Raw genomic sequence first — 125,686 nt, forward strand, 5'->3', positions numbered from 1 at the left:
TAGTAAAGGAAACCCCAAACTTACAAGTCAGTCCCATACACTGTACTCAGAAGCGAGTTCCATTTAGTTGCTTATGCATTTAGTACATTTATATCCCAAGCCCTTCTACCATCATGCAACTCAAGGTGGTGTACATTGGGTTCCCAGGTGGCATCCCATCCAGGCATTGACCAGACCTAGACCTACTTAGCTTCAGCAAGATACTGGTTATATTATCTGCCAAGTAAATGAATATAGGACTGGAGTCTAAATTGTTGTTTTTTATTATGGCTCCTAGATCTGTTTCTTAATTAGGCACAGCCAGCTGAAGGTGTTCCCAGACAATCATTTTCATGAGCTATGATTAGATGCATATTGTACACGTATACTTTTTTTCCCTTTGTGCATCATTTTTGCATGCATGGATCTCAAGTAAGGAGTCTTTTGGCTCAGGCACCTCTCATATTCCATATTCTCATATTCCATCATGCAGGAGTGGAGATTCCAACTCCCATCAGCCCCAGCCTGCATTGCCTATGGTCAGGGGTGATGAGAGTTGTAGACCAGCAATATTTGCAAGAGCCAATCCTGGTCTACACCGTTAAGCACTTAGCAGAATAGCATGCAACATCATGCTTAAAGCATGGGAAACCGTTTCTTTCTTGCTAATTGTTAGCGTTTTAGCCTCCTAGTATACAGCATTCAATTTTTTTTCTTAGTACATTTTGGAACTGGGGTTGTTTTCCTTTCAGCCTGCAGCGAGCCTCTCCTTTAGGACTTCCAATGAAGATCTGGAAATGACCTGATATGCAACCTGCTGGTTCCTGTTTGATCCATAGTGCTTGTCTAATCCACAGGGAGGAGAACAATACTTTGATTCAAGTTCATCTCCCTGCCCTTCCAGCAGAGTGGTGGCTTGTTTGGGGTCAATAGATTCCTTTATCCCCAGCAGCCTTGTTTATTTGGTTGCACTCTATGTTTACTCACAGGATGCATCCAGAGGGACTGCCTATTAGTTTTGGCAAACTGTATACATGTTGCAATCTTGATGGGTAGGCACTTGGTACATTCTGCTACCCTGAAATGAAGAAGAGATGAAGTCTTCACATTTTCCAGCCATTAGACAGAAAAGCCTGTAAATCAGCCAGTGATTTGAAAACTGGTTGTCCTTATTTGATCACCTTCCTTGGTCTGCATGCATATAAGGTCTCATTATAGTTTAGTTGGTCAAAAGCATCTTTGGTGCAAGCCAGCACTGGTGACTAATTGAGCCCATCCTCACACAGCGAGTATATTTTTATACCTAATGTGATTAGGCTGTCTGTTTCAGGACTGTGTGCATTTGCCGACAGAAAGGGATCCAGGCATTTATTTCCCTATCTAAATAAAACTGTTCTGCCTAATGAATGCCAAGCAAGCAGGGATCAAATCTTAACACTCTAATGCTTCTTAAAGCACCCTTTAAAATGTGTCTATTTTGTTCTGGAAAAATACACTGAAGACATAGTAGGTTTCCGCCGAGAATTGAAGACCTGGCTGTTTAGGCGGGCCTACAGGACTTTTGGGTAATCTAGTTTTATTCTGTAAAGATGTGGGTGGGTTTAGATTAAGTAGAGTTTGATGTTGTATTTGTATTTATATGTTGTATTTTAATTTTCTGTACGTCGCCTAGAGTGGCCGTTAATTCGGCCAGATAGGCGGCTTAGAAATAAAATTTTATTATTTATTATAGCACATCATGGCTTGAAACTGTGGCTGCATTGAGTGCTTTAGAATAAAATGTCCAATACATGTAATGAGCAGTGAAGTCAGCATTAAAGAAAAATCCGCTCTCCTGTTGTAATGGCTTGATTGCTTATAAACCCTACTTAAATAACTGCAGTATCCCAAACCCTTTTAATTTCCCTGCAATATTGTCTCCAAGAGAAATACTCCACTCTTTTTTTAAGCAAAGTTTGAGGGGGGGGCTTTCTCATTAAAGGCTTATCCAGATGCTCAGTCAAAGCATTTTTCCATATAGTCCAACTTGGGGGGAAATATGAAGAGTAGGACACTGACAGATGCATAGACGTTTCTAGGATTCCTGTGGCAACTTCTGCCTCTCATTCTAGTCAAGCCTATAAACTCAGCTCACCATAAAGGGCATGTAAGAGTGAGAATATTCATCACATTCATAGACAATATGTGCTAAATGCCATCTCTAGCAATAAGATAAAGTGGAATCCTAAAGTTCCTGCTTGATGTCTGACTTATCGGTATATATTTTGACTCCTTCAGAATGGATTTGCCTTTTTTCATATATAAACACCTATTCAAAAAGCCTCGTTTCTAGTTCCTTGACTCATATTTTACACGCCAAAGGTTCCCAATTAAATGTCTGGGAGGGAAATAGCTATTCTGAAATCATTAAAGCAGCACATGAATAGGGTCTGTTTATTTTAGCTGTAAACAATTAGTCTTTTCCGTAATTGTTGGCAAAATCTTAGAAATTTTCTTTTGAAAATGGAAACTCAGAAAGCAAGTTAAAAGAACAGGTATGTGTTGGTTTTGCTGATGAAATGGTTGTTCCTTCACTAGTGTAAATAGTTGGACACCCTTTGCAGTAAAACAGTTTGAAACAATTTGCAGTAAGAATGAAGTTACAATCATAAGGAAATAATGTATGTAAAGAATGCTAGTTCATAGAGTCTGCACCTGATACAGGATAATCCATCACTTTCTGATTATTTTAAACCCTGATAATTATCCATTTAAAATATGCTATTGACTGTTTTTAAGAGTTTAATGTTTATGCAGCCCAGCATGTAATTTATTGCCTTTGATGACTGGTCTTTAATACACAGTATTTACTTAAAAGTACTCCTACTAAGTTCAACAGGATTTAATTCATAGTATTGTTTCTTCAGGTTCCAGCTTTAGGATGCAATCCAAGTCGTATATACACCAAACTGAGGGGACATGGATACCATGGAATCTGGCTGAGCCAGCCAGGTCCCAGCTCAGCCAGGCTGCGCTGGCAGAAGCCCCTCCTCCCGGTACAGGAGCAGCACAGCCATGGAGCAGCTGGCCCAACCTAGCTCAGCCAGGGATCCACTGGAGAAGCCCAGCCTGGCATAGGAAAGAGGGCAGAAGCTGGCACAAGGCCCCAAAAAGGGGTATTTTGGGAGCATGTTGGGGGAGGGGCCAGGGGAAACTTATGCTATATCCAGTTCCTGTTTGGCTCCCTCCCACAGCCCGCTGTCCCAGCAGCTGGTACACCAGGAAAAGGGGTGGCAGAAGAAAACATGTATTTTGTTTCCTTCTGTCACACCTGCCAGCACAGCCAGCATCCTTCACTCCAGAGGCCTCCAAACAGCAGCTGGATGTGGCGGCCCCTTCCAACAGCTCTGCCTCCAACAGCTCCACTAATACCAGCCTCTGACAGGATGAATTGCTGTGCCCATTGCTAAACCCTTAAGACTAAACTGAATTTTATAAATCCCATAACAATTGCTCACAGTTTCTTAAAGGGTAAAATCAATTTTCTGTATAGGCTACTTCCACAATAGTAGTGAGTGCTTCTTAACACTATAGAATATTCTTTCCTAGTGGGTCACTTCTCCCCATTGTTGACTAGCTTTCTCCCAAGACTGGTACATTATGTGCAGCCAATAGTGGTGTTTAAGCATCCTTTGCCCCAACAAGACATGAGCGCTCTGACAGTGTAACCTCACCCTCAGCCAATTGCAAGTTAGGTACGCATCTGTGGTAGAGCACATGCATGCAGAAGGTCCCAACCTCAATCCTCGGCATCTTCAGCTAAAAGAACCAGGTAGCAGATGATGAGAAAGTCTACTGGGATAGATCAGGTGTGGGAAACCTTTGGCCCTCCAGATATTGCTGAACTACTATTCTCTTCAGCCCTAGGAAGCATAGCCAATGGCCAGGGATGATGGGATTTATAGCTGAGCAACATCTAGAGGGCCAAAGATTCCCTACACCTGGGCTAGATGGACAAATACTCTGTGCTGGTATAAACCAGCTCCCTTTGTTGCTGGGAGTTGTATTTATGGCAAGAGCATCACACAAGCCACCCAAACTATATGCATGCAATTTTTTATAAGCCACCTTCAAGATTTGGGACCAATGAGAGAAGCAGTGGCTCTCACACCTTTTGCTGTGGTCCAGCCAATACTGAGAGAATGTTGTTATTTCAGGGGTTCAAGTTCATATGTTCCTTAATTGTAATGTGCCTTCAAGTCGATACTGACTTATGGCAACCCTATGAAACAGTGTCTTCCAATAGCATCTGCTATAAACCACCAGATCTTGGAAGTTCAGGTCTGTGGCTTCCTTTATGGAATCAATCCATCTCTTCTTTGGCCTTACTCTTTTTCTACTCTATTCTGTTTTCCCCAGTATTATTGTCTTTTCTAGTGAATCAGGTCTTCTCATTATGTGTCCAAAGTATGATAACCTCAGTTTCATCATATTAGCTTCTAATGATAGTTCTGGTTTAATTTGTTGTAACACCCAATTATTTGTCTTTTTTGCAGTCCTTGGTATCCGCAAAAATCTCCGCAACAACACATTTCAAATGAGTTTATTTTTCTCTTATCCTCTTTTTTCACTGTCCAATTTTCACATCCATACATAGAGATCGGGAATACCATGGTCTGAATGATCCTGACTTTAGTGTTCAGTGATGCATCTTTGCACTTGAGGACATTTCTAGTTCTCTCATAGTTGCCCTCCCCAATCCTAGCCTTCTTCTAATTTCTTGACTATTGTCTCCATTTTGGTTAATGACTGTGCCATGTGTTGATAATCCTTGACAAGTTCAATGTCCTCATTGTCAACATTAAAGTTACATAACTCTTCCGTTGTCAATACTTCAGTCTTCTTGATGTTCAGCTGTAGTTCTGCTTTTGTGCTTTCTTCTTTAACTTCCATCAGCATTCGTTTCAAATCATTACTAGTTTCTGCTAGTAGTATGGTATCATCTGCATATCTTAAATTGATATTTCGCCCTCCAATTTTCATACCTCCTTCATCTTGGTCCAATCCCGCTTTCCATATGATGTGTTCTGCATATAGATTAAACAGATAGGGTGATAAAATACACCCCTGGCTCACACCCTTTCCGATTCGGAACCAATCAGTTTCTCCATATTCAGTCCTTACAGAAACCTCTTGTCTAGAGTATAGGCTGCGCATCAGGACAATCAGATGCTGTGGCACCTCCATTTCTTTTAAAGCATTCCATAATTTTTCATGATCTACACAATCAAAGACTTTGCTATAATCTATAAAGCACAGGGTGATTTTCTTCTGAAATTCCTTGGTCTGCTCTATTATCCAAAATATGTTTGCAATATGATCTCTGGTACCTCTTCCCTTTCTAAATCCAGCTTGGACGTCTGGCATTTCTCGCTCCATATATGGTAAGAGCCTTTGTTGTAGAATCTTGAGCATTACTTTACTTGCATGGGATATTAAGGCAATAATTTGATAATTACGGCATTCCCTTGGATCCCCTTTCTTTGGAATTGGGATATATATTGAACACTTCCAGTCTGTGGGCCATTGTTTTCTTTTCCATATTTGTTGACAAATTTTTGTCAAAATTTGGACAGATTCAGTAACTTGTAGCAGCTCTATTGGTATGCCATCTGTTCCTGGTGATTTGTTTCTTCCAAGTATTTTAAGAGCAGCTTTCACCTCACATTCTAAAATTTCTGGTTCTTCATCATATGGTTTCTCCATGAATGAAGCTGTCGTTCTTGTGTCTCTTTTATATAGTTCTTCAGTGTATTGTTTCCATCTTCCTTTTATTTCATCTCAGTCAGTCAGTGTGTTCCCCTGTTGATTATTCAACATCCCTACTCTTTGTTTAAATTTCCCTTTCATTTCTCTAATCTTTTGGAATAGGGATCTTGTTCTTCCCTTTTTGTTGTCCTCTTCTATTTGCATACAATAACTATTGTAATAGTTTTCTTTGTCCCTAAGTACTAGTCACTGTATTATTGCATTTAGGGTTCTGACCGTGTTTCTGTCTCCTTTTGCTTTTGCTTTCCTTCTATCTTTAACCATTTTAAGAGTTTCATCAGTCATCCATTGAGATCTTTCTCTCTTTTTAACTAGAGGTATTGTCTTTTTGCATTCTTCCCTGATAATGTCTGACTTCATTCCATAGTTCTTCTGGTTCTCTGTCAGCTAAGTTTAAAGCCTCAAATCTGTTCCTTATTTGATCTTTATATTGTTCTGCGATGTTATTTAAATTGTATTTTGGCATCATGATTGCTTTATGTAGTAATACATGATTCCAAGCTAATGTTTTTGTTTTCTGTTTTCTATAGGAACTTAAGGAAGAAGTCTGTGGTCCTTTACTGCTCAGAAGATCTTTCATAGTCTCCTGCACTTCACATGAGGATGTATGTTTGTTTAGCAAACACAAGAAACTGAGAGGCAGTTTCAAACTGTTTTGAGAATACTTAATATGTTTTTTAAAAAAATAATAAGACAGCCTCTCCCTCACCCAAAACATGCGCTGAAGTATTCTCCTGTGTAAAACTGTTGACAGAACCTGTACCACAACGTGAGTCACTCTGCAGTGTGACTGAAATAAACAGACCTCATGGCTCTGACTGCAAAAAGATCACAAATCACACATATCATCCCTTAGCCAGATATAAATATTCAATTTATTGCCTCTTATATTTCCCTACATCCTTAGAAAGCCATATGAATCAATAGATGAACATCTGTATTTCTGAGCAATCTTCTTATCATGAAAACAGTCTAGTATTTCATGGATTCATTTCCCTCCAAGCTTCCTTCCCTCATACGTTTCAGCAGGCAGTACTAGATCCTATGAAATCTGTGTCTGCTTTTAAGTTGCAAGGATAATTTTTTTCTCCCTTACTCTATCCCTTTTTGCACTGATTATCCCCTTTGTGTGCTAGAAAACCACTGGGACTTCCACAACACAGATGATTTAGGAACACAGGAAGCTGCCTATGTCAGCCCATTGGTCCATCTAGGACCTGGGCTCTTTTAGGAAGGGCTAACTGGGAGCAGCTCTCCAGGATTTCAGAAAGGGGATGTTCCAGCCTCATCTAGATTGAACCTGGGACTTTCTGCGTGCATAGCAGATGCACTATCACTGAGCTATGGCTCTTCCCCAAAGGATGGGAACACTCACCATTTAAATGTCAAAATAAAGGTTGGCCCATATGTAGCACGGCTGGCCTACCTTTGCAGTATATATATAGAAGATGTTACAGCAGGCTTCATGTTAAGTCAGTGTGAATGGTTTAAATACAATTTAAACACACAGGGTCAAACTGCCTGATATGGTGTTAAGTTCTACCGAACATGAAAGTTCCAAAAGAATTTCACTGAACAGGTTCAAGGTTGGCCCCCATAATAAATACAGAGATGATAAACCTAATGGAAGATGACTCTCTTTTAGTATCTGGAATTTAGCATATGAGATCACACAAACTCTTAACTCTTTTATTCTTCTGGGAAGGCATGTACAAACAGCATGTTTCAAACTAGTCATACAGAATGCTGTGGAATGGGAGAGGGGCAATAATAGCGTCCTTCAAGAGCAGCTGAGACACACACACCCAAAAACATGTGAGTCATCAACACTTGCATCTGAATGCTCTTCCTTATAGCTGCATACATACTGAATTACTAACACTTCCTATTGTCCTTGGATGAAGTTGTTACAGCCAAGCACTTCAAAATCACAATGATAGAAACTTAAGAAATATTACACTGAAATCAACAAGTCAGAAAGGTGCGTGTTTGTCTTAAGAAGGTTTATCTTGCTCTTCAGTCAACAGTGGTAGTCAGTGACTTAAATAGGTTCAGTAAGGATGCTTCTAGATGGAGATTTAGGCTGTGAGCATACTAGTTGCCTATAGCAAACTGTTTCCATTGACCTGGAGGTGTAATGGGCAGAGCTTGGAAAAGTTACTTTTTTGAACTACAACTCCCATCAGCCCCAGCCAGCATGGCCACTGGATCGGGCTGATGGGAGTTGTAGTTCAAAAAAGTAACTTTTCCAAGCTCTGGTAATGGGTTGATTTGCCAATCAGTTGCACTCAAGCTGATCCCGCCAGGTTTCACAGTAAAAAAGGTGGGGTTTGACTAGTGTCATGTGCCCCCGTTTTCAGAAAAGAGAGGTGGAGACGCACTGGAACTGGCAGATCAGTGAGTGTGTCTCTACCCTTACTGTGGAATTTTTTTTTGCCCCAACCATGTGATGTCATTGCCACTGAAATGACAGCCTACACTCTTTTTACATTTAATCAGATTTCCTCTTACCACAGATAATTTGTTAAGTCAAAATAATCTATTACATCCACGGTCACCTCTTTCCATCAATTGCCACATGCTGAAGGAATGTCAAAATTTCAACAACACATATGGAGGAGATGTTATCTCAAGATCTCAACATGTGGGGGGGGAGATGACCTTGGAGACTGTAAGTGCAGTAGTTACATTGGACTGTTAAAAATATAGACAGAGGTTTTATACAAGACTGCTTTATCAGAATTTCAGTATAGCAAAATATCAGCCTTACACAATACATTATCTTTGTATTATTATTTCAAAAAACCAAAAGCAAATGGATGTCCCTCACAAACCACAACCCTCCATTTTGCCCATAGTGAAGCATGATGACTAAAAACTGGTAATGTTTGCTCATGCATGTGGGTGCACAGAAATATCTGCGTGAATGCCCAGAACTGGAAAAGGTAATGAAGGGGGTTGGGGAGTAGTGATTGTGAGGAGGGGCTAGGAAACATAGCACTGAAACATTCCATCAATGACCACCCACTGGTGTGGATGGCAAACAGCAAAATACCTAAGAAAAATCTAAGAATGAAAATCAGAGACTAAAAAAGTGTAAGGACAACTGTGAACAAATTGGATACGAATTACTTGTTCGCAGCATAAAGCCCCCATCAGGAAGCACCCTCTGAATATCAGTAAACAATAAACATGTGTGTGCTGTTTAAATAGCCTATATAAAGAAGTGATAATGCTGACAGTTAAGAATGTCACCAAAAAAGAGGACACAGATTTGCATAAAACTTGCATATGGCAATATATGTGTGTAGATGCAAATTTAGAAATCGTTACTATCATTTAAACAGAAGTACAATACAGCTCACCGTGTTGGGGAAGACAGTGGCTGTTGATGGGCTGCCTCAAGGCCACTGCTCTCTCTTCCTAGAGTTCTTTATTTTTAAACCAGTCATCTCTTCAGTTAGAGTACATCAAGCAGAGGACTGCTTTCTGTAAAGTAGGACACATGGCCACCCTAATAACAGTTTTGCCTCACTAGCTGCTCCTCCTTCTCTACTAAAAATTTGTCTAGATCAGACCCGCTATTTTGAGACCCCATGTGGTTTAGTGGTAAGAGTGTTGAGCTAGGAATTCTCAGTCTTCTCAGCCATCGTTCTCACTGGATGGGCTTGAGCCAGTCACCATTTCTCAGCCTAATCAGACTTTGATGTGCATGGGGGGGGGGAGTATTTTTGCCACCCTACATTTTTTGCAGGAAAGCTGGGATAATAAATATTTGTAAAACAGCTTAGAATTAAGTCATCTTTTCTTTTACTACTTCTTGTGATATTTCACTTTGTAGTGTTTTTGCACTTAATTGAAACCAAAATGATATGATTTTTAAAAAACTTAAGTTCATTTTTACAGCTGCTATTTGTCTAATGTTTTATCATTTAATGCAAGCCCAGATCTTAATTTTTTATGAATGGCAAGCCAATGTCTTCCTTTCACAGCACAGACCATGAGTGTTGCTATGGAACATTCTCATTCCTGCCAAGACCTATCCAATGTGTAATAAAGAAAAATACAATACATTCCTGGAGCTTTAAGTAAATCCTATGAATGAGTGAGTGAGTGAGTGAGCTAATGGGCACTCTTCACATAATCTATACCTTTAATCCTCAAGCCATTTATTCTAAAATAGTGTTATGCAATTCAATGAGTTTACTCACTCCACATGATTCAGATTCCATCCATCAAATTCCGGAGGGGTACTCATGTGGCACCTTAAAAAACTAACAAATTGCATAACAAAATGCCATAACAAATTTGTTAGCCATTAAGATGTCTCTTCGTTCACAAATCAAATGTATCATGTATCTATATAGTTACTTGTCCTGTTGTCACCATCAATTACAAAAAAAACTAATATAAATAAAGCATGCAATCTTGACTTCTGGCTAAGTTTTATCACAATCAATCCTATCAACAATGAATTTGAACAACTGTGACTGCAGACTTACATGCAAATAAAGCCCACTGAACTCAATGGAACTTAAACATGCAGCCTTTCCCAACCTTTCGGTCGCCAGATGTTGTTGGACTAAACTCCCATCAGCCTCAGCCAGCATGGCCAATGGGCAAGAATGATGGGAATTGTAGTCCAGCAATATCTGGGGACCAAGGGTTGGGAAAGGCTGATGTAAAGTATTGTGCTGTATGGGAAACATTCCTATTACTTATTGACTTATTTATTACATTTATATCCCACCTTTCCTCCAAGGAGGTCAAGGCAACATAGATGGTTCCTTCCCCGATATTTTATTCTCACATCAGCTCTGTGAGATAGGTGAGGCTGAAAAAGAGTAGCTAGCCTAAGGTCACCCAGTAAGCTTTATAGCCATGTGGGAATGTGAGCCCTGGTCTTCCCAGCCCCAGTCTAATACTCTAAGCATTATACCATACTAGCTGTCACCAGAAAAAAAAAATCTAGTCTGACTTCTCTTAGTATCACTAACCATCTGTCAAATGCTGGTGATATATCTGGGATAAGTTGCATATATATAGCAGCAGTCTTCTTTCAACCATAACAAAGATTTATTTGTATACAGCAAATAGAATTTGTGCTGCTTTGATCAGGTGAGCTAAAGTAGTTCTGCTGCAAAACCAAGTTGGGGTCAGTAGGGTAGAAGGTAGGATAATCCTACATATAAACACTGAAATTGGCAAGCCCTCCGCTTCTTCCAAAAGGTCTGTTGTTAGAAGTTTGGTGCCATCTACAGACAAGCAGCCCAAGAGAACACATACTGAAAATGTAAGGTCCGCTGTGTGACATCAGATTTAAGCTAGGATAACAGCTGTTAACACAGCAGCTTGGTTTGAATGATCTCTTTTAAGCCAGAATTCTACTTCGCAAGAAAGATAATGTGTATCACTGGTATATTAGTTTTACAGACTAATTTAAAGTAGCATTTTAGCTTAGGACGACATAGTTTAGCTCGTTAACTAACTAGTGCAGAAGTAAAAATGTAAGAACATAAGAAGAGCCTGCTGGATCAGGTCAGTGGCCCATCTTGTTCAGATCCTGTTCTCACACTGGCCAACCAGATGCCCATGAGAAGCACATGAGCAGAACCTGAGTGCAAGAGCACTCTCCCCCTACTGCGGCTACCGGCAACTGGTTTCAGAAGCACACTGCATCTGACTATGGTAGCCAACATGGTGTCCTCCATATTTTGTGGACTACAACTCCCATCATCCTTGACCATTGGCCATGCTGATTGGGGATGAACTGGAGTCCAAAACCTTTAGAGATGTTGCCTATCTATGTATTAGCATGTAAGAGAACAGACTGAGAACTGCCAAGTCCTTAATTCAAAGATTACTTCAGCCATGACCTCCTTAGGTGGCCATAGGCAAGTCTCGGCCATCTTCCATCTGTAACACAGAGAGAAATGATAACACTTAGCCTACCTTACATAGTTGTTGCAAGAATTATTCTGTCCTTTGAAGATGCCGCTTTGCTACGAAGATCTTTCTGCTTCTGATGGTTAGGAAACGCCCCTGCAGTGGCCACCATCCTACCATATAGCCTTGTCCACTTTGCCTGATATGGGTTGCATTTACACCCTGGCTCCTTCGCCTCAGCTTCTTTGAGAAAAACTGCCCTGTTGGTTTCAATTTTGAGGGGCCTGTTTGTCCCGCCCCTCTCCCTGCTGGAGTTGCTGGATGCTAAGATAGGGGGAAAATGCTGTTTTAGATCTTGCAAACGGACTATCACCCACACTGGTTTGTATGCCAATGTGGGAAGACTTACACCAGACACTTCCACGAGAAGCCTTATTATTGAAACTCAGTTGCCTCTACCTTATTGTTTACCTTATTGTTTAGCTTTTACTGTATAGTTTTTTGATGTTTTGATGTTTTATATGTTTTTGCTTTGTATGTCGCTCAGAGTGGCTGGTTAATCCAGCCAGATGGGCGACTAATAAATTGAATAAATAAAATAAATAAAAAAATAAAAGTAACATATGGGAAGCAAGGGTGTAGTCGTCCAGGGTCTCAGGGGGTCATAGACCCTTTATTTTTTTGGAAGCAGGGTCCCAACCAGGTCCCTATACATGAGACAATCATCATGAAAGGGGAGCATGTTAGCCACTGAGAAGAGTCCCTGTCGTTTTGCACTGATTGGAGCCAAAAGGAAGTTATTCAGCTACTGAAAAGACTTGTCTCAGTAGCTAACACGCAGCCTACTTTTTCATGTTGATTAGCTCCTAGGGACATCTGTTGTAGTGGAGTGTGGAGTTGTGAGACAACAGGGAGAACAAGGGAGACAAGGGAGAATGGAAAAGGTGGTGTGGATGTGAGGGAGTGTGGTGTGACTATCATGGAGGAACCCTACACTTCTGAATTTGCCACTACACTACTGATGGGAAGTGCTTTGAACACTTAGGAAAAGTGTGTGTGTGTGTTTCTGGGAGAAAGGGAGAATGGCTGGTTGTTTAAAACATTTATATACTGCTTAATCATTTGCATTTTTAAGCATTTCCATTTCTAGACTTCTTTTTAAACTGACTTTTCCATATGTCAACTGTTTTTCTATAGAATACCTTTTAAGAAGGTCAATAAAATCATAATTAGCCGTTCTCCCAGAATATCATTAAAAACTGTGCGTCACAGATTTGTATCCAATGGTGTCCCTCTGCTAATGGAAGGCTCTTTGATTCCGCAAAGTTCCCGTCGGTGGAACAGGGGAGACTATTTTTGGCAGTTCACTATCCTCTCCTGCAGCTCCTCATGTCCATGCTTTTCTGCCTAGGAACAAAGGCAGTTTCCTATGTTCCTATGTAACCTACTTCCTCTATCATAGGAATATAAGAAGCTGCCTTATACTGAATCAGACCATTAGTCCATCTAGCTCAGTATTGTCTGCACTGACTGGCAGCATCTCTCCAGGGTTTCAGACGGGGTTCTTTCCCAGCCCTACCTGGAAATACTCTGGATTGTACCTGGAACCTTCTGCATGAAAAAATCAGATGCTCTGCCACTGTGCTACATCCATTCTCCAATGAAATACTATCAGGAAGGTCAAGGGCTTGCTTCCTGTGAATGGAAGTTGTGACTTCCATTAGTGGTGTCCCCTATCCCCATCCTTGGGAAGTTTGCTGCCTGCAGACAATCATTGCTCACACTGGAATCTTTTTCTTGAGGAATTTATGGTTTTTCCATGTTTGCTTGAAATGAGTTCTGGAGCAGGCTGGGTACTATGACAAAACATTCATGCTTCCTTGCAGGGCTGGCACCAGACTGTACGGACCGTTGAAGGTGGTGGGGGATGTGATGCAGCAGCATTACCACCACCTCCACCAGGGGGCTTAAATAGGCCCAGCTGCATCAGCAGATAAGTGTGTTGTGTGCACATGCCTTCCATCACCAAAGATAGGGTGGGCATGCTGACCTCCTGCCACCATTGTGGGTGATGACAAGCATGCACACGGAGTGCTCTGATGCAATGCAGAAAGTTGCACAGACAGCCCACGGGAGTGGGGTGGGGTGTTGCTGGGGAAAATAGCTACCACTCCATGATCTGCGCCAGCATCAGATTGGGAGGCACGTACTCTGGGACCTGATGCTACCATGGATCACAGAGCAGGAGCTACACCTGCCCAGTCCCAGCAGCAGGAGCCCCCCTTAGCACCAGGGGCCCTCAGCCAATGCCCAACCTGGCTGCCTGCTCGTGCCAGGCTTGCTTCCTTGCTTGTGGGTCCCTGTTGTTTTCCTTTCAAAGGAATCTTTGTTTGCAGGCTGAATGTGTTTGCGGCAAAAGGGAATTCAAGCAACTGTGTGCAGGATTCCCATGGCATACTTGGGGAACATTGCTCAACACCTTGGACTCTCCATTGTGGAGTCCCTCAGTGGCCGGTTCTGTCCCCCATGCTTTTTAACATCTACATGCAGCCTCTGGGTGCCGTCATCAGGAGTTTTGGAGTGCGTTGCCACCAGTACGCTGATGACACGCAGCCCTATTTCTCCTTTTCATCTTCTACAGGTGAGTCTGTGGATGTGCTGAATCACTGCCTGACCGCGATAATGGACTGGATGAGAGCTAATAAACTGAGACTCAATCCAGACAAGACTGAGACACTGTTGGTGAATGCCTTCCCTGCCCAGATGGTGGATGTTTACCCTGTTCTAGATGGGGTTACACTCCCCTTGAAGGAACAGGTTCGTAGTCTTGGGGTTCTTTTCGATCCTTCCTTGTCTCTTGAGGCGCAAGTGGCCTCGGTGGCAAGGAATGCGTTCTACCACCTTCGGTTGGTAGCCCAGCTATGCCCCTATCTGGACAGGGATGACCTCGCCTCAGTTGTTCATGCTCTGGTAGCTTCTAGGTTGGATTACTGTAATGCGCTCTACGTAGGGCTGCCCTTGAAGACAGTTCGGAAGCTTCAGCTAGTGCAAAATGCAGCAGCCAGACTGCTGACGAGGACCAGCTGGTCAGCGCATATAACACCTGTTCTGGCCCGTTTGCACTGGCTACCCATTTGTTTCCGAGCCAGATTCAAGGTGCTGGTTTTGACCTATAAAGCCTTACACGGCGTGGGACTGCAGTATCTTGTGGAACGCCTCTCCTGCTATGAACCGACCCGGTCACTTCGCTCAGCATCTAAGGCCCTCCTCCAGGTACCAACCCATCAGGAAGCCCGGAGGACAGTTACTCGATCTAGGGCCTTTTCTGTAGTGGCCCCCGAACTGTGGAACAGCCTCCCCGAAGAAGTACACCTGGCGCCGACGCTTCTATCTTTTCGGCGCCAGGTTAAGACCTGGCTATGCTCCCAGGCATTTTAAGCATTTAATGTTATAATTTTAAATCTTTTTTTTGTTTGCTGTTTATGTTTACTGTTGGTAGGTTGATTTTATTGTGATATTCTGTATTTTAATCTTTTTGTACACTGCCCAGAGAGCCACTCGCTATGGGCGGTTTAAAAATGAAACAAATAAAAATAAATAAAAAATAAATAGCAATTGGACTCATGCTGGTGGTGTCCTGGCCAATGCCATTGGAATCAGACTCAGACCCACTGATGCATTTTTCTCCAGTATGTTTAATGAGAAACTTCCGTCTAGAACACTTCATGGATCAGCTTACAGGTTACACAAGATTCTATATCTCTACACAGCAGCCTTTCCCAACCGGTGTGCCTCCAGATGTTGGACCACAACTCCCATCAGCCTCAGCCTTTGGCAATGCTGGCTGAGGCTGATGGGAGTTGTGGTCCGACAACATCTGGAGGCACACTGGTTGGGAAAGGCTGCTACACAGCATAATCAGGCATTACTACTCAAAGCTAAGATGTTGCAGCAGTTAGACACACACCCTTGCAACCCTTAAGTCTGTTCGGGCAGGCTCTCTCTACTTGCGTTAGGAAGGTGTCACAGAACAGGAATGCCTGCGCATTTGGGGTGATGGGGTGGTATTTGGGGTGATGGGGTGGTGGCTCTTCAGCGAGAACCTCCTCCTTTGGAGAGGTGTGCATGGTGGCAGCAACTTGGGAGAAGAAGGGGGTTGGTGGGGAGAAGAGAGGGCAGGCTGCTCATCAGCCAGCATCCCTTCTGTTGTAACTGCAGCTAAGGAGGAGGAGCTGTCACTGTCAAAAGTACTGATGCCTACTGTCTCACCATTTTCTGGTTGCAACCAACTAGGACCCTCCCCTGGGTCCCATCCTGTGTCTTCATTGTCTTCTTTATCACTCCAGGATCGCTCCGTGGGGCTCATGACAGGTGGAACCACAGTGGGTTCTCACTTGAAAGGACCCTGTGGCATCATTGTTTCTTCCAGATTGTGCAGTGTACATGCGGTGGAGTGGGGTGATGTCATGGAGGTGTTCAACCATTACTGTGTGTGGATTGGTTTTTCCGGTTCATGGCAACAGTGGGAGTGTCATCTTGTTGGTGGATGTTGGCAATGCTGCTGTGGATTCTGGGAGTCATCTGTGAGTATTGCTAATTTGTTTCTTGTTTGAAGTGATGCTGCTTTGCTGTTATCTTTGCTGCTGAGTGTGCACAAGATCATCGCTACATTATGCCATCATTATGCTGGTATAAGTAGCCATCCAACATTGCTGGACCATATGATCAGACTGCTAAGGGCTAAGAGCCTAAAGGAAGACTGAAGCTGAGAGCAGTGTGAATTCTTGCTGGGTCAAATCAATATAGTCCTGGATGTTTTGCTTGCAATAGTTTATCAATATGCTGGTATTCATTCAGTCTGACTGAAGCTGCCGCCAGTCCTGGCTTCTCTCTCCTGCCTTTCCCATCTCCCTTGCACTCTACCTACAAATTGTGCATTCAGGATGCTGGCTCCATCTTAAGCCTTTCAGATGGCACTAAATGTTTTATCCCAGAAATTAATACCAGCTGACACATCGTTCTGCCTAGTCTTGGATCCATGCACACTGACTCCTGTTTTAGGAAGTAAAACCTTAACACTTGCTTGTACGATGATATAAAACATGATATCTTTGTTTATTTAGGATCCTATATTTGAAATTTCAGACAGCATAAATGGTCAACAAACACTGTAAAACAAGTTATATTGCATCAAAATAAGTGCCAAGAGAGAAGGGGGAGGGGTGTTGTTTCCCATGTGCAGGACAACTAATTCACCACAAGAGGGAAGCAGAGATTCATATTTAGCTTGCCAGCCTCTAATTATCTTCCTTGTTTCTTGCAGCCTCCAGATAAGCACCTCTTGCAAGGTGCAATTTGAAGAACTATCTGAGATCTTGCAATAAAGTGGATACTAGGCCCTGGATACATTCATATTACATTGCATTACAGTGCTGCATCAGAAAGCAGTTTCAAAGATAGGTTAGAGGAAAGCATCTTAAATGAATTTAGAAAACCTTTAAATGCGCCCACACATACACAATAACAAAGCAGTTAATATGCTTACTGCTATTATGATTGCACAACCTAAGTTTTCTCCATGAAACACACACACATCCTTTAGTGATATTGCTTCAAACAGACAATAAAGCCTTCTACACAAGAACTTCTTGCTATGCAGGAAGAAATTAATGCTCATTGGAGATCATTCTTGAATTAACCTTGTGCAAGAGTACATTAATAGGTCTCCTGTTGTTGATCTACCTAAGACATTTCAAGCCTACTTTCCTAGCCTTGAGGGCTAAAAATCTTTAAAACAAAAAAAAAGCAAGTTGATTCTTGGAAGCTTAATTCTGCACCCCGTGCCAGTTTCTGTACGTGTGTGGTGTGATCCTAAAACAAAAGAATGCAAGGAGCTCAGGCAGCATGGATACAAGGATTAGGCACTGGCCCTACCCTCAGAACTGTTCTGCCTTGTATCGTTCTTCCAATGAGAAGTTCCACTTGAGAAGGACAAACAAAAATTACTGCTCAGTCTCTGCCCTGTTGTAATATGTTCCAACGGTTAAAGACATATTCAGGAATACTTTATTATATGTGTCCTGATGAGTGAATGCACTTTGACCCATTATGTCTTCTTTTATCATAAGATGTCCACCTTTTTTAAAAAAAGGATTGATTAAATAAACCAGCACCTCGCACTCAACCCAGAAATGAATCAGGAGCTGCAACCAATATCAGCTCCCTGGCCAGGGTACCTCTGTCATGTAATGGGGAACATGCTAAGTACATTCACAGGTGTTTGAAAATACATATTTGTTGCATTTGTTTATGTTAATAAATTCAAATGGCTGACCATCAATAAAATTATCTAGTTGGCTTGCAAAATAAAAACAATATTAGGAAATGCGCCACCAAACCCCAGTGTAGTTAACAAGTCAAGGAAAGCATTAGGGGCAATAAGAAAATGCAAATAACTCCAAGAGGATCTCTCCAAACTGGGTGAATGGGCAGTAAAATGACAGATGTGATTCATTGTAAGCAAGTGGGTGGGCATATTGGGGCAAAAAAATCCTAACTTCACATATTTGCTAATGGGGTCTGAACTGGTAGTGACTGATCAGGAATGAAACCTTGAGGTCATGGTGGATGGCTTGATAAAGCTTCATCAATCCAGTGTGCACAGTGCAGCTGGTGTGAAAAAGGCACATTCCATGCTAGTGATAATTAAAGAAGGGACTGAAATATCATAATGCCTTATACAAATCTATGGTGGAACCACACATGTAATACTGTGTACAGTTCTGGTCAAAAAGGATATTGTTGAACTGAACAGACTCAGAAAAGGGCAACCCAAATTATCACGGATCTGTAACAACTCCCCTACAAGAAAAGGTTATATTTGGAGTTTTTTAGGATTAGGGTTAAACAAAGGCAAGTAAGGGAGGACATATGACAGAGGAACATAAAATTATGCATGGTGTAGAAAATATGGATAGAAAGTTTCTCTCTCTCTCTCTCTCTCTCTCTCTCTCATAATACAAGAACCAAGGATCATAATTAAACTACGGAATATACTACTACAAGATAAGTAATGGCCACCAACTTGGATGGTTTTAAAAGAGAATTAGACAAATTCATTGAGGATAAGCCTATCAAAGGCTACTACCCACAATGGCTGTGTATTATCTCCAGTATCAGAGGCGGTATGGCTCTGAATACCACTTGCTGGGGAGCACAAATGGAGAGAGTTCTGTTGCACTCAGGTCCTGCTTGTGGGTCTTCCAAGGGCAACTGGTTGGCCACTATGAGAACAGGATGCTGGACAAGATGGGCCTTACAGGACTCCAACAGGATTCTTATGTTCTTACACTCTACTAGGAGCTTTGCCCCTGTGTGCTTTGTGTGCCAACCCCACCACCTAACCTCAGGATTAGGAACCCCAGGCACCCCACCACCACCTATTCTTCCACAGCTTGCCGAGGCTGCTCCCCAGCCGCCGTACACAGAAGCCCTTGTCAGATGTTTCCCACATAGTATTTATTATTTATATCCTCCTCTAGGATACACACCTTAATGTGGTGAGGGGGTTTGTGAGTATTGAAGAAGCTGAGAGCAATGCCGTCAGGAGTCTAGACCAAGAGACTAGACTCCTGGCAGTCACCCAAGGTGGAATGGTCAAAGTTGAGACACCAGACTAAGATGCATCCAAACTCAGAGGAAACCACCTCTGAATACCTCTTACCATGAAAACCCTATGGGCAGAGTATCCAAAATGCAACACAAGATAGTGCCAGAAGATGAGAGCCCCAGGTCAGATGGCACTCAGCAAGCTGCTGGGGAAGAACAATGGACAAGTACGAGTAGTGCTGTGATGAATGACGCAACTGGGTCAAAGCAGAAAGGAAGCCCAGAGGCTGATGCACACAGATGTGAAAGAAGAGTCCGGAGTTGTACAACACACACAATAGGAACATGGAATGTGAGAAGCATGAACCAGGGAAAGTTAGAAATTGTGAAGCAAGAAATGGAACACACTAACATTACAATACTTGGCGTGAGTGAATTAAAATGGACGGGAATGGGACATTTTCAATCAGGCAACTACAAAATATTTTATGCAGGAAATGAGAAATTAAGAAGAAACAGAGTTGCTATAATAGTGAGAAATTATGTAGCAAAAATTAAGAGCTATAATGCAAGGTCTGAGCAAGTGATATCAATGAGATTAAATGGGAAACCTATTAATATAAGCATAATCCAAGTCTACGCTCCAATGGCAAACACAGCAGAAAAGGAACTGTACAGATTTTACGCAGAAGTACAGGAAGAAATTGATCACACACCAAAACAAGTTGTGCTGATAATCATGGGGGACTCGAATGCAAAAGTAGGGAACAGAGAAGAACTAGAAATTGTGAGGAAATGGGGCTTAGGAGATAGAAATGAAGCAGGAGGAAGACTTATTGAATTCTATGAAACCAATAATTTGTTTCTTGCAAACACATTTTTGAGCAACCGAAAAGACAACTGTACACATGGATATCACCAAAAGGTCAATATAAGAATCAAATAGATGATATAATTGGTAGCGGAGAAGTCCCATACTTTCTGCGAAAACAAGACCAGGAGCAGACTGCAGTACAGATCATGAACTGGTAATATCTAAAATCAGAGTAAAGCTAAAGAAAAACAACAAAGCAATCATAATGCCAAAATACAATTTAAATAACATCCCAGAAGAATATAAAGATCAAATAAGGAACAGATTTGAGTCTTTAAATTTAGTTGACAGAGAGCCAAAAGAACTATGGAGTGAAGTCAGAGACATTATCAGGGAAGAATGCAAAAAGACAATATCTCTAGTTAAAAAGAGAGAAAGATCTCAATGGATGACTGACAAACTCTTAAAATGGTTAAAGAAAGAAGGAAAGCAAAAGCAAAAGGAGAAAGAAACACCCAATGCATTAAATGTAAATGCAATGATACAGTGACTAGTACGTAGGGACAAAGAGAACTATTACAATAGTTACAGTATAAAAATAGAAGAGGACAACAAAAAGGGAAGAACAAGAGACCCTATTCCAAAAGATCAGAGAAATGAAAGGGAAATTAAACCACGAGTAGGGATGTTGAATAATCAACAGGGGAACACACTGACTGACCGAGATGAAATAAAAGGAAGATGGAAGCAATACACTGAAGAACTCTATAAAAGAGATGCAAGGATGACAGATTCATTTACGGAGGAACTATATGATGAAGAACCAGAAATTTCAGAATGTGAGGTGAAAGCTGCTCTTAAAATACTTGGAAGAAACAAATCACCAGGAACAGATGGCATACCAGTACAGTTGCTACAAGCCACTGAGACTGAATCTGTCCAAATTTGGAGAACAAATATGGAAAAGAAAACAATGGCCCACAGAATGGAAGCATTCAATATATATCCCTATTCCAAAGAAAGGGGATCCCAGGGAATGCAGTAATTATCAAACTATTGCATTAATATCCCATGCAAGTAAAGTAATGCCCAAGATTCTACAACAAAGGCTCTTACCATATATGGAGCAAGAAATGCCAGATGTCCAAGCTGGATTTAGAAAAGGAAGAGGCACCAGAGATCATATTACAAACATATGTTGGATAATGGAACGGAGCAAGTAATTTCAGAAGAACATCACCTTGTGCTTTATAGATTATAGCAAAGCCTTTGATTGTGTAGATCATGAAAAACTATGGAATGCTTTAAAAGAAATGGGGGTGCCACAGCATCTGATTGTCCTGATGCACAACCTATACTCTGGACAAGAGGCTACGGTCAGGACAGAATATGGAGAAACCAATTGGTTCCACATCGGAAAGGGTGTGAGGGTATTGGTATTTTATCACCCTAGTTGTTTAATCCATATGGAGAACATATACGGAAAGCAGGACTGGACCAAGATGAAGGAGGTATGAAATTTGGAGGGAGCAATATCAATAATTTAAGATATGCAGACAATACTATACTACTAGCAGAAACCAGTAATGATTTGAAACGAATGCTGATGAAAGTTAAAGAGGAAAGCACAAAGGCAGGACTACAGTGGAAAGTTAAAAAGACTAAAGTATTGACAACAGAAGATTTATGTAACTTTAAAGTTGACAATGAGGACATTGAACTTGTCAAGGATTATCAATACCTTGGCACAATCATTAACCAAAATGGAGACAATAGTCAAGAAATTAGAAGAAGGCTAGGACTGGGGAGAGCAGCTATGAGAGTACTAGAAGAGGTCCTCTAAACACTAAACACTGAACACTAAAATCAGGATCATTGAGACCATGGTATTCCCGATCTCTGTGTATGGATGTGAAAGTTGGATAGTGAAAAAAGGGGATAAGAGAAAAATCAACTCATTTGAAATGTGTTGTTGGAGGAGAGCTTTGCAGATACCATGGACTGTGAAAAAAACAAATAATTGGGTGTTAGAACAAATTAAACTAGAAGCTAAAATGATGAAATAGAGGTTATCATACTTTGGACACATCATGAGAAGATATGAATCACTAGAAAATACAATAATGCTGGGGAAAACAGAAGGGAGTAGAAAAAGAGGAAGACCAAAGAAGAGATTAATTGATTCTGTAACCACATTCCTGAACTTACAAGATCTGAACAGGGTGGTTTATAACAAATGCTATTGGAGGTCACTGATTCATAGGGTCGCCATAAGTCTTAATCAAGTTGAAGGCACATAACAACAATTTATTATTTATTACATTTATATCTTGATCTTCCTCCCAAAAGGAACCCAGGGCAGAAACGAAAACACCAAAAACATCTATTAAATATCTTAAAATCAAAACATCTTTTAAAAATCTTTAAAATATATATAAAAACATCTTAAAACAGTTCCAACACAGATGCATACTGGGATAAGTTCTCTACTTAAAAGGCTTGTTAAAAGAGGAAGGTCTTCATCAGGTGCTGAAAATATAACAGAGATGGTGCCTGTGTAATATTCAAGGGGAGGGAATTCCAAAGGGTAGGCGCCACGACACTAAAGGTCCACTTCCTATGTCGTGCGGAACGGACCTCCTGATAAGATGGTATCTACAGGAGGCCCTCACCTGCAGAGTGCAGTGATCAGTTGGGTATATAAGGGATTAGGCAATCTTTCAGGTATGCTAGTCCCAAACTGTATGGCTTTATACACTCAAATCAGCACCTTGAACTTAGCCAGGTCGCTAATGGGCAGTCAGTACCATTCTTTCAGCAGCAGGGTGACATATTGGCGATGTCCTGCCGCAGCAAGCAGTTGAGCCACTGCGTTTTGCAGCAGCTGCAGCTTCTGGACCAACCTCAAGGACAGCCCCACATAGAGTGCATTACAGTAATCCAGCCTGGAGGTTACAAGTGCATGAACAACAGCGGTCAGGTTATTCTGGTTTAGAAACAACTGCAGGTATCTTACCAGGTGAAATTGGTAAAAGGTGCTCCCAACCACTGAGGTCACTTGGGCCTCTGGCCACAAAGATGGATCCAGGAGCACCCCCAGGCTACAAACCTACAAAGAGCTACAAACCTGCTCTGTCAGAGGGTCCAATAGACCCCAACCAAAGCAGGCAATACAAACTGAGGGATCACCTGCCCACAGTGTCTCCCTATTACTTAGATTCAGACTCAGTTTATTGGCCCTCATCCAGCCCACCGAGTCCAGGCACTGGTCCAGGACTTGGACAGCTTCTCCCAATTCAGCTGTATCAAGAAACAGAGCTGGGTATCATCAGCATACTCAGGTGCAACCTCACCCCCAAACTCCTAATGACCACTCCAAACGTCTTCATATAGATGTTAACAGCATTGGCGACAAGGTGATATCCTGTGGCAACCCACAGCACAACTGCCAGGGGGTTGAAAGACAATCACTCAATGCTATTCTCTGAAACCGGCCCTGGAGATAGGAACGGAATCACCGTAAAACAGTATGTCTGATACCCAACTCACTCACTTGCTGGTCTGCCTTGACAGCCAGTGGAGAACATTTGGCAGGACTGGGAGAATCGGGATGGAGCTGCAGATGTTGGAGAAAGGTCTGGTGAGACCACAGAGGAAATACTTCTTGAAGCCCCTGTCAGCCCTTTGCCCAGTGGTCCTATTAGTGTCTCTGCTGAGTTGCCCACAGCAGACAGTGAGGAATTTAGTCTACCTTCATTGTTGGCACCTAGCTCAGACTTATTCATTTAGCAGCCAGGCCTTAATGAATCTGCTGGACATTTCCAGAGAGATAAGGGGGCATCTCTCACAGAGTCAGAGCTGTCAGTTTCCCCAAGGTCACACAGACAGGAGAGGAGATGGTTACAGCTTGATAAATTATCCTCTTTTCCCAGGAGAAGCCCCCACCTTGCTTCAAAACCTGGAAAGTGCTAGATTTAGCTTGTGCAAGTAGAGTGCCAGCTTCCTTCTCCTTTATTTGGAGTGTCTTAGAGTGAGAACTTTGTTGCAAAAACTTTCTGTTGCTTCCACAGCCGTTGCACCTGCTGGTGTTCTGTTTCCTGACTCATGCCTAGTATGATTTGATGCTACATTCCTATGCTGACCTCTGGGATAAAACTTTGTGCAAAACCCAGTCTTGAAGTCCTGAGTCTGCTTCTCTGGTCAGGAGCCAGGACAGCTAGCCTGCCTCCCTCCCTTCCCCTCCCCTGCCCTGCCCACTTGCCAGCCTGCCTTGCCTGCTGCCACTATGACCCCACAATTTGAAGGTCGAAGTCACTTGATTACAGTGTAACAGCAGCCTAGTAAAAATATTATATGTATAGATTAAAAATGAATGAGAAACTGATTAAAATGGTCAAAAATCAGTAAAAACAGCACAAAACTTTCCCTAACACATTACACTTCCAAAGTGCACACAAAAGATGTTTGGTGGACACCTAAAATGCAGTATTATAGATGTACACTCTTAGAGCGGTTCACTATAACAAAGCCTGAGAACATCACAGCTTATTATAACAGCATGAGGACATACTGCACACTTATTTGAATAACAATAATTCATTGAACAGATTAAATCCCAAACAGTAATCATACTAGTGTCTTTTATAAAAACAAAACAGTCCTGTGACACCTCAAAGACTAATAACACATGAACCTTTTTGTTAACTTGAACATGACACACCATAGGAAATTGAAAGTATACATATGGGGCTCATCCAAAGGGAGAAGGATAAACCATGTTTTCCATAGCCGGTTTGTCATCTGACAGTCCTCACTTTGCCTGTTTGTTCACTCTTTCCCAATTTTAAAAAATGCTTTTTTTGCGCCTGCACACGCAGCGGGAAGATCCGTACATTCTCTTTGCTCTTTCCCAGCCCCGCCTGTAAAATAACCCCCATCAGCCAATTGGTCCGAAAAATATAACATTTGCTCTTCTCCTCCTTTGCAACAAAGCACAATAAGGCGCATGCGCTTGAACGTAAGAGCACGAAAGTTTGAATTTCCTGTGGCTGTAATGGAGTTCCTTGCCGCTGGCCACTCTGGAGCAGGGCCAGCGGGTGTGTGTGTGTGTGTTTCCAGGTGCTTATATGCCAGTAATTCCTGTATTTTTGTTTGCTTGTATTTGCGATATTACGCAAAAATGTATGTATGTGTTTTTGCCTTTATGCATAGTAAACATTCTGGAGATACACGGCTGGCAATTCCGCTTATTTCTCCAGAAACACAGGTAATGACGTGTCATGTCTAGGAGCTTTTCTAAAGTGCAGTTATCGGTGGTGGGTCCCAGCTCCTCCACATTCTCTCTCTCACTTTGGGCAAAACGTGATGCTCTGTTGCCTTCACCCACCCCTCCTTCTCCCTTTCCTTCCTGTGGCTCTTTGCAAAGCGCCAGGCTCTCCTTTTCTCCCCTGTGTGTGTGCCTGTGCATGTCTTTCTGTCTCCGAGTGAGGCGGAAAGAGCAAAGTGAGCTCCCTGCACCAACCAGCTGCACTTGAGTTAGAGCAGCCAGGAAAAGGGGGGCTTTACACACAACCACAATTGCAGATCTCACCCAGAGCGGCCGCCCAGTTTGCAGGCTGGTTAAAAATAAACTGCTCTTGCTACTTCTGCGCAACTGCAGATTTTTGCATCTGCACAGCAGAAGTTGCCACACCACACCATTGCTCTGATTGGTTCCGTTTTCTTGGGCTTTCCCCGAACATTCGCGCACATGCGCAAAAGTGGAAATACGTGATTGGCTGAGAATGAGGGAAGGGGTATGGGGAACCGCCCAAGAACCGCCCATCACACACCCACAGCTGTTACATCTGCAGTATTCCATCCAAGCGCCTGAAGGCACAGAAGATGATTCCCAATTTTAAAAAGCAAATTGCGTTTTTTGCAGTAATGCAACAGCGGATTTAACCACGCGGAAATGCGCAAAAGCGCACAATATCATATGGACGACCAAAAAATAATGAATGCACAAAGCAATCATGTCACACATTATACGGTCATCTGGATGAGCCAATGGATACACTGCTGGGAAAACAGTACTATCCAATGAGGTAAAAGGCAAAGGATTACACAAGAAATAAAACATAAGATCCAATCAGACTTAGCTGAGTTCCAGTCCCACTGAGTTCTTTGATGGATCATGTAGAGTACACTGGATAATAGACATGGCGGTCAGTGGGTTTCTGGTTTAAAATTGTGTTTATGTGGCCATTCACATTGTACATGACCATCAATTAAAGTAGGACACACCTAACTCTGAACTGGTTGTGTTTTTATCTATGCTCAGCATTTATCAGTGCTCTGAGGATTTCAGTAGTAAGGTGGAGGTGGTGGGATGTTTTTTTTTACAGTTCGTATTCTGAGAATGATGTGTCGACAGTCCAGTATAAATACACCACTAGCACACTATTATTGTGTCAACGAGTTGTTGCAGAATACACCCAGATAAAAACCCCAGTCTGATTCTCATGACTATCAGATATTGTTGATACTCTGATTCAGTTCTGTTGATACTCTGATTAATTTCAGTCCAGTTGATCAGTTGAATGTGTAAATACTTCAGAAGCTGATATGGATTGTGGGGTTGTTACCACAGCGTAAGACTGCATAATTCATCATGAGAGGAAGGCAGCCCTTACTACCAAAGGATCATTTCTAATTCAAGTCAAAATTTACCTTGGGTCCAGATTTTTGAGTGGCATAAGAGTGGCATTGAAGACCAATGCATTCATAGCAGCAACCACATGGAAAATAGTTTAAAATGTCTACTCTCCACACACTGTCCACACAAAGTCCATTCATACTGTATGTAATAGGTCACCACAATGTTCAAAGGACTTTCTTACCCACCAAAACCTCCATACCAAAAATTAGTGGCATGGAGAAAAATTCTGTATACTCTCCACTTTCCAAAGCAGTAAAATTCCAAGGGCAGCACCGTAGGATTTAATTTCTTTTGGATGGGAGAATATTGAAGATTAATAGTCTTTGTAAAAGTTTATTATTTACAAATATACATGCAAAGCATAAGCAGACTGGTAGAGGAATTACTTTAAAGCAGGAGATCTTGTATTTTATATCATAACCCCAAAATTAATCTTGACTTTACAACAGAACTGAAGACTTTCCACTTCAAGGTTTTTCACTTTCAGCTAACGCTGTCTTTATCTGCATCATCAGAACAACTTTACTATTGTTTTTGCAAACATCCTTCTGCTCTCTCTCCTTGGCTGGAAAGGGTATCATCTTCTCCAAACTCTGGTGGATCTTTTAAAAGAGAGATAAATTCCTCACCTATCAAGCAACTGTCTCCTGACCATTATTTTATTTTATTTATATTTTAAAATATAACAGCTTTTCATTTTTTTAAAAATCCCAAAATGGTTTACAACAATAGATTAATATAATCATGGTTAAACATATGAATACAACAAAACATCACCAAGGCTGTACAGAATATAGTTCACAGCTACCACTAATGGTTGGGGAACACCTAGGCAAAAAAGCAGGTTTTTAATAAACTATGGAAACACACCACTGTTGGTGCCCGTCATATCACATTAGATCCCACTGATGAAACTGCATTCATACATTCTGGACTATTAATCAACAATCTGCCAAACAAAAGAATGAGCAACCAGCAACAACCATAACAATATACTGTAAATGGCTTGCCACATGAGATTGGCACAAGAAGAAATTTAAAAGTGGTTTGCACATGGTTTTAATTTGATGTTCACCAACTCTTTTCAGAATCTCAACATCCAGATTCTGGTTGCACATGGGCGCTGCCTGCATCAATGATGGACTGGATCAAGCCCAGCATGTTCCTTTTATATACATTTTCAGGACTTCTGGGTGAATGTGTATGCATGTGTCTTCTAAAAAATCATTCCTATTTCTCTCCATTCAGTCCCAGAATGATATAGGATCAAGTGCAGAAAAACGTGAAAACTTGTGATGTAATGCAGTATATCAAAAGCTCCAGGTTTCAGTGGTTAGATTCAAACCCACATATAAGAGCATCTTAACACCAACAAATACCTTCGTTCTCTCATGGGCATTCACTTTCATATCAGTACAGGCTTTCCCCCCTTCCTATCTTTCTCTCTTTCCCCCCCTTAATAAAATCGCAGTTAAAAAATCAGTTACAAATATAATTCACATTCACCCAGAAGTCCTGAAAATATACATGGGCTTGACTCCAATTGGTATTGACACATCAGCACACATTTGAACCCTTTGTAATACATATCTGTACTATCCCAAGTGGAATCAATGTACTGCACATAGTACTATTTTAAGATAAAGTCTTGTCACACACAAAAAGCCTGCAAACTGGGCATTGCAGTTGTCACCTATATATACACCGGTTCATATTCTTGTGTGCTTCCACAAGGACTTATCATTTTCTCTCTGGCATTTTAATACTGTCTTCTGCATCACAGAAGCAGAACAAACAAAATGGAAGAGTCATTTAAAAAACATCCCACACAAATATATAATTATTCACTAATAGGCAAAAAAAACTTGCGGTTTAAGAATGTACCTATAGCCCACAGATATTTCTATCAAATTAAAAAGCAGGGAAATTGGGCAGCTGTAGTGGATGCCCCAGGGGAGCAGGAGACCTGACCTCCTCTCTGAGATATTGTACTACCCTACAAATTTGTCAGAATGCAAACACAATTTGGGTTGGTCTTTCACAGTCCAATCCATTTGCTCTGTAGCTTGGAAGAATTTGGTAACATGTGCCTCTGAGCATATGGTGAGTGGTGGCAACACCTGCCATCTCGAAAGATAATTATATTCTTGTATGTTTGTTGGTGTTCTTCTTACTTTGCTTCTTTCATGTGTTACTAATGTTTCTACAGAGAATCTAAACTAGAAAATTTTATTTCCCTCATTATTCATCCCAGAAATCTGTGTCAAATTTATTTTTATTAATTTCAAAGCCTTTTTATTGGTCAATGTCATATGATGGTGAAGACAGCCTTTTGGGTTTCAAATCGGAGGTTATGTTCTATTTCTATTTTGGGTGCATTAACAGTTGAATCTGAAACTGCAGTTTGATGCAAAATCAGACGGATTACAAAATGTTGCTAATTCAGGGATGACTCTAGCTATTGGAAAAAAGAGGATGCATGTTTTGAGTCTGCTATGTTTAAACCACTTCATTTAAGTAAAGGTGGGCACAGTCAATAAAAACATAGAGCACACCTAGAATTTGCTAGAATATATTTCACCTCCCACTGTTTTATCTTGTGCAAATTGAGACACTCCTGAGGTCCACTGGAAACTATTCTGCAGAAGTCAGTGCCATTATTCCACAATTGTTTTTAGTGTAAATTTTGCAAAGTGTTGCTGTACTTCACATATTCAGAGAAACAGAAACAAAAGAAAATGATTTCCTATAGGAAACTTCACTAAAATTTCAAAGTAAATCCAGAGCTTGGAAAAGTTACTTTTTTGAACTACAACCCCCATCAGCCCCAGCCAGCATGGGCACTGGATGGGGCTGATGGGAGCTGTAGTTCAAAAAAGTAACTTTTCCAAGAATCAGACATATTTAAAGTGACCCTCTGAACTATGTCAACTGTCTTAATAATGTCGCTTCCTCCCTGCTTGAACAAGATCAGCACAGCACATGTCTTTCTATTATTTGGGCTGATTGCAGGTGTTGCCACCACTCACCATATGCTCAGAGGCACATGCTACCAAATTCTTCCAAGCTATACAGGAAGTGGATTGGACTGTGAAAGACCAACCCAAATTGTGTTTGCATTTTGACAAATTTGTAGGGCAGTACAGTATCTCAGAATGCTCCCCTGGTGCGTTCACTATAGCTGCCCAATTTCCCTGCTTTTTAAAGTTGAATAGAAATATATGTGGGCTATAGGTATGTTCTTAAACCACAAGGGTTTTTTTGCCTATTAGTGAATTTCCCTGCTTTTTAATCCGGGAGGTAAGAAATGGGATCCTGTCCAAGCTTGGATTGATCATTTGCATGTTTATTGAGTTCAGTGGGATTTACTCCCCTGCAATCATGCTTAAGATAGGTGAAACTGACCACAGGGGATGGGGAGGGGAGGAGGAGGGAGGGTAGGAAACACAGAGAGGAGGACTGGGATGGGAACAGGCAGGAGGGGGAGGGGAGGACAGGTTTGACCATTTGCATGTTTATTGAATTCAGTGTGAATTACTCCCGTGCAATCATGCTTAGGATAGGTAAAACTGACTGGGGGGGAGGGGGAGGGCTAGAGTGGGCAGGGGAGGAGGAAGAAGGAAGAGGGGAGGAGAGGAGAGGAGGAAGGGAGAGGAGAGGGGAAGGGGGGGAAAGCAGGTCTGATCATTTGCATGCTTATTTTCAATGGGATTTACTCCTATGCAATCATGGTTGGGATAGGAAAAGTTAACCATGGGGGGGAGGGGGGGAGGGGGAAGGAGCGTATTGGAGGGGAGCAAAGGAAGGGGGAGGGGAGGGCAGGTTTGCTCATTTCAATGCTTATAGAGTTCAATGGTATTTACTTCCGTGCAATCATGCTTAAGATAGGTAAAACTGACCATGGGGAGGAGGAAGGGGAGGGGAAGAAGGGGGAAGGGGAAGGAGGGGATTGGAAGGGGAGGGGGAGGGGGGCAAAGGAAGGGTAAGGGAAGGGGCAAGAGGGAGGGGATAGGAGGAAGGAGAAGGGAGGGTGGGTTTGATCATTTGCATATTTTTTGAGTTCAATGAGATTTATTTCTGAGCAATCATGTTTGAAAATAGAAATGGACTGCCTTCAAGTTGATCCCAACTTATGGCGACCCGATGAATAGGGTTTTCATGGTAAACAGTATTCAGAGGTGGTTTACCATTGCCTTCCTCTGAGTCTGAGTCTGAGAGGCAGTGACTGGCCTAAGGTCACCCAGTGAGCTTCATGGCTGTGTGGGGATTTGAACCCTGATCTCCCAAGTCGTAGTCCAACACTGACCTGGGGGAGGGGAGGGGGAGGGGAGGAGATTGGGTGGGTGGGCACTGGGCAGAAGGGAAACCCCTTTCCTTTCCAAAAGGTAAACATTGTGAACAGTATCATTGCTTTTCAGCGTTTTCCCCATCTTTTTATTCTACAGCAGACACATGTAGCCTCCCACCCAAATTTAAACCAAAGCTGTCCCTGGCCACATCAACACCAGGCCTTTATTTCACTTTGGGGGTGGAAAAAGGTTGATGTCATTCAATATAACAAGCGGTTGGAGGGAGGTGCCCAGAATGACAAAACAAAAAGATAAAAAAATCACAATTTTATTCTGTCTGTGCAATTAAAATATGTAAAAAGCCCAACGCATTTTGGCTAGATTTGATCAGCCGAAATGCATTGGGCTTTTTACATATTTTAATTGCACAAATGGAATAAAATTGTGACTTTTTATCTTTTTGTTTTGTCATTCTGGGCACCTCCCTCCAGCCGCTTGCTTTATTTCACTTTGGACAGTCATGGCTTCTGTGAAAGAATCCTGGGAAGTGTAGTTAGTGAAGGGTGCTGAGAGTTGCTAGGAGATGCCCTGTTCCCCTCACAGATCTTCAATCAGAGTGGCTGACTGTTAAACCACTCTGGCCACTGGAGCTCTCTCAGTGGAAAAGGAGTCTCCTCTCAGCACCCTTCACAAACTACACTTCCCAGGATTCTCTGAGGGAAGCCATGACTGTCTCAAGTGAAATCAAAGTCTAGTATGGGTGTGGGCCCCTGATTAGGCAAGCCCAGCAGCTGTGAGTCTGGCTTTTAGCACTCTGACAGTTGGTTCTTACTGAGCATGCCCGACGTTATCATAGGGTTCCAGCCAGAATTTCTTAAATTAATTAAAAATCAGCCAGGCATTTTTTAAACCTTCAAACTGAAGAAGATGAAGGTCAGAGTATGGGGCAAGGTCAGTATTAGTGTTACAGGTACGCTGTGAACATGGCTGATTTTTAATGAATTTCAACAGATTATAAGAACTCTGTCAGAAAAACATCCAAAAGGACTCTTTCTCTCATTTTAGACTTTGAACTCTCTATTCTCTCTGACTGTTTTGTGTATCGCCATGAAAATTGAGAGAGTTGTTAAGCAAGTGTTTCTGAGTTCAGGACTATAAGTTTTATAAGGTTTTGTTTTGAAATGAGATTCTGGGAAGCATCAGAATGGCATGGATGGTATTTTCAATTTAACATTGCAGAATGTGAAAAATCCAAGCTGGCTATAGTATACAGCCACTCTTGTGGCTGTGTAATTTTTGTCCATTTAGGAGGGAGGCAGCCAACCAACTTCCACTAATGTATTTTGAAGAACATCCCAATGAATAAATTAATCAAGTCCATCCCCCATGTCAGTCTGGATATAGTGCTTAGTCTGAAAAATGGAGGCAGAGCTCGAAGCCTCATTGTAGCACCTGACCTGACAGTACTCTGTTCCAGCGCTCTTCAGCCTTGGGTCCCCAGATGCTGTTGGACTACAGTTCCCACCATGCCCCAACCACCTTAGCCAATGGTCAGGGTTGCAGTCCAACAACATCTGGGGACCCAAGGTTGAAGAAATCTGCTCTATTCTAACCTAGCTGTATGAGGACTACACACTCTCTCCATCCACCCAGTAGGTTCACCGTGGACAGGAGGCAGAGAGAGTAACAGCTAATGCATGCCATGGACATATGAGCCTTCATATTAAAGGTAAGTTCCAGACCAAACCCTGGCTAAAATTTATCCCTGCTTGTGGGGGAAGAGGAAAGGAGAGAGAGAAAGAGGATAAAGGTGAGTGTTTACTCAGGTTATGGAGCTGGGGTGTGCTTCCAGAACTTTCCTCTCTCTACGATGGTGGTAACTGAGGCAATGTGGCTATGGAGGGTGACCCCAGGATTTCCCCAGTGATGTCGCTGCAAGAGCGATCGGGATTTGACTATTCAGCACCAGCTACTAACTCTCTTGGGTCCCCCTCCCCCTCTGTCGTTCTCATGAAAAGAAAGGAGCCAAGCTAGTGTGAGCGTGATTGGAAAGTTCGGTTCCTGCCGGTCTCCGGCTTTGATGAGGCGGGAAAGGCTGACGGATGCAGACCCTGGTCTACCCAGTGGGGGGATTGTGTGGGCCATTGGCATTGCTTGGATGCTACTCACCACGAGCAATTTGCTCCGGGAAGTGGCAGCGCTTTTTCCTCGGTGCTGAAAAGAAAGGGGCGGTCCTTCCCGGGAGGCAGAGGCGGCATGGATAGAGAGCCGGGGAAAAGCCCCCCCAAACCTCCCTGTGCCATCGCCTCAAGAACTCCTTCTGTGGCCCGGGCGCTCCCGCGGTGGTAGCGGGTCTGATTGGTTTGACAGAGGCCGCGGCGCCTGCAGGCTCTCCTCGCCGGTGGCGGGGCGGGCGCACGAGCGAGGGAGGCGGGAGCTGAGGCGGGGCCGGGGCGAGCGCAACCAGCAGGAGGGGGCGGCGGTGCTGCTCCGGAGCCAGCGCGCCTGCCCGACCGGCCGCGAGAACGACAGAGACGGAGGAGCTCGGAGGAGAGGAGGCGGGTCTCCGGGCCGGGACGGCCGGGCCCCATGGGCGGGTGTGTGGGCTCCCACCATGACTCCTCGGGCAGCCTCAATGAGAATTCGGACGGTACCGGAGGTGAGGGCGGCGGCGCGAAGAGGCTGGGCACGGCTCCACTCGGCCGAGGCGGGGAAGGGAAGTTAGGAGAGGCAGCTGCTCCTCCACAAGGAGGAGGGAAACCGGGAGGGGCCCACATCCTCCTCCTGCTCCTCTTTCGACATCCTTCCTTCCTCACAGGCTAACCCTCTCCCCAGAGGGTGTGCTTCTCTTCCCCCTTACTGGAGGTCCTTCTTTCAACTTTCCTCAACTGAAAGGGTTGCCGGGCGGTCGCCTAGGGATTTTCCGGGGGGCGGGGAGCCCTGGCTGTGACTGAGGTTTACGGCCCTGACCTGGAGGGGGCAGCATGAATGAGGAGGCGGAAGATTCCCTTCTTTCACATACACACGCCCAGGTATGGGGAAGGGAATTGTACTCTCTTTTATGTCTTCCACTTACCAGTGTTCATCACCCACGCTTGACCCACCCACACCTTGAGCAAAGAAACTTAATAGTCCCCTTTCGCTTCTAAATAGCTTTAAGTGCGTTGAGCTTTTGGTTACTGTTTTTGAAAGTGATGTTCGTTGTTTTTAATTTTATGGTGGGCCCATAAATTTGAGTCTTTCTTGATAAGTGCAAATGTAGGATATAAATTCTCTTGATGAATAAATTATTTGGGCCGCCAGTCCTCCCACCCCCACCCGGTGGTTTCTTGGCTTTGCTTATATTAATGTGATGGTAGATTTGTAGATTGAGAGAAACCAATCTATGGTAAATATGGCTTTGCTTGAAAGTTCCTTGCCCTCTGGTCCTTTAGGACAACTTAGCAGAGAAACTTGTATTGTGCTAGAGGATAGAACTCTTACTGAAAATAATTCTTTGCCTTAGATTATCTGAACTCAAAAGTTGTAGACTGATACAATTAATATCTATCTGTTTTTCAACTTTTGCTTAGATTTATATGATGATCAAACTAATGATGGTGGCTTTCCCCCTGAGATAGTTCTCCTCTGTCACCTGAAGATCACTTACTTGCCGCTTCAGGGTTATGTCCCCAATTCTTTTCCACAAATGATGATACATTCCTCTCCTCTCCCCCAGTTTAAATAACTTGAAATACTGTCTACCAGAACTTCTTGACTACATATCTCTTTAAAAGGACAAATGATGTGGAATACTAAATTTGCATTCTCTGTTCTTTATTTAACAAATGGGTACTTCAGTCACCATTATTGCTATCTCTGTGGCATATTATTATTTACAGATTTGCTTTAAAATCTTAGGACTTGAATTGTGTTAGATGCATCTTCAAGTGGCATGGTGTTATGGTTCATAAACCTACTTTGTAAAACAGTTGATAATGGTAATGTCCGTAGATAATGGCATTGTCCGTATGGGATAAATTTCTGCATTGTCGAGAGTTGTGTGGCTTTTAGTCATAGAATTTCCATTAGAGAGAGGAAATTGGATTTCACTACCTACATCCTGAGTAACTAGTAAAATTTGAAAGGACCTACTTAATAGCTTATCAAAACCAAGGTCAATGGGGTATAATGTAAAATTAACTATGTTTAAATAAAATAAAGTGGAAGCTGTGTTATGGTTGAAATCATGAGTTGAGCCGAGATAATGCTGTGACTATGTAATGTCACCCATTGTTAAGAAACTACCACACTGGCTAGGTATTATGAGGCAATGCAAGGTCATAGAAGAAACAGTTGGAAACTATGAATTTCCTTGCTTTTATATGCTACCCTTGTGATCTAGTGGATTTAATGAAGTATAAGCAAGACAGAATTTTCAACAGAGAGGGTATGATATATCCGTATAAATAGAAGTGTATAAGGTGGATGATTTCAATAGAATTGTGAAAGCTTCTTGTCCCAGATTTACTTATTAAGGTATTCTGCATATCTTCCATGCACATTGTACATCAATGTGTATTCTGGGGCAAATAGCCTACTATGCGTGGGACACCAGCTGGATTTTCTAGGGTGCCCATCTGTGCAAATCATACACTAGAGTGCAAGCTTCAGGCTCCAAAGATAAATTCACTTAAAAAGCAATTTCATTGAAATGAGATTTAGTATGATTCCACTTTAATGATATGGTTTCCAGGCCTGATTCTTAAATGGATGAAAGTTTCTGCAATGTGTATGTGTACATACATACACAGTAACCTGTGTAAGTTTTTCTTCTCTTAAAATAAAAGCAGATATGATTGAGCCATTCTGCTCAAAATAACTTTAATGTACTATAACTACGAATCAGGATGTCAAAGTATACCTTTCTCTTATACTCAAAAAGTAGAACCTTTCTAAATATATGATTGTGATAAATATGCAATCCGACTAATAGTCTCTCAAGGTAAATTGTGTCTTGAAGTTTCAAGTGAATTTCTGAGAACCCTAGAGCACAAGTTTTGGAATAGTCTTACTTAGTTTGAGACTGGGTTGGCTAGCCCACTAAGTCACTCCTGTCTCTAATTTCACTCACAGTGCTAGGTCACAGAGTATCAGTTTACATACCCCTGCAAATTCTTATGACGAGAACTTGAGCAGTAGGAAAACATTTTAGAGGTAAAGCACAAACCAGAAGCAGATATAGCCTATGAAATTGCACAGAGCCCTGAGGTAATGAGAAGTTCTTAGCATTCATAAGTCAGCACTGATTAATGAAGTTCCTGTAATAATCCCTTTCTCTCTTATTACCGCCATCTAATACACAATATACTGTAGACTCTGAAAGACATTAAAATTAGCTGGATGTTGTAATCCATATGTTATGTACATGGATGTGCATATGATATAAAATGTCAGAGTATATTTTTATCAGCCACTTTGGTGTAATTTTGTTCTCCCTTTGCAGTTTTCCACAATAGACGTTAATGCCATTAGGCTTTTTATGGTGGTATGAGGACCTTGTGGTCGTCCAACTGGACTCCAGAACTCCAACTCCCATTAGCTTAATCCAGCATGGCCAGTGATGATGGGAGTTGTATTCCAGCCACAGATTCCCCACTTCTGTTTTATGGGGAGGACACTTGTCCAGTACAAATGAGAGATGGTAGTGGGGCTCATATTTGTTTTTTTGGGTGGCTGTTCCCCCCTTCCATTCATGAATCGCTTCCTGGGAAACATATTTAGTTGCAAGGGGTTTTCCATCTCACTTGGGCTACGTGTGGAGCAGCTTTGCAAGTCTGCAGGTAGCTGTTTTGTTAGCAAGAAGTCTGCGATATTCATAGGCATGAAATTTACATCCCATCCCAATGAAGCTTCTTCCATTTCTGTTGATTATATATGTGAGTGAATTGAATATTGTCTGTCAGATCACTAGGTAGAAACTCTATAACCACTGTGATTTTTTTGAAATTCTTTCAGGTTTACTGTACCATTTAGACCAACCTCTTGTGTAATAGTAGTTTAGATTATTTTATTTGTGAACCTAATTCAGCATAAATTCAGCTTAGTCCAGCGTTGCTGAAATAGATTAATTGTCTCTGCTGAAGTAGGCAGCCATAGGCTTTAGAGCTGAATTTTTCCCACTGGAAATTTTGTTGACAAACCCTTTATTATTGTTCAGACCCTTTAGGAATTGTAAATGTTTGTTTTGTTCACAATTCAGCAAGGCTTTCTGTTACTTGTACAGAATATAGAGAAGAGATCCAGCTTCTTGAAATGTGGGCCTTGTAAATCATTACAGATTAAAGCCTTTGGTGTGCAGCTGTCTGCTGCTGTTGTTTTTGACACATGCCTTGCTGTTCATGGTACAAAGCTCTCCAATGATTCCATTTCATTGCTTTGTTGTCATCCTGTCTTCTGAAGTATCCTGAGATGACCAATAACTGCTAATAAGAAATAGAAGCACATAATGTTAAAATAACTATTATACATGTAAAGTCTTCACTGCAGTGCCTAATACTACGTTGTACCTACAATAAAAATATTGCCAGGTTTACAGCTATAATAAAAATATTGCCAGGCCAAATATAGCGCTTGGACTGTACTTCAGCTAACTGTCCAGAAGAAAATCCTTGCATAAATTCAGAGCAGAAATAGGCAACTTATTCATACTACTGACCATGTTTGAAATGTATCATGAGTTGGAAAGGTATGCTTGCATAAACATGATTTTACTTTCCTATCTTTTCTCTCTCACTGTTAGATATGTGATTGTCTTGCCGGTGTCTGTTCTTGGATGTCTATTCATTTTATGAATATCTGAAAGTCAAGATAGATAAAATTGAGGTCATGATTCCGCTCCAAGACTTTTCCCCAAATTGACTATTTGGTTGTTCGTTCTTCCCTACAAGCTCATCCTGATGTTTTTTATTCATGCAAGAAAGAAAGCAAAATTAGTCCTGTTTAAAAAGTGTTGCTCTGAGTACTATACTGTATATTCTGTGTCGGTGTGTACGTGTATATGTATATATATATAATCAGTTGTATATGTATGCCTCAACATATACAACTTCTGTAATATCATTTATAGGATTTTGAGGGTGAAACTAGAATTCATATAAACATTTGGGAGTTTTGAATGTTTTTAATGACCAGTTTTAACTCTTTGTTTCCAAGTGTTCTTGCTATCAAAGGAAGAAGCCAAATTATTTGTTTAACAAAAGTCCTATAGTTCTTCTAAAGGTCAACAAGCCAGGATCAAAGAACTACACCATTTGTGAGGTGCTTCTGAGCCCCTTCTAGTAAGAATTTGGGATTATGGGGTTCTTTTGCCCCTTCCCCCTGCAACTGGAGTAGGTAGGAGAAGGGATTGCCACAGCACCATAGCAGCAGTTATAATGAAGAACTTTGCCTCCTGTCTACCTCTACTGTGCTGTATTCTATTCACCTCCATCTGCAGTAATAATTGGCCCTCTCCCATTCCCAGTAAGTATCTTGAGCCATTTCATATTGGGGCCCACCCCTGAAATAATGGATTTAAGGAAATCATGATGAGATTATATGGGATAAACTAGTCTTCCAATGTGGGGGATTGACAGATTTTTTTCTTCTTAATGGAGAAGAGCTTCAAAACAGATGCCCTTTTTGCCATTTTGTTAGTAGAGAACTGGTTCTACAAACTTTACAAGCACTAATTCCCTTTTCTAGTGTGGACTAGTAAGATTGTGGGGAGGGGAGAGATCAGTGCAGTACCAGCACATTGTTAGATATGCACTATAAGTGTGAGAAATATGTTAGGTTATGTTACAGTTTATTTTTATGCCACCTTTTGCCCAAAAAGGCCCTCAAGCCACCTCACAAAAAATAAACACAAATACAAATTACACATCAGAAAAGAACAATACAGTTTACAAAAATTTAAATATAAAATATTAAAATTGTTAAAAAAACCGGAGTAGGCAACTTTTTTTCAATTTAGGGCCACCTTTCCTCTGTGGTAATCTGTTTGGGCTCCTGGCAGTGGGAACCAGACATGGCCAGGGACATCTCTTTTTCTTTTCCTTAGAAGGACTGCCAAAAAGGTGGTCAGGAGCGAACCTGAAAAATGCCACTTCTTTATAAGTACGTAGTACCTATAGTGTCTGGGCTAACCTTTGTTAATAAATATGTTAAATGTACTTTGCAAACCTTTCAAGATTTTAAGAATCTGAATTAAGAGCTGAACCAATTGGAAGCTTTATAGGCAAACTCCCTAAACTTGAATCCAGCTTGGAAGATTGTAATGAGCAAGATTACACATGGAGTAATGAAAGTACTCATGGAGTAATGAATGACAGTCCTACTTCCATGGGGTTTCAACACAGGGCTAAGGAGATCGTTACATCAGCACAAGCATTTTTGATTACCTGATGGAACAATCTCCCTTCTCCCCACCCCACCCCACCCCTGTTTTGGGAGTTCTCCTGACCCTCTGGAGCTGATGTGCATATAGCATGTATGCACGTGTAGTGCACTAAGCTAAGCGGAGAAGAGCCGGAGATCACTGCTCCATTGTCTGAATGGATGCTGCTTCAATTGCAGTAGAAATGTCTTAACTAAATATGTTTCAACTGGAAAATGCCTAAATAACTTCACTTCTCATCTGTTTCCATTTACAATTAGCATTGCTCATCTTTTGAATGGTCTTCTACATGTATGTCTTGGAACAGTAATTGTGCATTATTTTTTGTAATAAAAACTTTCCACAGTTTAACATTACATGCCAGTGTTACTTTAACTACTGGGTGCTAATTGCGCGATAACATGTTATTTCTATCAAACTGTTCTCTACATGCACTAGTATGTATTCTTTCAGTAAATGCAGACCGTGCATTTATACTATTAACAGGAAGATTAAAACTTACTATTTCTCTGCATTTTACAGACTCAACCTCAGTGAGTTTCCAGTGATTCCCATCCATTCTGTGTTCACTTTCTCTTTAGAACAAGAGATGTAAGCTGGCTTTAAAGCTGTAGTGGGGGCTTTCCAGTGCTGAAAGCAGCAAAGTCTTCCATTAATTGTTAAACAGATATAATGATCACATGGTGTTTTAAAATTATTGTATAAGTAATGCCATTGTTTACAACTGTTCTGTTCATGAACTAAATTTTTAAAAGCAATAACATACACTTTACATTAGAGTGTGGGGGGTATCAAAGAAGGGCCATAGCTTACTGGTAAGCATCTGTTTTTATGGAAAAGTTTCCAGGGCAGTCTCCAGGGAGGGCTGGGAATGTGCCTTGTCTGAAGATATGGAAGAACCTCTGCCAATTAGTGTAGACAATAGTGAACAAGAAGGACCAATGGTCTGGATTAATATAAAGCAGCTTCCTATATTCCCAATAAAAATATTCTTGCCTTGGAACTGGGAAACTCTCTGCCATCAGCCAGGGGCCATTAGAAGGTTGCTCCCAGAAAGAACATGGCAAGGGGGAGACCAACCTGGCCCCATCCATTGGCCAGAAAAACAGCAGCTGCAGGCAGGGCTGTGGAGTTGGTACGTCAAACCTTCAACTCCGACTCCTCTATTTTTCTACTGGCCGACTCTGACTCCACTCAAAATTGCTTCCAACTCCACAGCCCTGGAAAGGGCTGTAAATGCCTTTTTAAATGGGAAGCTCTCATAGGAGCATTTTTATCGCTGCCTGAATATGCGCTGATCTTGGCATCACAGCATTTGTCTTCATCTGGGTCCTGTGTCATACACTGACACACAAAATGTTTTCCATCGTGAGTTATGGTGAAATGCTCAACTACAGCTGACTTCATGGGAAGCTTCTTTGACATTTTGAATTTATATTTGTCAATCAAAATTTATTTTGAAGCTGGAGTCGGAGTCGGTACATTTCTACCGACTCTGACTCCACCCAAAATTGCTTCCGACTCCACAGCCCTGGCTACAGGGAGCTTTATTCCAACAACCCTGCCAGAACCCCCGTTCCGCGCCTGGGACTTACCGGGCGAAGGGACGTGTTTTGCGGCCGCAGCCGAGCCACCATCTTGGTGAGGGTGCGCGCATGCAGCGCGCTGGCGCGCTGACGTAGCATGCAGCGTGGGGGTGGGGCGGCAGACGGCCATTTAAGGCTGTACCGCCAGCCGCCCACCCTCACTGCAAATTTTTGGCGGCATTTTTGAAACGGTCGGGAGGCCCTCCTGCATCGGCAGAGCGTCGCGGCTCAGATCGCCCGCCGATGCACGCGGCTTCTCCAGGCCTACAGGCCAGGCCTTGGTTGCAGCGGGGCCGGCGGCGAGGAGCGGTCGGCGCGGCTCGATCGCTGAGCGGCGCGGCTGGGGCCTTGGTTGCAGCGGGGCCGGCGGCGAGGAGCGGTTGGCGCGGCTCGATCGCTGAGCGGCGCGGCTGGGGTGCGGCAAAGACCCCCTGGCTCCGGGCTGGGGCAGTGGTGAGCCCTAGGCCTCGGGAGGCCCTCCAGCTGCGGAAGAGCAGACTGCAGGAGCAGACCCGGCGGGGCAGCGGAGACAGCCCTAGGCCATCCTAGCTGCGGAGGTGCGGCCTGCAGGAGGCATCGGCAGGTCCGGTGGGGCCGTGGAGGGAGCCCTAGGCCAGTGGCGGAGGTGTGGCGGCAGCGGCCATCCAGCGGCCATCCAGCGGCAGAGAGAGCCCTAGGCCTCGGGAGGCCCTCCAGTGCAGCAAAGCTGCACGGCGGTGGCAGCACGGCCTAGCGGCAGCGGCGGAAATCAGGCAAGGCGGCCTTGTGGCCGCGTTCTTTTCTCTTTAATTACTATCCAGGGGACCTGCGTTCTTTTCTCTTTAATTACTATCCAGGGGACCCCTGTGGGAAGGTTCTCGGCCCTTCACCCACCCATAGCAAGGGAGTGGTTCCCAGACCCATCTTGCACACCACCCCATTGGTCGCTTAGCAGCCCAGGGGCCAGGATTGTGAGGGTGCTGGGTCCCCCTTAGGTATCCCAGGCTGACCACCTCTCATTGCTGCAGAAGGCATCGTCCCTCTTGCTTCTGCAACGGGCATAGACCTTGGGGGGGTCATTAGTGAGAATAGACCCGGCTACACGCTAGCTCAGGATACCACCCAAAAAAGGTCAAGGGGGGCCAAAAAGGAAGGGAAGGGCCCCCAGGACAGAGGGTAGACGCCTACCCCCTGCTGTGGAGGATGGGGGACAGGGGGCAGGCATACCATGGACCACTATACTGGCTAGGTTAGAAGCCCTGGAGAGGGGCCCTGCCCAGCCGGCAACTGGGAGAACAAAGGAACCACCCCCCAAGCGGCCCAGGGAGAAAGGGCAGCGTCCAGTTGGCGGGGCTAACGCTGCGGCTATTACTTCTATCTTAGCGCAACTGGACGCGCTGGAGCCAGGGCTTAGTGGGGCCGCAGCAAGAGCGCCCGGAGCAGAAGCAGGAACAGCATTGTCTTCACATGCAGCCCCAGGACCACAGCCCATGCATGGGCCTTCAGCGGACAACATAGGGGGTGAGTCTCCCTGGGCAGCACAACAACAGGGGCAGCCCCAGTGGGGCTGGCCCCCGTGGCGGTTTCCATACTGGCCCTTTTCCCCACCAGCTGAAACCGAGCGGTATGGGCAAGCGGGGATCACCATGGGGGTGGGGCATGGCACACCACAACAGCTGCCTCCCCTAGGGGTGGCCTGTGAGCAGGTCTGGCAGTCCACTGCCGGAACAGGGATGGGAGTGGGGGCTCAGCCCTCCTGGTCGGTACCCCCCCAGCAGAGGACACTGACCCTCTGGGCTCAGTGAGGGAAGGGGCTATACCTTTTGGGGAGACATCAGCCCCACTGGGCTTTCACCTGCTGCCCGCTACAAAAGAAAAAATTTGGAAGGGGGAGTACATTGACTTATTCTCACTTCTGTACAGGGAACCAGTGAGGAGGGAGAAGGATAAGGGTGAAGAGGCAGAACCTGACAAGCCCAAGAGGCGGCGCATTGAACGCACTTGGGCTAATTGGTTGCCTGCATTTCTGACATACATGGGGGTGGTGATGCAGAAGCAGCCACAGAGGGGCCCTATTCTGATTAAATACCTCGATATCGTATATCGGGGCTACTCCGAGTTCCAGGGGGCAGCATGGCTCGCCTATGACGAAGCGTTTCGTTTGAGGGCGGCCTTTGATACCTCCCTCCCCTGGGACAAAAAGGGAGCAGGCCTGTGGCTACAGTTTATGTCACACTCCAGCTAGGTGACACCTTTAGGCACCTTTGGGGGAGATTGGCGGTCCGGGGGCCTGCAGCTCTGGGCTATACGGCCCGGGGAAGCAGAACACGGGCCGCTTTTTGGGCCAATGTGCCTCATCCGCTCGGAGTTTCACGGCTCCGGGGGGCAGTGATGCAGGTTGGACCCCCTACACATCTTCAGGGTGTGGCCGGAGCTGGGCCTGGCACAGGGCAGCTCCAGGCTCTGGCAAGGTTTGGTTGCCCTATAGCTGCAAGCAGGCTTCGCCTGGATCAGCTGAATTCCCCCGCACTGGATTGTCCCTCTGCAGGTTTATTGGTTATAATTGACTCTGTTTTTAATAAAGTGGCCCATGATTTAACCCAATGAACGGTGTCTGTGTTTATTTCGGCAATAGGCCGCAACCCCCATTCCGCGCCCGGGACGTACCGGGCAAAGGGACGTGTTTTGCAGCCGCAGCCGAGCCGCCATCTTGGTGAGGGTGCGCGCACGCAGCACGCTGGCGCGCTGACGTAGCACGCAGCGTGGGGGCGGGGCGGCAGACGGCCATTTAAGGCTGTACCGCCAGCCGCCCACCCTCACTGCAAATTTTTGGCGGCACCCGCCCGACCCTCCCTTGGCTGCAATGTGATTAATTTGGTCGCTACGGGGCCGACTAGGAATTTTTGGCCTGCCTGCCTCGCTTTGCTGGCGGGTTTCTTTTGTCTACTCCGCACTGTGGTTGTAGAGGAGGGTCAAGGGTTAGCACGGGTGCCTGTGAGGGCTAATAGGCTAATTGGTCCATTTTGGCTGAATAGTTTAATGGTCACTGGTCAAGGAAGCGCGGGGGAAAGGTTAAAAGGGGAGGGGCAGCTAGGTGACACCTTTAGGCACCTTTGGGGGAGATTGGCGGTCCGGGGGCCTGCAGCTCTGGGCTATACGGCCCGGGGAAGCAGAACACGGGCCGCTTTTGGGGCCAATGTGCCTCATCCGCTCGGAGTTCCACAGCTCCGGGGGGCGGTGATGCGGGTTGGACCCCCTACACATCTTCAGGGTGTGGCCAGAGCTGGGCCTGGCACAGGGCAGCCCCAGGCTCTGGCAAGGTTTGGTTGCCCTATAGCTGCAAGCAGACTTCGCCTGGATCAGCTGAATTGCCCCGCACTGGATTGTCCCTCTGCAGGTTCATTGGTTATAATTGACTCTGTTTTTAATAAAGTGGCCCATGATTTAACCCAATAAACGGTGTCTGTGTTTATTTTGGCAATAGGCCGCAAAAACCATTCTGCTCCAACTGCTAGTTGCTGTGAGACTGCAGAGCTGAAGGGAGGAATACTCTGGCCACATCTGTTGGCTGGGGGACTAAGGGTTGCTCAGTTGTGTGTCTGTGTGTATTAATACAATTGTAAGTTATCCTGAGCATCATTTGGTTCAAAGATTGAATATAAATCTAATAAATAAAATAATAAATATCTCAGGCAAATTACTGTAGCATTGACAGAGCAATTCTGTGTATGTTTACTCAGAAGTAAATCATACTGTATTCATTGACACTTATTTCCAGGTAGGTGTGCGTTAGTTTGCAGTTAGAGAATTACTGTAGGTTTTCCAAAAATAATTTGAAAGTGTTGGTGGCTCAAGATTTGTGCTGGTGTTCTAGTAAAGGGAGTACAGTAGGGGCCCCCTTACCAGCGCTTTGCTTTCCAGCATTCCGCTAATGCGGTGGCTTTCAATTCCCCACTTTAAAGCCAGTTTTGCGCTTTTGCAGCATTTTGCGGCATTTTCACTCAACGCACTCATTCTCAATGGGTTCCTCTTTACGGCGATTTCCGCTTTACGGCGGCAGTCCGGAACGGAACCTGCCGTATAAGAGGGGCCCACCTGTAGTAGCAGACCTCCTATACAAAAGTAAACATTTCAAGAATTGATTGCATATGTACAGAGAAGAAACAATATGGGTGGTATTCAGTATAGTGCTGAGTTGAACATTCTATCAGTGAAAGGATGTTTCCTTGCACAACAGAACATTCTCCCTCTCTCCTCCCCCATATGCCCCCTAAATCTGTTTTGATGGTTCCTCAACTCTCTCGAGCAGATTTGAGAGCAACATGGGGGAAGGAGAAGGGAGAAATCCCCTTGTACTACTTGAAGTTGTTCCACAAGCAAAAGGATTTAGTTGAATACGGCTTTATGGTGCTAAATAAATAAAAATATGCCCTTTGAAATTGGATGGATGGGTAGTTTGGAAATGTTTTCTAAGAAATAAGGTTAAATATTTTGTTTTAACTAACTGTAGACAGTTAAGAATTCTTCTTATTTCTTTGAGCCCAGTGTTCCTATAGAAGTTTGTTTTGGGGGGGAAACCCAAATAAATTGGTACTTAACAGCAGAGGGTAACTGGCCAAGCAGAAGCATTGTTGAGAGGTATTTGTGATCCTTTTTAAAAAAAAAAAAATCTAATCTTAATTGGTCAGCTATATGGAAATAAAAGTATATTTTATTATGGGCTTCTTACAAACAAGAAGTGAAATACTGTGTGGCAGGGCTGTGGAGTCGGTATGCCAAACCTTCGACTCCGACTCCTCTATTTTTCTACTGTCCGACTCCAACTCCTCTATTTTTCTACTGTTCAACTCCACCCAAAATTGCTTCTTGTCAATCAAAATTTATTTGGAAGTCGGAGTCAGTACATTTCTTCTGACTCTGACTCCACCCAAAATTGCTCCCGACTCCGACTCCAACTCCACCCAAAATTGCTCCCGACTCTGACTCCGACTGCACGACTCCGACTCCACAGCCCTGCTATGTGGCAGTGGCTAGGCTTCCACTCTTGTGTCATGTTTTTGTGTGTGTGTTTAGGAAGCATGTTGGCTAAGGATGCTTATGGCAAAAGTATCAAAGGTGAACAACAAAGAAATGTTTGGAAGGTACATGAAGAAAGGCCAAAGGAAATGAGAATATTCAGCTTGAGGGAGAATGAGAGCAGGAAGCAGAGGCATGATTACAGTTTTCAAATATTTATAAGAGGGAGAATAAAGAAGAAAATTTAACTTTGCAGCAGGTTTTTAATTGGGTTCTTCATTTTAAAAAATTAATGTGGTATAGTTTTTATTGTTTTTCATTTTAATGTTTTTGCTTTATGAGCCCCCCAGAGAACTCTTGTAGGGCAACTGATAAATGTAATAAATAAACAAAATTCTCGATTGGGCATTAGGAATTACTTCCAAGTTGTTGGAATGACCATACCTACACAGTTTGTGAGTCAAGTCAAACAAGTGATCTGTTGTCAATTAGCCAAGTAGATTGGTTGCCTATCATGGACCCAGCAGCCACAATACATGAGTGGTCTGTAGTTGTCACAAGATATGTAGACCTGACTCAGACAATGGAATACGTTGCCCATGAAAGTTGGAAGATTGCCTGGAGAAGCATATGTTGCATTTTTGGCACATATCTAAGAAGATCTCTGCTGGAGTTTGTGAGGCTTCCTTCCCTGGCTCTCCCTGTCAGGCTCCTACCTGCTCGTGGTTACTGCCTGTCTCTAGGCACCACCAGGGACTCCACCAGTCCGGACCGTCCTCTCTTATGGTTTCTCTCCCCGCTCTAGCACAGATCTCAACAGATCCCCCTGCTAGGCAGCACCACCAGTCACGTCCTATAACCAGTATTCCCAGAGACTCTGGCTGAGTCTCCCTCAATCTGGTTACCTCTGTGACTGAGTGCTTAAGCTGTCCCCAATCCCTTTGATTTACTCAGACTGCTTATAATTCTGGTTTGCTCTGAATACTTGTGGTGTTATTCTTCCCTTCCCCGCTGCCACCATATTATCCTTCAGCCTTGGTATTTACCTCACCCTCCCTTCTGGTCTGTGAAACCCCAGCCAAGGATCAGGCCTTTGGTAAACCAAATTAAGTATTTATTAAATAACACAGATAACAAGCTAACAAGATTTCTTCATAAGGCACATAAGCATATGGTTTTACTCAATACTAATCCGAACTCCACCCCCCTCCTTCTCCACGCTCTCCTGACAAACCACTCTCTCAAACCCACCAAACAACCCACTCTTTCTCTTCTCCCCCCAGATTCCACTCTCACTCTTCCTTTTATACGTTCAGCCATTTTAAACACTCAGCCAATCATCTAGCATTCTACTGCCCATTCACTCCCCCTCCTCTTTCACTCCACTTACCATGTATCTTCTAAACAACCAACACTTACCATATATACATTAATATAGGAACATCACAGAGTTCATGGCTTTCAACTCTGCTTTTGTGATTAAACCAAAGTTTGGCTTTAGTATGACACAAATTAAGTTTTTGCTTGCACACACTTGAATGCTCATTTTATATCTTATTTTTTATGCATCTACTTCATTTTTCTGTTGCAAAAGCTCTAGCTTTAAAGGACTTAATAATATTCTTCACACAAAAAGGTAACACAGTCTGAAAAGCTACCAGGATAGATATGAATTATGGTCAACATATAGGATCTGAGTTTATAAAGAAATGTTAATCATGACATCATGGCACTTTCAAACATGGCAGTTTTTTTCATTCAGATGGTTCAACATACTGTTGGTTAAGACTTCACATTAAGACCACCTATCTTGAGACTTTAAACCACAGGTAAACTTTGTTCTAGAAATGTGTCATGTCATTTGTTTCAGCCAGATTACAGTCCTGTAAATTAGTACATAGAGATATTTACTAGCCCGCTAACCTACATGAATTCAAAAAGGGAAATAAGCATTGTAAGTCTTAAACATCCTGGTCACATGGAGGCTGTAAGTGGCCAGGAAAGTGGTATTTACAAGCATCTATGATTTGCATTAATTGTACTTGTTTGCAGAGAGAGATTCAGAGTGATTGACTACCCATCAATAGCAAACAAACATTTCAGTTAAATTCTCCTTTTAAATTTGGTTGTATTAGATTTACAGATATCTAGTGACTGAATCCAGTTAAGTGAAAACACTCAAAAGGTTTGAGTTTTGTGTGTGTTAAATTGATGTAATGGGTCTCCAGCTTGCAAACCATATGCAAACCATTTTGCACATCTAATGGGTACTAAAACCTAAACTGCCAAGGCCAACATTTCCTAAAGCCTAGATTGTGATTCCACTTGGATTGAATGGAAAGGTTGCAGGTGCATGACTTGTAAGATTAAAAAGGTTTGTCATTCCATAAAGTTCAGGAAACCCCAACTTTGCATACCAGCAGCCTTCATATTTACCCCACATTTTTAGTGAAAAGTTACTTAGTAATCCAAACCATAATGTAAGCTGATGTGACAGAATAAAATGTCCTTGGAGGTTTTTTTAGTAATAGCTAACATTCACAGTATTCTTAAGTTACAGAACCTAATGGTTTGATTTCACTCAACTATAACTGCAGACTTGCTCCTTAAATTAATTTCAGCCACGAGCTACCATATATGTAGAATGGGGCCACCACAGAGAAATTGTGATGATTCTCTGCAGCTAATTATAAATTGTGAGCAAGCCTTCTATTTTGTTCTAGGTAGATAAACAGTACCTAGAACAAAATAGAAGGCTTGCTCACAATTTATGAATCAAATTGATTATATAATTGGTAGCAGAAGATGGAGAAGTTCCATACTTTCTGCAAAAACAAGACCAGGAGCAGACTGTGGTTCAGATCATGAACTGGTCGTACCAAAAATCAGAGTAAAGCTAAAGAAGAACAACAAAGCCATCATAATGCCAAAATACAATTTAAATAACATCCCAGAAGAATATAAAGATCAAATAAGGAACAGATTTGAGTCTTTAAACTTAGTTGACAGAGAGCCAAAAGAACTATGGAGTGAAGTCAGAGACATTATCAGGGAAGAATGCAAAAAGACAATATCTCTAGTTAAAAAGAGAGAAAGATCTCAATGGATGACTGACAAACTCTTAAAATGGTTAAAGAAAGAAGGAAAGCAAAAGCAAAAGGAGAAAGAAACACCCAATGCATTAAATGTAAATGCAATGATACAGTGACTAGTACGTAGGGACAAAGAGAACTATTACAATAGTTACAGTATAGAAATAGAAGAGGACAACAAAAAGGGAAGAACAAGAGACCCTATTCCAAAAGATTAGAGAAATGAAAGGGAAATTTAAACCAAGAGTAGGGATGTTGAATAATCAACGGGAACACACTGATTGACCGAGATGAAATAAAAGGAAGATGGAAGCAATACACTGAAGAACTCTATAAAAGAGATGCAAGGATGACAGATTCATTCACGAAGGAACCGTATGAAGAACCAGAAATTTCAGAATGTGAGGTAAAACCTGCTCTTAAAATACTTGGAAGAAACAAATCACCAGGTACAGATGCATACCAATAGAGTTGCTACAAGCCGCTGAGACTGGAACTGCCCAAATTTTGACAAATTTGTCAACCAATATGGAAAACTAAACAATGGCCCACAGACTAGAAGTGTTCGATATATATCCCAATTCCAAAGCCAGGGGATCCCAGGGAATGCAGTAATTATCGAACTATTGCCTTAATATCCAATGCAAGTAAAGTAATGCTCAAAATTCTACAACAAAGGCTCTTACTATATATGGAGTGAGAAATGCCAGACTTCCAAGCTGGATTTAGAAAGGGAAGAGGCACCAGAGATCATATCGCAGACATACGTTGGATAATGGAATGGACCAAGTAATTTCAGAAGAAAATCACCCTGTGCTTTATAGATTACAGCAAAGCCTTTGACTGTGTAGATCATGAAAAACTATGGATTGTTTTAAAAGAAATGGGGGTGCCACAACATCTGATTGTCATGATGCGCAACCTATACTCTGGACAAGAAGCTACTGTAAGGACTGAATATGGAGAAACTGATTGGTTCCCCATTGGAAAGGCTGTGAGACTGGTTTATTTTATCACCCTAGTTGTTTAATCTGTATGCAGAACATATCATATGGAAAGCGGGATTGGACCAACATAAAGGAGGTGTGAAAATTGGAGGGAGAAATATCAATAAAGATACACAGACGATACCATACTACTAGCAGAAACCAGTAATGATTTGAAACGAATGCTGTTGAAAGTTAAAGAGGAAAGCACAAAAGCAGGACTACAGCTGAACGTCAAAAAGTCTAAAGTAATAACAACAGAAGATTTATGTAACTTCAAAATTGACAATGAGGACATTGAACTTGTCAAGGATTATCAATACCTTGCCACAGTCATTAACCAAAATGGAGACGATAGTCAAGAAATTAGAAGAAGGCTAGGACTGGGGAGAGCAGCTATGACAGAACTAGAAAAGGTCCTCAAATGCAAAGATGCAAAACACCAAAGTGAGGATCATTGAGACCATGGTATTCCCAATCTCTATGTATGGATGTGAAAGTTGGATAGTGAAAAAAGTGGATAAGAGAAAAATCAACTCATTTGAAATGTGGTGTTGGAGGAGAGCTTTGCGCATACCATGGACTGCAAAAAATTGGGTGTTAGAACAAATTAAACCAGTTAATAGGTTTTTTGTATTATTTTGTAACTAAATACATGTTAATGCAAAATGGAAATAAATATAAATTTTTTAAAAAGAACAAATTAAACCAGAATTGTCACTAGAAGCTAAAATGATGAAACTGAGGTTATCATACTTTGGACACATCATGAGAACACATGATTCACTAGAAAAGACAAGACAATGCTGGGAAAAACAGAAGGGAGTAGAAAAAAAGGAAGACCAAACGAGATGGATTGATTCCATAAAGGAAGCCGCGGACCTGAACTTACAAGATCTGAACAGGGTGGTTCATGACAGATGCTCTTGGAGGTCATTGATTCATAGGGTCGCCATAAGTCGTAATTGACTTGAAGGCACATCACAACAACAAAGAGAAACAGTAAACTAAGTAGTGATTACAGCCACTTTTCGTAAATGCCTAAACTTTAAAGTTGCCAGTGTTAATAAAAGCAAGTTTAACTGGAATGTTAAGTAGTTGTCCTTCCATGACAGTATTATGCAAATGCACACTGCATTATTATTTTAATGCATTGTCATGAAGTTTGTGGAGTGACCAGGAAATGTGGTTGTCTTTCTCCATTTTTTCTAGCATGTATCATGAGATAGCTAGAATGGAGTGAATTGTGTCACCTGCAGGCCCTTGGTATTGATATGTCCTATGAAGGGTCCTACCACAGTCCTCTTTGCCCCTTTTTGTTAACCTCGGATATCATGCAGCTGGGCAGGACCACCAAATGTTTGATAATACCTAGTTATCTGGAATAAAAATGCCAATAACTACAGTGAGTATGTTTGCACAATTGAATACCTCCTCGACCGGCTCAATGGAATGGGAATTGGGAGCCCCATGTTATGGTGGTTCCAGTCCTACTTACAGGTCCAAGTCCAGACAGTAGCATTTGGAGATTGTTTTTTGGCCCCCTGGTGGCTGGGCTATGAGATGCTGCAGGTACCACCTTATCTCCAATTCTATTTAATATCTATGTGAAGCCACTGAGAGCAGTCATTAGCAGTTTGAGGGCAAGGTATAATTAGTATGCTGATGACACTCAGCTTTATTTCTCCATAATATCAGAATCAGGAGAGGCTGTGTGGGCCTTGGACCAGTGCCTGACACGAGGGTGGAATGGGTGAAAGAAAATAGGCAGAGCTTGAATCCTGGAAAAATTGAGGCATTATGGGTGAGTGGTTCCTGTGTCTGAGAAATTAGTCAATTGCCTGCCCTGGATGGAGTTGCACTCCCCCTGAAGGAGCAGGTTCACAGTCTCAGGGGGCTTCTGGATCCAGCTCTGTCACTATAGGCCCAGGTAGTATCAGTGCTTTTTATCAGCTGTAACTGGTGAGACAACTATGGCCATTCCTGGACTGGGATTGCTGAACCACAGTAGTTCAGACATTGGTGACTTCAAGACTGGATTACTGTAACACACTCTGTGTGAGGCTTTCCTTGCACTTGACCCGGAAACTCCAATTAGTGCAGAATGCTACAACCAGATTGCTGATGGGAGTGAGACCCTGTCAGCATATAATACCTCTGCTCAGAGATGTGCACTGGTTGCCGGGCCAAGTTCAAGGTATAACTACTAGTATTTAAAGCCATTACCAACTTGGCACCAGTTACTTGCGAGACTGTCTTACCCCGTATGTGCCCACTCAAGCACTTTGCTCTACGAAACAGGCACTATTACAGGTACCACATAATACTCATTCTGCACTTGTAAGAAGTTATTTCTTTTCTGTGGCAGCACCAACTCTGGAACTCCCTACCTTTCGACACCATGCAGGCACCTTTGCTATATTCTTTTTGGCACCTGCATAAAACTTTTTTGTTTAGTCAAACTTATCCAGACATAATAGATTTTTATCTGTTTTAATCTTTTAGTAGCTTTAATTGTTTTTAACTGTCTTACTCATAATTTTAATATTTTGTACACCGCGTAGGGGTCGTTACATTCAAGTGGTATATAAATTTTGTTAAATAAATAAAATACCACTGGATTTTGATTCTGGATTTAACATGCACACATCCCATTCTGCCTGAGCAATGGTATCTGATACTTGTCACCATTTCAGTTGGAATTTTTTTATTTTCAACAGTCTTTCCGACAAAGGTTGGTGATCTATACAGATTAAGTTTGTGTACAAGCTAGGTATTGCATTTTATATGTTTTTGTTAGCTGCCTTGGTTTTGTTTCTAATCTTTTACAGGAAAAGCAGAATGTATACCTAACAAACAGGGATCCCTCAGTATTCTGAATAATTTAGTAGGATAGCTATTCAGGCTCTTGCAATACAGGAAATTCTGAAGGTGGCAAAATCATTAATTATTTCCTGTGGGATGATTTATTTATTTATTTCTACTACTGGATTCACTGGTGTTTGGTGGCCTATTAAATTTGCCACATGGACTGCCAGCTGTCAGTGACATGCAGACATATGGTGAGATTAACGTAGTTATATATCTGCAATCTGACGTTTCTGATTGATTTTTTAGATGTTCTAAATTTCTCCTTGATGAATTTCACAGGCAGGCAGAATGTGGTTTCAGTCACCAAATGGCATTTATAGGCAACTATCAAAGGTGGTGTAGTAGTTAAGGTGTTGGACTACGACCTGGGAGACCAGGGTTCAAACCCGCACATAGCCATGAAGCTCACTGGGTGACCTTGGGCCAGTCATTGCCTCCCAGCCTCACGGAAAACGCTGTAAGTCAGAATCGACCTGAAGGCAGTACATTTACATTTATCTAAGGTGCAAGTAGCCATCTGAATTTCTAGGCATTCTCTTAAAGTACTGACTTCAAAACATTTTCTTCTTGCTTAGCTGTGACAGTTAAATTTTATTACTGAGTTACTTCTGCTGAAGTGATATTGTGATGTCAGAGTTGTTTCAAATTACATGTATGTTGAATTATCTCTGGTTTTCTGTGAAATTACAAAATCTTGCTGGTGGTTTTGTCAATTACATTAACCTGAAGATGGCCTTTTAAGAGTGTGAATGTCAGTACACAGAAGTCTTTCTGGCATTCAATTTAGTAGAGACGATAAACTGCCTGCTACACAAAAATGAATATAACAAATTCAAGACAATTCTTTGGAGAAGAACAGCAAAGTTTTTAGAAGCACATTTTACCTTTGTGGAGAACATAACATTTTTTAAATATTAGTACTTCTGTGTTCTTAGCACAGAGATATGAAAGCATCAGAAGCACATCCCAAGCATTTCTGTTTCAAAATACTTTCTTTCCTCACCCAGAGTGATGACAGGTGCCCCTAGAAATCAATGGAGAAATCCAAGATTGTACTGTATCTGTAAGCAAGTGCCCACTGAGTTAAAAGATCCAAAAGGTAGCAGCACCCTGCTCTTTCTAACTTGCGTCTTACTTAATGTGGATAAAAATAATTTTTTTAACTGTTTTAATACTGAACTTGCATATCAATGTAGGGCAAGTCTTCTGTATTCAGTGGAGGTCCGAGTGGCCAATTGAAGCAGACTGGCATTTGCAGTAATTTGAGGAATGTCTTTGTGGAAACTTCAGCTTCACCTCTGATCTGCAGTATTAAGTGATCTCTGTTGCAGGGCTGTTGTAAACTACTTTCTCTCAGACGTTCCCCCTCACCTGCAGTGTGGGGATGATAGCACTAAAGAGTTGTTGTAAGCTAGGTGTGGGAAACCTTTGGCCCTCCAGATGTTGCTGAACTACAACTCCCATTAACACCAGCAGGCATGGCCAATACTGAAAAACTTCTTTTAAAAAACACAGCATACATTTGTTTGTCCAAAATAAGACCTGAGTTAGAGTTCAAATTCCTCTATTGTGCAGCTACTATTGTTTGGTGTAGACATGCTGTCAACCAATTACAGCCATGCTAAACTTTTTGAATTCTTCATTTAAATTTAATGGGAGAAGTTTAAAAGTGACTACTCAATGCAAACCAGGAAATGGCTTATCTAGGCAATGAGATCTCATTGATATTTTCTAATCTATGTGGTTCTCCAATTATTGGATTTGTTTTACATTATGGATTTCTTGTAGCTTAAAATGTGGAATGGAAAGTAGGTTATCAAATATACATGAGGAAAACATGAAAGATGGGAGATGGTCTTGCCAGAGGTTAAAACATTGGCATCTTTTGTAGATCATATGGAACTGTTCCATGGTATCTTAATATGCCCCAGTGCTCTTTTTATTATCTCTTGGATCTACTGTTATTAACACTTCAATGTGTATGTAATAGCAGCGAGAACTAAAGCTAACTTGTAAGACGGGGAAATGTTTTCTTATTTACATTGTAATTAGATGCCCATTTTAGCTAATAGTTAGGTATTTGTCCTTTTCGCAAGTCTGTCTCACACATAGATCAAGCACATGGAAGCAGAGTATGACCAGCTATACCCCTGATATTTGTGTGCTCTCTGGGACATGTGTAGTCCTTTTCAAAAGGTCTCCTTCACACTTAATCTAATATGGAGGTGGGGGAACTGTGCCAGTTGGCCCCACCCCGACACGACATGTGCCAAACTTGTAAACTGTCAGATGTTCAGTGTCGTGTGTTAGTCTTCCCAGTGTTACAGTTGTACATGTATAGGTTCCCCTTTTCAGCTTGATGTGGAGGTGGTGCTGGTGCTGGCAGGGCTAGCAGGTGTGTCCTTCCTCCCTCACCCATGTGTTTATTGTACACATGGAGATCTTCTAATAAAGGCTACTGACAAACTGGAAGTTGAGAGTAATATTCAGGGAGTTTTGTGTGTACACTTTTTGTTATTGTATTTTGAATTGTGAATCTGCTGTTGCAGTTACCTAGTAGATACAACCATATGCAAGGCAAGTAATTGTGTGACAAGATGGCTGGTTAAATGCTGACATCTTTCCTCCAAGATGGTGTGATACGTATTTACATAAAGCTGTGTCCTGGCTGTTGCCTTTCAGTTTATCTTCTAACAAATGAATGCAGGCTACTTGATGCCAGGTTTCATTCTTGGAGAATTGAAAGAACTGCCCTAATGCACTGGGTTAAAAGTAGATACTGGTGTGGGTGGCCTTATGACAGTAGATATAAAACACAAACCTGAGACGAGAGAATCATAATTATGATGCTGGGCCAGACCAATGATCTATTTATTTTAAATTGTGCCTTCTGACAGTGACTAGCCAGATAGCATTGGGACTGCTAACTTGCATGATGCGCATTTTGGGAGGAAGGGCGGGATATAAATTTAATAAAAATAAATAAATAAATTTCTCTGAGTATTTGCAGATTTGGGGCACAGTTGAGCAGAATTATCAGGACATGGAGACAGTGTGATGTAGTGGTTAGAGTATTGGGCTAGGACTGTGGAGAGCAGGTTAAAATCCTCACTCTGCTACAAAGTTCACTGGGTGACTTTAGGATGTCACTCCTCTCAGCCTTAGGTTTGTTGTGAGAATAAAAATGGGGACACTTTGTATGCCACCTTGAGCTCCTTAGAGGAAAGACAAGATGTACATTCAGTATAATATATAAAAATATGTCACCATGTATTTTGGCAAGCCACTAACTACTTAGGGTGTGTGTGTGTGTGTGTGTTATATGGAAATGGACTGCCTTCAAGTCGATTCTGACTTATAGTGACCCTATGAATAGGGTTTTCATGGTAAGCGGTATTCAGAGGTGGTTTTACCATTGCCTTCCTCTGAGGCTGAGAGGCAGTGACTGGCCCAAGGTCACTCAGTGAACTTCATGGCTGTGTACAATACTGACAAAACATGATCTGATTATTCTTTTGGCAATCTCTTGTGATAGCTGTCAAATGCATAGTTTATCAGTTCTCATTGTGTGTAGATTATCTTCCTAGTGGCCAGTTTACTCAGGATTCTTAGTCTTATTTCCACATGCAAAATTCCAAGTGCGGGCTATGAAGAGGTAGGTCTTCATTCATTGGCAACTCAGTTTTATCCTGTTCAAAAATGTATATACCCTTACACAGAGTACCACAGAGGAAGACAATATTGAAGATAAAATTTAAAAGAAGAAAAATTGAGTCTGTTGTTCAACTCAGGAATATTATCATAGAATCATAGAATAGTAGAGTCAGAAGGGGCCTATAAGGCCATCGAGCCCAACCCCCTGATCAATGCAGGAATCCAAATCAAATCATTCCCGACAGATGGCTGTCCAGCTGCCTCTTGAATGCCTCTAGTGTTGGAGAGCCCACTACCTCTCTAGGTAAATGGTTCCATTGTCGTATGGCTCTAACAGTTAGGAAGTTTTTCCTGATGTCCAGTCAAAATCTGGTTTCCTGCAACTTGAGCCCATTATTCCGTGTCCTGCACTCTGGGACGATCGAGAAGAGATCCCGGCCCTCCTCTATGTGACAACCTTTCATGTACTTGAAGAGTGCTATCATATCTCCCCTCAGTCTTCTCCAGGCTAAACATGCCCAGTTCTTTCAGTCTCTCCTCATAGAGCTTTGTTTCCAGTCCCCTGATCATCTTTGTTGCCCTCCTCTGAACCTGTTCCAGTTTGTCTGCATCCTTCTTGAAGTGCAGAGACCAGAACTGGACGCAGTACTCAAGATGAGGCCTAACCAGTGCTGAATAGAGGGGAACTAGTACTTTGTGCGATTTGGGAACTATACTACTGTTAATGCATCCTAATATAGCATTTGCCTTTTTTGCAACCACATCACACTGTTGACTCATATTCAGCTTGTGATCAATGACAATTCCAAGATCCTTCTCACATGTCGTACTGCTGAGCCAAGTATCCCTCATCTTATAACTGTGCATTTGGTTTCTTTTTCCTAAGTGTAGAACTTTGCATTTATCCCTGTTGAATTTCATTCTGTTGTTTTCAACCCAATGCTCCAGCCTATCAAGGTCCCTTTGAATTTTTTTTGTCTTCCACAGTATTAGCTATGCCCCCCAACTTTGTATCATGTGCAAATTTGATAAGCCTGCTTTGTACGACCTCATCGAAATCGTTAATAAAAATGTTGAAGAGCACTGGGCCCAGGACCGAGCCCTGTGGTACCTCACTCATTACTTCCGCCCAGTTTGAGAAGGAACCATTGATAAGCACTCTTTGAGTCTGATTCTGGAGCCAACTGTGGATCCATCTGATAGTTGTTTCATCCAGCCCACATTTAGCTAGCTTGCTAATCAGAATATCATGGGTGTCAGGCCCAGGATGTGACTCAGGAACCAGACCAACGGCTGTAGTTAATTCGTGTTTTATTAGGGTAATGTCCAAACAAAGACTGCGTTTTCTCATGAAGCAATACAGGGATACAGGTCCTGCGGCATTGGGAGAAAGTTGACAGAGCAAGGGACTTCTTCCCGCCTGTTCTTTAAGAAGGGGCCAAACGGGCGCGCAATCTTTCGCTCCTCCTTAACTGCCCCTCAGGTACTGCCCGCCTTCCCCCCCTTCTCTCCTGTCTTTTCAGCTGTCTGCGTGTGCGCGGTGAGGGGGGAAGCATCACCCCCTCCTCTTCTGAAGTTTCCGATTCCAGGATGGGGGATAGGGGAGGGGCTGATGGTAAACTGCCTCCCCGCTTTTTGGCTGTGAGCAGCCCTCCCTCTTTCTCCTCTTGCTCTGAGCCTGAAAGAGGGGGAGGCGTGAGAATGTCCAGGGAGGGCTCAGGCTCCCCGTTGCTAAGCGACCTTATCACTGGCAGTTCCTCTGTTTTGTCTTCGCTCCAAAGGGGGGAAGTTCCTCCCCCTTCCCTCTGCCATCCATCCGAATACTCTTCTCCCAACTCTCCGGGATCCAGCTCCCCGGGATTGGGACCCCAGCTCTGCCTTCCGACAATGGGGCACTTTGTCAAAAGCTTTGCTGAAGTCGAGATATATTATGTCCACAACATTCCCACAGTCTACAAGGGAGGTTACCTGATCAAAACATGAGATAAGATTAGTTTGGCAGGATTTGTTCTTCATAAATCCATGTTGGGTCCTAGTAATCACTGCATTGCTTTCAAGGTGCTTACAGATAGACTGCTTTATAATCTGCTCCAGAATATTTCCAGGGATTAATGTTAGGCTGACTGGTGTGTAGTTCCCCGGTTCCTCCTTCTTGCCCTTTTTGAAGATAGGGACAACATTAGTTCTTCTCCAGTCACCCAGCACTTCACCAGTCCTCCATGATTTCACAAAGATAATAGACAGAGGTTCGGAGAGTTCTTCAGCCAGTTTCTTCAATACTCTGGGATGCAGTTTATCGGGCCCTGGAGGTTTGAACTCGTTCAAAGTGATTAGTTATTCCTTGACCATTTGTCTATCAATCTCAAGCTCCAAACCTGCCCCTTCTACTTCATGTTTCCCGAGAGGGTCACAGATCCTTTTTTGAGAGAAGTAGGCATTGAGCACTTCTGCCTTTTCTTTGTCATCTGTTATCATTGTGCCATCCTCATTCAGTAGCTGTGCCACCATTTCTTTTCTCTGTCTTTTACTGTGGACATACCTGAAGAAAGCTTTTTTGTTGCTTTTAGCATCCCTCGCTAGCCTCAGCTTATTCTCAGCTTTAGCCTTCCTGACACCATCCCTGTAATTCCGTGATACCTGCCTGTACTCTTCCTTTGTGGCCTGGCCTTCTTTCCACTTCCTGTATGTGTCTTTTTTGTTTTCAGATCATCTCTAAGCTTTTTGTGAAGCCACATTGGCTTCTTCTGTTGTTTCCCTCCTTTTTTCCTTGTTGGAATTGCTTGCCATTGCGCTTTTAGAATATCCTTTTTTAGAAACTCCCACCCATCTTGGACTCCTTTTCTCAATAGGGTGGCTTGCCATGGAACCGTACTTACAATTGTTCTGAGTTTATTAAAATTAGCTTTCCTGAAGTCCAGGGTGTGTGTATGGCTACTCTCAGCTTTTGCTTCTGTTAAAATCAAGAATTCAAGTATGGTGTGGTCGCTTTCCCCCAGAGTTCCCGTAACTGCCACTTCATCCACCACATCTTCTCTATTGGTTAGAATCAAGTCCAAGATAGTTGATCCTCTGGTTGCTTCCTCCACTTTCTGTAGGAGGAAGTTATCTCCAACACAAGTCAGAAATTTCTTGGAGGGGCTGTGTTTGGCAGAATTTGTCTCCCAGATATCGGGATAATTGAAATCCCCCATTACTACTACATCATGCCTCCTCGAAACATTGGCAATTTGCTTTTCAAAAGTTACATTCTCATCTTCTCCTTGATTGGGTGGTTGGTAGTAGACTTCAAGCACCACCTTCCTTTTATTACTTGCCCCATTAATTTTTATCCAGATACTCTCGGTGGAACTACCAAGCTCATCTTCCTGTATTTCTGTGCAGGGATATATATTTTTAACATATAGCGCGACTCCACCTCCCTTTTTATTCTGTCTGTTCTTTTTGAACAAGTTATATCCTTCAATTGCTGTATTCCAGTCATGGGAGTCATCCCACCAAGTTTCAGTTATACCTATCAAGTCATAATTGCTCTCCTGTATTAAGAGTTCACATTTGTCCTGCTTGTTTCCCATGCTCTGCGCATTAGTATACAGACATCAAAGACCATGTGATTTATGGCTTGGCTTCCTTACTACATTTTTCTGAGCACTGTTACTGGGCCCTATTAGAACTGATCTCTCTGGTCCCGCTACTATGCATAAGCCTTCATCAGTCATTACCACCAAGTTTACGTCTCCCTCCCCTTTAGGATTCAGTTTAAAGCCCTCCTGATGAACTTCTCCATGCTGTGGCCAAACACATTCTTCCCAGTCCTTGTGAGATGCAACCCATCACTTGCCAGCAGTCCATCTTCCAGGAACCGTAGCCCATGGTCCCAGAATCCAAAGCTCTCTTGTCTGCACCACCTTCGTAGCCATTCATTCACACGGAGTGTTTTTCTTTCCCTTTCTACTCCTCTTCTAAGTACTGGAAGGATGGATGAAAAAACTATCTGGGCCCCAAAGTCCTTGAGCTTCCTTCCCAGAGCTTCAAAGTCTGATGTGATTTCTTCATAGCTCCATTTGGCAGTATCTTTGTTCCCACATGGATGAGGAGAAAGGGATGCCTGTCGGTGGGCTTGATGAGTGATGGCAACCTTTCCGTCACATCTCTAATCTGTCCTCCTGGTAGACAGCATATCTGGCGAGTCCACAGATCTTCTCGGCATACTTGGGTTTCAATCCCTCACAGTAGGGAGTCTCCCACTACTAGTACTCTTCTCTTGTTGTGGGGCATGGTTTCATTGTCCCTGCTTGATTGAGCTCAGCCTCTTGCTCATTATCGCACGGGGTCTCCTGTAATTCTTCCACCACAGGCTGTCCTCCAGTTGTCATGGCCCCGTCAGAGGACTCCTCAGATGAGGACGACTCGGGAGTAACAGCAGCAGACCCCGGAGCAGCAGGAGACACGGAGGAGCCTCCAGCTCCTTCTGCCCCTCAGCTGCAGAGCACCCCAGGGACAGCAGAGGCCCTGCAGCCAGACACAGACAGTGAACAGGATACTCCCCCCTCACCTGCAGAACGTAGACAGCAGAAGGTCAGGCAGAAGAGAGGCAGGCCTGTCTCCTTAAGGCCCAAACGCTGAGGGCTCACACCTGCTGTCCAGCCTGCTCTTTATAAGGCACCCCTTGGCTGCAGCTTGTGGCTGACTGCAACGTCAGGTGTGGCTTTGTGTAGACCTAGTTTCCCTGCAGCATCTCTTTGACTGACCTCCTTGGCAATTGATCCCGGACCTCCACTGACCTCGCTTCTGGACTTCTGACTCGGCAAGTACGCTTCGGATAGGCCTGGCAGATTTACAACCCGACTGCTGGCTAAGGACTTTCCTTCCCTGCCAAAGACCCAGGAATTTCCAGCCCCCCCTGACACTGCTGAGGCAGTGTAGAGCTGACACCAGTCTCCTCCTCGAGTGGTTGAAAGCGGTTCCATAGTTCCACTGGTGAAGGGTGTCTTCTAGCTCTCCTGCTCCTGTCACCCTTTCCCACGGAGTTTCCTCCACTTCATTGTTCCTCTCCAAAGCAGTCTCCTCTTCTGCTACCTCATGCTGTTGCTCTTCCACCTCCACTTCTCTTTGCTGCTGTTGTTCCAGCGTTCTGTCTAAGAACTCTTCATCTTCTCTTATAGTCTTCAGTGTAGCCACCCGCTGTTCCAGGCCTCTCACCTAGAATATTTTATTTTCTTCTTTTTAGAGAGTTGCTTTGTAAGAATCTTGTTTGCTGAGAAAGTAGAAGAGATTCATTCATGTCAACTATATATGCAGCTAGTTGTTTAATATTCATCCCTGCTATTTAGTTGAAAAGAAGGCCCCTAAAAGAAATCTAACTGTTACCAATGTTGATGTATTTTTAAATGGCACAATTAAAATAGACTATAATTCTGCTACTTTACTGTTAAATACAATCCAAATATCAGACATTATTTAAGTCAGTTGCATATAATGTGCTCTACATTGAGACCTCTCTAGACCTCTTTTAAAAGCCCAGTAGAAGTAGCATCCTCAAATGTATTTGATATGTAATGCAGTCAACTCAGGTATATTATTTGGAAGCAAGTCTGTGTCTCTCTAACAGTGAAGCACCTTCAGGCTACAAAGGGAGTGCAGACAGCTGTTCCAGCAATAGATTCACTAATGCATTTTTGAAGAAGCAGGAAAGGGGTGCTACAATGTGCCAATATGTAGAAATGCTAAAGTTGAACATCATGTAACTCCAACTGTGTATCTAATTTTAATGTACTCATATCTTTGAACACATTGAAATGTTTTAATGAACAGATCTTCAGTTTGTATCTTTTTTTAAAAAACTCATGTGATCTATATGATTTATTTAACCCAGAGGAATCTTTGTTTATAGGTGGCTTAATTGTGTGTGTGTGAATGAAATAAACTTTAGAAATCATAGGATTTGGGACTTGGAAGATATCTGGTAAATCTAGTCCAACCTCATGCTCTGAAGCAGGACTAGTGATAGATTATCTCCCTAAGGTGTTGGTGGGAACTTGGGGAGCTGCAAGGTCCATTTTATTTCTCTTGCAGTCAGCTTTCCTTCCTCCCCAAGAACTGCAGGCTAAAGCACTTCCTCTTCAGAGCTGTACTTTTTTACTATTGGAAAGAAATCTGAGAAAGATACATTTACAGTACATTTACATTTTTTAGACTTAACAAAATTTGTAAACCATTTAACAGTAAATAAAATCTCTAAGCAGTTTACAAAGAATATAAAATATAAATTACAATTCTCAGTAAAAAATTAAAAACAACTTTATAAAAAAGGAAAATAAAATTGACAGAAGTACACATTCTAAATTAAAATTACAGATTAAAATACACATAAACTTTATATGTCTAGGTAGGCTTGCCTAAACAGAAATGTTTTTACCAGGTGCTGAAAATATACAGCAAAGATGCCTGCCTAATGTCCATGATCAGAGAGTTCCAGAGTGCAGGAGCTGTCCCACTAAAATATCAGTTCCTTACAAGTGGGGAATGAACATTATGTGGCACTTGTAAAAGTGCCAGCTCTGCAGATGTTGGCATATTGCAGTGAGATGTTCTTGGTCAAAGTCTGCAGAAGTTAGCGGCTTATTTTTTGACTCTGTAAAGCTTAGGTTGAATCCATGCCAGGTTTCTCTCCTCAAAGTTGTTTCAGGGACATGGAGGTCAAATTCTTCTTTCTTTATGCCAGGAAGGTTCAGTATGCTTCACTTTGCATATTTTCAGTTTTTGTGTGCAAAGAGTAGCACACAAATGCTGTGTCAAGTGGCAGGCCCGAGTGCTTATCTTATCAATGCATCTGCCAGCTGGGAAAGCTCAAGCCACTTGGTATTACAGTACAGCATTGACCCTTGGCAAGAAGCAACCTAGTCAATTTCATTGGGGAAGGAGGCAGATCCCAACAGCCATCTGTCAGGAATGCTTTGATTTGGATTCCTGCATTGAGCAGGGGGTTGGACTGGATGGCTTTATAGGCCCCTTCCAACTCTACTATTCTATGATTCTATGGTCTTTTAGGAGTGAAATTGACTACACCAGAAGATTGCTGCTTGTAAAGAATTCAGTCCTGGAAAAGAAGTTGACACTCCCCTCCCCCCAACCAGTTTTGCTGCAAGGGAGAACTCTGGTGAGCTTGTTGATGAAATGGCAAGCTGGAACACTTTTTCTACAAGTTGATCAATTAGTCAGTAAGTATCAGTGTGCTATTTCAAGTAGCATGCTCTGTGGAAGTAACATTTCTACTACAATAGTCCTGTACAGCTTGATCACATGAGAGAGCTGCGTGTGGGTACACTGGTCCAAATATCCCCTAGGCACCACATGTCCATCCCCCACTCCTCTGACTTTCATACGTTCATCACAAAAGTCTGAAGGTGGCTTCTAATCATGTTCATCAGAATGGAGTCAGAAGCCTCTACAGTACTGGGAACCTTGCATTGTTGTTCAGGGGCTTCTAACCATGCCTGGCATTCAGGGGACATTGGGGGTTGAGCTACACGCATTTGGCCTTTGCATGATCAAGCTGAATGCCCGAGTTGGGCTAATGTTTCTCCTTAAGCATATGCTTGCTTCTTATCAACAAAATCTGGAAGTAGAGCCTCCATGATAAGGATAGTCTAGAATGAAGCACAGATTTGCACCAGCTATTCCAAAGACATAATCCAGGAAAAGAAATCTGCATCAGATGTTGTTTTACTGCTGTGTCACAAAGGATGATGACACTGTTGAACGTTATGTTGTTGTAATAACTAAAAAGGATTCACTACAGCTGTGGTAACAGCAGTACTATATGTGCAGATATGTTCAGATCATGTGGCAAACATTTGATACAATTTTAAAAGACTGTTGCCTTAGTTAACAGCAAGACTTGCTGATCAACCACTCTGATCACAAAGGAAGATTGTGGTCAAAGAAGTACAAAGAGATACAAGTTTAGCTATTGTTCCTCTTCTCCAGTCCTCCTCACCCTTAGTCAAGACACTTTGTTGCCTGAGGTAAATAACAAGTTGACTCCTCTTCCCATCACATGTACAAAAGCTGACCAGACTTTTAGTTGAATCTTACTTAGATACTGACAGTGGGGCAGCATCCTTCATTGCACCTGAGGACAGCAGGCTGACAGCATGGCAGGACATGTGCACACATCTCTGTCAACTCCGCACATGCTCACAACATTTGCCACCTGAAGTGTCTGCCTCATAGTAGGGCCAGTCCTGACTAGGAGGTATTGTAGGAAGCAGGAAGATAAGTCAAATGAACGTATATTCCCTCTGAGCAGTGCTAGCCCTGGAAGAGAGAGAGTTGGCAAATCAGGAGTCAGATGGCATCCTTTGATCAGATTTAGTTAAGAGACTATAAATAGCCTACTTCAGTCTAGTGCCATGAATGCACAATAATAGAAAATAATTTTGTGTCTGATAAAAGTAATCTCTTCACTGTTGACTATCATGTACAAACCTTGTGACTACGGGGTGGGGGATAGAACACAAATTTCCTAGGAAAGCAACTTCAGTTGGAAGCATGAATTGTTTGGATCAACTTCTGCCATTCCAGATGTCTCTTCTATGCCATGAATTTCTTTGGCAGTCTTCCTATGTATTCTTTGTTCATAAATGGCTTAACAGCAACACTAATGCAAAGATGTGTTGTCATAGTTGACATTATATTTAATTGCCATCATCTTTTGATTAAGGTATTGGTATTTCCATGTGTCAAAGATAGGGTCTTGAAATCTGGCAATGTAGAGTTACCATTAATCAAACAGACTGTGTTGTAAAAGGAGCTGAGGCTGCTTCCTGCTGCCTCCAATGAGAGCAACTTCTATAGAATCCAGGCATCCAGTTTATTGAAATTGATAGTTTCTTAAAACAAGTTTATATTTGTATTATTTGTAGTTTCTGTGAGAGATCCTGTCAGTTGCAGTAGAAAGCCCTGTGTGTGTAGTTTTGGTTCCACATGCAAGAAAAGGTGTGACAGCCAAAATCCTTTTAAAAAACCAAGAACCTTTCATTGGTTTATAATGCTTTACTAGCTTAAAAACATGTATTATTTTACTATAGGATTGGGTCCATTCAGAAGTCCATTCTCTCTTGCCAAATTATTTCATCATTGACTGATAGCTAAGCAGTGCTTTGACTAGGCAGAGTGATTAATGTCTGCAGGTTGCTCAGTATCATAGAATCATAAAATAGTAGAGTTGGAAGGGGTCTATAAGGCCATCAAGTCCAAAGCATTTCTGATAGATGGCTGTCCAGTTGCCTCTTGAATGCCTCCAGTGTCAGAGAGCCCACTACCTCTCTAGGTAATTGGTTCCATTGTCGTATGGCTCTAACTGTTAGGAAGTTTTTCCTGATGTCCAGTTGAAATCTGGCTTCCTGCAACTTGAACCCATTATTCCGTGTCCTGCACTCTGGGACGATCGAGAAGAAATCCCAGCCCTCCTCTGTGTGGCAACCTCTCATGTACTTGAAGAGTGCTATCATATCTCCCCTCAGTCTTCTCTTCTCCAGGCTAAACATGCCCAGTTCTTTCAGTCTCTCCTCATAGAGCTTTGTTTCCAGTCCCCTGATCGTCCTTGTTGTCCTCCTCTGAACCTGTTCCAGTTTGTCTGCATCCTTCTGGAAGTGCAGAGACCAGAACTGGACGCAGTATTCAGGATGAGGCCTAACCAGTGCTGAATAGAGGGTGTCATGGCCCCCTCGGAGGACTCGTCAGGCGAGGATGACTCAGGAGTAACAGCCACAGACCCAGAAGGGGAAACAGAGGAAACTCTTGAAAATGCAGCTTCTACTCCCCGTCAGCTGGAGAGCGTCCAAGATACAGATGAAGCTCTTCAGCCCGAATCAGGCAGTGACCAGGAGGCTGCCCTCCTACCTGCAGAGCGGAGGCGACAGAAAGTCAGGCAGCTGAGGGGCCGGCCTGTCCGTTTAAGGCCGGCATGCTTGCAGAAGCCAGAGGGGTTATTGTTCCCACCTGTCTGCAGAGGTGTTCTTTAAAAGACAGACCCTGGCTTCAGCGTGTTGCTGACTACAATGTCGGGCGTGATCTCCACGTGAAACTTAGTTTGCAGACTCCAGACCCTTCGGACTGAACCCCTGGCTTTCTGAACCTAGCTTCCCCACCTCGACAACACTTACGGACACTGCTACTGGTACAGTTGCTAGAGGCATTCCTTTCTCCAGCCGGCTCCTGTTATCTGCTGGCCTTGGCAGATTTGTGACCTAGCTAGCTGCCAGCTGCTTAGTTACAGCCCAGCTCCCAGCCCCAAAGCTGACAGAGGGAAACTAATACTTCATTTGATTTGGAAACTATACTTCTGTTAATGCATCCTAATATAGCATTTGCCTTTCTTGCAGCTACATCGCACTATTGGCTCATATTCAGCTTGTGATCAACAACAATTCCAGGATCCTTTTCACATGTCGTATTGCTGAGCCAAGTATCCACATCTTATAACTGTGCATTTGGTTTCTTTTTCCTAAGTGTAGAACTTTGCATTTATCCCTGTTGAATTTCATTCTGTTGTTTTCAGCCCAATGCTCCAGCCTATCAAGGTCCCTTTGAATTTTCTTTCTGTCTTCCACAGTATCAGCTGTGCCCCCCAATTTTGTATCATGTGCAAATTTGATAAGCATGCTTTGTACCTCCTCATCCAAGTCGTTAATAAAAATGTTGAAGAGCACTGGGCCCAGGACCGAGCCCTGTGCTACCCCACTCGTTACTTCCGCCTAGTTTGAGAAGCAACTATTGATAAACACTCTTTGAGTCTGATTCTGGAGCCAACTGTGGATCCACCTGATAGTTGTTCCATCCAGCCCACATTTAGCTAGCTTGCTAATCAGAATATCATGGGGCACTTTGTCAAAAGCTTTGCTGAAGTCGAGATATATTATGTCCACAACATTCCCACAGTCTACAAGAGGGGTTACCCGATCAAAAAATGAGATAAGATTAGTTTGGCAGGATTTGTTCTTCATAAATCCATGTTGTCTCCTAGTAATCACTGCATTGTTTTCAAGGTGCTTACAGACTGATTGCTTTATAATCAGCTCCGGAGTTTTTCTAGGGATTGATGTTAGGCTGACTGGTCTGTAGTTCCCTGGTTCCTCCTTTATGCCCTTTTTGAAGATAGGGACAACATTACCTTTCCTCCAGTCATCCAGCACTTCACCAATCCTCCATTATGTATTGGCAGCAATCAAATCTGAGCTCCCATGTGATATTGTTGGATTTTATCTAATCTTTTGGCTACAGTCCTAGAATAATTGTATTTTCTTATTAGTCTATTTTAAATAGGCGGCACTAAAATACAAATAATCTGTATTTTAAATAGGTGGCACTAAATTCTGTGGATTTGTTTTTTTAAAAACCTGCTCATCATACACTCTTGTCAGTGTATTCTTCAATAGTAACAGAAAAATCTATCTTATATTTATTTCCCTAGCATATAAGAATCCAATATTTCTCTGTTAGTTGTGTTGTAAGTTTTTTCTTATAGTAAGGTAAGAACGTTATCCAATTTGTATGCACCTGTTCTGTAGTGCTCTCTGAGGTGGTGGAAATCATTTTGTGGTGAGGCAAGTAGCTCTTAGAGGCAATATAAGAGTATTCCACAGTACTTCTGAAGGTGCAGTTCCAAAAAACCCAAATCCCCTCTTTCGTTACATAAACTACCAATATTGTGAACTCTACCAAATTAAGCAGAATAGGACTTTTAAAAAGTCTGCTTTTCAGTGCTTAAGAGTCCCAGAACTCAAATGTCAAGGCAGTGTTTATCAGCGTTATGACCAGGGAACATAGAATTGTAGAATTGGAAGGGTCCTTTAAGGCCATATAGTTCAACCCCCTGCTCAATGCTGAAATTCAAATTAAAGCATACCCAACAGGTGGCTGTCCAGCTGTGTCTTGAATGCCTCCAGTGCTGGAGAGCCCACCACCTCTCTAGCTAATTGTTTCCAATTGTTTCCATTGTCGTACCATTCTAACAGCTAGGACGTTTTTCCTGAAGTACAATTGAAATCTGGCTTCCTGTAACTTGAGCCCATTATTCCGTGTCCTGCTGGAAGGATGGAAAAGAGATCCTGGCCCTTCTCTGTGTGGCAACCTTTCAAGAACTTGAACAGTGATATATCTCCCCTCAGTTTTCTCTTCTCAAGGTTAAACATGCCCAGTGCTTTCAGTCTCTCTCATAGGGCTTTGCTTTTAGTACCCTGCTCATCCTTGTTGTCCTCCTCTGAACCCCTTCCAGTTTTTCCACATCCTTCTTAAAGTGCGGTATCCAGAACTGGACACAGTACTCAAGATGAGGCCTAACCAGTGCTGAATAGAGGGGAACCAATACTTCACGCAATTTGGAAACTATACTTCTGTTAATGCAGCCTAAAATAGTATTTGCCTTTTTTGCAGCCACACCACACTGTTAGCTCATATTGACTTTGTGATCAACAACAATCCCAAGATCCTTCTCACATGTCGTACTGCTGAGCCAAGTATCCCCCATCTAATAACTATGCATTTGGTTTCTTTTTCCTAAGTGTAGAACTTTGCATTTATCCCTGTTAAATTTCATTCTGTTGTTTTCAGCCCAATGCTCCAGCCTATCAAGGTCCCTTTGAATTTTGTTTCTGTCTTCCAGGGTATTAGTTATCCCTCCCAGTTTTGTATCATCTACAGAGTTGATAAGCATTCCCTGCACTTCCTCATCCAGGTCATTAATAAAAATGTTGAAGAGCACTGGGCCTAGGACGAAGCCCTGCAGTACCCCACCTGTTACCTACTCCCAATTTGAGAAGGAGCCGCTGATAAGTACTCTTTGAGTACGATTCTGTAGCCACCTGTGGATCCACCTGATAGTTGTTCCATCCAGCCCATATTTAGTTAGCTTGCTACTCAGAATATTGTGGGGCACTTTGTCAGAAGCTTTGCTGAAGTCAAGATATATTATGTCCACAGCATCCCCACAATCTATGAGGGAGGTTACCCAATCAAAAAATGAGATAAGATTCGTTTGGCAGGATTTGTTCTTGATAAATCCATATTCACTTCTAGTAATCACTGCATTGTTTTCAAGGGATTTAGAGACTGACCATTTTTATAATCTGCTCTAGATTATCTACACAGTGAATAATGTTGATGTTTGCCTGATTATGGTCTGGATTTGTTAAATAAAATTACTCTTCCCTCTGGACTTGATAGGCAGGGCTTCAAAGTCTTGCATCTCTTCCAGGGGGAGGAGTCATCCTACTTTACAGAACGCTTTCCTGCCTAGGGCAGTTAGGTTAGAGCTTTCTCTGTCTCTTCAGAACTCCCTTTTGATATTGATGTTTTTATGGATGTTATTAATAATCAAAACAGCAGATAGATGTTCAGAAGCAGAAAAGGTTGCTCCTTTGGATTTCTTCTCCTCTAACTTTGGTAGGAAAAAGGGGGATATATGCTTAGTTCAGTCATATATGCGTCTCTGGTTTTGGCAGATGCTGAAGAATTAATGGTGAAGAAATTAGTGGTCTCTGTCATGCTTCTTGATGGGTGTTTGCATTTAGCACTTTTTTTCCAGTTTAAGAAAAATAAAACATTCAGATTATATGTAAAGTGTAGAAATTAAGACTGATCTTCCTGTGCTTAAAACCACTGTTAAAATTTAACTCAAACAAAAGTTTAAGGATGTTTCTGGAAGACATGAATCTCTAATGAAACAATGTTCCATAGCTGAGCAGCAGCCACTGACTTACCTGTGTGTGTGCCCTTACTGTTTGTACTCCATGTCCTACAGTTACTATTAAGAAGGAACTTGTGTTCCACTAGCCACCCCTCCTTTAGTAAGCCAGGTCCCATTGTACAAAAGCAGTTACATTTTAAAACATAGGGTGATGCCCAACTAAACAGTTCTGGTATTGTAAGATTTTGGCTGTGGAACAGAACTTCCTCTCCTTGCGCACCCCATAAATCCTGCTCTGGAGGGTTGGGGGAAACTCCAGAACATGCCAAGGAGTCATGCCAGGAGAGGAAGTTCCTTTGCACAGCCAAAAGTGCTTGCACTAGGGGAACTATTTAGTTGAGCATTGCCCATAATGTTTGTCCTTTTTCCTATGCAGGTGTGCAAATGATTTTGTTTAGTTCTTATAATAAAGGGATAATAAGGAATATAGCTGTGTTCTGCATCAGGGGGAGATGTTCCTGAGTTCATTTGAGGGCTTTTATATAAAAGCAAAACACCCAAGTTTATGCACTTACCAAAGACCTTGCCTTTGTGGTCCATAGTACAGTAAATATTTGTGGTCCATAGTACAGTAAATATTTCAGTATGTGACAGCTAATGTATTGAATTCAGCTTTGTGTATAATTAATTCTGTATGAATGAACTAGATGTTAAATGGAGTCTTTTTGGCAAATTGAAGGAGTAAAGTAATGTAAAGGTTTTGGGAAATTTTACTTATTCCTCAGCGCTCATAATTTTATTAGTCATCTAATGCAATTATTGGTAGTCATGGCAGTTGAGACTATGCAGAGTTTGGAAATGGGTGTTTAATAATTCTATTTCTACCAAAAGGTGATGCAAAGGAATTGCTTTGCATCCGATCCTGCTCTCTGACTGTTTATTAGAGAACATGTCTTTCTTTACCACTTTTTTTTTATTTGTCTTTTGGCTCAACTCAGTCCTTTTTTCTCCTGCAGCTTGGTGAATATATTGATAAATAGCATGTAGTGCGTATGAATAACATTGAGGTAGTTCTACACTGTAACTTCTATATTAATACAAAATTAATTCAGAGCTAAATAAAATTTACTAAAAGGTTAACTTTCTTTCATTTTCAAAATAAAATTGAGCTGGTCCACATTTACAAAAGTCTTAAACTTAAAGGCACCTTTTTGTAAAATGAGAATGAAACCAACACATACAGCAGCCTTCCCCAACCTGGTGCCCTCCAGATGTTTTAGACTGCAACTCCTATATGCCTCAGCCAGCATGGCAAATATCAGGGATTATGGTAGTTGTAGTTCAAAGCATCTGGAGGGCACCTGGTTGGAGAAGCAGATGTAGGTTGTTATGTCTGCTTAACATCTTGTGGGACAGGCTTGCTGCATATGTTCAATCAAGTGCCTTAAGTGTAGGAATTTTTTAGTGTGTGAAGTGGCAGTAATACAGGGGTGAGAAACCTTCTCTGAGCTTATGTGCTACATTCCCTCTTGGGCATTCCAAGGGTCACCTGTAAGTGGTGGGCATGGACAGAGGCAAAAGGAAGCCAGTACAAGGATTCCCCCTAGCACAGTGGGACTCCCCCATTCTCCCTCTGCACCCTCCTAAAATCTGTTCCGGAGGAATGGGAGAACCCTCAGAACAGCACAGGGGTGGGGGGAGGAGAGGGGAGATTGTTCTGTTGGGCAAGCAGAAATACTTTGCTGATGGAACAATCTCCTTAGAGCTACACTGAATACACACTGTCTCTATCCAGGCAAGCAAGAGTCCTTGTCACAGTTAAAGGACGTATTCCAGACAGGCAAAAACACTTGAAGTGGGTGCAGAGCAAGTGTGGCTTGGGGAGAGTCCCAGTGAATGGACAGAGGGCCACTCCTGCTCTAAGAAATGTTACTACTTTAGAGGTGCCTAAATGTTTATTTGTACTTGGGGCAGTAGAATAATGTTAAACTAACATGAATTAAGGCAGTAGGTCATCTAGTAGGCCAAATATTGTGGCTGAAACGTGTGGCCACTTTAAGAGTGTTCAAAATCTGATTTTGGTAGAACTTGCTTCTGTAATATTTTGAAGCCAATTTGATCATCCCAGAGTGCAGGACACGGAATAATGGGCTCAAGTTGCAGGAAGCCAGATTTCGACTGGACATCAGGAAAAACTTCCTGTTGGAGCCATACGACAATGGAACAAATTACCTAGAGAGGTAGTGGGCTCTCCAACACTGGAGGCATTCAAGAGGCAACTGGACAGCCATCTGTCGGGAATGATTTGATTTGGATTCCTGCATTGCTCAGGGGGTTGGACTTGATGGCCTTATAGGACCCTTCCCACTTTACTATTCTATGATTCTAAAACTGTGTGTGCATGCCAGCGTATGGGCTGGATACATCAGTCTGTTTCTTGTTCATGTCAATTTCACATGTATTCATAGTCTGTTCCATCCCATTTTCACATCAATCTGCAATTAAATGTGTGTGTGTGTATGAAAAATCATATTAAATGCATACTTTTCACAAAATAGTACTTAAATACATCTTTTATCTGAATGTATGCATTTCTAAATGTATTCAGATCTAAATATAGATCAGAATAGCAATGAATATGGTGAGTGAAAAAACAGGAGTGTGTAAGCCCTCATGGGCCAATCAACCACACAGAAAAATCAGATATGGACTGCCTGCTTGCAAGATATAAATCAAATAATAAATAAGATAATGCCCTCATCTGGACACAACCTAGGTGACTGAAGGATCTCCTTCAGTATCAAGAATCAACATTCTTCTGTTTACTTGCGCTGAAGGAGTGCATACGCCTCCTTTATGGTAGGTCTTAAGCTGTCCTTGAGGTTTTAATGATAATTTTGTATTTTAACCTGTTTTATTATGCTGTACACCGCCCTGGGAGCTTATTGCTATAGGGCGGTCTAAAAATGTAATAAAATAAAATAAAAATAAATAAATAAAATAAAATAAATTCAGTGCTGCAGCAAGTCTCTTAATGTAGCCCATTGACCTGAGAATGGCAAACTTCTAGATTTGCCTTTTAAATCACTGTACCAAGGTGAATGGGGGTAGGACAAGAATGATTTGAGAACTGGAACCTCCAGCTGTTTGTAGACAAGTGTGAGGGAAGCAGCCTGACATTTGAGGAGCACAGAAAATGTTATCCTCTCATTATACATTCAGTATGCAGTCTTTTTGCAACTGCCGTTGGTGAGCATAGTTGCAAGCATGCAGAGCTGCTATGTTGATCTTATGACACAGATGTTATAATGACACATATTTTGTAAGAAATTACAGTGGCATGATTCTCACAAAACTGAAATAGTACATTGTCACACTGGAATTTAAAAAAATTGAGTAAGTTGAAAGTGTGTACAGGGTGTTCTTTAGGCAGTTCAACTGAACATGAAAAATAATCCTGTTTGAAATAAGGCAAAACAGTGACATTATATTTCACTGATAGGATTGTAGCTTTCTTTAACAAGGTGTCTGTGCGTGTGTGTTTTTCCCGGGCAGCTATAAAACTTAATCATTGCTAGTTAGTTTGTCAGCTAACATTTCCACTTCAAGCTTATGCTTATCTTCTAATTATCTGATGAGCTCAAATGACTGAAGAGAGCTGTTAATGGCATTTGGTTAATTGGCTAATGTGAGACCTGATCCTACCAATTAATGTCACAGTGGGACAAACTGCTAATGTACTATTAACTGAAATGAGTGGATCTTAGTAAAATTGGAAAGTGGTCTGTGGATGATCCATGTTGGAGGCAGCGGGATAGTCCTTAACGATAGTCTTGACCCTTCATGGCTGACTATTTTATTGTGATTCATTATGTGTGTCATATTTGAAAAGCTTGTCAGCTAACAATACGTTTATATAAAGTATGCTGCCATGATATAAAAAATGGCACCACACCTATGAAGATTGAAACAGGAACATAGCTAAATGTTGTTTTCTTTCCTATATCCTGTACCTGTGGCTAGTCAGGAGGAATTGGGTGGCAAAAAAAAGAGCAACTGTCTGCATTGTGACACTTTGCCAAAGATTTAATATCTGGTGGTTATGCACTGATTTAATTCATAGTTGCCTCCTATTACTAATCATTACTCACATAATTTGCTCTTCATTTAATAGAGAGCAATAATAGCTGGTCCTTCTCGCATTTAATTGATGAAGCAAAGCAAGACAGGCCTTTGTTTTAAGTTGCCCATTTGACATTCTGTTTGTAATGTGATAATTCTATTGAACATTGAGACAGTGGGATCAAATTTTATATACATATCCATGGCAAAATTCTGTGCTTCAAGTTTAAAAACAAGCTTGACTCCCACACCTGTTTTCAAAGCAAAAATGCAAACTGCAATACAAAATGTTATATTTCTTTTGAAAACTGAGATATGAAAGTTGATGCACATATTCAGGAAAACATTCTGCATTTGAAATACAAACCTCTTCTTGGCGCACATTTTCATTTTTTTTTTTTTTTTTTTTCAATAATTTTTATTCAGATTTTCATAAAACATACAAGACAAAATCATAAAACATTCAAAGACAAAAAACAAAATCAAAAATAGTTAAACAAAAAGAAAAAAAGAAAAAAAAAAACAAAAATAAAAAATAAAGAGTAAAATATTGACTTCCCATTTGTCAAAGATCAAATCAGTTATAAGTCTATAATATATAACAATCCTGTCTCTTAAGTCATATTATAAAATCACTTTCCTCCAGTAGTTATCTTACTTAATCATCAAATCTCATAAACATTACTTTATTCTTTCCACAAAAAGTCAAAGAGAGGTTTCAATTCTTTAAGAAATATATCTGTCAATTTTTTTTTCCAGATAAGCATATCGATTAATCCATCTCATTACTAATTATGATAATCTTATTGTCAAAGATTATTGGCGCACATTTTCAAATGGATGCCATGCAAAAAAGGTTGGTATGCAATGTCTGAAGCTGAGGCCTCTTGGTTTAGTACTATTTTCGGCACCAGTCCCTTTTTTAAAAAAGTGCTGCCGCCTGTCCCCGCCACTTCCTGCTTTTGCCAACTGATAAGCTTTGTCAAGGTCCCTAACAAGCCATCAGGGTGACGCTGAAGGGACCTGCCAAGACAATGTGCCCAGAGCCCTTGCAAACTTGGTGGCAGTTCTGCCCAGGGTACAGGCTCTTTAAGCCACTTCCCAGTCCATGTGAGCAGAAACTGAGGGCTTGTCCAAGACTGTTTCTCCCACTTTGCATTTCAGTTGCTGACTCTTTTCCAAATCAAGATGCAAGCAAATGGGAGTGAGGCCTTGAGATGCATAATGAGAGAACATTTTCAACTCAGGCTTTATTGTTGTTCACACAGGAGAATGACTTAGTCAGCAGGTGGAGAAAATGTTATACCTTTAGCCCTTGCTTAATTCAAAATATCACTCTGGTTAAAAGTTACTCTTGGTCAGGTATAAATGGGAGAAACCTATATGTCACAGCAAAAACAGTGTTGTGCCACCTTAAAGATGGACAGGTTTAGGAACATAGGAAGCTATCTTATACAGATCATTGGTCTGTTTAGCTCAGTATTGTCTGCACTGACTAACTGCAGCTCTCTAGAGTTTGAGATAGGGAGTCTCTCCCAGACCTGCCTAGAAATGCCGGGGATTGAACCTGGGACCCTCTGCATGGAAAGCAGATGCTACAGTCCTTTCATTTATTATAGTTTAAGCTTTCGTTGTTGTCATTATGCGCCTTCAAGTCGATTACGACTTATGGTGACCCTATGAATCAGGAACCTCCAATAGCATCTGTTATAAACCACCCTGTTCAGATCTTGGAAGTTCAGGTCTGTGGCTTTCTTTATGGAATGAATCCATCTCTCGTTTGGCCTTCCTCTTTTTCTACTCCCTTCTGTTTTCCCCAGCATTATTGTCTTTTCTAGTGAATCATGTCTTCTCATGATGTGTCCAAAGTATGATAACCTCAGTTTCATCATTTAGCTTCTTATGATAGTTCTGGTTTAATTTGTTTTAACACCCAATTATTTGTCTTTTTCGCAGTCCACGGTATGCGCAGAGCTCTCCTCCAAAAACACATTTCAAATGAGTTGATTTTTCTCTTACCCACTTTTTTCACTGTCCAGTTTTCACATCCATACATAGAGATGGGGAATACCATGGTCTGAATGAATTGGACCTATAAATGAAAGCTTACATTATGAACAGGGTATCCAAAATGTAAGCTTTCATATATGGGTCCAGTTTATTATGCGTGTGAGGTGACATAGATAAATTTATATTTCTTTTGAAAATATATTGCACAAGACAGACAGCTGCTTTATTATGGTATGTGTAGCGACTGGCTGCTTGACAAGTTAATATGATTGATTTCTGTTTATTTACTTATTTGTGTTGTTGTGTGGAGACCTGATGCATCATTTGGAACTGGCTTGGTATCCAGTGATACGGAGCATCTGGATTAAATTTCAGCTGTCAGTCCATTTCCATTTGACTCTTTTGTCCACCAGTTGTGTTCCCCTCCCTTTATTCTTTAAAATGCTCTTGCCTCATGCTCTTGTCCCATTTTGTTGCCTCTCTGTAGTTATGAGGTCACTTGGACTACAGCCTTCAGCAGAGGACTAGCACACTGACATGGTGGTTGCTTAATTAGAGAGGAGCAGCTGGGGGCAATTTTTAGAGGAAGGGGTTAAGTGACCACTTTCCTTACTAGTGTACTAGCTACTGCTGTCCCATAAACTTCAATATATCTACTTCCCACAGCTATTTTTCTTTTAAGGAAATGGAAAAGCTTTTATGCATAACATGAGTGTGTGTAGTGTGGCCCCCTGCATTACACAGATCTCCACCTTTTCAGTTCCAAGTCTTCAGCAGGCTTTCCCATACCCACACACCCAATTCCAAGTTAAATTGATAAATCTTGATACATTGTTTTTCCAGAATGTTATGCTGGTGTTACCATTGGCTAGGGGAAATAAGCCATCCAAAGGAAGAAAATTCACATCCACTGCCTCCAGGCATATTATGTTTGCATACTGGAGGTGGAAGGGACTCCTTTAATAGGGCCCTGCAAAAATGGCATGAAATTTAAATGAAGCAGAAGCAGGAATCATTTCAAGAGAAGACAGCCAAAGCAGAAATGTAATACGTTGGTGTTGAAACCTGTTTTTAGTAAAGCAGCCTTTCAGATATAATAGCTTTAGTCTCTTTATTCTAAAATTACCTGTATACAGTTTTTCAGAGGTCCTTTTTAATTGATACAGCTTTGGGACACTGAAAACAAATTCTCAGCACTTAGCAACCAGAATTTCGTGCCGCAGATTGCAATATGAATAACTTGATATTTTCATGACATTGAACATAAAACATCATATAGGTTTTTTTAGCCCATACTATCAGTAACACTTATGAAATGCATCTCCTTGGAAAAAGCTTGCCATATGTTTTTCCAAGCTTCTATATAAAAATAAAGAATCATGATGCTGTCACTTCAACATTTGCTTGTTTGTTTGTTTATGCATGCATTTATATCCCACTTTTTCTCCAAGGAGCGAGCTCAAAGAGGTGTACATGGTTCTCCCCCTCCTAATTTGCAGTATAAGCACTGATAGTGTACGGGACAAGATCTCATTTTTCAGATTAAATATTTTAATATTTACTGTAGTCCCGCACTACCAGCCTGACTAGTAATTCATTATTGTTATGCGCCTTCAAGTCGATTGCAACTTATGGCGACCCTATGAATCAGCAACCTCCAATAGCATCTGATATAAACCACCCTGTTCAGATCTTGTAAGTTCAGGTTTGTGGCTTCCTTTATGAAATCAATCCATCTCTTGTTTGGTCTTCCTCTTTTTCTACTCCCTTCTTTTTTTCCCCAGCATTATTGTCTTTTCTAATGAATCATGTCTTCTCATGATGTGTCCAAAGTATGATAACCTCAGTTTCATCAATTTAGCTTCTCCAGATAGTTCTGGTTTAATTTATCCAAATATTTCTCTTTTTTGCTGTCCATGGTATCTGCAAAGCTCTCCTCCAACACCACATTTCAAACGAGTTTATTTTCTCTTATCCACTTTTTGCACTGTCCCGCTTTTGCATTCATACATAGAGATCGGGAATACCATGGTCTGAATGATCCTGACTTTAGTGTTGAGTGATACATCTTTGCATTTGAGGACCTTTTCTAGTTCTGTCATAGGTGCCTTCCCTAGTCCTAGCCTTCTTCTAATTTCTTAACTATTGTCTCCATTTTGGTTAATGACTGTGCCAAGGTATTGATAATCCTTGACAAGTTCAATGTCCTCATTGTCAACTTTAAAGTTACATAAATCTTCTGTTGCCAATACATTATTTATTTATACAGACACACACGCACACATCCCACCCCATAGCCGAAGCTCTCTTGGCGGTTTACAATAACTAAAAAAATTAAAAACAAATACACAAATTTAAAAACACATCTTTTAAAAACAATTTAAAACCATTTAAAACACATGCTAAAATGTTCTTCTAAAAGAAGAAAGTCTTGACCTGGTGCCGAAAAGATAACAGTGTGGGCGCCAGGCACACCTTGTCAAGTAGGTCATTCCATAATTTGGGGGGCACCACTGAGAAGGCCCTCTCCCTTGTTGCCAGACTCCCAGGTTCCCTTGGAGTAGGCACCCGGAGGAGGGCCTTTGATGATGAGCGTAGTGTATGGGTAGGTTCGTATCGGGAGAGGCGTTCCATCAGGTATTGTGGTCCCAAGCCGTGTAAGGCTTTATAGGTTAAAACCGGCACCTTGAATCGAGCTAGGAAACATACAGGCAGCCAATGCAAGCCAGCCAGAATCGGTTTTATATGTTCAGACCGTCTGGTCCCTGTTACCAATCTGGCCGCTGCATTTTGCACAAGCTGCAGTTTCCGAACCGTCTTCAAAGGCAGCCCCATGTAGAGTGCATTCCAGTAATCTAGTTTGGAGGTTACCAGAGCATGGACAACTGAAGCCAGGTTATCCCTGTCCAGATAGGGGTGTAGCTGGGCCACCAACCAAAGTTGGTAGAAGGCACTCCGTGCCACCGAGGCTACCTGAGCCTCAAATGACAGAGATGGTTCTAGGAGAACCCCCAAGCTACGAGCCTGCTCCTTCAGGGGGAGTGCAACCCCATCCAGGACAGGTTGGACATCCACCATCCGGTCAGAAGAACCAACCACTAGCAGTATCTCAGTCTTGTCTGGATTGAGCCTCAGTTTATTAGCCCTCATCCAGACATTTGTCACAGCCAGGCACTGGTTCAGCACATTGACAGCCTCACCTGAAGAAGATGAGAAGGAGAAATAGAACTGTGTGTCATCAGCATACTGATGGCAACACACACCAAAGCTCCGGATGACTGCACCCAATGGTTTCATGTAGATGTTGAACAGCATGGGGGACAGAACTGACCCCTGCGGAACCCCATACTGGAGAGTCCAGGGTGCCGAGCAATGTTCCCCAAGCACCACCTTCTGGAGCCGACACGCAAAGTAGGAGCGGAACCACCGCCATGCAGTCCCTCCCACTCCCAACTCAGCCAGTCTTCCCAGAAGGATACTTGGTTGATGGTATTGAAAGCTGCTGAAAGATCAAGAAGAATCAACAGAGACACACTCCCCCTGTCTCTCTCCTGACAAAGGTCATCATACAGGGCGACCAAGGCTGTTTCCATGCCAAAACCAGGCCTGAAACCTGACTGAAATGGATCCAGATAATCAGTCTCATCCAAGAGTGTCTGGAGCTGACCTGCAACCACTCATTCAAGGACCTTGCCCAGGAATGGAACATTTGCCACCCGCCTATAGTTATTAACATTTTCTGGGTCCAGGGAGGGTCTCTTCAGGAGTGGTCTCACTACCGCCTCTTTCAGGCAGCCAGGGACCACCCCCTCTCACAGAGAGGCATTAATCACTTCCTTGGCCCAGCCAGCTGTTCCATCCCTGCTAGCTTTTATTAGCCAAGAAGGGCAAGGATCCAGCACAGAAGTGGTTGTACGAACCTGTCCAAGCACCTTGTCAACGTCCTCAAGCTGCACCAACTGAAACTCATCCAAGAAATCGGGACAAGGCTGTGCTCTGGATACCTCGCTTGATTCACCTGCTATAACAGTGGAGTCTAAGTTCTGGTGGATACTAGAGATTTTATCCTGGAAGTGCCTAGCAAATTCATTACAGTGGGCCTCAGATGGTTCTACCATGTCCCTGGGGCCAGAGTGTAATAGCCCCTGGACAATTCTGAAGAGGTCCGCTGGGCGGCAGAGTGATGATTTGATAGTGGCAGCAAAATATTGGGTTTTTTTCTGCCCTCACTGCCCTTAAATACAGCTTACCATAGGCACTTACCAGTGTATAATTGCATCCACTAGGAGTTCGTCTCCATCTGCACTCAAGCCATCTCCTATATTGTTTCATTGCTCTCAGCTCTGGGGTATACCATGGAGCCGTATGAGCTCTACACAGGAGAGGGTGCTCAGGAGCAATCATGTCAACTGCCTGGGTCATTTCTGTATTCCACAGTTCAACCAGGGTCTCGACAGGAGTGCCAACCCTATCAGCCGGAAAACTCCCCAGAGCCCTTTGGAAACCATCCGGATCCATTAGTCTCTGGAGGTGGACCAACTTAATAGGTCCTCCACCCTTGCAGAGGGGAAAAGCCACTGTAAGTCTAAACTTCAGCAAGCAGTGATCTGTCTATGACAGAGGGACTGATGTAAGGCTCCCACATTCAGATCACCAATTCCATGTCCAGTTAAAACCAAATCTAGAGTATGCCCTGCTACATGTGTTGGGCCAATGGCATATTGGGACAGTCCCATGGTTGTCATGGAGACCATGAAATCCTGAGCCGCCCCGGATAAGGTGGCCTCGGCATGGATGTTGACATCCCCCTAGAACCAACTGTCTGGGGGATCTCAACAGTACACCCGAGACCACCTCCGTCAGCTCAGCTAGGGAGTCTGTTGGGCAGCGGGGTGGGCATTACACCAACAGAATCCCTAATCTGTCCCGCTGACCCAACGTAAGGTGCAAACACTCCAGACTAGTAGTCACATGGACAGGGTGCTTGCAGAGGGAGATGGAGCTCCTATAGACCACAGCAACCCTCTCTCCCCAACCCTCAGGTCTACCCTGATGCTGAACCAGGTACCCTGGTGGACATAGCTGGGAGAAACTGACTCCTCCCTGCTCACTCACCCAGGTCTCGGTTATACATGCCAGATCGGCTGCCTCATCCACAATTAAATCATGAATGAGGGAGATCTTATTATGTACTGATGTAGCGTTTAGGAGCAGCATCTGGAGGTCTGAGGGCTGGCTGATAGGGCAACCAACAAACCTGCAGGTGTGGGGAGGGCCAGAACAAAGCACAGCCGTTAACTGCCTGGGCCGCATGCCCCTTACCTGGCAAGTCCTCACAACGCCATAGCTCTACCCGTCACTACACTAATTGGGGGCCCCTCAAGTGTCCACACGTGGCTCTGAGTCCTCTCTCCCAGGCACATGACTCAAGACCCACAAAAAGGCAGGCAAAGCAGGAGCTGCCTCAGCCAGTCAGCTTATGTATCCCCTCCAGAGAAGGGACAGGTGGAAGGAATCGGCCACAGCTGGCTGAGTACCTGGGGCCTGGGCCTGCAAGGCATGACCCCCACAGAGAAGAAGTCCAACCAGGAAAGGGTGGTGGTAGCCGAGCAGCAGCAGCAAGCAAGCAGGCAAGCAGCAGCAAATGGCTCTCCTTCCCTGGACGATGGTGGTCCTCTTCCTCCTGCAGGCACTGGGGGCCTGGTCCTGCAAGGTGTGACACCTGCAGAGCAGAGGTCCAACAGGGAGAGGGCAGTGGTGGTAGCCAAGCAGCAGCAAGCAAGCAAGCAGGCAGGCAGACAGACAGACAGACAGACAGACAGCAAACTACTCTCCTTCCCTGGGCAATGGTGGTCCCCTTCCCCCGGCAGGCACTGGGTCTCCTCCTAAAAATACTTTAGTCTTTTTGACATTCAGCTGTAGTCCTGCATTTGTGCTTTCCTCTTTAACTTTCATCAGCATTCATTTCAAATCATTACTGGTTTCTGCTAGTAGTATGGTATCATCTGCGTATCTTAAATTATTGATATTTCTCCCTCCAGTTTTCACATCTCTTTCATCTTGGTCCTATCCCGCTTTCCGTATGATATGTTCTGCATATAGATGAAACAAATAGGGTGATAAAATACACCCTTGTCCCACACCCTTTCTGAGGGGGAACCAATCAGTTTCTCCATATTCTGTCTTTACAGTAGCCTCTTGTCCAGAGTATAGGTTGCGCATCAGGATAATCAGATGCTGTGGCACCCCCATTTCTTTTAAAGCATTCCATAGTTTTTCATGATCTACACAATCAAAGGCTTTGCTGTAATTGGTCCAATCCTGCTTTTCGTATGAAATTTATTACTAGTCCAAGTTTATTTAGTAATCTTGTCTAGCAGGGAGAAATTCTTACTTGTATGTCCTGTTATGCTGAAATTCTGCATAATACGTATGTAATGGATTTATAATAGCTACTAAACATTTATGAGAGCCAGTGTAGCGTAGTGGTTTGAGTGTTGGACTACAACCTGGGAGACCAGGGTTCAAATCCCCACACAGCCATGAAGCTCACTGGGTGACCTTGGGCCAGTCACTGCCTCTCAGCCTCAGAGGACGGCGATGGTAAACCCCCTCTGAATACTGCTTACCATGAAAACCCTATTCATAGGGTTGCCATAAGTCGGAATCGACTTGGAGGCAGTCCATTTCCATTTTTTCAAACATTTATGTAGCAAATCAGTCTGCTAGACACTGGGTAGATGACAGAAGCAGCAGATCTCTTCCTCATGGGCTCACAGTCTATGGGAAAAAGAATAGACATGGGGTTGTCAAACATTTTGGACCAGTGGGCACATTGCAAATTTTGAGAGAGTTGTGGGGGCACCAATCACAAAATGGTTGCCTTGGGATGTAGCATAACACAAAATTAGAGAGTACTCATTGTGAAGCTTTTCCCATAATTATATTTCCATACTAGAAAAGGTTTTACCTGTTAAATTTCTGCCTAACATATAGCTGTTAAAGACACAATAATTCTGTTTTTCCCTAGTGCCAACCCTAAATCAAAACCGATCCTGTACCCACTTACCTGGAAGTAATCCCCATAAAACGCAAACGGACTTATTTCTGAATAAACATGTATACCATTGTACTGTAAGTTAAATATACAGTAAATTCTTAATGGGTCCCTGGTCTTTATTAATTATTTAATTTGTTTATTTATTAAATTTATATCCTGCCTCTTTTCCCAGAAGGAGCTCACGACGGCAAACAAAAACATTAAAACCACTCTAAAGCATCTTAAAAGCAAAAGACTTTAAAATATATTAAAACAAAATATCTTCAAAAATGTATTAAAACAAAACAGCTTTTAAAACATCTTTTTTAAAAAAAAGCTTTAAAAGCATCTTAAAAAGCAATCCCAACACAGATGCAGACTTTAACTCCTACAAAGCAGGAGACATGCCTAAGTGTCTTTGCAAAGTTTCCACATTTGCCTTCCGGGGTGGGTGGGAGATTTTTAAACATCCACTGACACTTATTTTGTAGTAGTAATTGCAGAAAATAGCTTCTAGGGACTACCTGCTCTCAGGTGAACTCAGTATAGGAAAGATGCATCCTGGTTGCCAGAGAAAAGGCAAAGGCAAATTATGGAGATCCCAAGGACTAGAAAAAAAGACAGAAACAAGAGAAGTGCACTAAAAGGCAGGGGAAAACAGCAGCTCTTTAAGACCTAGAGATTCCTATTGCCTGGTGTCCAAACAACTTATCAATCACAGCTCTGACTTCACTCATTGGCTAATAATACTGACAGGGAGAAGCAGCCAGGCAGGCTCATTTCACATAAATTGTTTAGAAGGATACCTGCACATTTTGCTCAATGACGTTATTCTAGGAGGGCTAAAGACTGCTTTTTTAAAAAAATGAAAACATAGATTCTGGGCTACCTGTTGGGGGGCATCACTGAAGGCCTTCACAGGTGTCATGGCACCCATGGGCAATGAGTTGGGGACCCCTGGAATAGAAAAAGAAGGGAAATAATGGCTTTGACAAACACATATGAGGATGACGATGAGGTGAAATTCTTTCTATAGGACAACAAAGTTTACACTTTCCCCAAACTGCTGTGAGACTTAACATAACATTATGCAACATTTTGCCGACTTTGGGTAAAATGAGCAAAAGAACTGCACATTTTATTATTATACATGTTAGAATAACTAGTTTGGAAAGTCTGAGAAGTGACCGTTTTAGGTGCATTGTATTTGAAAATGTTCTAACTATTTGACAGGAATTCGAAATTTGTTCCGACTCATAGTAAATAGGCAGGAGCCCCTTTATTCTTAAAGTGCTTCAGCTGTAGAATTAGATTTTCTAAACTTTAAACAATTTAATCCTTAGCAGTTTGCCTCTCCCATATGTTTGTAGCAGAGATTCTACTTTTGATACTCTATCTTTCATTTAATCAATCCAAAACAATGTCCTCTCTCATTCACGATAGTGGAGGAAGATAGCATAAATAAGCTGTAAATAGAAGAGGACCTATGAACACAAAAGTCAGTATCCTGTCGGCACGCAGGGTAAGCTTCCCAGCAGGGTAGATACCTGGGGAGAAGGAAAAGTGTTGAGGAACCATAAGAAGGTTTAAATTGCCTGTTATCCATTTGAATAATTAATGTTTGGGAGAAGTAAGGAAAATACATGTGGGATACATTGACATCAAATTGTGTTTATGTTCAAAGATAAAGCCAGCTATTACTAAAACAAATGCTGATTGAACCGCACTGAATTTTTTGGCGTGTTTGCCATAAAAGGAGGCTTAATTTGTTTTTCAGAATCTGATGGAATCCTAGCTCCCTTTTTGTTCAACCAAGCTTTGATCTTGAATATCTGAGGTTTGCCAATGAACTGGGTGTTTTGTGAAGTTACATCTGTTGTTCTGGATTTTATAAATGGTCAGTAGTTTTAAAAAGCAACTTGTTCTAGTTTTATATTGAACATAAAGCAGCAGATTTGCACGTCAAATTCCTCAAGAAAAGGGTATTATTACCCTACACTATCAGCATACATATCTGTCCCCCTTTTTATCATAATCAAGTTGTAGATTATGTTGCGATACAGTAATTGGTCCACAGTCGGACAATAAACATTTTCTGGCTGAGCAAGGTCTTAAATCTGGGTCTCTCTCTGGCCACCAAAGTCCAACACTCTTACCACTACACCATACAGCATAAGAGTGTCACACAAAATGTAAATTGGACAGACTTTGCTCCTGTGCTGATTCATGACATGCATTTTCTGACAGCACTTTCAATGTGGATATTTTACCTTGATTTTCCTTTAAGACCATTTATTGTACTTGACACTGTCACCTTGGTGTCTGAAATTGATAAATATTTTAATGAGCACATCCTGCTGTTCCTTTTAAGACATGAGTGCTATATTGAATTGGTAACCAAGAAATGTATTGCATTGGATGGATGAAGTTAACAAATGTAACTTCTACCTATAAACTAGGGGTATGTGTTACTCTCTTTAAAGAGAGAGAAATACTGCCTTTTATGCAGCACTTGTGGAGTCACCAAACGTTTTGTAGAATATATCCTGTTAGATTTCTGGCAGCCATTTAAATGCAACCAATCTCATGTGAGAAAATGTGAGTGCCACTTGCTTGTACAGGTGTTGGGAGGATTTCCCTTTTCATTTATTATTTTTATTTTATTTTTGTGGTTGTTGTTAACTCTTGCTACTCAGAAATAGAAAGTATATGCAGTGAGACATGCGTGAAAGAAAATTATATTGTTTGAAAACTCTTACAACTCAGTAGAGTGCAAGTTTCATTTTAGATGTTCAGAGAATTTGGAATTCATTGCAAAAAGATTCAGACTATTGTTGCCTTATTTTCCTAACTTCATTAATCATCTGACAATTGAGATATGATAACCTGCTCAGCATCGAAGAGCCACTAACAACTTGTATATATTTGTCTGCATGTTGATTAGTATAACATTCTCACAAACGTGATCAGTAAAACTCTGGGCAAAATTTAATCTCCCCTTCCAGCTATGTCTGCTGAATATAAGACATCTTAACCTCAGGCATTTACAATTGTGAGATGGCCGGAAAAAAATGACAACTGCCTTTGTAGTTAGAGTGGAAGATGGAACCAGAGAGAATCCTCAAGAGAGCTTTCAGTGAAAATCTGTTAAGTCACCCCAGTGCCATATGCAAAGATTCTCCTAGGGAGATAATTTGGGTGATCATTAGTCCTGTAAGAGGCTTCCAGACAGTTTTTTTCACTTGTGACATGCATTCTACATCTAGAAAAAAAAGTCCCACTGACTTCCATAGGTACTTTCTGAAGTACATGAAATACATCTGCTATGAGGTAGGCTGAAACTCTGTCTGTTTCTCAAGGACTTCTATTTCTGTTCTGATGGTAGCTTTTAACTATTTAAAAGGACCAAAACATATAGCACTGAAAGAGAGAGAGACTATAGCGGAAATGATTTCCTTTATATAAAACTATTGTGTTTAATGATGAACAATTCAGTGTATTGTGGTAATCATATCTGGCAGTGTATACAAGTGGAAGACTGACATGTATTGTTGCCTTTTGTGACAATAGGGATGCTCTTAATAGATGGCTCTTACTGAATTTCTGGGGCAGCAGCATTCCGAAACCATTTCTGTTGTGAGTGATTAATCAGAGTGGAATTGCTGCTGCAAAAAGTGAAGAAACCAAATGACTGTGGAAAATCAGAGAAACCTCATGGACAGGCTTGTAAATAGTACGCTCTTAGTTGCCTGTGGGAAGGAATGACCTCTTCCAAATGACCAAGTCAAGAAGTTTTGCCAAAGTTGTTTTTCCTCCTCTTGGGCCATAAATACATATTTTGCACACTAGTGACTTCTGTGAAATTAATTGCAAGGCTGCCTGTTAGACACCCAGGAAGCATCCAGTACTAGTAAAGCCACTGGAATAATGTAGAATAGACATTTAAGCTGTTGTTATTCAATTTGAACAACTCTCAACCAGAGAAAATGAGGAAGCTTGCTTCAATACAGTGTCTGGTTTCTTTTCCCCCCACAGTTGCACTAGGTCGCAATCAGCCTCTGAAAAAGGAAAAACCAAAATGGAAAAGTGATTATCCAATGACAGATGGACAACTGCGCAGCAAAAGAGATGAATTTTGGGACACTGCACCTGCTTTTGAAGGCCGCAAGGAAATCTGGGATGCCTTGAAGGCTGCAGCACATGCATTTGAGAACAATGATCATGAACTGGCACAAGCAATCATTGATGGTGCAAACATAACATTACCCCATGGTAAGTATGTCCGTAGTAGATAGACCATAGCAGTAGTGAGTAGAAAATAATTTCAGTTGGACAACTCTCCTGAAGCCAAGCTTCTCAGATTGCTAGGTCACATAGGAATGAATATACTGGCTTCCTTTTGATGTTAATACTATAGAATAGTTTAGCATTATGAGAATGAGGCTTACTGATCTTTTGGCTGACACGTTCCCCTCTACTTCTTTCAGTGCAACTGCAAGGAGGAAATTGTAAGCTTCCATTCTATAGTTGGGTATTTTCCTCGCAGACTCCATTAACCAGGGTTAAAATTGTATGTACAGTATATACCATAGCTCCACAAGTGCAGAAAATAAGTAATTAGCATCAAATGTCAGTAGTGTTTTACTCCATTGTCATATTGGATTTGAGAGTTGGTGCCTCTGGTATTTCAAGCAAGGAAAAGTCCTGAGGAAGGTTGGCAAGACACCTCTCTAGAGATCCCTTCATGAGGCATTACAAGTTCCTGGCAACCATCTGAAAGCACTTGGTCATTTAAGTCATCACTTCTTTTTCACTTGTTTGGGTTATTGAGGAAGTGGACAAGGTGCTTGGAATGGTTCGGGCGACCACGTCTGTTCTGGATCCTTGCCCATCTTGGCTAGTGAAAACTGGCAGGGCTGGAACCACCGGTTGGGCCAAGGAGGTGGTTAATGCCTCCTTGAGGGAGGGAGTGGTCCCTGGTAGCCTCAAGGAGGCAGTAGTGAGACCTCTTTTAAAGAAACCCTCCTTGGACCCAGATAATTTAAACAACTATAGACCGGTGGCGAATGTCCCTTTTTTGGGCAAGGTTTTGGAGCGGGTGGTTGCCAGCCAACTCCAGGCGCTCTTGGATGAAACCGATTATCTAGATCCATTTCAATCTGGTTTCAGGCCCGGTTTTGGCACCGAAACAGCCTTGGTCGCCCTGTATGATGACCTGTGTCGGGAGAGGGACAGGGGGAGTGTGACTCTGTTGATTCTCCTTGATCTCTCAGCGGCGTTTGATACCATCGACCATGGTATCCTTCTGAGGAGACTCGCGGAGTTGGGTGTCGGGGGCACTGCTTGGCAGTGGTTCTGCTCCTACTTCGCGGATCGTCACCAGAAGGTAGTGCTTGGGGAACATCACTCGACACCATGGACTCTCCATTGCGGAGTCCCTCAGGGGTCGGTTTTGTCCCCCATGCTTTTCAACATCTACATGCAGCCGCTGGGTGCAGTCATCAGGAGTTTTGGAGTGCGTTGCCATCAGTATGCTGATGACACGCAGCTCTATTTCTCCTTTTCATCTTCTTCAGGTGAGTCTGTTGATGTGCTGAACCGTTGCCTGACCGCGATAATGGACTGGATGAGAGCTAATAAACTGAGACTCAATCCAGACAAGACCGAGACATTGTTGGTGAATGCCTTCCCTGCTCAGATGGTGGATGTTAACCCTGTTCTGGATGGGGTTACACTCCCCCTGAAGGAACAGGTACGTAGTTTGGGGGTTCTTCTCGACTCTTCCCTGTCTCTCGAGGCCCAAGTGGCCTCGGTGGCATGGAATGCGTTTTACCATCTTCGTCTGGTAGCCCAACTACGCCCCTATTTGGACAGGGACGACCTCGCCTCCGTTGTTCACACTCTGGTAACTTCAAGATTGGATTACTGTAATGCGCTCTACATAGGGCTGCCCTTGAAGACAATTCGGAAGCTTCAGCTGGTGCAGAACGCAGCTGCCAGACTACTGATGAGGACCAGTCGGTCTTCGCATATAACACCTGTCTTGGCGCGTCTGCACTGGCTTCCTATTTGCTTCCGGGCGAGATTCAAGGTGCTGGTTCTTACCTATAAAGCCTTACACGGCATGGGACCTCAATACCTTGTGGAATGCCTCTCTTGATACGAACCTACCCGTTCACTTCGTTCAGAATCTAAGACCCTCCTCCGGGTACCAACCCATCGGGAAGCCCGGAGGGTGGTTACTAGATCTAGGGCCTTTTCTGTGGTGGCCCCTGAGTTGTGGAACAGCCTCCCCGAAGAGGTACGCCTGGCGCCTACACTTCTATCTTTTCGGCGCCAGGTAAAGACCTTTTTATGCTCCCAGGCATTTTAATTTTCTTAACCATTTTAATCTTTTAATCCGTATTTTTTAATTTTTGTCGTATTGTGTTTTTGTAGTGTTTTTTTGTTGTTTGTTTGTATATGTTTTTATGATTTTTATTATGATATATTGTATTTTATCTTGTTTGTTCACCACCCTGAGAGCTATTCTGCTAAGGGCGGTATATAAATTGAAATAATAAATAAATAATAAATTACCAGCCTCTTTGCTGCAGGCAGAAATGGTCATGCACACGTTTTGTTCTGCTCGTCTAAAGAGAAAGGTACAGTTAAAGTTCTTGCTACATCAATGTCCTTGCTCTGCTTTATCTTCAGCTTATTTATTTATTAAATTTATATCCTGCCCTTCCTTCAAGAAGGAACCCAGAGCAGCAAACAAAACACTAAAAACATTCTATAACATCTTAAAACAGACGTTTAAATATATTAAAACAAAACATCTTTAAAAACATATTAAAACTAAACATCTTTAAAAACATCTTTTAAAGAAAAAGCTTTAAAAACATCTTAAAGAGCAATTCCAACACAGGCTGGGATAAGGTCTCTACTTAAAAGGCTTATTGAAAGAGGAAGGTGTTCAGTAGGTGCGGAAAAGATAACAGAGATGGTGCCTGTCTAATATTTAAGGGAACTCATCAGCTTTATGCCCATGGAGAAATTCACCACAATTCTGTTTCTTGTACTGTACTGTCATTCTTTGTATTCTGGTGCAGCCTGCCTCTGCTGAATAGGCAATAGGTGAGGTCAGTTCTCTGTTTGAGCTCTCACCCAGTTGCTGCATCTTTTTGCATCTGTATCTCTGTGGCTTCTCCAGCAGCTCTTTCTGTCCTGAACCCTGTGCCTTCAACTCATGAGAATACATTTATTCTTATCTGCCTAGAATAGGATGTTTGTAACAAGCTGAACATTTTTTTAGTTATTTTGTGAGCAACACTAGTTACCTTTGTGAGAACTGATCCCTCTTCTGCCACCACCTATAGGGAAATGGTTCCCTCAGTCTCACACTTTATAAAACTAGATTAGATATTTGTGCTTCTTTAATTTTTAAATGTCCGGGTCCATGGAACTCCCTGCCTCTATAATTCAGAGTTCCTCAATACAACCTTTTTCTGCTGCCACCCTCCCCTTAAAATGTTTTAAAACCCCAAGTAGGTTCGCTTAAGCATGAGATGGACACCAACACTGGAGACGGGATGAACTATGAACTAAAATTGTTTATTAAAGGGATATTATGTACTTAAAGGGATACTGATATTTTCTTTGGGGTCTTAAATGTGCTTGATGACTCAAGAGATAATGTGGTTTGCACCAGCCTCCTTACAAATTTCCTAAACCATCCACACCAAATTCACTCACAACCTGGTCCAGCTACTGGAGGCAGTCTACCTCTGACCCTAGAGCTCCTCTGATTGTACTTCTAGCTGCTTATACAGTTTAGCTGATTTTAAAAGTCCACTGGTGCAACCTTTTTCTGGTTAGACATTCTTACAGGGTAGCCTCTTGTAAACCCAGCCACCAGCTCCCTTTTTCTGATCTTCAGCGAATTTTAACACACTGGGGATGAATAGCTTAATAATCAGGTGTCAATTGTCCACTTTAACCTCAGCTTTCTCTGGTCATTGGCTCACACTGGCTTTCCCAACCGAAAGATAATTCCTAACCGGTCGTTATTTCTTCTAGCTCAAGAACAAACGAGATGGTATCTCAAGATGCTAAAAAAATAAGGATTTTATTTTTAAAACAGCACATGGGCTATAAAAACAAAAACAATTCACTAATAGGCAAAAAAAAGAACATACCTATATTGTTATGTGCCCCCACGTTGATTCCGACTTACAGTGACCCTATGAATCAGTGACCTCCAAGAGCATCTGTCATGAACCACCCTGTTCAGATCTTATTTCAGGTCTGTGGCTTCCTTTATGAAATCAATCCATCTCTTGTTTGGCCTTCCTCTTTTTCTACTTCCTTCTGTTTTTCCCAGCATTATTGTCTTTTCTAGTGAATCCTGTCTTCTCATGATGTGTCCAAAGTATGATAACCTCAGTTTCATCATTTTAGCTTCTAGTGACAGTTCTGGTTTAATTTGTTCTGACACCCAATTATTTGTCTTTTTTGCAGTCCATGGTATGCACAAAGCTGTCCTCCAACAACACATTTCAAATGAGTTGCTTTTTCTCTTATCTGCTTTTTTTACTGTCCAACTTTCACATCCATACATAGAGATCGGGAATACCATGGTCTCAATGATCCTGACTTTAGTGTTTAGAAGACCTTTTCTAGTTCACTCATAGGTGCCCTCCCCAGTCCTAGCCTTCTTCTGATTTCTTGACTGTTGTCTCCATTTTGGTTAATGACTGTGCCAAGGTATTGATAATCCTTGACAAGTTCAATGTCCTCATTGTCAACTTTAAAGTTACATAAATCTTCTGCTGTCATTACTTTAGTCTTCTTGACGTTCAGCTGTAGTCCTGCTTTTGTGCTTTCCTCTTTAACTTTCAGCAGCATTCATTTCAAATCATTACTAGTTTCTGCTAGTAGTATGGTATCATCTGCATATCTTAAATTATTGATATATCTCCCTCCAATTTTCACACCTCCTTCATCTTGGTCCAGTCCCGCTTTCCGTATGATATGTTCTGCATTTAGATTAAACAAATAGGGTGATAAAATACACCCCTGTCTCACACCCTTTCTGATGGGGAACCAATCGGTTTCTCCATATCCTGTCCTTACAGTAGTCTCTTCTCCAGAGTATAGGTTGCACATCAGGACAATCAGATGCTGTGGCACCCCCATTTCTTTTAAAGCATTCCATAGTTTTTCATGATCTACACTATCAAAGGATTTACTGTAATCTATAAAGCACAGGGTTCTTCTGAAATGCCTTGGTCGATTCCATTATCCAACGTATGTTTGCAATATGATATCTGGTACCTCTTCCCTTTCTAAATCCAGCTTGGACGTCTGGCATTTCTTACTCCATATATGGTAAGAGCCTTTGTTGTAGAATCTTGAGCATTACTTTACTTGCATGGGATATTAAGGAAATAGTTCAATAAGATCCCCTTTCTTTGAAATTGGGATATATATTGGACTCTTCCAGTTGGTGGGCCATTGTTTAGTTTTCATATTTCTTGACAATTTTTTGTCAATATTTGGAAAGATTCAGTCTCAGTAACTTGTAGCAACGCTATTGGTATACCATCTGTTCGTGGTGATTTGTTTCTTCCAAGTATTTTAAGAGCAGCTTTCACCTCGCATTCTAAAATTTCTGGTTCTTCATCACATGTATACCTATAGCCAACATATATTTCTATAAAACTTTAAAAAGCAGGGAGATTGGGCAGCTATAGTAAATGCACCAGAGAGACCTGACCTCTGCTCTGAGATATTGTACTGCCCTACAAATTTGTCAAAATGCAAACACAATTTGGGTTGGTCTTTCACAGTCCAATCCACTTCCTGTGTAGCTTGGAAGAATTTGATAACATGTGCCTCTGAGCATATGGTGACTGATGGCAACACCTGCAATCAGCCCAAATAACAGAAAGAATACATGTGCTGTGCTGATCTTGTTCTAGCAAGCAGGAAGCAACAATATTAAGAAAGTTAGTGGTGTGGCCCCCTGATTAGCCAATCCAAACAGCTGTAGGTCAGTACAATATCTCAGAGAGGAGGTCAGGTTTCCTGCTCCCCTGGTGCATTCGCTATAGCTGCCCAATTTCCCTGCTATTTAACGTTTGATAGAAATATCTGTGGGCTATAGGTACGTTCTTAAACCGCAAGGTTAGTGAATTTCTCTGCTTTTTAATCCGGGAGGTAAGAAATTGGATCCTGTGCAAGTTTGCTGAGAATGTATTGATCATTTGTATGCTTACTGAGTTCAGTGGGATTTACTCCCCTGCAATCATGCTTAGGATAGGTGAAACTGACCACAGGGGATGGGGAGGGGAGGAGAAGGGAGGGGAGGAAGGGCAGAGGGGAGGAGGGGGAGGGGAGGAGGACAGGTTTGATCATTTGCATGTTTACTGAGTTCAGTGGGATTTTCTCCCATGCAATCATGCTTAGGATAGGTAAAACTGACTGGGGGGGAGGGAAGGAGGGCTGGAGTGGGCAGAGGAGGAGGAAGAAGGAAGAGGGGAGCGGAGGAGGAAGGGAGAGGAGAGGGGCAGGAGGGGAAAGGGAGATCTGATCATTTGCATGCTTATTGAGTTCCACGGGATTCATTGGGATTTACTCCTATAGGACAGGTAAAACTAACCATGGGGGGGAGGGGGAAGGGGAAGGAGCAGATTGGAGGGGGGCAAAAGAAGGGGGAAGGGAGGGCAGATTTGATCATTTGCATACTTATAGAGTTCAATGGTATTTACTCCCATGCAATCATGCTTAAGATATGTAAAACTTGCCATGGGAAGGAGGGGATTGAAAGGGGATGGGGATTGTGAGGGAGGGGCAAAGGAAGGGAGAGGGAATGGGCAAGAGGGAGGGGATAGGAGGGAGGAGAAAGGAGGGTGGGTTTGTTCCTTTGTATACTTTTAGAGTTCAATGGGATTTATTTCTGTGCAATCATGTTTGAAAATGGAAGTGGGCTGCCTTCAAGTTGATCCCAACTTATGGTGACCCTATGAATAGGGTTTTCATGGTAAACAGTATTTAGAGGTGGTTTTACCATTGACTTCCTCTGAGGCTGAGAAACTGTGACTGGTCCAAGGTCACCCAGTGAGCTTCATGGCTGTGTGGGGATTTGAACCCTGGTCTCCCAGGTCGTAGTCCAACACTGACCCTGGGGAGGGGCAGGGAGGATAGGGGGAGGGGAGGAGATTGGGTGGGTGGGCACTGGGCAGAGAGGAAGCTCCTTTCCTTTCCAAAAGGAAAACATTGTGATCAGTATCATTGCTTTTCAGCATTTCCCCCACCTTTTTATTCTATAGCAGGCGCATGTGGCCACCCAAATTTAAACCAAAACTATCCCTGGCCACATCCACACCAGGCCTTTATTTCACTTTCGACAGTCATGGCTTCTCTCAAAGAATCCTAGGAAGTGTAGTTAGTGAAGGATGCTGAGAGTTGCTAGGAGACGCCCTGTTCCCCTCACAGACCTTCAATCAGAGTGGCTGACTGTTAAACCAGTGTGGCCACTGGAGCTCTCTCAGTGGAATAGGAGTTTCCCGTCAGCACCCTTCACAAACTACACTTCCCAGGATTCTTTGTGGGAAGCCATGACTGTCTCAAGTGAAATCAAAGTCTGGTGTGGATTTGGCCCCCTGATTAGCCAAGCCAAGCAGCTGTGAGTCTGGCTTTTAGAACACTGACAGTTGGTTCTTACTGAGCATGCCTGACACTATCATTGGGTTCAAGTCAAAATTTCTTAAATTAATTTAAAATCAGTCAGGTACTTTTTTAATTTTTAAACTGCAGAAGATGAAGGTCAGAGTATGGGGCAAGGTCAATAATAGGATTACAGGTACTCTGTGAACATGGCTGACTTTTAATGAATTTCAACAGATTATGAGAACTCTGTCAGAAAAAAAGTCCAAAAGGGCTCTTGAGGTTTTTTCTATCTTTTAGACTTCGAACTCTCTATTCTCTCTGATTGTTTTGTGTATTGCCATGGAAATTGAGAGGGTTGTTAAGCAAGCGTTTCTGAGTTCCGGACTATAAGTTTTGTAAGGCTTTGTTTTGAAATGAGATTCTGGGAAGCATCAGAATGGCATGGGGGATATTTTCAAATTAATCTTGCGGAATGTGAAAAATCCACGCTGGCTATAGTATACAGCCACTCTCATGGTTGTATAATTATGATTTATTACTTGAATTTATATGCCACCTTTCCATACAGATATGCTCAAAGTGGCTTCAAAAATACAAATGTCAACATCAATAGCAATCAATTCAAAGACATACTTACTGAGCATGCCTGGGCTTATCATGAACTTTAATGTTAAATTTCTTAAATTAATTAAAAATCAGCCAGGCCTTTTTTAAACTGCAGAAGATGAAGGTCAGAGTATGGGGCAAGATCAGTAATAGGATTACAGGTACTCTGTGAACATGGCTGATTTTTAATGAATTTCAGCAAATTATGAGACCACTGACAGAAAAAAGTCCAAAAGGGACTTTCTCTCTCTCTTTTTACACTTTGAACTCCAATTATCTCTGAGTATTTTGTGTATTGCCATGAAAACTTAGAGGGTTGTTAAGCAAACGTTTTTGAGTTCAGGACTACAAATTTTGTGAGGTTTTGTTTTGAAACAAGTTTATGGGAAGGATCAGAATGGCATGGGGGGATTATTTTCAATTTAACATTGTGGAATGCGAATAATCCATGCTGACTATAGTATACAGCCACTCTCGTGGCTGTATAATACATCACATGAATACTCAACATTTAAAAACAATCTGAATGGATTATATACAAATTACATACAAATCTATGTATACTCATTCAAATAAAAACAGCCTGCATAACTCTTTTAGATATATCTCACATTTACTTTCAATGAAATTATTGTTTGCCAGAACAAATTATATATTTTCTAAAGGATCATACACATAATATGTGATATGAAATCAAGGACTTTGTTATAAACATGACAGTGCAAAAAAGCCAGGGGAGTCTGTTGTTTCCCAGGCCAACCAAAATGAATTTTCCTGATCCTGGCCCTGTCTATAAATAATAAAAGTGCTCATGTCTCTCTGCCCTTTTAGAACCTGTCACTGAGCAGCTACTGTTAAACAGGCCAGCAACAGAGTAACAGCACAAGACCTTAAGCTTTGACAGCTATACTCTTGCATCCACACAGAAATCTTTTTCAAAGCACAAACCATAAACAGACATGTACACAATATTTCTTCACACCCTTATACCTTATAAAGCCATGTTTGTAGTTTAAGATAACATTTTTTGTGTATGTATCCCAGCAGCTTTTCATCCTACAAGGATTAAACTGATTAGGAACTAGGTTAGAGGTAAAAGGAATTAAAGGCTGGTGGGAAGGGGCTAGAGCAGGTGTAGGAAACCATTTTGGGGGGACTGAAGGCTGAGTTAGGGGCTGCATTCCAAAAGTGGGTGGTGCCAGACCCAGAACTAGCCAGGGCCTGACAGCGCACAATCATATACCCTTAATTCACATACACACACAGTCACAAGCAGACGCTTAGCAGACAAACTCTCTATCCCCCCCCCAGCTGGTCCTGTGCACCGAGAAAGGGACTCCTGTGTCTCAGTACACTGAGAGAAAATGCTGCAAGCTGCTCTTGCTGGATAGCAGCTCCTATCACCTCCTCTCTGCACTGAGACAGGGAGATATTTTTCAGTGCACAGAGAGGAATCCTTTGGAACCACTGGAGCAGCTCTTCTCTTTGCTGATGCTCTGCTGTTTCCTGAATAGCTGAACAGGGGTGGGAGAGAGATTGTGGAAGAGACTGTGCTGATTTGTTTAGGAAAGACCTGAGCAGCTGCAAAAAAGGAGACACTTAATTGGGTTTCTGTTGCCTTTGCAGAGGGGCGGAGCTTCAGGGAGGGGAGGAGCTTTGGTGACTTAGATCCGGCCCATGGGCCAGAAGTTCTCCACTGCTGGCCTAAAGGGACCCATAGCCATATAAATCTGTTTCTTTGTTAAGTATCCTCTGACTTTGGCAGCAGCCAGAGAAACAAAGGTTACTGGGTCAGTTGCAACATCTCTACCCAAGCAAGGCTACTAGTAAGGGAAGATCAGTGCCAGCTGGATATAAATGTCTCTTTACAACTTACATGAGCACAAAAGCCCGGATGGATCAGACCAGTGGCCAGTCTAGTCTTATTCAAGTGATGCTTTATTTTAACCAGCAGTTATTATTGCTGTTTAATGAGCGACCCTTTTCAGTTCCTTCCTCACTTTGACTCCTCTGTGAGGATGAATGTACACATTAATAATTTTGACACTTTTATATATACTCTATGGAGTGAGGTTATTTTTTTAAAAATTGAGCACATACATCCATTGGTCTGAATGTCCAGTACATATACCGTACCTTTCATATTTGGTTCCACTTTTTAGTAGGTAAATAGATCCTGTGAACCACACAGCACTGTGTGTACAGATCTGTGTGTATACCTAACTCAGACTTTACTGCCTGTGCATGTTTAAGGTTCATGCCATGTATTGCAACCCAATGCAAAAAATGTAATTTTTATGCGGCCGTATTTACCATATTCTAAGGGTGATTTATAAAGGGGAGAAATTAAAATGTAAATACATAACAGTGCAAAGGCCACAAAATCATTACAAAGCTACAATATCACAACCTATCATAAAACAGTCAGCACAATTAAAAATCTGTCTAAACTTTTTTGACATAATGCAGACCTCCTCGCTTCCCCAATCTCCCTCCAGCATTACAGAAATCTCAATAGCTTTAAATGCTACTGATTAAATGGGGGCAGCTTCTGATACAGTTTTATCCTGTACTATTATTGCACAAAAGCAGCTAGATATGCGTGTTACATTTCATACCCTCCACAAACTTGGCATGGTCAAGAACTAGGTCTTAGGAATTGTCAACATGGTACCTACAAGTGCTAGTGTGCTCACCAGCACCTCCGATGGTGCCCACAAAAAGTCTTAGTAAATATCTCCTCAAAAATCCACAATACACAAGAGACTGCGCTCCTTGCTGAGTTCCTGTTGGCCCTGGATCAGCCTCTCCTGTATTGAACATGCCACCTTGAACATGCCTGCATTTCATGGGATGCCTGGACTGACTCTCTTCCTTCCCTTCTGTTCTGAGCAGAGAAGATGTGCAAAGAGTTTTTTTTCTGTGAGCGAGCACAGCAGTGGCTGATGTAGGTGTCGTTTTTTCTCCCTATTGATTAGAAGGGGGGATGCCTACACCATTTTGTGGTCTTGTCTCCATGCTTTTTTAGATGCAGCAGCCATTTTGCATTGTGCCACACCATCATGGCCTAACTAGCATTCTCTTTGTTTTAGTTTTGGGTGATGAAAAAAATGCAACCTTTTAGCAGCTACCATGAATTCTAGGGAAAAGTTGATCTCTGGTTACTGTGGGATGTGCAGTGCAAGAGTATTTGCATTTAAATTATATTCTGTGTATCATACAATTTGGATTGCTTGACTGATTTTATGGTTTTATTAGTTACTTGTTACTTGAAGGTCTCCAAATTATTTGCAGCACTGTTAAAACCGCAAATATATTATACCATAAAAAGAAAACAAAAACAACAAAACACTACTACCCTGCTAACAGCCACAGGAAACTTTGGCAGCACACTAATGACAAACAGTATCTTTGTCTGTCAAATTCCTGGGGAAAAAGATAAGTCTTTATCACAGATGGGGAGCCACAAATGAAAAGGCCTGGGGGGGGCAACCTGGAAAAGGGCCTCAGACAAAGATCTACGTGTACAGGTAGGTTCATATTAGGAGAGGCATTCTGGAAGAAATTGGGTATAAATAATAAAAGGTAATTGACTAGTAAAGGTAATTGACTGGACTAGGACCAGGAAGACCCAGATTCAAATCTTCACTTAGTGATGACTCTCACTGAATAACCTGGAACTAGTCATTATCTGTCACCTTGACCTGCCTCACAGGATTATTGTGAAGATAAATTAATGAGAGAAGAACCATATACATCACTCTGAATACCTTCAAAGAAAAGTGGTATAAATTTAATAAATGTCTGATTGTAAGCCACTTCAAAGCTTCTTGTTGAGGCAGGACACAGATATATTGCATAAATAATTTATTATGGATTGAGCCCTTCATGGAGTAGAGGCCACTTCATCAGATATATGAAGTGTTGTCTCCAGTGAGCAGTTATAAATGATGCACATGTAGAGAGAACAACATCTGTAAACAAATAGTGCCGAAAGGATATGAAATGCAAGGGATAGGGATAGGATCACTTGACTTTGCTGAGTCCAAAAGTATACAAGGTAAGAAACCTTTTACTTCTCTCTCTCTCTCTGTTTAGATTCCAAGCCTGAGTAACACTTTTGTATCTGACAAAGTACACTCTCATCCATGACATTTGTTTGTCTTTAAGGTGTCACAAGATATCTCATTGTGTTTTGATACTATAGAGGAAAATGGCTACCTCTCTGGAATAATTTATTAGGAGGCTGAGTTGTTGATTGTGATGATGTAGTGAGTCCTTCTAAGGGGCAGCTGCTGTATTTTTTTCTTCACCTCTGTCTAGATATACAAAGCAAACAGAAACTTTCTTCTCTCAGGGCAAGATGAGTGAGAGAGGTACTTAAGCTCATCCTCTCTGAGCTACTGTAAAATTATTCTTACTGTTCTTTACCAAAGTGTAAAGCCTACATATTAAAGTGCCAATAACACATGATTCTTGTAACCTTTGTATTATAATCTGACTTTTACAAATTATAAAATATAATTCCCATATTATGTTGTGGATTGTTCTTAAATGCTCCTAAACATAGTTAATGATCCTTGAATGAGTGAAATGTAGATGGCTCTTTATGGTCGTGTGCAGCCAGATACATAGGATCTGCACTATGTGGAGTAACAGCGTAGAAACGTCTAGAGCTAAAATGCACAAATAGACATTCAAGCTGCTCCCCTGAGGGAGAAGCCCTAAAAGTATATGTGTGCCCCAAGGGGCAGATAAACACTTTCTTGTTCAGTTTTGACTACTGCCAGACCAGGAACATCAGAGACATACTTCAAGCCTGGAAGGATAAATACCCGCTATCTATTATGCAATGGTCTGAAGACCTTAATGCTACATTTGAACACACTTTTTGTAAACACCAACTTAGCTTGGATACCTGTTTGGACATTTAGATAGTATATATTGAGCTATATGTGTAATCTAAGATGCATGTATTAATTATTATTGTTCATGTGAGTTGACAGGAGACAGTTTGTTTCATTTTGATTAGTTCCTCCCATCCTCCTTTTTTCTTTTTTCCTCCCTTATTAAATTTGCAATAAAATAATAAATAGGGAGGTCTTTTTAATGGTTTTGTCATTGAGACAAAAAACCTTGTCTGAAGCAGGCAAAATGTGATGTGTACCCACTCTCAGTTCACTATTCATGCTCCCTAGTATCCCAGAATGATTTTCAAACAGCAGCACAACTTCTACAACATCTCTTTATCTGCTGAGCCCATTTAAAATCTGTCTCATCTCTGAATTTGAAGCAAGTAAAATGCACACATTATCATAGTAGGGATTTTTTTTTATGGAACTCATTGCGCAGAAAGCTTTTCTTTTTTTCCCCTGTCTCTTCACTTCCAGTGCTATTCCTTGTTCCTCAGTGGTAAGAACTATCCAATATTTCTTTCCCACCCTTGTCACTTACTAGTTTTTACAGCTGGTCACTTCAGCTCTTGTACCCCCAATGAAAATCTTAATAATGTCTGTCCCTGTTTTTTTAAAACTACAGGACCCAGCTTCCACAATTCATCAAATTCTATCACTGTTTTGCGAAGCAGTTGAAGCAGAAAATTATGTGCATTCTTAGATACTTGCTTTTAAAGGGCAGTATGTTGACCTCTAAGTGTAAATATCAAAATGCTTCCATGGAAATCACTGAAATACTTTTTGAGATGTGTATAAGTATGGCAGATAATTTTAGAGAAGTGGAAAGCTGAATATTGCATTAATACTTTTGTCTTGAATTGAGCTGCAATGCTTTTTGCTGTTTTCCAAATATATTAGAGCTCAACTCTGGTGAAGCAGAGAACAGACAGTAGCACAGTAACGTTGCTTGGAAGATTTAAGCATGAATTGAGACCTTTTTAATATGTTTTTAAACCTTTCTTTAAAAAAACAATCTGTTTTAACCTTCTTTTTAAGATGTCTTGAAAGCTTTTTGAAAATGTTTTTAAAGATGTTTTGTTTTAATGTATTTTAAAGTCTGTTTTTATGACATTTTAAAGTGTTTTTAGTGCTTTTGTTTGCCACCCTGGGCTCCTGCTGGGAAGAAGGGTGGGATATAAACAAAATAATAAATAAATAAATAAAATTCGCCAGCCATTTTATTGATCCTTTACAGGCATTTGTATATCAGCAACTCAGATTTCTAGATGCATCCGTTTTCATAGATTCATACAAAGAATTATAAGAGATAAAATTAATTGGTTCAAGAAACTAAAATATGCAGATTTGTATCATTGCTTCACTTGGCTGCTATAATTCTTTCCATGGCAAAATGGTGCACTGTCTTCCTTGTTCCCCACACCATGGGTAGAAAACATAATGCAAACCAGGAAGCCCTGTGTTCGAACGCAGGATCTCCCTGACCCTGAGGTACTGAAACAGAGGCTTTAGGTTCCTAGCAGGGCTGTAGGATTTTGTGTGCCTTCTTCTAATGCAAAATTCTCTGGAGTTAATTAGAATTCATTTACTCAAAGTCAAGAGCCATACAGCTATGTTTGTGCTGTCCTTTTACTGGCAAAATATCCTGTTTGCACATACTTGTCTGACTAGTTTTTGTTAATATATTTTTGTTAGCTCTTCCTGTATTACCTACTTTCACCCATTTTTGTTTCAAGTCAGCTTTTGAGATGAGAATAGTTGCATTTGGGTGCTAAATGCTCTAGGGATCTGGTCAACAAATGGAGGCCTAGGATGGAAACGTCAGATAATAAAATAAAAATGCAGTTTTCCACATATTCAAATATTCATTTCTGGATAAGTTGTCAATTTCCTACATAATAACTCAATAATAATCTTTAAGGAACTATTGTACTTCATCTCTGATACTGTATGCAACCACTGGATTAATAATTGTCCCACAGACGTACAACCAAGCCATAGCTTGTTTCTCCAAAGTTTGGCTTGTTTTTCTGCTGTTCTTTCCTTTGTAGGTTCGCAAGTATCTGCAGTGGGGTGGTCAAGCAAACCATGACTAAGGAATGGTGCTTGGTTCTCACATAATGCCAAACCATAGTTAAAACAAATCAAGGTTTTATACTATCCATATTTTTTCCACAGACTTAAGACCCGAGGCAGTTTTCTACTAATGCATCCCATCAGCGCAAGGATTTCTGCTTGTGCAGCAGGACTTGCCCCCCTCTCCTTCCCCTCACTCTCCCCCTCTCTTCTCCCCTCTCTCCCCCCAAATCTGTTCCAGAGGGTTGGGAGAGTTCCTAGATCAGATTTAGGGGCTTCACTGGGTGGAGGAGAAGGGAGAATGTTCCGTTGAAGAAGGAGAAATCCTTGCGCTGACAGAACTATTACCTTAGTGCTACATTGAATTCTACCCCTGGTTATGTTAAATCAGCCAGGAGAAGCTGTGTCATCTGCTGGCTTTGATTATTAATGTATTTTTGAGGGAGAGCAGTTTCTCAGTAAACTTCTTTTGTCATGTGGCCCCCTGGATACAGACTCTGTTGAAGGCTGCCCACCTGCATCTAGCCTTACTTTTAGAGGAATATTGCTGAGCAAGCACTTACCTTCCAGCATCAAGCATGATTCCTGAAAGTCTGACTTTTGGCTTGGAAATGGCACTAGAACTGTACTTTGCCTTTTAAAAAAAACCCAACCATAAACAGCTTGAAGTACCTAAGAGACCACTTTCTCCCTTGTGTCCTGTCATAACCTTGAGGATTACAACACTGAAGATCAAATAATAGTGCTTTCTTGATAGTGTTTTCTGTACCCTGCCTGCAATAGTGCTTTCTATCCATATACCAAACAGTAAGGAAGTTGAGAACATCATGTGACTACCCCACTTCTATGGAATTCTTTAGAGATTTGGGCACATCCATTCTAGAGTAGTTTGGGATAACACTATAGAACCTTGTTTAGACTCGTGTTTTAACAACAGGGGTTAAGCTGATTTGGAGTAATTTTATCTATTTAACATCATTTTTAATTGGGCATTTTTGTGTTGACTTTATAATGGTGTGTTTTGAATTTATAATAAATGCCGCCCTGGGCTCCTACTGGGAGGAAGGGTGGGATCTAAATCAAATAATAAATAAAATAATCTTAGCCCCTAGGGGATGGGGTAGGATGGCAATATAATTGATGTATAATTGCTCTGTCAAGTTTGAGAATGAAATTTAATTCCTTTGTTTAAAAGTTTCTAATTTTTGGGTAAGCTTTTAGGCTTACTTAAATGGTGATTCCGTATGTATCTGGAAAACTAGACAAGTGAGGTCACCTCACATAGACTCATCAATAGTAATGTCTAGCAGTTGTAAGGTAGTTGGTGCTCCTTGCTATGACCTCTGCTCCCTTAAAACTTTGTTATAACTTTCATTAATTTATCATTTCTGCTGTTACCCAGGGAAGTGCTTCAGGAAGAATTTAATCATTAGATACTGTTGACGCACTCCAGCACTCTGTGGCAAGCAATAATGCAACCAGAGAGGAAATGTATGCCTCGACTGAAGAGGGGAAGGAACAAATTACACATCTCCCCACCATCAAGAGCTGGATAAATAGCATCATTTAGCATACCTACGGGTATTGTCTAATCATAAAAGCCGTGAAGCATGAACAAATCTCCAGAAAAGTTCAGTCAAGTAACTGGCAAACTTCCTGCAGCTCAATTCAAAATTGGACTTCACAAATCAAGCTTTCTCCACCCCCACCCCAATGAAAAAATCTATTTAAAGGTAGCTCTTTTTCCCCAGCCCAGTTCTAATTTCAGACCCCATTCCTCTCACAATGGCATTAGGCGTTTGATGGGGGTAGAACGCTGTCCCCAGAACCTTACCAGCAAGCCTCTCCCATGAAACAGGCAACAGAGAGGGCTAGAGACCTTGCCTCCAGTTATATCACCCCACCAGTGCCAGGTAAGTAAATGGGAAAAATGCTTGTGGGAGCTTGTGGTTCTTTTAAGGAAAGTGCAGGCAACAGTAAGGCACTCTGGCTTGGATTCACTGAATGAGAGAAGGGAGACAGGTGCTGCATGCTTAATGCTGCAAAGCTTTATGAGTAGAAAAGTTCTTATTGTGAGCTAAGTGGTTAGAAACTTTGACATCACTTATTCTGTCACAACCCACCAAATAAGCAATCTAGTTTCTCTTGAATTCACTTTTACTAATGCTTTGTTTCTGTAGTATTCTCAATCTTCATTAGAACTACCGGGTTTTTCAGTGACTTTCTGATCTTATATGTGTGCTGATGTCCTATCCACCAGCATTATGAGAAGCTTTACATAATGCTAGCAATACATGTTGACTCCTTTTTCCATGTTGTGTTGTAAAATACACTACAAGGATCTTATCTGCTGCTAAACAACTGTTCCATAGTGCTTTTGCCTGTCATTTTCTGACTTGCATCTAGGTTGTGGCCAATTAAGGATTTATCACAACTATGAGTGCTCAGTTTGAACTTTTAACCTTTAAAGTTCTTATAGTTACAGTATTCATTATCAATTCTACCTTAAATGAACAATGTGGGAGTTTAGGTTTTTTCTGTTCTAGCCAAACATTCCAATATTGGAACAATGTTATTTCCTTTTCGATGTGCTATGATATGTGTCTAGAGGTTTTAGAAACTTATTCAGCTTTCACCTCCTAACTCCACCTGTGTGCTCCAGTCCTTCTTCAGTTTCTTCTTCCTTGAAATGTTCTTGAAAACAAGAATATTTTCTCTCCCTGCTTTGTCACCTGTTAATGTGTTGCATCTTTCTCAGAGTATGGGTTTGGCATTTTCAATTGTCTAAATGTGTAAGCCAACCTTCCCCAACCTGGTGCCCTCCAGAAGCTTTGGACTCTGGAGCCACATGTGATCTTTGTAACTAGTTTAGGCCACATGACACCTTCATGATGGAAACACTGTAAAGGAAAGAGTAACCTTGTATCCTTTCTGTTAAGATCTTAACATCTTTTATAAATGCTGTGCTTTGGCAGATAGTGTTGCAGCCTGAATAACACCATAGTATCCCATGCAAAATTTTCCAGAAATGCCCAACATGTTTCGGCCAACTCCTTCTTGAAAAAAGCTTTGTATCAAGAACAGTCCTTCTAGAGACAGATGCCTTTCTGAAGTATTCTTAGACTTTTTTTGTCTCTGAAGAAGGCATTGGCTGAAATGGGTTGGGCTCTTTATATTCTACAATAAAACTTGCTATATATTACAGTTTCAGTATGACATTCTGCCTCCTGCCTCCCAGTTCATTTGTGTTTGGTACAGTCCACTTTCTTCTGCATAAAAGCAGTAGAGCCTGATATAAGCATGCTGTAACTAGTAGCTATTTAAAATGGCACTACATGGAGGCTGCATCATATGGTAAGCCAATTGCATGCAGCAACTTAGTTATTCAGATTTGACTTGGAATGAAGAGCTGTCGCTGCTGAAGGAGCTATTTATTTATTTATTTATTATTTTATTTATATCCCACCCTTCCTCCCAGCAGGAGCCCAGGGCGGCATTTAGAAACAGTTAACAAAATTAATTTCCTTATAATTTTTTAGCTCATTTTTTTCAGAAGAAGCAAAAACTCATAATACTTTTAAAGTATTAACAGAGAGATATAGATTCTGGGAACATGGGCTAAACTTCCTAGAAGATGAACTGCTGGCAAGTGATGGGTTGCACCTCACAAGCATGGAAGAATGTATTTGGCCACAGCATATAGAGCTTCATCAGATTTTTAAACGGAATCCTAAGGGAGAAGGAGATGTAAACTTGGTGGTAATAACTGACAAAAGCTTATGCACAGGAACTGAGAGAACTGCTCTAATGGGGACTAATAATGGTCTTCATAAAAATGTAGGAAGGAAGCCAGACCGTAAAACACATAGTCTTCGATGTCGGTATACTAATACCCAGAGTATGGAAAACAAGCAGGACAAACTTGAATTCTTAATACAGGAGGGTAAATAAGACGTGATAGGTATAACTGAAACTTGGTGGGATGACTTCCATGACTGGAATATAGCAACTGAAGGATATAACCTATTCAAAAAGAACAGAAGAAATAGAAATATCCCTGCACAGAAATACAGAACGATGAGCTTGGCAGCTCCACTGAGAGTATCTGGATTAAAATTAATGGGGCAAGCAATTAAAGGAACATGGTGGATGGAGTCTACCACCAAGCACCCAATCAAGGAGAAGATGAGGATGAAATTTTTGAAGAGCAAATTGTCGATTTTTTGAGGAGGCAAGGTATAGTAGTAATGAGGGACTTCTGTTACCCAGATATCTGTTGGAAAACAAATTCTGCCAAACGGCCCCTCCAAGAAATTCCTGACTTTTGTTGGAGATAACTTTCTCCTACAAAAAGTGAAGGAAGCAACTAGAGGATCAGCTATTCTTGACTTGATTCTAACCAATAGAGATTACTTAGTGGATGAAGTGGCAGTTACTGGAAGTCTGGGGGAAAGTGACAATGTTATACTTGAGTTCTTGATTTTAAAGGAAGCAAAAGCTGAGAGTAGCCCATACAAGTACCCTGAACTTCAGGAAAGCTGATTTTAATAAACACAGAACAATGATAAGCAAGATTCCATGGCAAGTGACCCTAATAAGAAAAGGAAACTAGGATGGATGGATGGAATTAATTAATTAATTAATTAATTAATTAATTAATTAATTAATTAATTAATTAATTAATTAATTAATTTCTTAGTCGCCCATCTGGCTGGATATCCAGCCACTCTGGGCGACGTACAAAATAAGCATACAGATACAATAAACATTAAAAATCTGGACACAAGATAATAATATCTAGCCCACCCCGAAAGCCTGCCTGAAGAGCCAGGTTTTCAAGGCCCGGCAGAAACTCATCATTGAAGGGGCATGGCGATCATTTGGGAGGGAGTTCCGCAGGGTGGGGGCAACAATTGAAAAAGCCCTCTCTCAAGTCCTCACCAGTCTGGCTGTTTTTACTGACGGGATAGAGAGAAGATCTTTTGAGGCTGATCTTGTTGGACGGCATAGCTGATGATGCTGGAGGTGCTCCTTCAGATAGACTGGGCCGAAACCGTATAGGGATTTAAAGGTCAAAACCAACACCTTTAATTGGGCCCGGCAAGCAACTGGTAGCCAGTGCAACTCTTTTAGCTCTGGAGTTATGTGATCTCGCCAGCGGTTGCCTTTAATCAGGCGTGCCGCCTCATTCTGTACCAGTTGCAACTTCCGGACCGGTTTCAAGGGTAGCCCCATGTAGAGCGCATTACAGTAGTCTAGACAAGAGGAGACCAGGGCATGTACCACCGATAGGAGCAGGTGATTGGGAAGGTAGGGGCACAGTTGTACCCCATTGAGCACCAAGTCCAAATCCCCTAACCTTCCCTTGTCTCCCACGAGCAGTACCTCGGTTTTGTCAGGGTTCAGTTTCAGCTTATTTCTTCCCATCCAGCCACTCACCGACTCCAGGCACTTGGACAGGGTTTCTACAGCCAACCTTGGTGAAGATTTAAATGAGAGATAGAGCTGTGTGTCATCCGCATATTGGTGACACTGCAGCCCAAATCTCCTAATGATAGTCCCCAGCGGCTTCATGTAGATGTTAAATAGCATCAGGGAGAGGATGGAGCCCTGCGGCACTGCAGAAGTGAGAGGCCACGGATCCGAAACCTCATCCCCCAATGCTACTCTTTGGTGCCTATCAGAGAGGAAGGAACGGAACCACTGCAGAACAGTGCCCCCTATGCCTAATCCCTCCAGGCGGTCCAAATGGATACCATGGTCAATGGTATCAAAAGCCGCTGAGAGGTCCAGGAGGACAAGGAAGGTGCATTCACCCCTATCCAATGCTCTCCTCATATCATCCACCAAGGTGACCAAGGCTGTTTCAGTCCCATGTCCAGGCCTGAAGCCTGTCTGAAATGGGTCCAGATAATCCGCTTCCTCCAAATGCGCTTGCAACTGCTTCGCCACCTCCCGCTTGACCGCCTTGCCCAAGAATGGTAAGTTTGAGATTGGGCAAAAGTTGTTCAGATCTTGGGGATCCAAGGAGGGCTTCTTTAGAATTCGTTTTATTCCTCCTTGAGAGCTGATGGCATCACACCCTCTTCCATGGATGCATTTACCACCGCCTTGATCTCCTCGCCCAGTCTGTTCTTACAGTTCATAATGAGCCACGATGGGCAAGGATCGAGTAAGCAGGTAGTTGGCCTTAAGGTTGAAAGCACCTTGTTCACTTCATCAGAAGGAAGAAGCTGGAACCAATCCCACATCACCGGAGAACCACTGGCCGTCTCTGGCTCACTCACTGCATCCATGGTGTGCGGAATCGAACTCTTTAGACGATCGATTTTATCCGCAAAGTGCTTTGCAAACTCACCACAGGAGGTCTTAGAATGTCCCATTGGTTCTGAAGCAACTGGACCGACCAGGCTTCGGACCACTTGGAACAGCCTCCTAGGACAGCACTCTGCAGACGCAATAGAGGCTGCCCTTATGGCCACATGGTAGGCTGCTGCAGCTGCTCTGACCCATGTCTGATCGTCATCAGAGCGAGATTTCCGCCACCAGCGTTCTAGCCGTCTCACCTCCCACCTCAGAGTTCGCAACCATGGAGTATACCACAGTGCCATCTGAGTCCTATTCAGGGGGAGAGGGCGTTTCGGAGCCACCCAGTCTAATGCCCTGGAGATCGCCTCATTCCACTCCTCCACCAGGGATTCGACCAAGTGCCTGTCTGCAGGCTCCACAAAATCCCCAAGTGCATTCAGGAATCCATCAGGATGCATCAAACGCCTGGGGCGGACCATCCTAATGGGTCCTTTACCCCCACGGAGGGTATGTGGCATCGAAAGGTCTACTCTCACCAGGTAGTGATCTGACCATGACAAGGGGGTAAAAGATGTAGCCCGCATTTTCAGATCACTTCCCTCCTCTCCCGAGGCAAATACAGGGTCAAGTGCATGACCAGCTACATGGGTGGGCCCCATGAAAGTAAGGTGCAGCTCCCAGGAAGCCATGGTTTCCATGAAATCCCAAGGTGCCCCTGTGAGGGTGGCCTCAGCATGTACGTTGAAATCCCCCAGCACCAGCAAATTCAGGGATTGTGCCCGCACATCTGAGACCACCTCTAGCACCTCGACCAGGGATTCCGTCATGCAGCGGGGTGGACAGTACACGAGCAGAATCCCTAAGCTGCCCTTTGGGCCCAGCCTCCAGTACATGCAATCAGCAACCTTGGTCTCATGGAGAGGAGGTCTGGTGAGAACCAGGGACCCCCGATAGATGACTGCCACTTCACCTCCCCATCTCCTGACCCTCGGCTGCTGCGCATATAGGAACCCAGCTGGACACATGGCCTCGAGGATGGGAGCTGTGGTTTCATCCAGCCAGGTTTCTGTAATACATGCCAGGTCCGCGCCCTCATCCAAGATCATATCATGGATGAGAGATGTTTTTTGGGTGACGGACCTGGCATTGCACAGCAGCAGCCGAAGGTCAGAACATGGAGTCCCGCATCCCCCAGCTATCTTCCTGTGTTGGGCAGGCCTGGAACAAGGGACATATGTTACGCATCTCTCCCTCGTTCCTCTTACCTGACGTGGCCTGCCACTAGCACCCCACCAGCATCTGCCATCCAGCCTCATTATATCATGGCCTCCCCCCTCCCCCATCACTCCCCCTGATATACACATGCTGCTCATGCTAGAGTCCGCAACTCAGGCAGGCCATCCACCTTCAAAACCACCCCGAGCCCGCCCTTAAAACCACTCAGAATACCTTAAAATCCCACAACCCTACTAGAGACCCACCCTCAACAACAATTAATTTAAAATCATCAGTTATCGACCCTGCCCTTGTTCCCCATCTAGATGACAAGCCAGGCCCGGGTCTACAGGGCAATCAGTCTTTCACAGAGGCCCACTGGTTGGGTCAGCTCGGCAGAGGCAACAGCAGCAGCTGGATGATTAGCGTCATCTGGCGGCGTCCCTCCTACGTAGGTGTTTTTAGGTGGACTTCCTCTCTCTGTAGATGTTCTTAGATGTCTTTAGATGGCTTTTCTCTCCTGGGTCTGCAAGGTGGTCAGCCCAAAATATAGCAACAGCAGCTAGATGGCTGATATTATCTGGCGTAGTCCTGGAGGGATGTTCTTCTCCCAGTGGGTGTTTTTAAGTTCTTAAGTAAAAGATTGATTGGCATTTCTAAAAAAGGAAATTCTAAAGGCACAATGGCAAATAATTCCAACAAGGAAAAACAAAGGGAAGACAGCAGAAGAAGTTTGTGTGGCTTCACAAAAAGTGTAGAGATGACCGGAAAACAAAAAAGGACACATAAAGGAAGTGGAAGGAAGGCCAGGCCATAAAGGAAGAGTACAGACAGATAGCACGGAATTGCAGGGATGGTGTCAGGAAGGCTAAAGCTGAGAATGAGCAGAGGTTAGCAGGAGATGCCAAATGCAACAAAAAAGCTTTCTTCATCCATAGTAAAAGACAGAGAAAAGAAATGGTAGTACAACTACTAAATGAGAATGGCAAAATGATAACAGATGACAAAGAAAAGGTAGAAGTGCTCAATTCCTACTTTGGCTCGGTCTTCTCTCAAAAGAGGGTCTGCACCCCTCCTGGCAAATGTGAAGTTGAAGGGGCAGAGATGCACCTTGAAATTGTTAAACAACTAGTCAAGGAATAACTAATCACTTTGAACAAGTTCAAATCTGCAGGACCTGATAAACTGCATCCTAGAACATTAAAGGAACTGGCTGAAGAACTCTTGGAACCACTGTCTATTATTTTTGCAAAATCATGGAGGATGGGTGAAGTGCCAGATGACTGGAGGAGGGCTAATGTTGTCCCTGTCTTCAAAAAGGGCAAAAAGAAGGAACTTGGGAACTACAGGCCAGTAAGCCTGACATCATTCCCTGGGAAAATTCTGGAGCAGATTATAAAGCAGTCAGTCTGTAAGCACCTTGAAAACAATGCAGTGATTACTAGAAGCCAACATGGATTGATCAAGAACAAATCCTGCCAGACTAATGTTACCTTATATTTTGATTGGTTAATCTCCCTGATAGACTGTAGGAATGCTGTGGACATAATATATCTTGACTTCCGCAAAACTTTTGACAAAGTGCCCCATGGTATTCTGATTAGCAAGCTAACTAAATGTGGGCTGGATGGAACAACTATCAGGAGGATCCACAATTGGCTACAGAATTGTACTGAAAGAGGGTTTATCAATGGCTCCTCAAACTGGAGGAAGGTAGCAGGTGGGGTACCACAGGGCTCATACCTTGGCCCAGTGCTCTTCAACATTTTTATTAACAACTTGGATGAGATGAAGGAAATGGTTATCAAATCTACAGATGATACAAAATTGGGAGGGATAGCTAACACGGTGGAAGACAGAAACAAAATTCAAAGGGATCTTGATAGGCTGGGGCATTGGGCTGAAAACAACAGAATGAAATTTAATGGATAAGTTCTACACCTAGGAAAAAAGAAACCAAATGCATAGTTATAAGATGGGGGATTCTTGGCTCAGCAATACTACATGTGAGAAGGATCTTGGAATTGTTGATCACAAGCTGAATATGAGCCAACAGTGGTTGCAAACAAGGCAAATGCTATTTTAGGCTGCATTAACAGAAATATAGTTTCCAAATTGAGTGAACTATTAGTTCCCCTCTATTTTGCTCTGGTTAGGCCTCATCTTGAGTACTGTGTCCACTTCTGGACACCACACTCTAAGAAGGATGCAGACAAATTGGAACAGATTCAGAGGAGGGCAACAAGGATGATCAGAGGACTGGAAGCAAAGCCCAAGAGGAGAGACTGAAAGAATTGAGCATGTTTAGCCTTGAGAAGAAAAGACTGAGGGGAGATATGATAGCACTATTCAAATATTTGAAAGGTTGTCACACATTCCCTAGGGAGGTGGTGGGCTCTCCAACACTGGAGACATTCAAGAGGCAGCTGGACAGCCACCTGTATGGTATGCTTTAATTTGGATTCCAGCATTGAGCAGGGGATTGGATTCGATGGCCTTATAAGATCTAACTGGGCTGTGTTGTGTTATGAATCAAAGGTATGTTTACTCCTCGTTTACATCCTTTTGACAGTTACTTTCAATATAAAATCAACTTCTAGTTAGTATGCAATTATTCAGTGGTTCTCAAACTTTTTTCCCCATGGACCACTTGAAAATTGATGGTCTTGACGGACCACTTCATGTTTTTTCTGCCTGTTGTACCAATTGCAATGTACTGTACTAGGTAGGTGCTGTATGATTTTTAATTGTATTTTTATTATTTCTTTTATTTCTTATATTGTATTTAATAGTGTTATAATTTGCATTCCATAGAATTCAGATTGTAATATAATAACAAAATAAGAAATAAAAGAAGAATTTGGTAACAAGTGCCTCTGAGCATGTGGTGACTGGTGGCAACGCCTGCCATCAGAACTGCATATCCAGATGGAGGTGAGGGAAGGGGTAGAAGTGAGGAGAGGAGATTGGGTGGGTGGGCACTGGTTAGAGGGAAAGCCCCTTTCCTTTCTTTTCCAAAAGGAAAACACTGATAACAGTATCATTTTGGGGGATTTTTCCCACCTTTTTATTCTTCAGCAAACACATGTAGTCTCCCACCCAAATTTAACCAAAGCTGTCCCTGTCCACATCAGATATTTATTCCACTTTAAACAGTCATGGCTTCTGCCAAAGAATCCTGGGAAGTGTAATTTTTGAAGCATGCTGAGAATTGTTAGGAGATGCCCTATTCCCCTCACCGAGCTACAATCACCAGAATCCTCTGGGAAGAGGGGCTGACTGTTAAACCACTCTGGCCACTGGATCTCTGTCAGGGGAATAGGAGACTCCTAACAACTTTCAGTACCCTTCACAAACTACACTTCCCAGAATGCTTTGGAAGAAGCCACAACTGTTTAAAGTGGAATAAATGTCTGGCATGGGAGGGCCACCTGATTAGCCAAGCCAAACAGTCTGGCTTTTGGAACACTAATAGTTCATACTGAGCATATGTTAATTTTCTTAAATTAATTAAAAATCAGCTATGCATTTTTTAACTTTTAAACTGCAGAAGATGAAGGTCAGTATGGGGTAAGGTGAGTAATAGGATTGAATGGACTGCTTTCAAGTCGATTCTGACTTAAGGCGACCCTATGAATAGGGTTTCATGGTAAGTGGTATTCAGAGGGGGTTTACCATTGCCTTCCTCTGAGGCTGAGAGGCAGTGACTAGCCCAAGGTCACCCAGTGAGCTTCATGGCTATGTGGGGATTCGAACCCTGGTCTCCCAGGTCGTAGTCCAACACCTTAACCACTATACCACACCGGCTCTCGAGTAATGGCTGATCTTTAATTAATTTCAACAAATTACAAGACCACTGACAGAAAAAAAAGTCCAGTAGGGGTCTGGATTTCTCCCCTCTTTTTTTCCTCTTTTTTTCCTCTTTTGGACTTTGAACTCTGGATTCTCTCTGAGTGTTTTGTGTATCGCCATGAAAAACTTAGAGGATTGTTAATCAAGCATTTCTGAGTTCCGAACTATAAGATTTTATTTTGAAATGAGCTTATGGGAAGCAACAGAATGGCATGAGGGGTATTTTCAATTTAACATGGTGAAATGTGAAAACTCCATGCTGGCTATAGTGTACAGCCACTCTCGTGGTTGTATAACAGTAAGATCATCTCCTGCGCTGACAAAGGAGTGAGGACAGAGAGGGTCAGTAAGGGGGGAAAGTGGCAGTTCAAATATCAGGAGAAGTCTGAATAAATTGAAAGGAAGGTATACAGAGTTTTTTAAAAAAGTTTTAACAAAAAGAAATAGCAGCGATGGGTACAACACAGAAGCTAACACCAAAAGGTTAACACAGGTACAGGGCCTTTCCCAACTCCTTTCTTGCTATATTCAAACCTCTCACATTGTTTAAACATTTTTTTCCCTCTTGTGTTTCTACATCCCTGCTTTATTCATATTTCTCCCATTGTTTAAAATGGGGTGTGTGTGCAAAGGGGGGTACAGAATAGGAGGTGGAGGAGGCATGGAAATGGGGCAGTCTGTGTGCAAGGGGGAGTTGAGAAAATGATGGGGAGGAGGGAAGAAATGGGTGAAGGTGAAAACGGGGAAATGGGAGTTTGCAAAAAAGACAGGAGGAGGCGGTGACATAGGAATGGGGTTGAAGATGAAAATGTATACAAAAGGGGCTGAAGATTAGTAGTGGCTTCATAACTGTGCAGAAGGTGAAAAGGGTGCTTAGTAGCAATGTGTGAGAAGAGGCAGAAGTTACCATGTGGATGGTCTGTATACAAGGGGGGGTTACAGAAAAGGGGAAGGAGGTGGCATGGACATAAGGTGAAGGTGAAAACGTGTGCAAATTGGAGCTACAGAATAGAAGAGAAGCAGCTTCAAAAATGGGTTGGGAAGGTGGAAAGGGAGCTTAGCAGGAAGGGAAAGCTCTAGCAGGTTACCATGGCAGGAGTGGCAGGGGTTGGTAAGCAGAGCAAGCACGGGCACAGCCCCTAGTAGAAACATAAATACACTTATACCATTAACAAATTAATAATAACAAATCCATACAACCACCCCACCAAGAAATAAGAGAAGTTACACCATATAGTGCCCCCCAGGTTACTATTTTTGCTTGCAGTTTTAAATGACCATAATTTGGACAACTCCACTGTCTGCATGAACAAATGAGCTTCCTTTTTTTCCTTCTAAAAACTAATTTTCAATAAGAAACTGTACAATGTGTACAGAGTCGGTGTTTCTAAACTATTCTGTAGTTGAATGACTTGGCTCATCTTCAAATATATGTAATTGCAAAAGGATGGCTTATCTTTTAACTGTATCCCCACCCAGGCACAAGAATTTGGAAATTCATTTGCAGTAAGTAGAACCCAGACAGAAAGATACTATTACCTGGCCTTTTCCAAATGCATGTTTTTTTCATTTCATTGAAACACAATTTCTGGTTTAAAATAAATTCACTAATAGGCAAAAAAAAAAAACCGTTGCAGTTAAGAACGTACCTATAGTCAACAGACTATCAAACTTTAAAAAGCAGGGAAATTGGACAGCTATAGTGAATGCGCCAGGAGAGCAAGAGACCTGACCACCTCTCTGAACTATTGTACTGCCCTACAAATTTGTCAAAATGCAAACGCAATTTGGGTTGGTCTTTCACAGTCCAATCCACTTCCTGTGTAGCTTGGAAGAATTGGGTAATGTGCCTCTGAGCACTCCCCCGGGTCCAGATCCACATGAGAATTTCGCTTGCAAAAAGTCCAGTGAGTAAAACAATTACAATGGGGGTCTATGAGGAGCACTTTTAGGCCTATTTCTGGGAGCCGGCTCTTCCTGTCCAGCTCCCGACTGAGCCTGCGTTTAGCTGGAACGGCGGCTTTCAAGCAGCAAGTGGATGTGTTGGAGCTTCCCACCGGCTCCTCCACCATGCCCCCCCCCGCCAGATACCCTTAAGTTGGATTGCACTGTTAAGGACGCTTGTAATGTGGATAATGAGAAACTTCAGCCAGTTTTTCTTCCTTTAAATTCCGAAACACATTTTTACTGCCAATATTATTGAGGTCTGTCTTGTACATCAAAAATGTCATTAGTTTCAATCACCTCTCTTGCTTACATTATCCTAGTGGTGATGCAGTTTTTCTCTTAATATGTAGAACATGTGAGATTGTTATAGAAATACAAAGCTGTAAAAGCGTTGAACAAGTGGCCATCCAGTCTTTTGACAGAAACCCTGCTCATAACTTGCCTTGTCAAATTATGCCTTTTTATTCATGGGCACCCTTTGTTATACATTTGGAAATGTCCTCTAAAGGTGACATGATATATTGGATTTATGATGTGCCATTTTTATTGCAAGCTTGAACATAGCCATTCTTATTGTGGGATTGAGACAGCTGCTTCTGCTTTCCAAACTATTGCTTAAATTACTCAGAATTTAAAAGGCAGTTTGGGGGATTTAGCACAAGACTTTGATCTTCAACAAACATTGTTGGAACAGAGAGAGAGAGAGAATCCTATCTATGCCACATTGAGATTCACATATCCTATAGTATTTTTCATACTATGTGTCATGAACCTGTAATGTTCATGAGTTATTAAAAATCTAAAAGCAACACTTTGGCTCCAGCAAGGGACTCTGGGAGATTGTTACAGTTAGAAAAGACAAGCCTTTGCCAATTTACAATTCCGAGTTTCACTTCCCAGCTGAAGACGGTTAGAAGAAGCCTTAACAAGCTGCACCTGTTTATCTTTGCTGATTAACAAGTGCCTGGTACCCAAGGTCATCCTTGGCCTGTACCGTTGGAAAACACAGTTGGGAGGGGGGCCTGCAAGGCGCGAAAGAGTGAGAACCATCGAGAAGAAAGTTACATCAGCCAATTCCTGATTGGTCAATTAATCTTGGACCGTTAGGATCCTTTTCCCTTAAGTATAGGGTTAGAGACCCCTAGCCTTTGTTCTCTGTTCTCTGCCTATGCTGACTTGGCACCAGAGTTCCAAAGCCTTCTGCCTTTTATGGTTCCAAGGGGTTGCCTATGGGAAGGTAACCTATGTTTGGTTCCATTGCTTTATGTTGAACATCCACCTCTCTTAGGAGGGTTGCTACACAACCAGCTACCTCGTATGTAAGTAGTTAGGTGAGTTAGTTTGTTATTTTCTTGTTGTGTGTATGAATGCTCTTGTAAGTACCTAAACCCCTGTTTGGGTGTATGGTCTTAAAGGATTACTTGCTGCTATATTTTATGTGCACTTATATATCTTAATAAAGCTACTTCTATTTAACCTGGTGTGTTCATTGAGAGAAGGGGTTGTTCTGGATTCAGTACCTTGACCATTCTCAGTCACTAACTACCAAAGAAGGGTTAAGAAGTTAAAGGCTTGAATTTGAAGTAAGAACCAGAGGTGCCAGGCAAGGAGTGTAACTGTGACTCTTGCCCCTTAGGACCTTGGTTTTACCTATCTTCTGGGCTCAGAGATCCCCTGGCTCTGAGTGGACCAGTAAACAGGGGTGGTGGCAGCCTACCTTCTACCTTGCAGGGTTGTTGTGAGCGTACACAGCCTTGGCAAGGGTGAAGTAATAGTCTTTTGGTTCCAGTCTCATTTCCCTAAGGGTGGGGGTCTGAGTCTGACGCATGATCCCTGTGCCTTGACGGTAGGGATTCATGACACTATGCGTATGAAAAATCTGCACCAATTACAAGGTCTTGTTTCTTTCCTAAACATGTTGCATAGCAATTTAGCAATATGTGGCAAACCACCTTACTGTCCTTGATCTCAGGATCTCGTACATTATGTAAACTTTGCTAGGTTTGAATGCATAAGGGAAGTCATCCAGATACTCATCTGCTTGCTTTTAAATCCTAGAGTGTTTACATGCTTTTACTATCATATGCAACTATTTGCCTTTTCAAATCTCCTCTGAATATTCCTTTATTGACAAAAACACTCGTGTACAACTCAAGAAACAAAATATAAATATCACAAGGAACCATTTTATATGCAGATCCTAAGATAAAATTAAAGCATAGGCCCAAATTTTGCTAGCCTTCTTTACACAGCAGACATAGGTAAGAAGATAAAAGGTATTGCAATTCCTTTATATTTATTACTCATAATTTGTTGTTTGTAAGTTAAATGTGTTTTGTTTTTGATCTTTTAAAGAAAAAAGCCATCAACTTTTGCAAGGAGAAAAAGGAGCACTTGATGTGATTTAGATGCACAATAATAATACTTAAACCTCTGGAGCTGGCAGGAAGAAGATGGTAGTTGCAAACTGCTGAAGAGCTTAAGCAAAAACTGTTCCATGTTCAAAGATCAAACACTTCAGGGAATGTAACATTCAGGGAGTGTAACACTGATTTAAATTAACCCTATGTCACTTAACCCCTTTTCTTTTCCTTCTCTTCTGAAGGTGCTCTTACAGAGTGCTATGACGAACTGGGAAATAGATACCAGCTTCCTGTCTACTGCCTGGCCCCGCCCATCAACATGATAGAAGAGAAGGGTGATCTAGAGACTCTGGATATTCCTGATCCACCACCTAATTCCGGTCATGAATGTCAACTTCGTTTACGCCTCTCAACAGGCAAAGACCTCAAACTTATGGTCCGCAGTATGGACACTGTATATCACATGAAGAGAAGACTGCACGCAGTAGAGGGTGTGGAGACCAGTAGCCAGCGGTGGTTTTTTTCAGGCAGGCCACTGGCAGACAAAATGAAACTGGAGGAGCTGAAAATACCAAGGGACTATGTGGTGCAAGTCATTGTGAGCCAGCCATTAACAAACCCCACCCCAGTGGAGAACTGACTTTGCCTGTATCTCTCTTTTCCTTTTCTGCTCTACTTATCATGTTGGAACCTTTTCACTATTTTCATTTTCTCCTGCTAGTGGGTTGGTTCTAAGCAATGACCAGCTAACAAATTCCATCTGTGATGGAGCTTTAGGGAAACACACATGCACGCACACACATACACACAGATGTGCACACGTTCCTAAACTACCCCTTGAGACTGCCCAGTTTAGTATTTCTTAACACCACAGTAAGATACTCTTAACCAACTAAATGGGGAAAATGTGTGTGCGAGAGAGATCCTGCAGTTTACAGAATGCTAAAACAGTGGTTTGACCTGTAAGTGAAGTATTGATCCATGAAAGGGAACAGCACTTTTAAAAGGATTAAACCAAATTCAGGTATTTCGTGAAATCAGCATCACTACAGTTCAGCCATTCCATGTAGCTGCTCTGGTAAAACTAATGTCCTGTGTTATTTGTAGGGATTGCTTCTATTCTGGTTTCACATTGGCTTAGTAAGGCTGCTACTTAAATGGGGTGGTGAAGGTGCCTAGGACAGACTGTGAGGTGCATTCTGATAATAGAATGAATGATCCCAAATTCAAGTTTTTAAAACAAGTTTTTGGTACATTCCAAATTAGAAATAGTGATTTGCCGTTGCTGGCTTCAGCGTGTGGTAAATACTGCCTTCTGAAAAATTAGACAATAATTTAGTAAACATGTAACACTGTACGGAATTGTAGTTATACTCTGTCGTGTCTAATTATTTGAGGATCACCAGCCTGAGAAACAAAGCAAAACAGGACACTGGACTTCTTTCTCTGATTACTGTAGCTTATAATGTTTTAGCTCAAAATAGTGAGTTTAACCCCCCCCCCTTTATTTGCAGCAATAGGTGTTAACATATTATAAAAGAAAAGCACAGGAAGTTCTCTGTGTCATATACTTCTGTAAGGTAAGGGTGTGCAGCTTGCTTGACAGTATCATGTTATATTTCTTCCCACTGATTTTTATATTACTTGCCATAACTAGGACTCAAATGTTTCATCTTACTAAGTTGTGATCATACACATGGACACACACACATACACACACGGGCTATATATTTCAGCCCTTGGGGGAAGAGAGAGAGAGATGAAAGGAATGATTGAAAATATTCCCTGGCTCATGAAGATACTGTAGATTGTTAAATCATCTGGTCTTTCCTATACACCATTAGATATTTCAATATATTTGGGGGAGTTGTATATTGCAGGTATATTTGTGTTAATATTCTACAAATCCGTATGTCAGGGGTAGCTAACCTGTGGTCCTCCCAGATATTGTTGGACTCCAGGTCCCATCAGCCCCAGCCAGCATGGCCATTGATCAGGGATGATGGCAGCTGGAATCTAACAGCATCTGGAGGGCTAGTTAACCACTCCTGACCTAGATATTATGGCATCTTGCTAGTGATTGGAAGCCTGCAGAAAGAAGTGGATTGAGTTGGTTTGTGAAAAACTGCACATCTTACAAGAATTATTTATCTTCCTTCCCATGGCTTCAGTTACACTTATTCACACTCATGCATCTGTGTACAAACAGCACATGTCAGATTGATGGGTCACTTTTTCTAGTTGGTAGATTTAGAAATGATGTCCTTTGTCACTTACCTGAAACCTCACAGTAACCTTAACAATATCATACAGCATTTTCCTTTAGAATGAGAAAGTGAGCCATTCTTTAGAGTAGGGGGTATATGTTTTTAAGAATTATTCGGGCAAAATGGGTAGTGGTCCAGTTAAATTTTGATGAGTAACACTGAACAAATCAATCAAATGTGCACCTTTTAAAAAGAAGTATGCCTAGTTCTTTTATTTCAGTTCTCTGAACTATTTGTTGTCACTGACTGGTTCACACAGGATGCTAAGCCAAACCATGGCTTTGCAGGAAAGAGCAAATGTGTGGGTTCCTGGAGAAAATATTGTGGCCACTATGCTTCTTTGCCAGTGTTACTGCTGCCACATTACTGTGAGCTAAGCCATGGTTTGGCTGCGTGTTATGTCCAAACCCAGCCTTGTGGCTTATCTCCCCCAGACAAACCACAAGCAGTAAGCCATAGAACAAACCTTGGCTAAAGCGTGTGGTTTGTCTTGGGTTCAGACATAATGCTCAGCAGCCAAAACATAACTTAGCTCACAGCATTGCAGCAGCAAGACCAGAGGAAGACTAAAACGACCACAGTCTTCTCTCCAGGAGCCTGCTCATTCGTGTTAACCTATAGGTTGGCTTAGGTTACATGCAAACTGGACCACTGGTTCTGTTCCTTTGGTTTGGTCATATTGCTATTAGCAACACTGTTATTTTTTCAAACGGATCTCACTAATACTCTTCTTGCTAAGTGCTGAATCTACTTATCTATTTGCATGTGGTTCCCTTCACATTTATGTTTACTTGTGAAAAAGCATGATTTTTGGTCCACTGGGAGAGCAGTCTAGGATGGACCTCTTCTCTTTGCAGTGAAGAGCTATTGTACTTAAGTGTTCTATAAGTAACCTAGCCTTACTTGGGTTATCTTGTTGTGACAACTAGGAACTAAAACACTGAAATTTACAAATTTTAAATTTTACTGGATTTTCAGTGTAGGGTAAATTAAAAGGTTTCTAAAAGGGGGGGTCTATTTTTGATAATCATCTCAGACTTAAAATCACTCGCCATATGAATATGAATGTATCCTTGTGTTTCACAACCATAGCACTCCTGAGGGCACAATCGACTGCTTCCTGATCTTTCAGTATAATTTGCGTCAGATGGTAATTAAAATGCATTGGCAGTAACACAGCAAAAGAGCACCTGTTTTCTAGTTGTTAAGTCCCCCCTTTCCCCGATACCGTGTTCACTTGTGCTAATATTAGGAGCAAACACTTTATTTAGGAAATTCAGAATGATGCAATCCTGCATTTGACAATAAGGGTGCATGTTAAACTGTTGACTATAAAGCTGGAATATTTAAGGCAAAGTCTAAAGGGGTTGTAAATCTTTCTGAAGCGATCCCACAAGCATTGAAGAGAAAAAAGTACTGGGTTGCAGCATAAAAAATTTAAATGCAGGTTTATTTGGGAGGTCTCCCAGGTATTGATTCATTTAGTTGTACCTGGTACAATTAATTCCTTTGTCTTTCTGAGTAAGGAGGATGCTATATATTTGGTGCAAGCCCTAGCCATTACATATCAGAAGAAGCATACCTTGCAAAATAAAAGTATGTATCTAGTGGTCTGTTTTTTTCCCATGTTAAAGAAAAGGACAAAAATGAATCGAGCTAAAAGAAGATTGGTAACTTCTGTAACCTTCTGCCCTTTTTAGAATGTGTTCTTCAAACATGAAAAATACTTTCAAACCATGTTGCTTGATGACAGAGTCAGTTTCAGGTTTGTGGGGTGGGACTCAGCCAGATGTACAGGCAGTAATAGCTGCTTCTTGCTGTCATTGACATGGCAAATGAGCAAATGGCACCAGTTGCTGCTCCCTTCCACTGTTGCCACTTGCTCATCCATGCAGGTGGACAAGAAAGCAGTAACAACAAGAAGCAGCCACTGCTGTCTGCCTGCCTTCCTGTGTGCTGTGGGAAGAGGCTTGCCAATCTTTGCCAAACAGGGCAAGCAGCAGTCATGTTGTTCAACAGCAGCCAGTGTTGTGGGTCAGGGAATAGTGGTGGGCCCTTGGCAGCTGCCTAAGAATGGTGACTCATGGCACTAGCTGTGCTTGATGATGATCGGTATTCAACACGTGTTTGGCACAGAACTTGAGCCACCAGCTGTAAAATGGTCTGCAGTAATCAGACTGTTCTTAGAGAATGAGTTACAAGAGGATGTCGGAATAGCTCCACCTACCTCCCCCACAAATTGGCTTTCATGAGTGCAATGGAAAATTCTACAGTTTTAAAAAATGCTGTTATCTTCTCCTGTGACAAATATTTACACATCAGTGTGTGTGTGTACATGTGTGTGAATGAATAAAAATGTGTTTGACACTTTTTAAAAAGTGATAATATGTATATTGCCAGATACTGCTGCACTCATGCAGTTAGAACGGAATAGGTTGAAATGAAAAGTTCGCTTCCTCTACAGTTAGAATGGTTCCTACTAACAGTAATGAAGGACCATTTTTGAACTTGTGCATAAATATGCATGCCCAATAAATTAATATAGCTCCCTTTTGTACTGATGGTAGGCACTCAAGGATTGCTGTCCTTTCATAAGCAAGCTGATCACTTCCATCAACTGGAGCTCTGGCTCTAAACAAAAGTAACTCCTCAGGTATCATGAATAGTTTATACTTTGAGTGGAAACTGCATCTCAGAACAAAGTAGGAGTCTTGTTAGCTTTTGCTTTCCTGCTCTAGAAAGAACTAGTTTTTAAGGGTAAATTTGATTGTAAATCATGACTATCCCTTTCGACTAATGTTGTTCACATATCACCACCTTCAGCCAACATTAGAATAAACAAGGCAACTGTGGATTTTCATTGCTCTTAATCTCCAACCCCAAGCAATTTCATTTTTTACTTTAATAGAAGAGCAATTCAAATAAACACTGTTAAGTGCATTTAAAGTTCTAGCAGTATGTAGACTAGATTCTGACCCAGTGTCGTGACCCAGTGTCAGCTTCTAGGCCAGGATGAGAATGAGCTATGCCACACGTGCACCCTGGATGTATGTAAGGGGATACACTTCACTTAAAGCTATCAAGGGCAAATAAGCAAACATTAACGGAATTTGCAGTTAACAACAAATTTCTACATCACTTCTGATTTATGTTCTCCCCTTTGCTAGTGAATTATATCTACAAACATGAGGTAGTGACAGGTTTGTTTAGCAGAGAGCTTTGGTTTTCATGCTAGTTATTGCAAATGTGTCACTAGTACATGACCCAGAAGTAATGAACACTCTGTAATCTGTCTTCGAATAGTTGGAAAGGCAAAAGGACAGTAGGATTGTTTATACTGCATTGTGTGTGGGGGGGGGAATGAATGCATAGGAGACAAATAATGCTTACTGTGTTCCATCCTATGCTGAAAATGAAACGTGAGTGGAGTTTTGGTCAATGCATTGTCATCACACACAATTTTACTATTCTACTAAAAAGATAGACAATGAGATTAAGAAAATGTTCATATTAAAAGCCATAGTTATAATTCCCTTGATCCCTCAGCATTAAAGAGTCTAAAGGGATATTTTTGGGGAACAGTATGGTGTGGAATTGCAGTGTAATTAACTGAGCTTTTAAGAGGATCTTAATGGGCAAAGATAATGTCCCTTTTTTCAATACAATAGTTTCATTATTATTTTACAAAAATACTGTGTTAAGAGCAGTATATTCATCTGTGGCCCAATGTTTGATAAAACAGGATGATAAATGTCACTGACAAGATGAGGAAATGGGCCTGCATCTTTACTGCATTATTCCTTAGGAAGAAAATATAACCAAAACATATTTGGTAGGTTAATGCAATTTGTGCTGTTTTAAGAAATCATTTTAGGATTGCAGTCATTGACATATCTTAGTTTGTCTCTGAGTGTTAGTTTCAGATATCTGATATGCATAACTATCTGATTTTTCAAAAGAGAGCACTTCCTTTGTCTTTATGATTGTCCCTGCCTAGGTAGTGCTTTACTTATGTGGCGCTTTCTTTGGGGTGCGTTTCTTCAGCTATCTGGCAATAATACTCCACTTTCAGTGTACTTCACTGGCAGCCCTTTCCCCTGTGTGTGTGTGAGTGTGTTTTAAAAAAAATAATTTGTACCTAGCAGTATGTAAATGTTGTAAAGAAATACAATCTATGGGCATGACAGATGCAAACCACCTTTTCAACATATTGTGTTCTAAAGCAGGAGAATATGAAACAACACTTACAACATCATGGAGTCTTTTGGCTTACAGCCATTCATCCTAGTTTGGCTGATTTTAAAATAATTCTATATCCAAGAAGTATTTTCAAGTTAAATCAGCCATGTATTTTTTTTCTTCCTGTCTCTTCCTTTTCTTGCTATGTAGACTCTGGTCCCATTTATAGAAAGCCCTAGCTCCAGGGCTGTAACTCCCCTTTTGAAAGAGGAGTGTACTGTGATGCATGCCAGCAAGCTTATATAAGTACTAATAGTATGAAGGTGGCTTAATGGTTTGGTTTTTGTTTGTTTAAACACAGTTCCCTGAGGAGGTGGAGACCCCCACTGCTCTGACCCCATATGGCAATCTGTGAAGAAATATGTTCATGTCCTTTGGTTGAAGCCACCCTGTATTAGATATTTCTCAATATTGTGCTGATAAACCATGGACCATGTTGTCAACTTTTTAAAAAATGCAAGCATGGTAATTTTCATTAGGAACATTAAAAATGCATTTTTCTTAATCCCCCTTTTTCTGGCAATTAAATCTAGCCAAAGATGGGAAAGGATTTTTAAAATATACAATTTGCTGGGTCTTTAATGGAAAAATAATGAAATGATATTCTATCAAGGACCTTACTGGTGCCTCTCTTCTCATGTCCTGGGAATGTCTAGAAACTGGAGATAGCCTTTTGAGCAATGTCTACAATTGTGCACT

General features: G+C 42.1%; 1 protein-coding gene across 2 annotated transcripts; it reads left to right on the forward strand.

Moving 5' to 3' along the window:
• Positions 1 to 33,337: 33,337 nt before the first annotated feature.
• UBTD2 (ubiquitin domain containing 2) lies at positions 33,338 to 119,209 on the forward strand. 2 transcript variants are annotated; one of them, XM_061616892.1, is made up of 3 exons: positions 33,338 to 33,743; positions 87,581 to 87,817; positions 118,724 to 119,209. In XM_061616892.1, the coding sequence occupies exons 1-3, from the start codon at positions 33,674 to 33,676 to the stop codon at positions 119,119 to 119,121; spliced, it is 705 nt and encodes a 234-aa protein (XP_061472876.1). In that variant the 5' UTR covers positions 33,338 to 33,673; the 3' UTR covers positions 119,122 to 119,209. The 2 variants fall into 2 exon arrangements, with proteins under 2 accessions (XP_061472876.1, XP_061472877.1); XM_061616893.1 differs by lacking the exon at positions 33,338 to 33,743 and adding an exon at positions 33,801 to 34,116.
• Positions 119,210 to 125,686: the final 6,477 nt, after the last annotated feature.

This window comes from Rhineura floridana, chromosome 3, assembly GCF_030035675.1.
Source record: "Rhineura floridana isolate rRhiFlo1 chromosome 3, rRhiFlo1.hap2, whole genome shotgun sequence".
Classification (NCBI taxonomy): domain Eukaryota; kingdom Metazoa; phylum Chordata; class Lepidosauria; order Squamata; family Rhineuridae; genus Rhineura; species Rhineura floridana.

Bases quoted from the DNA above. Each gene is read 5' to 3' on its own strand.
- UBTD2 (XM_061616892.1), top strand. From the start codon at position 33,674: ATGGGCGGGTGTGTGGGCTCCCACCATGACTCCTCGGGCAGCCTCAAT. The intron at 33,744-87,580 runs GTGAGGGCGGCG...TTCCCCCCACAG, and splicing joins GAATTCGGACGGTACCGGAG to TTGCACTAGGTCGCAATCAG. The intron at 87,818-118,723 runs GTAAGTATGTCC...TCTCTTCTGAAG, and splicing joins AAACATAACATTACCCCATG to GTGCTCTTACAGAGTGCTAT.